At 37.7% G+C, this 144,179-nt stretch overlaps 1 protein-coding gene and 1 long non-coding RNA gene across 8 annotated transcripts in view; both read left to right on the top strand.

Moving 5' to 3' along the window:
- The window catches only part of ROBO2 (roundabout guidance receptor 2), a 635,780-nt gene extending 623,579 nt beyond the window's left edge, over positions 1 to 12,201 (top strand). For 3 of the 6 annotated variants that reach the window (XM_032150412.2, XM_032755094.2, XM_032150411.2), the window contains 2 exons: positions 6,972 to 7,172; positions 8,316 to 12,201. In XM_032150412.2, the coding sequence (XP_032006303.1) occupies positions 6,972 to 7,172; positions 8,316 to 8,317 (203 nt within the window). In that variant the 3' untranslated portion in view covers positions 8,318 to 12,201. Of the gene's footprint in view, positions 1 to 4,932; positions 5,206 to 6,971; positions 7,173 to 8,315 lie in introns of all 6 variants that reach the window. The other 3 variants (XM_032755092.2, XM_058437647.1, XM_058437646.1) reach the window with 2 other exon arrangements.
- A 47,090-nt stretch (positions 12,202 to 59,291) lies between these two features.
- LOC131383269 (uncharacterized) lies at positions 59,292 to 114,007 on the top strand. 2 transcript variants are annotated; one of them, XR_009213165.1, is made up of 6 exons: positions 59,292 to 59,420; positions 61,881 to 61,996; positions 62,156 to 62,256; positions 99,440 to 99,591; positions 100,450 to 100,554; positions 113,949 to 114,007. It is a non-coding gene; the product is annotated as an uncharacterized LOC131383269 (long non-coding RNA). The 2 variants fall into 2 exon arrangements; XR_009213164.1 differs by lacking the exons at positions 99,440 to 99,591; positions 100,450 to 100,554; positions 113,949 to 114,007 and adding exons at positions 69,207 to 69,337; positions 71,950 to 72,626.
- The last annotated feature ends 30,172 nt before the right edge of the window (positions 114,008 to 144,179 follow it).

The raw sequence follows: 144,179 nt of genomic DNA, 5'->3' as shown, positions 1-144,179 counted from the left end.
GTGGAAAGAGCAAAATGTCTAGGTATAGAATTTTCTGTGGTTTTTCAGAAATGTTTGAAGATAATATTCAGAATATGTGGAAGATATAAAATACAAATCAACAAAATACAGATCTCTTTTTTTCCTAAAACACTTTTATTGCAAGCTTTTTTAGAATGTTTCTTTAAAGCAAGCTACCTCCTAGTTTAAAGTATGATCAATATATTGCTTATCTTTCTAAAAAACAAATAAGTTTCTAAATTTTCAGAATTGCCAGCATTTCACCAAGGGGTTATGGATTATGTGTTATTAGAAAATGATACATTTTAGAAGTAGTGATATAGCAAAGGAAATTTCACCCCACATATCTTCCCAAGTGCTTAATCCAGAGCCATTTTAATTATGATACAGTGCAGAGACATTTATTTTGGATGGTGCGCTACAGGTTATCCTTAAAAACATTGTTATTTTGCAGCAAATGCATATGACTCAGCATTTATACGGTATGGATCCATATGTCAGAAATAATTTCATAACTTTTTATGTAAAAATCAAGTTGTTCTTTTTGGGAAGGCTGATGCTTAGCAGCATTGAGTGTACAGACATTTTACAATAAACCTTTTGCATTATAGATTTTACAACAGTGTTTGCTGTCTTCTAAGCAGTATTGTAAAGATGTAGGCCTTTTTAGCACTGGGATACCATCATTTTCTAGATCAGACCTTTATGGTTTCTGAGGAGAAGACAGAACATGAGTGGTTGTTGGGAGGTTGTAATGGCAAGTGGCACACATCACTTCTATTTCATTGAAAACAACTCTGCCACGTGGTGTGGTGTCAAACTAACTACTGGGGTGAGAAAGCAGCCTTCCCTATGTCCCACAAGAGAGATTATGAATGATGGGAAATGTCAGTCTGTATCCTAAAGACTGAAAAACCCACACACATCTTAAAGGGTGTTCTTCTCCGTTTTGTAAAGTTTCTCCAAAGCAGGCATTGCTGGGTCCAAATCTTGTATTCCATTTGTCTTATAAATCAAAGAATACCTTGGAAGCCAATATATTAACCAGTGCTAAAAAACGAAGATAGATGTCGCTATCCATCAACCTGATTTTCCTAGATAATTTATTTCTAGCCTATTCTCCCTTTCACCTAGCTTTTTTTTTTTTTTTTTTTTAAAAGAGAGTTTTGCTCCTGTCACCCAGGCTGGAGTGCAATGGTGCAATCTCAGCTTACTGTAACTCCCACCTTCCGGGTTCAAGCAATTCTCCTGCCTCAGCCTCCCAAGTAGCTGGGATTACAGGCATGCACCACCACACCCAGCAAATTTTGTAGTTTTGATAGACAGGGTTTCACCATGTTGGCCAGGCTAGTCTCAAACTTCTGACCTCGGCTATCTGCCTACCTCCACCTCCCAAAGTGCCAGGATTATAGGCATGAGCCACCATGCCTGGCCCCTTTCCCCTGGTTCTTAATGTCCTGTTCAGAGAAGGGGCTCTTTCTCAGCTCTGCCACATACTAGCTTTGGCCTTTGAGCAAATAAATTTACATATTAATTAATCTGTTCATTCAAATAGTTATTAAGTATATCACATATAATAGACAATGGGAGCCAAACAGACAAAATCCCCTGCCTTTTTCTATTTTAGTTGAGGAAGATACATAAAGACCAACCTAAGTACATACGTGAACGTATAAGTAAGATGGTGATAAATGTTATGGGGAAAAAACAAAGGGAAGGGAGTTGAGAAGTATAGGTGTAGGGAGGAAGTATTATTAAGTAGAGTGATTGGGGAAGGCCTCACCGGGAAGGCAGCATTTGAGAAAAGACTGGAATAACATAAGCAAAAGAGTAATGCTGATATCTGAGGAAAGGTTATTCCAGGAAATGAGAATGGCAAGTGAAAGCCTGAGACTTATTTGATAAAAAGGAAAGGGAACGATATGACTGGAGCAGAGAGAGAAACAAGACAGAACACGAAGTCAGGCAAGCAAACAAGGGCTAGTGTTTGTGAGATATTTAAGCTACCACAATGACACTGGCTCTTACTTTGAATGGTAAACCACTGGACAGGGTGTGTATACGTGTGCACGCGTGCATGCATGTGTGTGTGTAAGGCAGGGAAGTGACATGACCTTATTTATTTTTTAAAAAGTCATTCTAGCTGCTGTGTTGAGATGTACTAAATGAGGCAAGGTGGAGATTGTGGAAGCTACCTAGGGAATAGATGATGGTGGTTCATGCCAAAGGAGAATCAATGGCAGTGTTAAGAAAGGTTGGATTTTGGAGGTAGAGCTAACGGGAGTTGTTATGAAATTAACGTAGGCCATAAAGAAAGCAAACCACATTACTCTGAAATTTTGGCTAACTTGTAGAATGTAACTGTGACCAACCGAGCGAAGAAACACTGCAGAGGAAGCATTTTTTTTTTTTTTTTGAGACGGAGTCTCGCTCTGTCGCCCAGGCTGGAGTGCAGTGGCACAATCTCGGCTCACTGCAAGCTCTGCCTCCCGGGTTCACGCCATTCTCCTGCCTCAGCCTCCCGAGTAGCTGGGACTACAGGCGCCCGCCACCACGCCCGGCTAATTTTTTGTATTCTTAGTAGAGACAGGGTTTCACCATGGTCTCGATCTCCTGACCTCGTGATCCGCCCGCCTCCGCCTCCCAAAGTGCTGGGATTACAGGCGTGAGCCACCGCGCCCAGCTGCATATTTTATACAGGATGATCTAGAGCTGATTTTGATACATGAAGTTTGAGAAGCTTTCTAAACGCCTAAGTGGAACTGTCCGGTGTAGATCTGGTTACGTGAGTCTGGAGTTCATGGGAGGAAAGATCCAAGCTGGAGATTTTTAGTTTCTTGGCCTCTTCATTTTCTTGTCTAAAAACGGAGGGTAATAATGGCACCTATCTCACTGGACTGTTGTGTGCCTGAAAAGAGCTAATCCTCAGTAGGCCAGTAAGAGACTTTATAGTGAATTGATTTAGTGGAAATGAATCAACATAGAAATGAATCATAAATTTAATTTAAGTAAATGTATTTGATTACATACTTTTATTTTTCAGAAAACCATTCTTAATCCCATTTCTTTTTCCAATTAGTTTATTTCAATGTGCATGTAATGTCCTTTCTTCTTAAAATATACAAACTCCAAGGATATTACTTATGAAGCTATATAATTTTAGGTTAAATTAAATAATAATCAGAATTTTAGCTGGCATAAGCAGATGCCGTTTTGGCCATTTTAAAAATTAAGCTGCTCTGATGGAGAATAAAAATCAATGACAAGATAAGTTATTTTGGAAGAAAATACAATAATTTCTCCTCACTGGCAGTCTAAGTTCAATAAATCAAATGAAATAATTAATTTGCATTTATAATAACATAGTGAAGGAAGTCAGTACTATCGAATATGAAGGAAACACCAAACTCATTGGATTATCCAAAAAACAGATATCTCAATATTGGATTAGCTCTTCATTTTGGAAAAATATTCCAAATGCAACTTTATCCTCCCAAACGGAGACCCTGTTCCCTTCAGTTATTAGCAATTCATAATTTCACATGAGGACGTACGTAAGAACTGGCAGTGCTGCTCCAACTTAGGAACCCAGAGGAGACACTCCAGAGACTAACATTATCAATCCAATGCAGATTAGTACCATTTTGCTCATAAAAGAGAGTATAAAGGTTCTTGAAGTTTTTGAAAGGAGCGGCTTAGCTGACTGTTAAGCTATCTTTTGTCTACAAGAAATTTATACTTTTTCCTTCTAAATTTCACAAACAGAATATCATCAGAAACAACAGAATACATTTACAAAAATGGCATCAGAAATAATTGACTACATTATGTACAATATCCTCTATTAATGAAATAAGCGTATATTTTATGATATTTGATCTTTATGAAAAAATAATATAATTACGGATATTCTAAGGATGAACAAAGAAGTTTACAATAGCACGCAAGAAAAATGAGAAGAAAGTGATCCAAATTGATGTTCAGAAGATTTCAAAATCTTCAGCAAAGTAATTTCAGAACTAATACATACTTAAAAGTGAAAGAAAGAACTATGATTTCAGAGTCGAAGACATACAAAATATAAAGGTATTAGGATCTGAAGAGTTAATAAAAGAGAGATGAAAAGGGAGTTGATATTGGAACCTTAAATTTTTTCCTATCTGATATTTACTTTAAAGAGCTTTTCTGAAAAATTATCTCTTCTACTCTATCTCAAATTTCTGTGATGCATTGTCTTCTCTAGCACCATAAAACACATTCAATCTTTACTCTGAACATTGGTTATTACTTATTAAAATTAATACATTGGAAGATTATATTAGTTGTAACTCATTAGCTAACTCATGAAACGAACAGCCAGAATTGGTTGTCGAGCAGAATGTTAATTGCATTTAATAAATGTTAGTTTAAGGCTGTTAAATGTGCCACATACATGGGTAAAGGCAGTCATATGTTGCATATGACATGACATATAGTTCTAAACTTCCCAAGGGTGACATCCCCTTTGGAGATTGGCAGGAGAGCTTTTGTTCTTGGGGCCTTTTGTTAGCACAGCTTCTGGAATTTCTCGTGATCTTATTTTGTCTCATGGTATTTCTACTTTGGGGAAGGAGGGTTGGACAATGGATGGAATATAAACAATGAACTGCCCTTTACACCTTGAACGATAGCCTCAATATGCAACTGAAAACACTTTCCACATTTAACTGTTGAATAAAACTAGTCAATTTTGTTTCAATGATGCTATGGCCAAAAGACAGCAGAGAGAGCAATAATATGAGCTTTGGAAATAAATCATTGACTTTTATTTTCCCCAAATTTCTTTTGTATGGGTAATACCTGTATGAGGGCAAAGATTTTCTTCAACTTGAACTAAAACCTGTATTTTTCATTAAATTTTAGTCCATTCTAAACATTATTCAAAATTTTTAGATCTTCCACCACCACCAGATCCCCCGCCAGGTCAGGGTTTAAGGCAGCAAATAGGCCCGAGCCAGCAGGCTGGTAACGTGGAAAACTCAACAGAGAGAAAAGGAAGTTCTCTAGAGAGACAACATGCATCCAGCTTAGAAGACACAAAGAGCTCACTGGATTGCCCAGCTAGAACCTCCCTAGAGTGGCAGCGACAAACCCAGGAATGGATGAGCTCCACAGAACGACAAGAAGATACACGGAAAGCCCCACACAAACAAGGTGTCGGATCAGGTGTGTTCTGCACAGTCCCAGCAAAGTGTGGACGGTTACCATTTCTTTTCCTACCAGGTATTCTAGAAATGGCAGTTGTTTAAGGTCGTCTTAAAAACCTTTGCCTTCAGTCAGTAGTGGAATTTGGAATTCCTTAGCAGAGTTTACCAGTACATGCCTTAAGGCTGGTTCCAATGGGCACTGCTCCTCAGTCAGCCTCTCCATAGGGTCTTTGATCCCAAGAGACTTCCAGGCTTCATCTAAATGGCTCAGTAGAAAATTTTATTTTTTAGCCTATTAATGTTTATATTGAGTACTTTGAAGATCGCTAAATTTAATCTTTTCTGTCAGTTTAATCTCTGCCTTCAGCAAGTTTGTTCCTTTTGACTGAAATAACCAGTCATTCGAAAGGAGAACTCACATCAAATATGTGAATTCATTAAAATTACAAAGTTGCAGAAAAATGCCCAATCACAGATCCTCAAGTTAGATAAGGTTATACTGGGCTTGCACTTTCTCCAACTGTTAATCAGTTGATTGATTTAGTTGGTTGTTAATCCGTCTATGGGAAATGCCCTTTTTTATAAATCAAGCTTCCTGGAAATGTCACAGAAATAAATTTCATTGTTTGTAGTTAGATTTTTTTGGGGGGCAGTGGCGCGGGAGGTGGGGAGCCTGTTTTATAAACGCATTTTCTGAGACATCTCTTCTCATGTCAGGATTCATTGAGTGTTGAAACACACACATACACATACACACAATCTTTGAAAAAATGTCTTTTCACTTATTCACTCGGACTTAATGTGTTGTAGATAGGCCTCTCTCCATGCATTTCCCATAACTACATTTTGTCACAACTTGGTGCTCAAGTTTTTGGAAAATGTCATTTGTGCAAGGGCCAATAGATGACAATTTTAATATGTAGGTTTAGTGAAACATTTAGAAAGTTTACACCATTCAGGCTGTGAGAGAAAAATCATGTGCTTCTTGTCATTAAAGACTATGTAAGGGGAGAAATAGTAAATTCAGTCAGCATTAATCATAGAATAATCGCCCATACATAGAAAGAAAGTGAAAAACAGAGGGGATGGGGTGTGGAGAGGGAGCAATGAGAATACAGAGGGAAAGAAAAAACAATTTTTGAACTATTGAGTGATTATTTGTAACATATGTCATGAGTTATTTGTAGAGAGACAATCTGTAAAAAAAAAAAAAATTAGCATATTATTTATTTAAATGTGTGAGTTTCTCTTTTACTTTTCAGGACATACATAGCCCTTTAAATAATGTATTTCTGTCTCAAAAAGCAACATAAATTTTAAAAGCTTATTTAACTAATATATAGTTCTTTATCTAAATCAATTGAGAAAATGTTGCCATAATTTAAGCTGAAACAAAAAACATGTTTCTTTAATCTTAATGGGAAAATTAAATGGGAGCCTCGTTGAACTTTAGAAATTATTCTCAGATACGCTTTCGTTAAACTGTAGTTCATTGTATGCAGCTCTCTTTTATAATGAATTTAAATTTTGCAAATAATATATAACATTGTGTACTTATCCCAAGATCTCTTTTAATTTAATTCTGCTTTGGTTCCTATTGTAGGAAATGTTGCTTGCACATAGAAATTTCTTTAATATCCGGTCCTGATTAAACTTCATAATTTTAATTTTATTAAAGAATGAAATGGTAAAGTAGGCCATTCACAGTGTAATACTTAAGAGTTAAGTTTAGTTTGCCTCCATGTTGCTGTTCAATTTAGCCTTTGGGTTTTTTTTCTTTTTCAGAGGAGGCCTTGGTGCCCTATAGCAAGCCCAGTTTCCCATCTCCAGGTGGCCACAGCTCATCAGGAACAGCTTCTTCTAAGGGATCCACTGGACCCAGGAAAACCGAGGTGTTGAGAGCAGGCCACCAGCGCAATGCCAGCGACCTTCTTGACATAGGATATATGGGCTCCAACAGTCAAGGACAGTTTACAGGTGAATTATGTAAGTGCTGTAGGTCATTTAAAAGGCTATCGTGATTCAGAAAGAATCTTGGGTGAATAACATTGCCATATTAAACAAATTTCAGATTAATAGAAAACTTGCTCTGCTAGGAAAACAATCAATTGTAATTTTCAACAAGTTTGGTCATAACTTAGGCCATTGCTATATTTATTGCAGTCCATTTTTATAAATGTTTCTGCTATTTCAAGTTGGAGTTATGCTACAAAAATTAAGTTAGGCAAGTAGTCTTAACACTTATAAGTGAAATTAAATATAGTGTGTTTATCATTTTCTTTGCCTTTTTAACTGAACACAATAAAGAAATGGAGACACTGGCCTTTTGGTAGTTTTAAAGAAACTCCTAAGGAATGCTTCATTTTCAAGTTACTCTTTATTTATTTTTTAGATTTGGGTAGTCACCCTTGAAGAGTTGATCTTTGATTGTTAATTAAATTGTAATGTTTTGACTACAATAACATTTTATAAATAAATTTCCATTTATGAATGAAAACTGGCATAGGTAGTTAGTATAATTAATTTTCTAAATGTAAAATACTAGGTAATAGGGAAAGTTAAGAATGTCACAGCAAAGAATATTGAGCTCCTTGTGCTAATTTCCTCAGGAAAGTTACCAATACAGCTTTTCATTATCAGAAACATATTTGCTGAATATTTTTAACTACCCATTGGAAAAATAGCATTACCATTATCTTCACATCACAGATTGTTTGGAAGATTCTGTGAGATGATGAAAAGAGAAATATTTCAAAATTATAAATTTCTTTATTGATCTCAGTTGTCATTGTGGTTGACTATTGCTAATCTATTATTAATATTCGTTTATAATTTTAATTTAATTCATAACTACTTGAATTTTTCTTTAACTTTTTTTTGAAGTAATGACAGACTCACAGGAGTACCAAAATAGTTCTGCTGGGTGTTTAAATTTCCAAATTCTATAGTGTTTTCTTTTCTTTTACTCTTTGATCATCTCCTTCAAGTAAAATTACTTAAATTCACAAACTCATCTATCTGAAGACCTTATTTTCATTGATTATCTGTTTGCTTTGCTTTTTGTTATGCTGGTCAGAAAAGTAGAATGCTGAATTTACATTTTGTTTCTATTTTTTTCTCTCTCTTTAGAGTAAATGAGAGGAGACATACAAAGCTGCTCTGAAGGACCATCAGGTCTGAACTCATGGAAGTGATGACACTAAACAGTGCAATGAACAATTTTATTTATGTACTATTAAAAGAACTGTAAATGCAATGTAAAGACACACAGCCACACATATCCCACAGATATTTTAATTGTGTTCTTCTCTTAAGTACACCACCCACCTTAACTCTTTCTTGTCAGGAGTATATAACAAAGAAAGAAAACAAAACTCGCCCTACAGGAAGAAAAGGATTTTCCTCTGTATATAATTTCTTTTGTGCATTGCTATGCAAGCTCACTCTTTTTAGCTCTGTTCATATTATTGTCTGTTCTTATTGGTCTGTTGTACTATATGTGAATTAATAGGCTGTGGTGCCATATATTAACTTTTAATTGTGTAACTTTTATGTTTAAATTTTGCACTGCAATTTTATTTGGTGATAAGCACAAATCTCTACTCCTCATGACATGAAGAAAAAGACTGAATGTGAAGGGGGTTTCTGTACTGTAAGCTAGACTGGATAATGATGGCTGTAACAAATCATGTTAGATGGTTTTCAGTTGGGGTGTAGAAATAGGAAGATGCAAAGGAACAATGGTGTTGGCAAAGTCTTCGAATATCAGGGACTGAGTCAATAAAAAAAATAGTAGAAAGGTGGCTTTTACTATTGACAAAAGCAGGGGTCAAAAAAAAGTAGTTTAAGTCTTAAGACTGAATATGCATTAAAGTATGCAGGTAGCAAAGATGTAATAAATTTGCTTAAAAAAGAAATTAAAGTTTTATTTAGAATCAATTTTACCTGTCATTGTAATTGACCCATCTGAGAATTACAATAAGCAAGAGGAAATTAAGGTGTTTTGTAAGAGCTGTATTTATATCACGGTTTTTTAAAAACATTTTCTGAATTATCATAATTAAGCTCTCCAACTCATTAAGTCAGAATATAATATGAAGTTCCCCAAGGAAACGAACAAAATGAACTCTAGAATATCTAGCAAATAGTTAAAGAAGCAATGTATTATTAGGGCATACTCGGGCTGTTTCCAAATATAAACTCTATTGCAATATCTTTTTTCATATTTCTAATACATGTACAGTACACACTAGATAGGGCTGCATCACTTCAATTCATGACTTAAAAAAAATACAGTCTATATGCAATTTGTGTTTTATTTGATTAAGAAGTGAAGTTTGTGCCACCCAATGTAGAGCCAAATTGTACGTGCTTAAAAAGCAGTGCCAAGAGTATGTTCAGTTCACAGTAAGTAGATTTATTGAAATAAATATTTTATGGTACATTCTCAGAAATTGGCTTCCAACTAAAATACGTTTGACCCATTTTGAATAAGGAAATTGAAAAGAAAAATTTAACAGAAGAAAAAATGCATGTTTATAAACTTTTTAAATAAAACCAGACCTTGTAAGTGGACATTAATAATTGTCCTGCCTCATTTGTTTTCACGACTTTGACAACAAGAAGTTCCTGAACATTAGTCATGTATGCTCAGAATAAATGTGACTTTGAAATATATGTTAGCTACTGTACATGTATAGTCAGTCAAGTAGAAGAGGACCTTCCTGAAATTCCCACTCGTGACATTTTCCCATGTGTTTCCTACACGATTTTAAATTTTATTTCTGTCTATACTTTCAAAATTTTCCTATGATAAGTTCAGTTGTTGGTACTCTTCTAAAAATGTTCAACGTAATTAGGATCAGTTCTAAAATATGGGACCCCTTTGAGTGACAATTCGCACTCCACGCATTATTGGCTCAGTAACTAATTTATGTCATGTCGTTATAACAAAGGGATGACATAATTAAACATTTCCATCTTTTTTATTCCCTGAGACTGCATCAGCACAGGCAAGTATAGAATGTGATGTTCTTCATGGGCCCCACCAACTTTTTGGTGCCATGTAATTTATTTATTCGCTGAAGAGAAAAATAATTCTGAGACACAGTTATTAAACCCTTTATCAACTTTCTACCATCAGTGCCTGAATTCTAATGCAGTGTGATTTCTCCAGGACAAAGAGACTGAGGAAGATGAAAAATTTCTGCAAAGAGTGAATACATACTTATTCACAACGCTAGGATGTGACTTTAAATATCTCTTTATGCAGTTCCCTACCCAACCTCTTTCTATTTAAAGACAAACAAATTTCAAAGAGGTTTTGTGTTCCCTCTTTATGTTTCTCTATGACCCAGTTTAGTCTAAAACCTTAGTTCATTACATATACAACACACAGCCTTTGATCTCTGGTAACTGGCAGGTGTTGGTGATTAATAAATCAAGGCTTCAAAGTGAAGTATGTGTGTGCAGATGACTTTTGGAATAACGTGGGCACAGCATCATACCTTCCTGATTGTCTTCAGCGTATAAAAATTAACTGTTGTAATTAAAATTATGTCAGTGCAGAGCTTGTGGTTACTTGGAATGTTCTTTTAGAATAGTCCATGTTGCCTATTAAACCTAGTTTTAAACACATTGGGCAGTTAAATCATGCACCCAAAATATCACCTTAGGTAGATTGAGGGCGAGATAAAATGTTGTAGCTATACAAAGGAATTCAGAAACATTGTCAGAAATCAAAGCCTCTGTCAGCTTGCTACATGTAAAAAGCTAGTAATCAGTGTGAGTCAGATGTCAACAGAAAAATACAAATACCTATGAGAGCCACTGCAGTTTTTCATTTCATGGCCAATTCAATGAATGTGATTAGAAATTCACTGAGCTCACTCTTGGAGGTTTAAACGGAGGCCTGCATGAGGACTGCAAAAGGAAATCTGGGTGGGAGAGAATGTAATCGGATCTTGCACTCATAGGCGATGCTGCAATGCAGTCATGCCCAACAAAAGCACAGCTTCATTCATAACAGGAAACGTCTTCTTTGGGAAAATAGCTCTCTATTGGTGCCCAAACTCAGGTATGCCAGTGTATGCAGGTGGAGTCGCCCTACCCCTTTTCCAAACATGTTCTATGAGATTTTTAAAATAAGATGGGATAGTACAGGGGCATGAAAAGAATTGATTCCTTCACAGGATTTGAATCCAGTTCAAGGGAGAACGTAGAAAATTCAAAACCAACATATAAGGTATCACACAACCAAGAAAAGTAAAACCATTGCAAGTTTACTTGCGTTGAGTACAAAACAGATTTAGTGGTGTTCTATGTCATAGTTTAATGCTCTGGGTATTTAAATGTTTTCAACAGGATTTGAGTTGAAAGTCTGTAATGTGCTTTGATGGAACACCTCCCAATTTCTATTCAATAAATTTATGTAATTGTCCATTGACAATATAATTATAACAGTACCATTGAACTCTAAACTGTGGTTTATCTTCACTACTGGGAAGCAACTGTGCATCAGTATTAAAGATATGCAGAAACATAACATTCACTAATTTGTTCATCTGCTTCTGTATATTGTTTATGGAATTACATGGCAAGAACTGTTGTAAAGCAACATGTCTTTCCACATTACTTTAGAGGTGAAATTACTTTTGTTTTGCTTCTCTATAATGTGTACTTCAAATGAAACACCATACTTTAAAAAAAAAAAAAGATGTTCAATTTACTAATTTTTTTAAATCTCATAATTTAAAAAGCATTTGTTGTGATTTTAAAGTGTTGCAAGAAAAGGGATTTTGTGGCCGTGGGTAGACTTTTTATACTTTGTTTTATAGATGGATTTTTTTTAACTGTAGTTTGTTTAAGTCACCAAGCAGCGTCCAAAATCTTAATGTGTTTCATTTGATGTTGTTAGATCAGAGAAGAAATTGGCATAAAATCAGTTAATAGTATTGTCAAAGAATTGTGTATTGTGTACTCACTGGGAAAAAATAAAATATATTCACATTTCAAATTTGTAGAAAAGCCATTTATGTAAAACAAACTTGTTTGCAGACATGCCAAAAAAAGACCAAGTAGCCACTTTTAGAACTCTGCATTAATATTTTGTGACTAAATGCATAATCTCAGTTTCTCACTCAGTTATGGTTTGAATAGTGATAAATAGGAATTGGTGTTGACGTTTAGTAGTGACTAACAGACCCTGATAAAGAATACAGCAAGCATTTGAAATAGACCTCATTCTATCAGCACTGCTACTTTCCCCATACCATAAAGACCTTTAGATAGATTTAAAACAAATATCTTATGTTTTAAAGTTTAAGTAAATAAGAACATTGAGAGAAAATGAATTTTTCTCAATTACTTTAGAAGAGCTAATTATAAATTTCTTTTATTTTGGATGCTTTTATACTGGATATTGAAAAATTATCTCAGGGACTGAGTAGAAAAGAAAAATGCCCCATTTTATTATATTTCGTAAATATTTTATCCTTTTTCACTGCTAAGTACAACTATAGGCTCAATTTTTTTTTCCAAAAATGAAGAGAGGCAGTGTCTGTATTCTTTAAAATAATAATACTAGTGACAGGAAAAAGGAAAAAGATTATGGTTAAATCCTGAAACACTCATTTAAAAATATTTTTAAAAATACAAGGTTTAGGACAACACATTTTAGAGTTTAATTTATATTAATAAGGTGAGAATAAAATAATATTACTGTAATGACAAATGATGTTGTATTAATATAACTCAGTGACAAAATATAATATATATGACTAAAGACAAAGTATGTCAATATGATAAATGGTAGGACAATTACAAAACAACTGTTCCTTTATGGAATTTGTATATAAAATAGCAAAAGTATAAAGTTATCAGAAAGGTTTATTAAAGTAATACACTACAGTCTCTTGATTATATTAGCTGGAGAAAACATATATTAATGTTGCACAAAAGCATTTGAACAAGAAAGTATACTTTATGTCCTCCATTTTTTAAAATGTGATTTTATCTCTTCCAACAGAGGAGAGAAGCAGAGTTCACACTAAACTTCATTTCATAGGAAAGATGTGAAATACAACTGTACAATAATACAAAACCAAGTTTTAAAAGTTCAAAACAATACTCCAGTAGAAAAGCTAGCAGTGAGGGGAAAAGAATCTGTTATTTCCGAAAGTTTGTAAAGACTCTTTCTACTTTGATGAGTTTAGTGTGGTCTCAGTTTTGGCCTTCAGCTTCTTAGGCACAGAGAAAGAATCTAACATGTAGGAGTGTGCAGAGCTGTCAAGAATCCCAAAGACAGAGCGAGACAATTATCCAGCTGTGGGTTTAATATGAAGAACTACAAAGGCGACTAGTCTTTGCGTTTTCAAGTCACAACATTTTCTCCTTGCGGTAGTCGAGCTATAAGAAAAAAAAAAAAAAAAAGGCCTGGCGCTGTGGCTCATGCCTGTAATCCCAGCACTTTGAGAGGATAAGACAGGTGGATCAATTAAGCCCAGGAGTTTGAGATCAGCCTGGGCAACATGGCAAAGCCCTGTCTTACACAAACAAACAAACAAAAAAACACAAAGACTGGCCAGGCATGGTGGCACGCATCTGTAGTTCTACCCACTAGGGAGGCTGAGGCAGAAGGATCACTTGAACCGGGGAGGTCCAGGTTACAGTGAGCAGTAATCATGCCACTGCACATCAGCCAGGGTGACAGAGTGAGACCTTGTCTCAAATAAATAAATACATACATACGTATATACATACATACATAGAAAAAGAAAAAAGAGAAATACATGTATATTTCCAAGATATCTGATTATCTAATACCAAAATATTATCAAGATTTATATATGTGTGTATTGCAGATATCATAGTAATGAAGGAAAGCTACATTTGCGAGTCAAATAGAATGACCTTGTGGCTCATGTCAATATTCATAACAGGAAATCTGCAGGCCACTACAACTGTTCTTAAACCACAGCACCATAACACCCTTCGCCTATAAAATACCTTGATGGATATAACCTCTGGGTCACAGACAACATTTTTTGGACAAATTTTAGAAAATGTTTTTCTAGACAACACTTTGGAATAATTTGTTTCTAACAAATCTGGGTTTTTATTTATTCATTTCCTTTGCAAGCAAGTTTTGAGACACTGTGCTAAGAATTAAATATTCAGATTAGTAAAAATAGCAATAACCTTTGCCTTCATAAATAAATAATATCTTCTGTTAATTCCTTCCCTGATTTCTTGCCTAGAAATTTTTGATGAATGTTTTGAAGCTAAGAGGAAGGAGCCAATAAGCAAGGCCGTCAAATAGATTTCCAAGCAGTAAAATTTGTATTAGCTTCATTCAAATCCTCCATACCCATCATAAAATCTAGTTTTCCTCAAAAATAGTCTACAGGACTTTAATAATATTTTAAAAATGAAGAAGACAATAATGGAATTGAAGTTCCATAGTTGAATATATGAAGACATTTCTTTACTACTTGAATCCTTTACAAATCTGTTCAAATCTTATATGACATAAAATCCTTTGTCCTGGAGCATCTTATGAAACAGGACTCTGTAAAATCCGCCTGGAAAAACAGTCTCCTAGGAAGTATCATACTTTATCCTTCCCCTAGACTCTATATTAGTGGCCCCAAAGGTTTTGCATGCCCTGTCTTGCTGTGGTCTTTTAAAAATCAACATTAAGTCATGGGAAAGGATCATTCAAATTCTATGTATAACGTGCAGATGATAAAAGAAATGTGCAGTGAGAAATTCATTAATTAAATTATATTTCCCAACCTTATTTGAGATCAGTGCTCAGTCCTGTAGCAACAGGTAAGATTGCGCCATGTTCTTTAGTTTCTCTACAATGCTTTTGTATATTGTCAGCTCTTGAAATCATTAGGCTAAAACTAAAGCATGGAAATACACCTACTGTCTCCTTCCACCCCTAGCTACTGACCTTCAATCAGATTTCAAAAGTATAATATATTTTGAAAGATTTCACAAAAGAATAATTTTTAAAAGCTACTGTCTGATTATTAATAGGTTCTCCCTGAAGAGGTACTTTGCTTAAAATAATAGCGAGTAACGCAAAATGTAGGAAAAGAGGGCTTATAATTCCTCATTAAGATAATACAGAGCTAAGTACCAGTGGAATTTGAAATACAGCTAACTAGTAATGATGAAAATTCATATATTCAGAAATGGTTAAATATAGAAGTAACAAAGGGAAGACGAAGATAACCATTACATGAACTTTCACTGGCTATGAGGACAAAAGAAGTGAGGGAAGTTAAAGTGGGATGTGAGAAGTAAAAATTTAAATTTACTTGATTAATTTTGAATGATGATAGACTGATGCAACCAATAAATTAACGTGTCCCAACATAGGTAATGTGAGAACAGTTACTGGTGGACAATGAATGGTTATTCTAATGAAAAAGAGGGAACAGACAAATGGTGGCAGTCTGAACAAAAGACACACTAGAATACTATGTATTCAACTTAAGAAAAGGAACCACAACATTTTCAATAACTGTGCAAGCATCTCTTTGCAAATAACCACCTACCAAGAATTAAGACACCGTTTCCATCAATGTTGGTGAAGCTATTTTTTCCTATCTTATACAACTATACTAAAAATGTATAAAACAAATCCCATATACATATGACAACAAAGTATACATTTAAAGAAATACGTGTGTTAAATGTCCATATCAACTAATTCCCACTAAAATCATTTGAATAGTTATTATTTAAAAGTTGAAGCTCATGCACAAAGATATTTTAGATTTGTTCTAATATTCCAAGTAAAAATAATTATAAACCTTAAAATGTATTAAGTAGCCAAAAACTGTATTAGGAGCTACACACATACATGCATACTCATGCACATATACAAATATACAAATATACATATATAAAAATAATTTCCATTCATTAGAATCCAACCAAGATAGGACGGGGATTGAAAAACAGCCATAGTCATAAAGTATGGAAAAATGGAAACCTAACAAGAACTATGGGGATTGAGACAAATATCATAGGCTGAATAATACTTCAAATAATCTCTATTTCTCCTAGACAAATTACATAGGTGCATTTACATGTATACGTATGTATACAAACACTTATGTACACATGCAGAGTCATCCTTCAAGATCCACAAAGAATTGGTTCCAGGATTCCTACCAAAATCAGTGGATGCTATACCTTAAATATAATGGTGTAGTATTTGCATATAACCTATGAACATCCTCCTCTATACTTCAAATTATCTCTTCATTACTTATAGCATCTAACACAATGTAAATGTTATGTAAATCATTTTATACTATATTTTAATTGGTATTATTTTTATTGTTTCATTTTTCTTTTTATTGTAGTTTGTTTTCAAGTGTTTTCCATCTATGGTTGCTTCAATCAGAGGATTTGGAGCCAGTGAATATGGAGGCCTGACTGTATATGTCTATTATACACATCACATATATATGTACATATATGCATTTATGAAGAAATCGATATTTTGTTGTTCAAATGGCCAAATGTTCCTTTTAAATAGATGAACACATATTGTACACATAGTATTGTGGTTGGCACAATGTAGTTAGGGGCAGCCAGTTACATTTAATGTGATCATGTTATAAACTAGTTGGGGTGACATAAGGCATAGAGTGAATATTGTTTTAGAAGTAGAAAGTGAAGAAAACCATATAAAATTTGAATTGTTGCAGAAATCAGTTTTGGGAGATGACAAGTGGAAGGGAGCATTGAGGGTCGGTGTGGTCAGGTGGATGTCAGTGATAAAGGAATTGACTTGGGCCTTGAGTGAGAACAATTAATAGAAAGATGATTTAGAGGGGAGGAAGCAGACACAATATAGTCTCTAGCCAACAGGAAACTGTAGTCTAATACGGGAACCGGTCATTTGAACCAACATTTGAATTCAGGAGTATCTGAGATATGAAAAATAAGCAATATACTATTGCAGTAAAGTAAGGAAGGTGGACACCTCATTCAGACTATAGGGGTCCAGCCAGGCATTACAGACTGACTAACGCTGTAGAGAGTGTTTATTTCTCCCAAACAAGTTAGATGAAGGTTAAACTTCCCCTGTACAAAAGCACTGGTTCATAAGGCAGCACAGCATAATTAACCAGTCAATAGCACACGTGTTTAGAAAACAACAAGGAAATATATGGGGCAATACAATGAAGAAAAGGATGAATGGATTAAAAAGAAGTAGACTAAAAACACCTAGAGACAATACAGGCAAAGAGGCTGTTTTGTCGACTTTGCATGCTCCCGTTTTCATTGTGAGCAGATAAGGACATCTCATCCTCAAAGGGGATTTGTGCTGTTGGAAATGAAGACAGTCCATTCTACCTTCAGATTCTACATATCCACATTTGCCATGCATGCAGTAAGAGTCAAAATAAAGAACATTATAGAAGCCTAAATCTGCTTAAAATAAATATCTGCCTAAAATAAATATCATAATTATAATAGAGTGTGAAATATTTCCTCTTACAAAGTATGCAGTCGCATGTAAACAACAAGCAGGAAATACCAGACAAAACCAGAATGACACAATTATGATGAGCATAATCACAAATGGGTCACAGTGACTTTCTACACATGTACAATCGAATGCAGCAGAGCCAAACCAGACCCCAGGGCTGGAATGGGAACTTCATTAGGGAAAGTTAAGAACAATACACAATGATGATAAATCGTTATAATAATTTGTCTGAGAACCAGCCATATTCAAGGAGCACACGTTCAAGGAGCACAAATGAATCTATATCCTGCAAAGAGCAGATGAATGAAAACCAAGGTAACGGTGTGCAGTAAAACTTAGTAGACAAAAATGGAATTCAAAGTATAACTTGGTCTTTCCAGCTTTCCTCTCACCTATTCTGCCTTCTACCAGGACCCTAGTGAATTGTTAGTTATCTATTATTAAAGATGAAGAACAGAACAGCTTAAAAATATGAAAAATAATTAGAGCATAAGACTACGTATGGATAACTATGAAATGGCAAAATATAATTAATCATCTATTCCCTGCAAATGTCTCTCTTCTGAAATGACCCCATAGTTTTAAAATGCACGATAACTTTAATTTTTTAACACCCACAAACTCTCATAGACACACACATACAAACTGTGCACAAAACTCCTTGCTGACAAAACAAACTTGTTATGAGACTTAGGGGCAATATTCAACATACACTTGAACATGGATTTGCTAGGTAAGTTCTCCAGGCATAAACTATACTTGCTCAACATTCTCTTTGACATATTTCTCTAGTTATAGCTTGTCATCAGGGATTTCAGGTTTTCCTTGTTTAAATTTAGTGCTATTATAAGTATTTTTTTCCCTTGAAGACATGTATTTTTATTTTTCTAACCTTTTGAGGCTTGAAAGAGAGCATTTCCAAATAAAGATTGCAGGGTATTTAAAAATATACAGCACTAAAACGCCATCTCTTATACTCTCTTTGCTATTGCCAGTTTCTGACAGAACACTGAATTGAGGAGTTGCCGAAATATTGAACTGATTTGAAAAACTGACACCCACTGAATTATTTTAGCATATTAAGTTGAATGGCGTTGCAACTTTTCTTGTTAAATCATCTATTCCATTTGAGTAATACCCTATCTAAGAGCCCAAAGTCTAAACATATACAATAAACTAGTAGTAGAAACAGAACAGAGGGCATCAAAAACCTGTGTAGAAGCTACTAGGCATGTAGTTGTTGGATAGTAAGCCTTGGACTTAAACCCATGTAAGAGCAAAACATTAAAGCATCACTTTACATTTTATGTCTAAGTAAATATGAAATTGCACTGAAGAGGCAAACATATTTATTCTGCTGAAATCTCAGATAAACATTAATTTATCAGGAGAAGCTTTGTAGAAAAGCTGGGTAAGAGAGTAGCACTATCTTCAACCTCAGCTTTGCAAAAGTCTGAGGACTGTTTTTCAAATAGACCATTTTGTAATGCAAATCTTTTTGTAAAGCTAAGAATTGTAGTCACAGTAAATATTATCTTATCCAAGGCAATCTTATTGGTGGTGTTAAAGTGTGAACAGTAGACCAGTATTTTTTACGTGGAATAGTCAATCCACTTAAGCAGCATATACTTAGGGAGTAGACTGAATCAATATTTTCCTGGGAGAAGATACCTGGATCATCTTAAGCATTTATCAAATGCCTGAGTGCTGTGTTTAATGAAAGAAATTGCCTTTAAGATAAACATGGTTCCTGAGTGTGCTCCCAGGAAAGATCTTATCTCTAAAGAAACTCAGCTTATGCCATAGAATATGTACTTCAATCTGTTGAGCACACCAGAAGTCATCCAATACACTCTCAAAACAAACAACAAAGAAAGCAGCTCATCAGTTGAGTGAGTGAATCTAAGAGACTCGTTTAGATGTTGATAACTGTGCACACTAGGTTTGTTTGGTACAGTGACTGCTCAGCAGCAGCTCTCTGGAAGCAAGGCTTCACTCATTAACAATCATTCTGGTTTTATGTTTACGATAATAAGAGAATACACATCTTTTTTTCCTAATAATTTGTCCAATTTGTTAAGGTTCATATTCAAAAAGGTATAAATTTTAAAAATGTATACAATTTTCATGTACAAATTGTCATTAGAATACTCCTTGTATATTGGTTAATACTTTGGATGCAAGAAATAATCTGCTCCAAAAGTACAGGTTTCAAAATACAGATTAATATAACTTAACACAAGCTGTCAGGGGTAAATATTTCCAGGGTGATTGCAATGAATGAGTTTGAAATGAAATAAATGTAATTAGTTACGAAATAATGTTGCCCAAATTTTACTCACCTCTTTTGACTAAATTTCTTCAAGACAAAGGTGTGGCATTGAATTTTAAAGCTATGTTCAATTTTTTCTTAATTTAGAGATATTGAAACGCCTTAGCAAAAAATTTAACAGTGAGAGCATTATGACAGTGAAAGAGATCTAACCTAACTGGCTCCACCTTCCCTTTAACCTCTAAACTGCCCTTTGGTCATGCCCGGGCATGGGCCACGTTAACTTTGGGAGAAATTTATTTTATAGTTTAAATGGTAATAGCCCTTCCCCAAACTAAACTGCCTTGTAAAACTAATGAAACACTGTGAGGTTAGGAGGATGAAAGAGGCCTGAATTCTGCTAAGATGTAGGCTTAGTTAAATGATTACCAGCCAGTATTCCAGAGGTGACAAGATTTGCAATTTCCCATGACTCCTGTAAATATCATTACTGTAGAACCTGAGAATGGGCTCTTTAGATACTGTATTAATCTGTTTTCACACTGCTGATAAAGACATACCCTAGACTGAGCAATTTACAAAAGAAAGTGGTTTATTGGACTTACAATTCCACACGGCTGGGGAGACCTCACAACGATGGTGGAAGGCAAGGAGGAGCAAGTCACATCTTAAATGGATGGCAGCAGGCAAAAAGAGAGCTTGTGCACAGAAACTCTCATTTTTAAAACCATAAGATCCTATGGGACCCATTCACTGTCACGAGAATAGCACAGGGAGGACATGCTCCCACGATTCAGTCATCTCCAACTGGGTCCCGCCCACAACATGGGGGAATTATGGGAGCTACAAGATGAGATTTGGGTGGGGACACAGAGCCAAACCATATCAGGTGTCTTTTCAGGCTTTTGCATTTATGACAGCCGGATGGGCACACATGGACCAGCGACTCCTCTTTGGCCTCCACCCAGAAGCAGATTCAGCACATGGTGACTGTTTTCCACAACCCTATGAATGCATCCCCAACCAATCAGCAACACCCATTCCCTAGCCCCTGCCTGCCAAACTATCCTTGAAAAGTCCTAGCCTCTGAATTTTTGGGAGGCTGTAGCTGATGTTCTATGTATATTAAAGTCTTTCTGTTGCAATTCCCTTGTCTTGCTAAATGACTCCATCTGGGCAGCAAGCATAATGAATCCACTGGGAAGTTACAAATTGGTCAGAGAAAACGGATTTGTGGTGTTGTTTTTCAAAAATTAGTGCTTTACACAGAGTCTTTAAAATTTCAGTAGAAAAAGATATCTTAAGATTTTGCCAGATATATGTTAATCATCACACTTCTTAGGAAAGATGGAGTTAGCAGCTCCCTGATGAGACAGGCAAGAAATAATAATGATAATGAATAAAGTGTATAATATAGATAACTCAGTGGTTTTCAAAGTATCTTTCCAGTACCCTAGGTGTTCTCAAGACACTTTCAGAGAGAACATGAGGGCAACAGTACTTTCATAATAATACTAATATTTCATTTGTCTTTTTCACTAACTTGATATTTGCAAGGATGGTGCAAAAGCAGAGGTGAGTCAAACTGCAACTTTCTTAGGGACAAATGAAGTTAGTAGCACTAAACTCTACGAATAATCACTGAAGTCTGCACTGTGATAGTTTGTTAGGACTGTCCTAACAAAGTGTCACAGCCGTAAGAGGCTTAAACAACATACATATATCTTCTCACAGCTCTGGAGGCTACAAGCCCACAATCAAGGTATCTGCAGGACTGGTTTCTTTGGAGACCTTTCTTTTTGACTTGTATATAAAACTGGGTAGTGGATAGAGGCTGGAGGAGTTTTGAGGTACATGCTAGAAAAAGCTATGCTTGTTGTGGAGGGAGTATTGTTACAAATATGGACATTGGAGGTGATTTTGGTTAGAGCTCAGAAAGAAAATGAGAAGAGTTGAAGAGAAAGCCTCCATTTTCATAGAGATACATAAATAATCATGAATAGAATGTTGGTAGAAATATGGATATTAAGGGTCAGTCTGACAAGATCTCAGACAGAAATGAGGAACAGATTATTGGAAACTGGAGGAAAGGTGATCCTTGTTATAAGATGACAAAGAAATTGTCTGAATTTTGTTCATGTTCTAGTCATTTAGAAATCTCTATCTATAAGGAGCCAAGCTGCTCCTTCAACACTCTGCTTAGAAATCTCTTCAGCCAAACATTTAATTTCATCACTCACATGTCCTATTATTCTACTTTTCACAAAATGGTAGAACAAGTGAGTGATGAAATTAAGTGCCTGGCTGAGGAGATTTCTAAGTAGAGTGTTGAAGGAGCAGTGTGGATCCCCCTTATGGCTTATAGCAAAATATGAGAGGAGAGAGATTAATTAAAGAAAAGATTGTTAAACAAAAGAACTAGAATTTGGAAAATTTTCAGCCTCTTCATGTGACAAAATGAAAAAGTTTATTCTGAAGTGAACACTGAGGGTGTTGCCTAACAACCATTTGATAAGGAAATCAGCAAGGGTTGAACCATGAATTTAACCAACTACTTCAGCAGAAGCCAGGATTACACCAGCAGAAATACTGCCTGCTGCAATTAAAGGAAAGAGAAAAAAATAGGATAGAAGGAAGGAAGGTTGAGAACATGATTATCTTTCAAGAAAATAAAAGAATGACCCTGCAGGCATTTTAGAGATCATCAAGGCCACTACTCCCATCATAGACCAAGGGGAAGTCTGCTTTGTCCTGCATTTTAGTGGGTCAGGCAGCCACCATGAAAAGCCCCAGGGGTAGCACTCTCCCCAAACCATATGGGCAGGGTCAGCCCACAAAGCAAAGGGGAAGGGCTGTGGGGCTATGCTGCTGCCTCAGTGGCCCTAGAGGGCAGAACATCAAACCAAAAAAAATGGACTCTAAGAGCTATTGGAATTTGTCTAGCTAAGTTTTGGACTTGTTTTGGACCCATCACCCTTGTATTCTTTCTGATTTCTCCCTTGTGAAATGGGGATGACTGTCCTATCCCTATTCCACCACTGTATGTTGGAAGCACCTAACTCTTATGCTTTTACAGCTTCACAGCTGAAGAGGAATTTTGCCTTAGGGTGAATTGTATCTCAGGTCTCACCCATTTAGATGTTATTTAGATGAGACATTGGGCTTTAGACTTCAGAGTTGACACTAGAATGAGTTAAGACTCAGGGGGCTGTGGGGTGAAATAAATGTATTTTATGTGCAAAAAGAACATGAATTTTAAGCTATGGACTAAATTATGTCTCCCCAAAATTCATATGTCAAAGTCATAATGTTGCTGTATATTGAAATAGGAAGTTTAAAAGATAATTAAATTTAAATGTTACCATTTGGGTAAGAGTCATAATTTGATAGAATTAATGGCTTTTCAAGAAAAGGAGGAGAGAGAAAGAGATCTCTCTTTCTTCACATGCAAGCACCTAGCAAAAGCCATGTAACAAAAAAAAGATAACCATAAAATGACCACTCTCTTTCTGACTTGTAAGGGTAAGTTACTGGTTGGTCACTTTCTGTCTGGCCCACTAAAATGAAGGACAAAGCAGACTTCCCTTGAACCTGTGATGGGAGTAGCAGCCCTGATGATCTCTAAAATGTCTGCAGGGTAATTCTTTTATTTTCTTGAAAGATAATCATGTTGTCAACCTTCCTTCATTCCATTTCTGATTTGCTTACATAACCCTTACCAGAAACTGACCCTGGTGGACCTTGATCTGAAACTTATAGCCTCCAGAACTGTGAGAGAATACACTTTTGTTGCTTAAGACACCCAGTCTATGGTATTTTGTTATGGCAGCCCTAGCTGACTAGTACAAGTCTCATTTTAAAATTTTAGATACCAAAAAGAGAAAAAACAATTCTACTTCTTCATCTTAATACAGCCTATCTAGATTTTGCCTTAAAAACAAAAACAGAACAACAACAACAAAAAAACTGAATCTATTAGTTTAGGTCAGAAGCCTGGGTTTGAGGAATAGGGGAGAAGCAGGAATCAAATAACACACCGCACTGGTGTTATAATGTACTGCTTCTCTCTCTTTTTCTTTAAGCCAGATGGCAAATGGTGCTACTGTAGGACTCTGGGTGAAGACTACTGTCATTATTCAAATCATTTGGCAGTAGCTTTTCTTCCCCACCACCAGTTGCCAGGACAACTTGAGTATTGATTACTGTCTTTTTGCTTCTGTTAGTTTTCTTAGCTGTCTCTTCTGAGTTTGCTGAAAAATGTTCATAAGGAGATAATGTATACGAGTGGGTGAGTGGGTGTGGACATACGAAAGTGAGATGCTTTCTTATGTACACTAATCTTACCCATGATTGTTTATTTTTTTTCTATAGCAACCAGTAGACCACTAGTTCTGTTTGGATCTTACAAATTCTCTACAAGAAGCAGAGCTGGCCTCCACTGTAGGATTATCTATGGGCTTTTAAGGTACATGGCACCCCAAGATTGTCGGGCAGAGCAAAAATTATTTATAGAAATTGATAACTCCTCTTTATGTCTTAAACTATAATGCCTAGATTTAGCTGCAAGAAAGGCATGTTTTCTTTTGTAAAGAAACAAACCTATTCTTAATTTTCCAATTCTTATTAAAGAGTAATAAGTCCGGGCACGGAAGACATAGAAACTTTTTCTAATTTTGACTCTACTACTAACTAGTTGGACAGCTTGGGACATTGCCATTTAACTCATCTCAGCCTCATGGATTCATTAAATAAATATTAATCATGGACTCACTGTATGCCAGATGTCGTGGAAGGCAACAGAAAGAAAAATAAAACAAACAAACTAAAAACAACAACAACAGCAACAACAACAAAACCTAAATGCTCCAAGTTTTAGAGGAACTTATGACCTTGTAAAATAAATGGATGTAAAACAAATACATCAGGGTATCCCAGCTGACATCAACTCGGGAATTGCAACCTGCCTATATGCGAACTGTATGGTAAATGATACTACTCCAGGTGTCCAAAACATGTGGATTCTTTAGTAGTAAAGAAAAAGGATGAAAGATTTATGCTTGAGTTACAAAGAACACAGAAGATAGAGGAGAAACATAAAGGGGTAGCTAGGCTGTATTGCCGTCTTGTTTCCCATGTGACCATAGGACTGGATTTGTGCTGCAGTTGGAAGAGACTAAGGTAAGCAATGAGTTTTTACTTGGAAGCAAAGTGCGATTTTGAAACTTTGATGCTTTGGCAGTTTTGGGCTGCACTAGATTTCAATACCCAGATGAGGACAGCATTTCCCCAAAAGGAAAAATGAAGAAACTTTTGTGGCGGGCAGAATAGGCAGGCAAGATACTCATTAGAATCAACAGCCACTCCAGCAGATAGCAAAGTTGACCAGAAGAGACCTGAAGCTAAGACAGCCACACTGAGAGGCAGAGACTCATCCTTGCACTATGCAATGCCCAGTATATTTGAGAGATAGGTGGTTCGTCTCTCCAGGAACTGTCTTTATAAATGTGGTGAGAACTGAGGTAGCAAAAATGAATATTAATGTTAATACAACCTTAGAGTCTATGGAGCCCAGATGGGGACATGCAGGTTGTATACAAAATTATTAATTTTATTAATTTCTTCCTCCTTGTTTCTCGCCATTCTCCTGCCTCAGCCTCTCCAAGTAGCTGGGACTACAGGCGCCCGCCACCACGCCCGGCTAATTTTTTGTATTTTTAGTAGAGACGGGGTTTCACCGTGGTCTCGATCTCCTGACCTCGTGATCCGCCTGCCTCGGCCTCCCAAAATTATAATTAACATATGACAAGTATATGATGAATGTGGATACAAATAGCAATGAGGACACATATTAGTATAGAATTAACTCATGGAGAACCTAAGGGAGGATTCAACAGGAAAGCTATGGTCGACCCTTCTCTTGAAAGTAGAATAATACGTTTCCAGATAGTGAAAGAGAAGACATTCATTTCAAAAGGGCCAGAATATTAAAAAATGTGACTATATAAAGATGACCCTTGAGAAAATGTATCAGTTAGGAATACAATCTGTTACACATGACAGAAAACCCAAGGACAATAGCTTAAACAATAAAGAGTTGTTGTTGTTGGGTTTTGTTTGTTTGTGTGTGTGTTTGTTTTTGAGACGGAGTCTCCCTCTGTCGCCCAGGCTGGAGTGCAGTAGCGCGATCTTGTCTGCCTCCTGGGTTCACGCCATTCTCCTGCCTCAGCCTCCCTAGTAGCTGGAACTACAGGTGCCCGCCACCACACCCAGCTAATTTTTTGTATTTTTAGTAGAGACGGGTTTTCACCATCTTAGCCAGGATGGTCTCGATGGTGTTGATTTTTTTAATCCCATAACAAGAAAGCTCATAATAGGTAGCTGTTGGATGTGGTTCAGGGGATCAGTCATGCCTGTCCTTCATGGTTGCAGAGACTGTTACAAATGCAGACATCACACATATGCAGTTGACCCCTGGATAACCTGAGGTTACTGATACCCCTGCATGGTCAAAAAATCTGCATACAACTTTTGACTTCCCCAAAACTAATAGCCTACTGTTTACCAGAAGCCTAACTCATAACATAAACAGTATATTAACACTTATTTTGTGTACGTATTACATACTGCATTCTTACAATAAAGTAAGCTAGAGAAAAGTAAATGTTACTAAGAAAATTCTAGGAAAGAGAAAATATACTTACTCTTCATTAAGAGGAAGTAGATCATCATAAAGATCTGAGGAGGGGTTAATCTGGCTGTCTAGGGGTGACAGAGGCAGAAGAAAATCCACGTGAAGGTGCACCCATGCAGTTGAGACCCATGTTGTTCAAGGGTCAATTGTACTTCAGGCAGGGGGAAGAGGAAAGACAGTATGACCATGACAGCCAACGTGTTTTATGTGGAATGATAGAGCTTTGCCAGAGTCCTTCCCCCATGACTTCAGCTAAATCTCAACCTAATAATGTCACATAAATCTTCTCACCCTCCCATTCCACCTGACCCCCTCAATAAGGGGCTCTGAGAAGCAAATATTTACCTCAGAACATTGCTATATTGATAAACCCCCATAAAATTCTGTTGGAAATATTAAAAGGAAGGCAAAACTTTCTTTCCATTCAGCAGGTTGTCTGTTCACTCTGATGATGGTTTATTTTGCTGTGCAGAAGTTCTTTCATTTAATTAGATCCCATTGTCAATTTTTGCTTTTGTTGCAATTGCTTTGGCATTTTTGTCATGAGATGTTTGCCCATGCCTATCTCCTGAATGGTATTGCCTAGATTTTCTTTCAGGGTTTTCATAGATTTGGATTTTAAGTCTTTAGTCCATCTTGAGTTAAAAGTTGTATATGGTATAAGGAAGGGGTCCAGCTTCAATTTCCTGCATGTGGCTATCAGAACTAGCATAGAAGAACTAGAACAGTTTTCCCAGGACCACTTATTAAATAAGGAATCCTTTCCCCATTGCTTGTTTTTGTAAGTTTTGTCAAAGATCAGATGGCTGTAGGTGTGCAGTCTTATTTCTGAGTTCTCTGTTCTGTTCCATTGGTCTATGTGTCTATTCTTGTACCAGTACCATCCTGTTTTGATTAGTGTGGCCTGAAGTCAGGTGACATGATGCCTCCAGCTTTGCTCTTTTTGCTTAAGGATTGACTTGGCTATTCAGGATCTTTTTTGGTTTTGTACGAATTTTAAAATAGTTTTTTCTAATTCTGTTAAGAATGTCAATGGTAGTTTAGTGGGAATAACAGTGACGCTATAAATTACTTTGAGCAGTAAAGATCTAATATCCAGGATCTACACAGAACTTAAACAAATTACAAGAAAAAAAAACCTATTAAAAAATGGGCAAAGACAGACACTTCTCAAAAGAAGACATACATGAGGACAAAAAACATGAAAAAAAGCTCAACATTACTGATCATTACAGAAATGCAAATCAAAACCACAATGAGATCCCATCTCATGCCAATCAGAATGGTGATTATTAAAAAGTCAAAAAACAACAGATGCTGGTGAGGTTGTGGAGAAAAAGGAACACTTTTACACTGTTGGTGGGAGTGTAACCATTGTGGAAGACAGTGTGGCGATTCCTCAAAGACCTAGAAGCAGAAATACTATTTGACCCAGCAATCCCATTACTGGGTATATACCCAAAGGAATAAAAATCATTCTATTTTAATGATACATGCACATGCATGTTCATTGCAGCACTATTTACACTAGCAAAATCATGGAATCAACCTAAATGCCCATCAGTGATAGAATGGATAAAGAAAATGTGATACATATACACCATGGAATACTATGCAGCCATAAAAAGGGATGAGAGCATGCCCTTTGCAGGGACATGGATGGATGGAGCTGGAAGCCATTATCCTCGGCAAACTAATACAGGAACAGAAAACTAAACACCACACGTTCTCACTTCTAAGTGGGAGCTGATTGATGGTAACACATGCACACACGGAGGAGAACAACACACACTGGGCACCTTTTGGGGAGTTTCGGGGACGAAGAGCACCAGGAAGAATAGTTGATGGATGCTGGCCTCAACACCTGGGTGATGCGATGATCTGTGCAGTAAACCACCATGGCACACGTTTCCCTATGTCATAAACCTGCACATTCTGCACATGTACCCCTGAACTTAAAGGTTAAAAAAAAAAAAAGAAAACGGTAAATCAATAGGGAGTAGAGATAAATTATATCTGGTAGAATATATAGTCTGTGGGTTGGGGTGTGGGAGAGCTTCAAAACTAAGCCCAAAAGTAGAGGTGTGACCTGATTCAAAGATCTTTCTGGATATATTTATAAGGTTTTGTCTTTTGGTCCTCAAAACAGGGAATACATTGACTTGTTTCTGTTTTTGCTTTGAGATGAAGTCTCACTCTGTTGCCCAGGCTGGTGTACAGTGGAGCCACCTCGGATCACTGCAAGCCCCGCCTCTAGGGTTCAAGTGATTCTCCTGACTCAGTCTCCCAAGTAGCTGGGATTGCAAGCATGAGCCACCATGCCAGCTATTTTTTTTGTTTGTTTGTTTTGTATTTTTAGTAGAGATGGGGTTTCACTATGTTGGCCAGGCTCTTCTCGAACTCGTGACCTCAAGTGATCCATCTGCCTTGGCTTCCCAAAGTGCTGGGATTACTGACATGACCCATCACATCAGGTCCTCTATTTTAAGATTTTGTAAAATCCCTTGTTAATAATCCCTGACATTCTATAACATATCCTTATTTGATCTTTTGCAATTTTTAAGCATAATAATAAACTTCTTGCTTACCCTGCCTTCCCTGAAACTCAGTGAATCTAGAAGTTGCCCCCTTCCTCCTCCCTCTCCTCTCTCATCACAATCAATGCTGAGATTGTGATGAAAATAACAGATGAATATAACAGATGTTATATATAACATGTAAAGATGAATATAACAGATGAATTAACAGATGAATATAAAGATGAATATAACAGAAGGTGACTACTACTTAAGGAAACGGCATCTGATATATTCAGCACTGAGGGGGCAGGATGGCATGAGCAAAAGACCCAGAGACAGGAAATCGTGTTCAGGTCCTGTCACAGGTGAGCTGTGTGGCCTCACATTACTCAGTCTCTGAGCTCAGGTCATCAAGGATAAGCTAAAATAATGAATGGAACTAGTGAAATTCCAGAATTCCTTCTAGTTTCATGATTATTTGTTGATGTATTTCCTTCAGCTTTTTCAAGCATGAGCATACACTATGGCTGTATTTTCAAAGGACTGATAAAATAATATTTATTGGAGGAAAAATGAATGCAAAAAACTCTTTTTAAAATATTAGGAGATAAATAGATCTCTAACTTAAATTTATACTCCTCGTCAACTAATGATTCAGCCATAAAGAAACCTATTAAGTAATACTCCCCTTAGTTTGAGGCCCTCTATTTCCATGAATTCAGTCTCTTTTTTCCAGTGTCAAAAGTTTTGAAGTTTTCGGGCTTTGGGTATCTCTCTTGTTTCCATAAGGGGACGTTTCTACTCATTAAGCGTGGAGCTGCAGCCCTCATGTTCCTAGACAGTCACAAATATCTTTAAATGTCTTTCAGGCATGACTGTGCTTATAAGAATGAGGAGGTTTTGCAATTGGGGTCGGGGAAATAATGACCTCTCTGCCATTTATCATCAATAAAGCCTTGACAATAGTCCATGTAGGCATGTGCTGGACACAGATGCCAAGTCAGGTTGCTCCACTAGCTTCCAGCCTTTGTTGTTGATTGTTTTTCTTGGACCACTTCCTTTATCTAATTTTGTCAAGTTACTAAAGTTAAAGAAGATATTTGCTGCTGTTGTGGGTGAGATCAGCCCACTTGTCAAACAAAGTAGTTGTGAGATTTTGGAGGAAGTGTCCCAGTGCTGGAGACCAAACACAACAACATTCACTGACGGAGGAACTCTTTATTACTGTGAGGATAGAGCACACTATTGTTACCGGAGCGCTGTGACATTTTTCTAACTTGATTGCGTCTGCACTTTTAAAAGACGGACAACCAGAGTATCACTGGAGATAATAGGATGTGGGACTAGAAAGCCTTCATACTTTATTAGGGCTACACTGATTCCATTTCTTTAAGTCACTGGAGTGTTATTTTACATTTCAGTGTCTGCATAACTGCATTGACTTTGTTTCTCTGTTCCATTAAGAATTCCCTGGCATATCAAGGCTAGTGAATGTCAGGGAAGATAACTATCAACATGTAAAATACTTCCAACTACAGGAATGTGTGGCTTGAAAACAATTAAATGAACAGGCCTTCCTGTAATAAGTGGGAGCCAAGGGAGGTCAAATTAACTCCAACTACTCGGTGAGTATGTCAGATTTAATGTGAGTTTTGAGTGGGCGTAGACACACACATTCACTGCAGATGGTCAAGAAACTGGAGTGAGTTCCAGTGAATTATAAGGGCTACATAAGCTAAATGAGAAACTGACACCCCGTATCCCAGAGGGCCTTGGTATGAACCAGCTTCAAGATTGTTTAAGAACTTGGGAAAGGACATAACCTGAATTGCAACCATGAACATATCTTACAATGAGAATTTAATTTAATAACTTGCTTGGAACTCTATTTCAGTTGTCTACTGTTATACAACAAACCACAGTAAACTGGGTGTTTTTTAGGCAACAGTTTATTATCTTTACTTGTTCTGTGAGTTGCACATAAGATCGTGGTCAGATGTTGGCAGGGGCCTCTGGCTAAACATACAAGATACCATCTTCAATCACAGGTTTCTCATCTGCCTGAGACAGACAACTTGTAGCGCTCCTTGGGTATTTTTTCACCCATGCAACCTCTTCACGTTGCCAGTTGGGGCTTCCAAAGAACATGGCGGTGTCACGAAGCTCGCTGTCCCTTGAGCAAGTGTCCACGAGACTGAAGTAGAACTACGGGGTTCTTAAGACATAGCATCGGAAGTCATGCAGTTTACTTCTGTCGCATACAATAGTATTTGTTACGAGTCACGGGGTCAGCCAAGATTCAAAAGAGAATTATACAAAGGCATGAATACTGGCAGGCTTTGTGCTTTGAGATCCATCTTCAGAGGACAACCACCAGAACCTTACTAGCATGCTAGCTGAGTGAATTTTTATAGTTTACTATGAGCCAAACACGATGCTACATACTTTTATGTGAATTTTCTATTTTGATATTTATAATAATCCAGTGTTATTACCTTTGTTTCGTAGAAAGAAATAATGGATTCAACTATTTACTGCATGGCAATCCCGTGGCAGGCTGTGGTGACAGAACTCCAAGATGGCCTCCTTGATCTCTGCCCCATGGCGTTATTCTCCTGCCTCTGTTATTTGACAAAGGGATTTTGAAGATTTAACTAAAGTTTTTAATCAGTTGACCTTAATATGTGGCATTTATTCAGGTGGGCCTAACCTAATCACACAAACTTTTAAAAGTAGATTTTTTTCTAGCTAGTAGTGGAGGGAAAATCAGAGCTTAGACAGCATAGGAAGGATTCAAAGGCCCACCACTGACTTTGAAGACAGGGGAGTTGTGCAAAGGCTATGGAGCAGACTCAGGAGTTGTGAGTGACCACAGGTCCACAGCCAACAAGGAAACAGAGGCTTCATTCCCACAGTCACGAAGAGCTCTATTCTCCCAACAGCCTGAATGCACTTGGAAGCAGGCTTATCTCCAGAGTCTCCAGACAAGAGCTCAGCCTCGCCTCCACTCTTAACTTGGCCTTCTGAGCCCCTCAGCAAAACAACAAAAACAACAACAACAAAACACACCTAGCTGAGTCTTCCTGTGCCTGGACTTCTGACCTACAGGACCATGAGCAGAGATTATATTACAGAGCACTACAGAGCAACAAGTTATATTGTTTTAAGTCACCAAGTTGTGGTAATTTTTTACACAGAAATAGAAAACTAATTTGATATTTGTGGGGCTTTTCTTGATGTCATATCCTTGCTAGACCTCTATTTTAGTTTGTTTTTTTTTTTTGGTAACAGAATACTACAAACTGGGTAATTTGTAGGTAATATTTGATATGGTGTCTCACTCTGTCTCCCAGGCTGGAGTGTGGTGGACCCATCTCAGCACACTGCAACCTCTGCCTCCCGGGTTCAAACTATTCTCCTGCCTCAGCCTCCCGAGTAGCTGGGACTACAGGCGCCCACCACCACGCCCAGCTAATTTTTGTAATTTTAGTAGAGACTGGGTTTCACCATGTGAGTCAGGTTGGTCTCGAACTCCTGACCTCAGGTGATCCACCCTCCTCAGCCCCCCAAAGTACTGGGATTGCAGGCACAAGCCACCGCACCAGGCCAGAAATTTATTTTTTATAACTTCTGGAGGCTGCGAAATTCAACGTCAGTTGTCTGGTGAGGACTGCATCCTCCAGGAGCAGGAACACTGTCCACACATGCCGAAAAGCAAGCAAGAACACCTCTTTGATAAGGGTATTACTCCCATTTATGAAGGAGGAACCATCCTGGCCTAATTACCTTTGAAAGGCCTTACCTTTGGATACCATCACATTGGCAACACCCAAGTTTTCGTGGGACACATTCAAACCATACCAACATCCATTCTTTTCAAGTCTTATTTCCTCAAGCCTGTATCAGTTTATTTTTATTGTTTTTGAAAATTCTTTCTAATAAGTGTATTTAACACAAATACTTATTTCAAGATCTGATTCTGGGAAATCCAGTCTAACTGAGTTGTTAACAGAGGTGGTCCTAGAAAATAGAAATTTTTGGTGGACATTGGATTGGTGGTAACTTCTGGTATCATACTGCTTTACAACGGCCAAGACCTTCCTCTGTGGTTAATTGGGATAAGATAAAGTTGGAAAAGGCTATATTGGTTTATGCAGTATCTCTAAACATTAAAGTAATATAGAGAAAATTGTTACGCTTATATTTGTGAAGGTTTTTTTTCTTCTCTTTTTTTCTTTTTTTAGGTGTCACTAATGTGCTAAAGAAAGAAAATGGTGGCCTGGCATGGTGGCTCATGCCTGTAATCTCAGCACTTTGGGAGGCCGAGGTGGGTGGATCACCTGAGGTCGAGAGTTTGAGACCAGCCCGATCAACATGGAGAAACCCCATCTCTACTAAAAATACAAAAAAAATTAACCTGGCGTGGTGGCACATGCCTGTATTCCCAGCTACTCAGGAGGCTGAGGCAGGAGAATTGCTTGAACCTGGGAGGCGGAGGTTGCAGTGAGCCAAGATCGCGCCATTGCACTCCAACCTGGGCAAAAAGTACAAAACTCCGTCTCAAAAAAAATAAAATAAAATAAAAAATTAAAAAAAATAACTTGAAAAAAAAGAAAATGACAAACTGAGCTCAACCAGTTACCAACTGAAGGCATATTATGAAAGTGAAAACACTTCCCTGGCAGCACAAGCAGAAACCATCATCATCTATGGCCAGAGAGTGGGCCACGCCGAGGGTCAGGCCTGGAAGTCAACGGTGAGTATAGCAGAGCTACGAAGAACGCTGAATTCATAGCATTGGCAAGCTGAGAAGGAGTGGGAGCCTGAAACCTCCCATAAAAAGATTTGGGTGGATGTGCTTGAATGCACTGGACCAGAGATTACCAGAGCCTTCTGTGTCTAAAGAAGCGGCCAGTTTCTCTGCTTAAAGGTAACAAGATTCTAACAACACATGGAGGCGTCCTTTTGCCTGAAGATTATGCTGAAACCTCTTCTGAGGAGTATCCCTCCTAGCCAGGACCCAGGAACTAGGGTCAAGTATTAGAATGGCCCTACTGGGAAATACTGACTCTGCTAAATGAGGGCAGGGATTATTCAAAAAAGTAACTGCAGGACCTAGATAATATGTAGCACCAAGGCTATGAATTCAGCATTCTTTGTAGTTCTGCTAGACTTGCCACTGACTTCCAGACCTCATCATCAGCATGGCCCACTCTCTGTCTGCAGAACTAAGGCAACATGAGTAAGAGTGGAACTTGACCAAACTGGACCAAGTGAATTACATATAAAGATGGATAAAAAGAGTTGGATAAAATGGGGACTTGTTCCCATGATCCAGATTTAATACCCTGGCAACGACTTGGTCTTAATATGTTGTTGGGACAGCTCCTAGAAGGTCGGAAATAAATTAGCACCCACATTAAATTAACAGGAGATGTCAAAATTTCTTTGGCAGAATGTTGAAGAAAAAGCAAAAATGCTCAGAGAGGTGTACATAGAAGAATGAATGTACTACATTAGATCAAACTACTTACCAAATAACTGTGTTCCCCAGGAGGGCCCAGAGGGTACTCCTCTACTAAGAAAAATACTCAGTGAGGGAGAAACCAGCAAGAGGGATGCTCAGTAATGAGTGACGGCTACCCACTGGAGGCCAATATTGAGGACTGAAAATGCTGTTGTGAAACTGAACACGCCGTTGTTATAGGAATGATAGGATTACAGAGTAACAGAGGCCAGGTGGCAGCATTCAACTATCAGACACAGAATTAACGTATTCACTACTATAGGTAGTAAGTTTCGAATGGAAGTAAGGGGGTTCTGGCCCACACGTATGTATAGTGGTGGCTAATACACCATAATATTTTTAGAAATCAGATAAATGGGCAACCAGCAAGGTATAGCTTAATATGAATAATCAAAAAGAGTTGAAGGCACATGGCCTCACGTTGACAACCCCAATGGAAAATCATTATCCCACATCTAGATCTAGTTTTCAGAACTGAGCTTGACTGAAGATACAGGGGCATTTGAAGAAGTTCCCTGCAATGCTACTGCAAGTGTAAACATCAACAATACAACTTATCCTTCTCCAGAAAGATCTGTGTACATTGGGGAAAGGGAAATATCCAGAATTTTTAAAATGTTGTGGGTTATGTCATCCAAGCTATCATGAAAACAATGACCCCAAATCCCATGTGGTTACTCATTTTAGTGGAAAGCCAGGCAATAAATGGAATTCGCTTCCAAGACCAGAAGAAACACACTCAACTTGTGGTCTTTCCCAGCCCCGGAATTACCATTTGGGGTGAATGTATTTACAGTCAGGGAAGAGAACAGTATAAATTCCAGTCTTGATCAGGGCTATTTTAACTCTCCTGCTTTATGTTACAATACAGTCCAAGGGGTTCTTGATCATCTGGACATTTTTGTCATGTCAGAGCCCTGCACAGAAGGGGTCCTGAGATAAGTGGCAATAAAAATTTTCCCAGGGGGCAGAGTTTGTGTAATACCTCTGGTCTTCTGCCTTACATGGAGAAAAAAAGTGGCTTACAGTAAGGACATACTAGACATCTGGCCAGTGGTAAATGGCTTGGCTGGTTGATCAGTGACTTGGAAAGAGCAAGATTGGAGAGAAAATCAAGAGAAAAGACATATGATGGATGGATGCATAGGAGCGGCATGAACTGTACAGACCTTCGTATTCCACATTATTGCCAGTTATAGGAAATGCACTCTATAGGAGGCATTTAACAAGCAGGTAGACAGGATGAGTCATCTGCTACATGTCCGCCACCCTCTGTAGTCACTCATGCCAGTGTTTACATACTGGATCCGTATATAAAGTAGCCTTGGCAAAAGAGATGATGCCTATGCACAGATCCAAAAGCATGGGCTCATGCTAGCGAGGCTGATACAGCTACTCTTGTTGTTAAATATCCACCTCACACAGATCCAAAAGCATGGGCTCATTCTAGCGAGGCTGATACAGCTACTCTTGTTGTTAAATATCCAACTCATCGGCAGCAGAGATTGATGTTGGACCCTTGATACGTTCTCAGTTCTCAAGAGAATCAATCAGCCACTTGGTGGCAAGTTGATTATACCAAGCAACATCCACTATGGAATGGGCAGTAATTTACAGATATTCTGGTATGTATTTTCCTTTCCTGACCTTAATGTCTTGGTTGGTATTTAAGGGCTTATAGTATGTCTGATTTACTAGCAGTTCATCCTCCATGTCATTTTTTTTCAGACCAAAGAACACATTTTTCATTAAAGTGGGTGCACATAGAGGGTGTGCCCAAGGAATCACTGGCCCTACTATTTTCTGGATCACTCAGAGCCTGCCTGCCTGAGAGAATGTTGCAAGAAGCAATCAAAGACATGGCTGAAGTTCCAACTTACAGACAACATTTTGCTAGTTTGTAGAATTTCCTTTAGATGTGGTATATCACTGGTAATTTTTCCTGTGTTCCTGATAGTTAGAATATTTGAGTCTAAAAATAATGAGATAGAAGTAGGACTGGCCCCTCGTATCATCATTCCCAGTGACTCATTTAGAGAATTTGTGCTTTTGTCCTTAAAAGTTAAAATTTGACAGGCCTTGTGCTCTAAAGCTATGGCTTCCACTTGGTCATTTTGAGATTCTTAAGCCAATTGACCGACAGACAAGAAAAGAGTTATATTGGCAAGGGTAATTAACTCTCATCAGTACAAGGAAGTAGGATTACTTCTTTATATAAAAGCAGAAAATAGTATGTTTGAAACTCTGCAGAGATACTATGGCATCCTTAGTGTTCTCAAGCCTTATTTTAACTATGAACAGACCATAGTCAAACAAGGGCTCAGTCACTCGATATATAAAAGCATGAGTCGCCCCACTATTTAATTGACCCAGAGCAGCAGAAGTGTTAGCTAAGGGTGAGAAAAATCTAGAATCAATGGTAGAGGAAGGAGATGATGCATTTTATCTAAGTCTCAGGACAACTATAGCAGAGGTTATGCTATAGTGGAGGTTATCATTTGCTAATTCTTCTTTTGAGTCTATCTTTTTTAGAAATGTTACCAGGTATCACACTGAAACATCAGTACAATAAATTTATGTGAAGACTGTATGGACCTGACTATTGAAATGGTTAGATTATAGCAGACACTGTCTGCGCTTCACACACATTCCCTGGAATGACCTTACCAATTCCATTCACTCTAATTCCAGCAGCCAAAACCTGCATCTCATGGTCATAGGGCTGTACTTAAAATGTTGAGCTTAGTCTACCTGCACAAATAGAGGGTCACAGAATACCAGGTGTGGTATTCTGCCTAATAATTTCTATCACTTTAGGCACAGCCCTTAGATAATAATTGATAATGTAAAGATAAAAATTCTCAGCTGTCTCATACCTTGATCAACACAACTCGAAAGTATAATGTACACTGGCTACCTATTATCTTCTAGGGATCAAGCTAATGTTACTGTCTGTAGAACTTTGCCTACTATACCTATGACTGGCCTCCTTGTATGAGTCCGTTCTTATACTACTATAAGGAAGATATCCGAAACTTGGTAATTTATAAAGAAAAGAGGTTTAATTGGCTCGTGGTTCTGCAGGTTTTATGGGAAGCACGGTGTCAATATCTGCTCAGCCACTGGGGAGGCCTCAGGAAGCTTACAATCATGGGGGAAGATGAACGGAGAGCAGGCACTTTTCATTGCATCACGAAAGCAGAAGGAAGAGGGTGAAAGGGGAGGTGCTACACACTTTTAATGGATCTCGCCAGAATACACTCACTATTGCCAAGACAGTACCAAGAAGGATGATGCTAAATCATTCAGGAGAAATCTGCCCCGTGATCCAATGACCTCCCACCAGGACCCACCTCCAGCATTGGCGATTACATTTCAGTATGACACATATTCAAACTATATCACTCCTATTCCCAGTACTAAAATTTCCTTGAATTTTAGACACACATCCCCTTGACCAGGTTATACAGAAGTAACTCTATCTTCCTCTTCCCTCTTGCTTTCAGTGTATGTCTGCCTTCAGAATTCACCTGTTGAAACTTAAATCCCAAGGTGATAGGATTAGAAAGAGAGGCCTTTGGGAAGTGATTAGGTTATAAAACTTCCAACCTTATGAATGGGATTAGTGCCCCGAAATGCTGATTGAAGGTGCACATGAGGTAAAAAAACATATGAAGAATTAGCCCCAAATTCTGTCATGAATAATTGGAAGAAAGAAATTACCATATGGTGAAAAGAGAGTATAGACAGAGACTTTTTACACACAATAATGCACTGGAGAGAGGCTAAAAGCAGGTCAATCTTAGCAGAATAGAAGTATCTAAAATGTTTTTCTTTCCTTTTCTTCTCTCGTTTATAGTAAAATCAGGACCACGGCATCTATCTTCTAGGCTTTCCCATATCGTCACAGCCCTTTTCCATTGAAACTAAAATTCAACACCCCTTTGATGAAGACCTTCTTAAGGAAAGGTTCCACGTTCATTACCAGTCCTCCTTGGCTGGAGTTGATGCTCTTTGGCATAGCAGCAAAATCATGCTTAGAGACCAGATTCTGGATTTAGACTGATTTCAAAATTTGCCTCCATCACTAACTGTGATGGTTAATATTGAGTGTGAATGTGATTGGATTAAAGAATGCAAAGTATTGTTCCTGGGTATGCCTGTGAGGGTGTTGCCAAAGGAGATTAACATTTGAGTCAGTGAAACGGGAGAGGCAGACCCCCCGTCAGTCTGGGTGGGCGCCCTCTAATCAGCTGCCAGTGTGGCTAGGATAAAAGCAGACGGAGGAACATGGAGGGACTGGACTGCTGAGTCTTCTTCCCTCCATCTTTTTTCCATGCTGGATGTTTCCTGCCCTTGAACATCCAACTCCAAGTTCTTCAGCTTTTTTACTGTTGGGCTTATACCAGTGGTTTGCCAGGGGCTCTCGGGCCTTTGGCCACAGACTGAAGGCTGCACTTTATGCCTTGAGTTTGTACCATTTGAATTCATTATTGCTTTCTTCCACTAGACTGGGAGATCCATAGTTTTACTGGTTACCTGTTGTTTGGTCTGTTCAACACTCTCCCTCTTCAGTGCAGTGCTTGCTATCTGAAAGCTAATATGTAAATAAATGTGAACAAAAAGGGAGAAAAGGGTGAAACTTGCTCTGCAAAGAGATTAGCAACTCAAATCTGTCCATTTTTAATTTGTTATTTTCTTTCATTCATTTTTTTTTTTTGTTTGAGACAGGGTCTCACTTTGTCACCCAGGCTTAGTGCAGTGGTACGATCACAGCTCACTGCAGCCTCAACCTCCCGGGCTCAGGCAATCCTCCCACCTCAGCCTCCTGTTCATGTTTATCTTTATTGTTCAATCTAGCTAAGCTTTCATTTTTTTTTTTTTTTTTTTTTTTGAGACGGAGTCTTACTCTGTCGCCCAGGCTGGAGTGCAGTGGTGTGATCTCGGCTCACTACCAGCTCCGCCTCCCGGGTTCACGCCATTCTCCTGCCTCAGCCTCCTGAGTAGCCGGGACTACAGGTGCCCGCCACCACACCCGGATAATTTTTTTTGTATTTTTAGTAGAGACAGGGTTTCACTAGGTTAGCCAGGATGGTCTCGATCTCCTGACCTCGTGATCCGCCCACCTCCGCCTCCCAAAGTGCTGGGATTACAGGCATGAGCCACCACACCCGGCCAGCTTTCACTTATTATATAAAAAATACCCTACAAATATTTTGGTGAACTTGAATAAAAAGAAAAAGGATAAAATAGTCTCTATTGGACATATTCACATGTAAAAGAGCTAAAATTGTGTTTGTGCTGATCTGTGTCACATTTAACCATGAAACACTCTTCAGGATTATTTCTCCCCAGCAGTATGGTTTATATAAACGATTTCATTAAGGAAAAAATAAATTTAAGTCAATCCTAGACATAAACCTGATACCATTATACAGATAGCTAGATAGGTAGATAGACGACAGATAGATAAATAGATAGGTAGATAGATAGATAGATAGATATGGTATGTGTGTATGCACACACAGAAACACACATACACACACATACACACACATACACACACATAAATACATACATACACCGCAGCTAGAAGACAATGCTGCCTTCCAGAATGTCTGCAAACAATTGACCTTGGAAATTATGTTAGTTGGGACTTCTGTTTGCAGGTGACAAAATCTCAAGTTGAATTACTTAGACAAAACAGGAAATATTTTAGCTCAAAGAACAAAAGAACTAGATGAATATCCAATATATAGAAAGGTCATGGGTGCAGCCGAGGCTTAGGACCTCCTAGAGACAAGGCTTCAAGGACGTCAGGACCCTGTATGTTAACTGAGGTTCCATTTGACTATTGATATCATTTTTCTCGATATATAAAGTTGTAAGGGTTTCTTCCACATGGTAGAAGGGATGGATTTTAATAATGTTTAATAATGTTTTTCATCTTAGTATTTCAAATCTTAGAGGTGAACTTATCATAATTAATCCGGTATGGCTGAGTTTCCAATTCTGGACCAATTAACCTCAGCCCGGAGTTGGGGAACTATATTTTCACTAGGTTTGGTCAGGTTCTCACCCCTGAACCAATGATGGTGCTTAGATGGGCTAATTAAAGTATGGCTACTATTGAGGAAATTCTGAGTGAAGAGGGGAAATTCCTGAAGAAGGAGAGTATTGAACAAACCAAATGATAGACACCCAGGACAGGAATATAAAGAGATAGTTTCTGGTTCTTACATCAAGTTTGCTTTAGAGACCCAGAAACCTTTTTTATGTGGTTCCTAATGATACTTGGTATCAAATACCAGATTGTAGCAGACTCTGTAAGCAGATCGGATCTACCCGGCATAACTCTCTATCATTTGTTATCCCTTCTCACAAAAGGAGCACTGTTAGTATTCACAACAATGCTTGATACAATGAAAACATCTCTTTACTCAACACCAAAGGCAGTGTTAGATATTAATTAACTCTTATTTTTGCTGTAAAATAACAATAGTTCTCTCTTCTTTCATTACCAAGATGGTAATTTAGCAGTAGTTTCATTTCTGAGTCTCTTTCTTTAACAGGCTAAGATCTTTCACAAATATCTACAAATAACACTAATATTTTCCTTCTCAATTCTTGCTCTCTCCACTCATTGCCCTCATTCTGTCTCTCAAATCATATGGGGTCACAAAAAGGACACATACTAGATGTTTGGATTCCAGAATTACAAGCTTCACAGCCAATTTGTATTTTCATAAAAGCAGACTTTTTTCAGCCATTAGACACACACAGCAGCATTCAGTTTGCCAACTTTATTGCTATTCATTTCACCATCCTACAGTAGCTCTTGCTGAGAAGTGTAACATAAATCTCAGCACTATAAAGGTAGTATCTTATAATACTCATCAAAAAATAAGGTATTATCTTATTCTAGGATACACAGTAATGAAGTGGTATTTTTAAACATTTTATGATTTAGAAACAAAGTGTGATAAAATCTGACTGAATATTTGAAACAGTTATTTTGAAAGATAAAAGTAGAAGGCAAGGAAAACTATATAGATATTTTATTTTGGGTGGGAGTGCTATGCTAGCAATACTGTCAAAATACCTGGGTATAAATGTGGCATCATAATGAACATGCTTGGACAGGTAGAGACTATCCCATATATTTTAAAGCAGACAGACACAAACACACACCGTATATACAACATGTTCACATTCCAAGGCCCATTCTGTGACTTGCTGAACCAGCTAATAGTTTACTCCATATTTGAAGATATACACTAAGCTTTTTCTTTCCAATTTTCCTTGTACTGCAGGAGTTACTGATTCTGATTGAACTCAGTGGCTCAATAAACAACTTTGCTATCTCAAAAAATCACCCTCTTTGCCAGCAAGATGTTTGGAGTCATTCCAAGAAAAAGAAAAAAAAAATTCTGGTCAATACAGAGAAGGGACCACGTTGAAAAGTATGCACTCCTATTTTCACCCTGGTCATAAATCATTATCCACTCTGGCATTGATTAATTGGGCTTTCTCCAACCCTCCAGAATTCTTATGAAAATCCAGGATAAAGGACAATTACACTATTAGCAGCAGACAGAAAGGGATACATTTTCGAAATGTTGTCTGAAGATAACAGTGCATTGACAAATACGTGCCATGTTCGAAGAAGCATTTTGGTTATTTACATTTTTAAACTGATTTAGTTCCTTTTGTCAAAGTCTTCATTCACCCCCTTTTCTTATCTCAGGTCTACAACCAAGCCTGAGAAGGTGAAGATGACACGCTCTACATAGTCCACCTGTCAGTGTGACACCAGAGCATCGTGGCCTCATTGAAAATTTCCATGTTATGTTGCCTAATTCTTCAGGGTTTATTGCTAATGATCAAGTTTTGCATTGAAAATGTAAGCTAGTTTCTTAAATAGATCAGAAATGGGCTAAAACAGCTGTCTGAATGTCACATATGGTCAGTGTCGTGGAGATTAGGCTCCTAATGCTAACAGTGGTTTCACTTTGAGAATTAATAAGCTTTTACTGTGAGGACTAATGTTTGCTGCTTTCTCTTCAAACACATTTTTCTCCCTTCATTCCTCAATGGCTGCATTTCTTTCACTTTTTTTGTTTATTTTAAAGAACGTTTGTCATTACACTTGACAGTCTGGTAGTTACCATCCTAAGTGATATATATTAGTCAGTAAATAATGGCTATTATTATAAATTTGTAAAAGTTAAAAGCCACAGGAAAAAAATAGAAATAGAACAACAGATCGTTGAGGAGCTGAGATAAAGACCCATGTGCATACAGATACTTGGTGTATTACAAAGTGAGTATGGTATATGGAGAGTTTAAAAGATGGTATTGAGAAAGCTGACTGATTATGTGGATAATAAGAAATCCAGATGCCCATTTTATACCTTAGGAGAAGTTAAATATTTGTTTTCAATTTTTATTTTAGACACAGGGGCTATATGTGCAGGTTTGTTACGTGGGTATATTGCACCCAGCTAGTAAGCATACTACCCAATAGGGAGCTTTTTGACTTGCATTTCCCTCCCTTCACTCCCTTCATCACCTCCTAGTAGTCTCACTGTCTGTTGTTCCCACGTTTATGTCATGTGTGCTCAGTGTTTAGCTCCCGCTGGTAAGTGAGCATATGCAGTATTTGGTTTTGCGTCCCTGTGTTAATCTGGTTAGGGTAGTGGCCTCCATCTCCATCTGTGTTGCTGCAAAGAACACAATTTCCTTCTTTTTATGGCTGCGTAGTATTCCATGGTGTGAATGTATCACATTTTCTTTTTCCCATTGATGGGCACATAAATTTAGGCAGTTTAAAAATGAGTGGAAGATAATACTATAAATATAATGAAAATTTAGAAGCATCTTCTCACTCCACCCCTTAAGTGAATAAAGCTTTCAGAAGATCTCAAATGCAAAACCCCTGAGGTGGATATTCAATTTAACTAGATTAAAGTTAAATGAACAGTACAGATTAAATTTAAATCATTCTATTATGATAGTAAACCATCTCAGTTATAAAATTTTAGAGAACTTAAGAATGAAGAAAAGGACTGGTTACTGATATTAAGTCAATTCTAAAGCCTTTTTTTTAATCAATTTCTGAAGAAAATGTCAAGTAAATCCACAAAATTGGACTTTTGAGGAATCACACAAAATAAGAGTATAATTAAAGTCTTACATCTCCATATTTTAATTAACAAGTGCTTACAGAGCACAACTATGTGGCAAAACATTGTCCTAAGTATTATCTCAAATATTAACTGCTTGAACCATTATAACAACCACATGAAGTTAGTCATATTATAGTCACTCTCATTCTACAAACAAAGAAAGTGAAAACAGATTGTGTTACTGACTCCCGGTAACACAATAAGGAAATTGGCTCACTGAGATGCAAACCCAGGCGGTTTGGCTACTGATCTGCCCTCTCAACTACCACCCTTTATTGCTTTCCTTAAAATTTTGTATAGAAGTAGCATTTAACATTAGAATGCTCTTTTTGTTTTGATTTTTTTTTTTTCTTAAACAGCTCATATATTTTAGTTACAATGATGGAAAAGAAAAGCAAACATTCTACTTAGTAGCAGTTTAACTATTTCCAGCTCACCAGTGTAGCCTTGTGACAAAAATTCCTATGTCTTTCTACAATGACGATATATTTTTCTCCTACTTTTTTCAAGTTTTTTCAATTAATTTATAATTTAATAAAAATAGTGAAATAATTGTTACTTTCCTCATATATGTAAAATTTAGCATAAAATAGAATGAATACAAAAATTGAATAAGATGAAAGTACATTTGGAGGAACATGGATTGGATGAGATGGAATTAATAGCCATAATATGGAGCACATGTAGGCTCTTAACAAATATTAATAAGATAATCAGTGAGTACTTAAATGCATGATACAGCCCTAGTCCATTGGGAAATAATTAGCCACTGAAATACTAGAATATTTAAAAGTATAAAAAACATACATTACTAGTCTGGGAGAAATGTAAGACGTATGCTAGAGGGAAGACTCTTATTTAACATAGGTCTATGAACACCTCCTTTTTAAGTCATAGAATCATAATATGTCAGTGTTAGAAAGGCCCTTGTACATTATCTAGGCAATAACCCTATGTAAGCCTTTACTCCCTTATACTAGACTCCTGACAAGTAAGGAGCCACACTCTTTGAAGGGCCCTGTTTGTAGAAAACCCAAGGCTTCCCAATTAAAATAACGAAAATGAAGCTGATTAAGATTCAGGCTCTTTTGGTTTACTTCTGGCTGGGCCATTATGGAGTAGAGGAACAAATCTTTTGACCTTGTTCAATCCATGTTCCTTCTCTAAAAAATAAGGGAATTTTATATGATAACCTGAGGCACAGTTCTACCAATATTCTCATTCTATGCTGTACCTTTACGAGATTTTCACTATGAAAGTCTTCTTATAATCAACCAAAGTTCATTTTCATGCTATTATCACCAAAAATTTAGTGATAGCCCTTTAAGATGTAATTGCTGTTCGTTCTGGATATGTCTCACTACACAACCACCCAAAAGCATGCTGGTTAAAAAGCAATATAAATTTTGATCGCAGATTTACAAGTTGGTCAGTGCTTGACCGTTAACAACTTGTCTCTGCACTACTTGGCTTTGGCCAGGGCTGGGGCAGACCAAAAACTGGGAGCTGAAGTCCTGTTTAGTGTGACACAGAAACCACCTTTGCAAAAAGTATAACAGTGAGAAAATTATGACTGTGAAAGAGATATTACCTACCCAACTCCATCTTGCTTCTAACATCCAAGCTATCCCTGTTCATCCTGGGTGTAGGCCAAACTAACTTTAGAGGATCTTAGCTTATAGTTTAACTTTGAAACAAAGATGGTAACAGCTCTTTCCCAAAACAAGCCCTCTTCTTGCCTGGGGACCAAACTGCCTTTGTAAGACTAACAAATTAGGCACAAAAATAAGAAATTATGGTTTAGGAATCATGCAGCTAGAGGTCACAAGATTCTGAGCCTCTCAATTACTCCTAGGGATAAAATCACTATTATAAAACCTAAAATTGGTGATCAAAATATTTTTAAGACCCTGTGTTCTCACTTACCAGCTGGTGCCACCCAGACCAGTAATCTAACTCAATCAGTTCTGCAGTCCCACTCAGGAACAGAAAACACCAAGAAGAATCCACTTTGACTCTTTATGATTTCATATCCAACCCAATCAATCAGCACTCCTCACTCCCTGACCCCCTATCTATGAAACCGTCCTTAAAAATCCCAGTCTCCAAATTGTTAGGGAGATTGATTAAGTAATAAAACTCAAGTCTCCTGTTCAGCTGGCTCTGCATGAAATTAAACTCTTTCTCTATTGCAATTCCGTTGCCTTGATAAATTGGTTTTTTCTGGGCAGTGGGCCAGGAGAGCCCACTGGGCAGTTACAACATCTGGTGGTTGTTGCTGGTTGTTGACTGGACCTTAGCTGGGGCTGGAGGCCAGACATTTACAGGTGGACTCTCCTTGTTGAAATAAGCTTGTTTTTTCATGAAATGGTGGCTGGGTTCCAAGAATAGTTGTCCCAACAGACAATCAGGAAAGCTCTATCACCTTGAATAACCTCACTCTGGAAGTCATTCTGTGTCACTTCCTGCTACATCAACTCATAAGAAGCAAGTCACTAAATTTGCACTGAATTTAATGTGAGGGAAATCATACTCCACTTTTTTATAAGAGAAGGCATAGTCTTCTATGTAAAGCCTTTTAAACTTTTAAGTATTAACATTATGTGTTAAATTTTTTTCTCTTTTCTATGTTAAATGCATTATTCAGTTTCTTTGAACTTTTCTATCAGGATGCATTTTGGGTTCCCTTCACCATGCTTGTGACTTTACTTCAAATAACGTTTTATTTATTGGCTTTGTTAAGTAAGGGAACTCTTCTCAAAATTATGAAGTAATACTATAGTTCTGACATTTGAAATACGGTTTGATATTTGAAAATATCAAAATATTTTCAGAAGTCTGCAAGGTCAAAACTATTTTCATACTAATACTTTGTCATTTTTCTTTTTCACTCCAATTCTCTAAAAAGTATACAGTGGAGTTTACCAATCTTCCATAACAAGAGATGGCACTGTTGAAAAAATACCTTTAAAAAAAGTAAAGTCATGACTCACTTTGGATATAAAATGATCATGCATTTATAATTTTGCTCTACTCATTAGCTAAGAGAACCAGACTGATTTAATGGAAAAGCCAAAAAAGCTCAAATTTATATAAAGAAATGTTAAAATAAATTACAAATGGAGGTAAACCTGTTTTTTCCATGGGGCTTAAGGGAAGACACTTAAACCTTTATAGAGAAGAAAGAATTTACACATTTTCCAGCTACCTACAACAACCTACAAAATGGTAAAATGGCGCTTATAGAATCAGAATTGAATAAAAGGAAAGGGTGTGTTACAATGCATAGTATTCCATTGAAGCCCATTTTTTAAGTCAAAACAAATTTAATGCACAAGCAAATATGAGAATCCAGTAATTTTCTGTGAAACCAAACACTAAAGAAATTTACAAAATGTAAAAGAGAAGTCACCTCTTCTCATTTTTTGTTATGAAAAACATAGCTATTATCATAAAGTATGTTAACATATGCCAGATTTATTATTTTTATTTTAAATGAATTACTAAGCATTTAAACATTTTGTTCTAATTTCAAATACAGTAAATATTGATAAATATAATCCACATGAACAAAAGGTGTATTTATTCTCAATAAATCTTAACAGTATAAAGAACCCTGTGACCAAAAAGATCGAGAATTACCTAAGAATCTTTGGTTATAAAGGGGATTAGAATAGGCCACCTCGAAATATGAAACTTGGGCATAAAGATTATTTTGAGCCAAAGGCAATCAACGATCAACAGATGGAGGAAGAGTTCTCTGCCCTCTCCTTACCTGCCTAAAAGCAGGGTATAAGTCTTTGTGAAGGTGTCCCTTCCCTATATTATGAAGGTGAGAGCACTCATCATCAGAGACAGAGAGTTGATACTGAAAGGAATTTGCATAAACAGACCTTGCTAAAATAACCTTTATCTTCCATTAGTTCTGCTGTATATATTCTAGTCACTTCCCCACAATTTATCAATCTTTAAAGCCCAAACCTTCTTTGCTTTATTAGAATAATATATAAGCCACTGAGTCAAGCCACTTCTTCGAGTTTCATTTCTTTTCTATGAACTCCCATCAACGTAAAATAAGAATTTTAAATTATAATTATTTTTAATTATAGTAATTATTAATTATAATTGTTTTAAATAATTATAATATTTATGTCAATAATTCTCTGTTTACCTTAGGCATAACATTTCTGATTTAAATCTTTTGTATACTCTCCTTGGCCTACTGAGGTTGCCATCCTCACCTTTGATTATTTTATGTTATTTTTGTTATTGTTGTTTTGACATGGAGTCTCACTCTGTCGCCCAGGCTGGAGTCCAGTGGCACAATCTCAGCTCACCGCAACCTCTGCCTCCCGGGTTCAACCAATTCTCCTGCCTCAGCCTTCTGAGTAGCTGGGACTACAGGTGTGCATGCCTGGCTAATTTTTATATTTTTAGTAGAGACAAGGTTTTGCCAATTTGGCCAGGCAGTTCTCGAAATCCTGACCTCAGGCCATCTACCTACCTCAGCCTCCCAAAGTGCTGGGACTACAGGCATGAGCCACCATGCCTGGCCCTCATCTTTGACGATTTTAGACCTAGATAATTACGTTCTCTATCACCTCCTGCCTCTCATTTTTTAAGTCCTATGAGATAATGCTTGATATGGTTTGGCTATGTGTCCCCACCCAAATCTCATCTCGAATTATAATCCCCACCTGTTGAGGGAAGGGGCTGTAATTCCCAAGTGTCAAGTGACGGAGGTGATTGGATCATAAGAGGCGTTTCCCCCTTGCTGTTCTCGTGATAGTGAGTGAATTCTCATGAGAGCTGACGTTTTAAAAGTGTTTGTAAGTTCCCCCTTCGCAGCATTTCACTGTCTCCTGCTGCCTTGTGAAAAAAGTGCCTGCTTCTCCTTCCCCTTCAGCCATGATTGTAAGTTTCTTAAGCACCCCCCAAGCCATGTGGAACTATAAGTCAATTAAACCCCTTTCCTAATTACCCAGTCTCAGGCATTTCTTTATAGCAGCGTGAAAACGGACTAATATAAAGCTTTGACTGGAGAATACTAGTTCTTGAAGTGTGATCCAGTTACTACCCATATCAGAATTCATTGTTTTGTTTGCTAAAAAAATGCACATTTCAAGTGGTATGGGAATAAATGGTTTGCATTACATTTCTGTCATTTGTAACCAAAACATTTCTAACTAACAGACATTTTTATAATATTTGACTTTTTAGGAGTTTGGGCTATTCTACTTTCAGTTTTCATAAAACCTTATGAGTCTGATGTTAATGGCTGAGGACACTGGAAAACTAGCTCAAGGTCACACAGCTAGTAATTGTCAGAGCTGTGAATCAAATCAAAGCCTTGCTTATTTGTTTTTTTCCTCCTAATGTCTCATACACAGATTAAACACCTGAGGGGTACAGAGACTGGCTTGGTGACCAGAAATAACTTTCATTGGCCCTGCCTCAGAGTCTGAAATCCTTAGCATTCTCCACTTCTTTCTGTTAAAGGCAGCTGTTTAAATGCAAATTATATCTGGGAAGGTGTCACATTAATAGCTACTACCAGCTATTAACTCCTAAACACAAATCAATGTGCTTGTTCGGTAGACTAGACAGGACTCTGAAAGAATCTATAGTTTGAAGGAAATCTTTGAACAGAGAATGAGGAAGATGGGAAAGGTTGTGAGCATAAGGATGTTGTCACGATGGGGGCCTTGGACAAGTGACAGACCATAAGTGCTGGGAGGTGAGCAGGCCATGACACATGCCAGTAGGACAGGGGAAGCAATCGACAAGGGCTGTTAGGTAAAAGCAAAGACTGCCTGCTTTACCTTTTTGCATACAACCATTTCAAATTCTGGCATCCATTTTGGTCATGCTTCAGTCTTTATGATAAAACTCAGGAAATTACCCTCCCCCTTGAGTGTGTAGTGTGTTTTAAATATGAAGAATTAATCCAAGACTGCCAAACCTAATTCACATAAGGTCCCAGCATGAGCTCACATCCGATGATCATTAACGTCTTTAACCTATTCTTCAAATTCTTTAATGAATACATGTATCTTTTTTTTCTTTTTTTTTTTTAATTATACTTTAGGTTTTAGGGTACATGTGCACAATGTGCAGGTTTGTTACATATGTATCCATGTGCCATGTTGATTTCCTGCACCCATTAACTCATCATTTAGCATTAGGTATATCTCCTAATGCTGTCCCTCCCCCCTCCCCCCACCCCACAACAGTCCCTGGAGTGTGATGTTCCCCTTCCTGTGTCCATGAGTTCTCATTGTTCAATTCCCACCTATGAGTGAGAACATGCAGTGTTTGGTTTTTTGTCCTTGCGATAGTTTACTGAGAATGATGAAAATGAATACATGTATCTTCTTCCCTAAGAATACAGGACAGTTGGACCTTTCTTCTTCAGTGTCATATATGTATATAATGTAAAATATGATGCTAAAAGATTAAATCATGTAATAAACATTACCATGTCGCTTTGCTGTCAGAAACATAACTAATGGAAGGAGGTTAGAAAGGTATTACAGAAACAACTCTATATTTATAATTTTTCCCATGAATTACTCATAGAAACAGATTTCACAAACCAATAAAGTAATGTGGAGACTGCATAAATGATTCAATTACTTGTTAGATTAAAATATAAGTGACAGAGCTATTTGAGCCTTAGTGGCTGATGTTGATGCCTAATAAATTTGTTATAAAATGTTACGGGTTTTTTTTTTTTTTTTTCAAGATCATCACTTAGGCTGAGATTAACAATAAAAAAGTAGGAGCTTTTCCTAAGGCTCCAGGTGAACAATGGCACTTGAAAATGAAACACTGGCAAATTGCCCATCTCCTGTGGGAAAAGGAGGAAGGAGGCGGCAGCATCTTTGCAAAGCAATCACACTATAGAAGGCAGGCTTCTTCCTGGGACATTAACAACATCTCAACAGGACTCAGAGATTTTTGTCAAGAGCCACAATTTACACAATAATTACACTCATTGGAGCAAATAGTGATCCCAAATTGCCTCCTACTTCTTGCCCTCTCCTCAAATCAAATGTTTTGTCTATGTCCCCAAGTTGTTTTGAAGAATTAGTTTTATTCTTGTATTCATTTAACAAATCCTAGTTTGTGTGTGTGTTTCGTTTTTCCAAGAAATCAATTCAGAGAGCTGACACCATTTTCCTATTAATGTACTAAAAAAACAGAAAAGAATACAATTTTAGAAGTTTTGACATACCTAAGCCTATCTCTTCTATATTCTTAAGGGAAACAGATATTTTTTAAAAGTGTGGCAAAGTATGCTAATCATAATTTATTGAGAAACACAAAACCAAAGGCAATGAAAGACAGCTTGGATTTATGTGGAAGTGGCAAAGATTATATTGTGCATTTTACAAGACAAAGGTAGTTTTTCCAGACTATTAGTTGCTGATTTTTCAAGGACAGATGTAAAGCTATTATTTTTCCAGATGAATAGAATGAAGGAGAGAGGTGCACTTGCTGTAGCTCATGCTCATGTACTGTTGCTGTTCACAAAACATCCTCCTGTGTCTGTCTTGACAACATGGGAATTCAGCGAGGCTATGATCAGACTCTGCCTTCATGGTGCCATGAAAGAGAAGTCGTTTTAGTTCACTATAGCTCAAACTATTGATGTCCGAACTCATTATGCTTTATTAACTTCTTTATGGTGTTGGGACACCAAAGAGAGATCCGGTTAAGAAGCAGAAAGTGCAAAACAGGATCAGTAGGATATTGTAATCAGGTAGAGGAGAGACTAAAGTGCCTGGGAGAAGACCTCCAGATGGTGATGAAAAAAAGATGACCTCCAATGGAGATGCTACACAAACTCCTCGAGGGGAGCCTAGTGGCCACAAGCTGGGAAGGGAACTCAACGAAGAAGAAAGAGCAGCCAATTTTTCCTTCTAGGTAGAGATCAGGTCAAAAGCCTCCTTGGGGATAACGTGCAAACCCTTCAGGGGAGAGAAGCTTGTTGATTATCTGTGGATTTCCATCACTTGTGCACAGAGTTTATCTTGTCATAGGGTTGTGAGAATAAAATAAATTAATATGTGTTTTAATACTGAAAATTATATACGAATATTATTTTTATCATCTCATTGACATTGAAATACACACACTATTAAATTGATGTAGAAATTTCACTGTGAAATGATGAGACCAGTGCTTAATATTGGATACTAACACTACACTTTAGATTTGATCCTTGTTTCCATCCCTAGGTCCCCAGAACTATAAAACGGGGTAATTATTTTAAAGTGAAATTAAGAAAATTATTAGGTAATGGTGAATAATGGTTAACCATCAGAAGCATTTCCGCAACCTAATAGAAATAGTAAATAGTGACTTGGGAGATCTAAGGACATGGTCTCATATTTTGTTTGAAGCTATTTATTAACTAACACTTAGTTTTTGCAAACTAAAGCTCTAATATAACCTATCCTATCCAATTACAGATACACAATTGTATGCAAATGTACAAATCAGAACAAATTCAGAAATAAAGACATTTTAACAGGAGCTATGTTATAGGCATATGATTTAGAAACTAGGATGTTAGATAGTAAGCATATGTCTGTATAATTCAGCATAAGGCAATGACACGGTCCTATGATCTGGTAGTCTTAACCATTTCTATTATTTTAGCTGGGCTTGGATGATCGTATTACTTACTTGAAAAGAGACAGAATGAATCATGAGGTCAAAAAAATAATGTAAATTTCACTAGTCCTTATTCTCACCATAATGTATACATGGTAATCTCACAGAGAGCTCAATTAGTGAGACTGTAATATGTGTTCTGTTGTGTGTGGGTTCTGTGCAGGGGTGTGTGTGAACAAAGAAAGGGCAAGTGTGGTGGAAGTAATTTTGCCTATTTCATTAAGTAGTATTCTCTGGGAAAATTAATAGGCAAGGGAGAACAGGCATGGAGCACCATGGGATGTTTGGAAGATAGGACCATTCTGATTTCGCTTGGAGCATTAGCTGTGAGGTACTGTAGAAATGCAGGGGAGGAGGAAAGCAGCCACATTTCACCTGCCTGGAGAAGCTGGCTGAGGCAGGTCATCACTCACAAGCAAATCTTACTTTCCACCTTAAGAATATATATCTTAATTCAGCGTTTACCTCTGTGGGAGACTGTAATATGCCACTCCAAAATACGAAGGATTGTTGAGCTGAAGGCGATTAAAAAGAATTAGATGCTGAGAAGCTCTGTTCTCCTCTATTTGCCTAAAAGCAGGACACAGATTTATAAAGACCAAAGGTAGCCTACCTTCTCTTCCACTAAGGGGAACAAAGGTTAACCACTAAGATCAACTTTAAACCCTTCTTTGCCTTGACATGGTACCAGAGGAATCTACATGAACAAGGTTTATTAATTAGCTTTTCTCTGCCATTCCTTTACCTTCCCACAAGCTGCTGGCCCTAGAGACTAGAAGTCCTTTTCTTTTGTCTTGTCACCAACTCTTTGAAGATTACTTATTTCCCTGGTATCATCCATGTATATATGAGATACACATGTTAATACACTTCTGTTTGTTTTTCTCTTGTTAATCTCTTACAGGAGTTCTTTCCAACTAAGAATTTATGAGGACTGAATAAAAAATTATGTTTCTTCCCCTTCATCTTGTGTTACTGATAAATAGTTACAACTATTTAGTTGTTAGTTTACTGAGGGCAAATATTTTCTTATTTAGGTCAAATTCCCTCTTCGTAGCAGGGTACTTGAAAAGACCTGCATATGAGGTCTGCATATGAGAAGTATGAGGGGTGAAAAGAAGGGAGGACTCAGAACCCGAGACCGGCATGTGACCTGCTGAAGGAATCTGACCTGATGCCCTCCCCCAGAACCCATGATGAAGATTCTCCTCTATCACCACATTCAGGGAGGTGGCTCTGTGCAAAGAGGGGCAGCCTCGGAAGATGCGTCTTAGGAGTGAGTACAGGATTAGCTACTGTCCTCTGTGGCTGCTTTACATCAGCTTACAAGGAATACTGCACCTAGAAAGGAAGGTGAGGAAATGCTGAACTCAATGGTTTCTAAATCTCTGTGCTCCTGACATCTCTAACATTCCAAGACTATATCCAATCGTATATTGGTTAGATGCAGACAGCATTATTGATGCTTAATGATTTCATTAACAACAGAAGCCTCATTAAAGTGCTAAAAATAAAATGCACTATTCCTTAATAACTAGTAAAATAATCGGAAATAGGCTTAATTTAATTTAGCTTTAAGGAATTGTAGGGCTGTATAGTGAGCTGTGAATAATCTGCTTTAGGTCACTGTAAAAGTGCTGTATATTCAAATCGGGGAGAGAAAACATTTTAGTCTCATCAGTGGATATAGATTAGTGTGGTCATTAGCATGGCTTTATAAATCCACCAGTTTAGAGTTACAGAAGGCTAGAAGGTCACACATTGAAATTTCTCGGAGTCCAGCCCATCAGAGCCATTGCAGAAACAGTTTCGGAGTTTCCCATTGAACTCATGTGCCTTCTGCATTAGACTATTTACATTTTTGACACACATTGTGTCAGTCAAGTGAGAGAAGATAGACATCAAGTGCTTGAAGGCCCTAATATACCATTTAGAAGGGAGCCTCCAGCGGTGGCAATGAAAATGTAAGAGAAGAATACAATCTTTTTTAAAGAACCCTTTGAAACATAAAAGAAAAATTACAGTGTGCCTCACTGCTTGATTGTCTCCTGCACAAAGGCAACTGACACTGACTAGAGTCTGGCCTTGCAGCCCACGTGCTTGCCAGATGATCTAAATTACTCAGGCTTGAAATGAGAAAACTGAGGCCTCATTTTCTATGTAGACTGATTTAGACATTTGGTTGTTTTCAATCAAACTTCCATGCATGTCCCTCAGTCCTCTGTTCTCCCCACCACCTTAAAACAACACAAAATAAAATCTGACATGAAAAATGCTGTCTTGATTCTTGTTGAGCATTATCAGTTGAAAATGACAATCATGACTTTCATAAAATAAAAATTTGTATAAATATGTTCCCGATGTTCATAATAATATTAAAACTGAGCCTCAAAAGTATCATTTCTAAGCTTGTAAATGGGATTTGCAATCCTTTTTCAGAATGTCACCAAATCTGAATTTGACCTGGATGTAATCAAGTGCTGCTAGCTAAACATTCCTTGGGCATCTGACCGTTCACATCTAAGTACAAGTTTTAGCTAGAGAGAAATACGCCTACTCCATCCATGTAATGACAGTTGCCAGCTTTCCTGAAGAAGTAAGATGCAACAGATGATTTCTATTCAGTGCACAGTATTCTCAGGATGAGAGTTAATTTGTGTTACCAAATGCTATATTCCATCTATCACTTCCCTGACTAATTAAGCCCAGATGAGTCTTACATGTGAGACTTTTTTGTTTGTTTAGTGGCCCTGACCAATATTTGAAATAGAGGTATTTTGTTCATTTCAATTCAAATGGGTGGGAAGCAGGTAACCAGCCTTCACTGAGTGCCTGTACAGTAATTTAAGGCATCACACTGTTGGCAGTTGGTGGTTTGACTGTGTCCCCACACAAATCTCATCTTGAACTGTAGCTTCCATAATGTCCACCTGTCTTGGGAGGAACCCAGGGGGAGGTAATTGAATCACTAGGGCAGGTTTTTCCCATTCTGTTCTCGTGATAATGAATAAGTCTCACACAATCTGATGGTTTTATAAAGGGCAGTTCCCTGGTACACGCTCTCTCGTCTGCCGCCATGTAAGACATACCTTTGCTTCTTCACCTTCTGCCATGATTGTGAGGCCTCCCCAGCTATGTGGGATTGTGAGTCCATTAAACCTCTGTCCTTTATAAATTATACAGTCTCGAGTATATCCTTATAGCAGCGTGAGAATGGACTCTGTATTCAGCAGTGTTCTCAAAGTTCCATGTGCATCAGATCCTTTGGGTGTTTTGTTGTTAAAATACAGATGCTAGTGTCTCTTCTCATATCTACAGAATCAGAATCTCAAAAGCTGGGCCTGAAGGTAAGTCATAAAAAGCATCCAGAGAATACTGGTGGATCTGGGTTTCTATTTTGAAAACACTGATTTATGATCTAAATAGAATCTATCAGTGTGGAATAGTGAAAAAATGTACTGGCTTTAGAAGCAAATTACCTTGATTCCATTCTCAGTTCCTTGATTTGTTAACTGTTCTTTCCCATTAAATGAGCATCTCTAATCCTTAGTTTATCAGTAAAAACAAGGAGAGTCCAAAACAGTATGTCTTTATGTTTAAAGATCCATCTAGCAATATTACCAACTCATTTTGTAACGTTGTGTTTTAAAATAATCTTAGTCTTTTTTTATTGTTAATGTGTTTTAAAATAATATTATTCATTTTTTTTACTGTTTTTAGAGCAAAAAATCTAGATTAAGGCAGTATTGAGAAGTTTTCATTGAAATAGTATTGTTTACCCTACAGTGCTCTTTGATATCCTGCAATTCTAAAGTAGATACTTGAAAATAAGCTCCGCTTTTGATTGCATAGATTTGAAGTACAACTCATCAGCAATATGATGTGAGCCAAGAATGCGCCCTATTACTAGTGAAATAAACAAACAAACAAAAGAAAACAAACTGTCTTAGGCCCCAGACAATATGGCATGGCTAAGAATGAAAACAAAGTATGTTTCTGTTGTATACAACACATCTGGGGCCTAAACTTTGTTTAAGGACTCAGATCCTGGTAATTTCTACCATCTATTCCCAACCTCAAAGTTAAATGTCAAAAGAGAAAGAAATTTATAAAGATATGCCCTTCTTTTTCTCAAAATCATACTGTTTAAACTAGTCTAAAGCAATATTAACTCTAGAGTTAACTTATTTCCTAACTGTGAACAGATTATTGTTATTATATATTTAGCTGTTACAGTTGTTGTCAGAGTGAATGTCATGCATACCGCATTTCAAGAGGACTTAAGCTCCTTGAAAATTCCCTATTTGTAGATACACTCCCCTCCCCAACACACGCACATACGTACACACGATCACCACTTAAATAAAAAGAACATTTAGGAGAAAGATATTATTTGTGTATTATGTCCATGCCTGTCTATAGCAGAAGATTTCATAATATGATGGGAATTTTATATACCATCTCTGCAAAGGTCACTTTCTATATGCAAGTTGGCAAGAATGGATTTAGGAAGAGGGAAAGGACATAAGAATAATGTATGATTTCCAATGATCTTATCGATTTTGTTGACTCCCCTTTGTTCTATGATATTTTCTAGTCTTTATTTCTAACTTAGATCTTATCCAAAGGTAATACAAACGAGACCAATGACATTGTCTTCAGAATCAGAGGAGTGTAATGCTAGGCACTTGGCAATTCATCTGTAGATTATTTTTGCACCTGCACAATTCCTTTCTGAATTACGTACCCACAGGCCTAATGCCATGCCTCAAGGGTAGATCAAGGTGTGTCCTGGCGGCAGTCATCTAAGTAAATTTCCCAGCACCTGCAAATATTAATTGTTAGTTGAATTTGGACAGCTGAGGTAGGCAAGACCTTTTTTTCTCCTGTTTTCTTTTCCATGTGGTTCCAATTACAATTATGACTAACTAAATAATATCTGATATTAATCAATGCAAATTCACTTCTAGGTCAGGTTAGTTTCTACAGTATTGAAGAGGGGAAATAATATTCTTTTAAACTGGTGATTAAAATTAAGATTTATTATGATGACCAAAGAGAAAAAATATTGTGTTAAAAATCAATGATGATACAGTGTTTACGAAGAAATTAAATAGTAAATTGCATACATAAATTCCTGACTAACACTGGTAACACTTTCAAGTTGAGGGGGAAACAAAGGTGAGGAGGTCAGAAGCAAATTCTGTAAGAAGACTTGAAACGTGACATTCATTTCCCTGGTGCAAATGGTAAACTCGGTGCCTGACAAAAGTCAGTAGATCTTGGGTGACTATATCTAACTAATCTCTGTTTAGGGGCAGGAAGAAATTGCACCTGAAGCAACATCCCTTTTCTTAATTTTACTTTTTATTTTCAGCAGTCAGCAGAGTGAGTAGTGCAAATTAGAAACTCCATAAATATTTGCTGAGTGAATAAGTAAGTCAATAAAGCAGTTCTACCCTTTATTTTCTAAAGAAGATAATGAGATAAAGCCTGAAGGTATGAAGATGGAAGGTTATCCTTCACTCTAAAGAAATGAAAATATTCCTCAACCTTTGGCTAGTATTTACATCACTACCAATTCACATATAACAAGCTTTTTTTTTTTTTTTTTTTTTTTGAGACGGGGTTTTGCTCTTGTTGCCCAGGCTGAAGTGCAGTGGTGCGATCTCAGCTCACTGCAACCTCCGCCTCTCAGGTTCACGCCATTCTCCTGCCTCAGCCTTCCGAGTAGCTGGGATTACAGGCATGTACCACCACGCACTGCTAATTTTTAGTATTTTCAGTAGAGACGGGGTTTCTCCATGTTGGTCAGGCTGATCTTTAACTCCCGACTTCAGGTGATCCGCCCACCTTGGCATCCCAAAGTGCTGGGATTACAGGCATGAGCCACCGTGCCCAGCAATATAACAAGGATTTTTAAAAATTAATTTTCAATATGGGAAACAGGGCGGTGAACTGATATATTTTTCAGGAACCAGGCTAGGCATGCTATGTGCACCGTTTCATGAGACAGACATCATACCTCCCATTTTGCAGACTGTGAAACTGAGCACTGGCGAAGTGGACTAGCTAGCTAAGTGACACGCTGCTGTTAGGTGACAAAACAAAACTACTTAATGCTTTTTTAGGAATGGGACCCTTAAAAGGCAGGAGAAGCAACTTTTAAAAATAACAGAAAAAACTTTTTGAATAGCTCTTATATATATTTTATGGTAAGCTACTGTATAATTAAATAATATATGCTTTTATTTTGGTTTTTGTTTATAGTCCTAGAAATCTATGCTTTTAAATTCAATCAGGGTTCAAAAGTAAATATGAATGCATATATACATATAGATACAAGTAAAACAAAAAAGCAAATAGATTTTTAAGCAAGTCTAGTATTAAAACATTAGATTTTAATGTTTCTGCATTTAATGTTTCTGCATTTAATGTTTCTGCACTTAATGCTTCTGCATTTCATTCAGAAGCATGCACTTAGTATCAAATTATGGAATCTTAAATGAATAAGACTCACTGACTCTGTTGGGCTTAAAAAATGAGGATGAGAGATACTTGGAAGGAATGACTGTAGTAGGTCATAATGACTACCATAGAAATATGTAAATGGTCTGTGTAACCAGGAAATAGTGAAAACCTTTCCATCAAGAGACAATGTCAGTGGGAAAATACAATCAAGAATAACTTGGAATACACACACACCCACTAAGTCAACATTTTGTTTGTTTGGTAAAGTTTATTTCCTTCTTATTGTGCTCAAATGCATTAAATTGAAAACTGCAGTGCTCATTTATAAATACACCAAATGGAGTTATTTTATAAAAAGACCAAGGTAAGTGAAACTTCATAGAAAACTGGCAAGTAGTTACTATTTTATAATACTAAATAAAAATTATTTCCCTACAAGGTAGTGAAGACTTTTTAAAAAGGACAATGATTTGATCAGTTTTGTATATTTAGAAGATTATTCTGTTATCATTGTAAAGAATAGCTTGGGAAAAATGCAATGAGTCCTAGATACATGGCAATATGTAATGGTTCAAACAAGAGATGATGAAGGTCTCATGCAGAACAGACAGGAGGCAACTGTAAGGACAATCAGGAGAGAGGACACTAAGAATGGGTCATGAGTAACACCACAGTTTTACAGGGAGATGGATAAAAAGAAGCCACTCCACAGAACAGCGCAAATTTTCTAAGACTGCATGCAGAGACTTCAGACTTCACTGTTAGAGCATTCTATCTTGTTACTTTAGCTTGAAGAATCGTAAAAGAATAAGTTTTTAACATAGAGTGGTAACATAGGACATGGCCAGTGTGCTAGTCCATTTAGGATACGATCACAAAAATGCCACAGACTGGGTGGCTTAAACAACATTTATTTCTCATAGTTCTGGAACCTGGGAAGTTGAAGATCAAGCCACTGGCAGATTGAGTGTCTGGGGAGGACCCTACTCCTGGTTCATAGATGGTGGCTTTTTTCTGTGTGAGAACATGGCAGAAGATGTCAGGCAGGTCTCTAGGACCTTTTTTATAAGCACACTAATCCCATTGATGAGGGTTCTTCCCTCAGCATCTAATCACCTCCCAAAAGCCACACCACCTAATACCATCATCCTGGAGGGTAGGATTTAAACATATAAATTTTAGGAGATACAAATATTTAGTCCATAGCAGCCAGTTTGTAGAAACTTCTTCCCATTTTGTATACATGATGCATACTTTGTTTTTTCCTCCAGACGCACTTGTCTCTCTTTTCCTGCCGCTCCCACCTCACCTTTCTGCCCTGTGAGGCTGCACTTTATGGACACCCTGGCCCTCTGCCCAGGCCCCGTCTCTGTGTCCCCAGATCCGCATCATTGCATTGCTTGTTTTTTGTGCAGCCCTAGCAAGGACTAGCATTGTCCTGAAGATCGCAGACTTAGATATTGCTGGTGCATCAGGATTCTGCTTTATTTGCTTTCCTTGAGATGACTCAAGGGCACATCCACACAGAACCTTGGCTCATATTTCACATTTATCTCCTTGCACTATGTAGCTTCACAATTGCTGCTGAAAAGGTGATACCATGAAGCCACTCAGCACCCATGCATAGCACAATCCAGATGGTCAGTTACGATACTTCATGGGGCTCTTAATAGCCAATGGAGCTTCCATACCACTTCTCTGGAGACATTTCACAAACCTAAGCAATCTGCTTATTGTGAAGATGTGGCCAGCTTACGTAAAGCCTTAACATTTTTTTTATCTCTCTTTTTTGCTTCATCCCCCTTTCTCTCAGTTTTGTTTTCATTGGATTATAGTCTCAGATAATATGATACCATAGGCTCTGTTTTAAAGTATACTTGGGCTGAGACACCATCTGGCTTCCAATTTGGAACAATCAGAGATATGGCAAGAATATGTTAGTTCAGAAGAGAGTGAATTTGGGGGGTTTGTTTCCCTGACTTTATCTTTCCCAATTTCACTCCAGCCTTCTCCTGCTGCTATACGTTTTGGGTTCCAGTATCTGCTCCTTCCCCTTGTCCCTCCAAGTCTAGATGAGATAATGAGTCCAAGATAGTGAACCATCTCTTACTGCTTTATCTTAACCTTCCTACACCTTTGTAATTAGTTCCTTTATTACACATCCTCAATTACTTGGTTGTTTTTTTCAATATCTCATCTGTAAAGGCTTGCAGCTGATCCAGAGAATATAGTGCATAAGGAAAGTTGGAAATTGACAAGTTGGTGACCTTAGAATAGGAACAATGGCGAAAGCCAGCCAAGTTTATAGAGGGATCATGCCAGAAAAAGATTTGACCAACTTGATACAGAGGTTGAGCCACATTTCTAACGTCTTCGAGATTTAACATTCCGTGATCCTAGTTAAGGAAGGCATACAGCCCTTGCTATCAAGCACATCTATTGAATGAAATAATAGAGGGAAAAAATTTGGTAGGTTTTCTTTTTGAGTTATGTCAGTAAATGATAAAAAGTAAGCAGGAGAGGTGCTTTGATATATTAAAATAAACAAACAGAAAACCCAAAAAGCACTCAGCTTAGAATTAGAATAGAGGAGATTGTGCTGTCACTGAGATACTTATGAACTACATGACACTGAACAAATTATTTCCATTCCCCTAGTCCTAGGGTTCTAATATGTAAATTAGGGATTAAAATGCCAACTCACACGGGTCACATGGTTGTTACAAAACTTAAATAAGATGAAGCATGTGAAAATACATTATTTTCATAGATCATTAGTGATATTACAAATAGGGGTGTAAATATTTGCTCTTTGTTGAAATAGTCTAATGTGCATAAAGAATTGCAACCTGAAATTGTGAAACAATGCCCTGGACATGTCTTTGGGAAGATAACAGGCCCTGCACTTCACCTGCTTCACCTGTGAATTCACCTTTATAAGTAAGTCTTTGCCTAAATAATGCACTTAGATATAATATATCATATAAATACAGAAAACATATCCATTTTATGTTATTTTTCTGGTTGTCATTTTACAAAGATGTTTCTCCAGTCAATATGACTGAATATTTTTTTCTGACATTTTTACTATTTATCCAGTGTAGCGAAAAAAGTCACCTTTCCAAAACAAACAAAACAGGTGCCTTCTAGGAAGATAGACACAGGCATAGATGAAGACAGAAGCAAATCCCGGTCCTTAGGTAAGGCTTAGAGCCAATTCCTCTGGCTCCACAATGCTTTGCCCCCATTCTGTGGATAACACTGAGCTGCTTTAAACCAGCTCTTCATGGTTTCAGTGCAGACTCCTTCTGGAACTGCAGCATATGTTACCACAGACATTTGATTCTCTTGTCTTCTGAGACTGACTCAAAAAGGGCATTTATCAACTGTTCTTGTTTTCTTCGCTTCACATGTTGAGGTTTTGCTGACATCCACTGTAGAATTGAAATCAGATACAATATCCCATCAATTTTCAGCATAGAAAAGCAGGCACATTTCAGCTATGTCACTGCATCAGCAGTAAACATATTTAATAATATCAATTACTGACTGCCACACTTCCATGATCTGGAAAAACATACAGCCTCTTGGAGATAGAGTCTTCTGTGACTAAAAGAATAATGCATTTATTATAGAGTATGGCGCAAACATTTTCAGTGGATACTAGCTATGCAGCTACAGGAATAACATAATCTTTTGTGATTATTTGGGAAATAGGTACTAAATAAATAATCTAATTTCTCTAGATAAGATTCTCTAAGACATCACTGGATTCCTTTAGAAGAACTGGATTTAAATATCCCAGAGAAATAAACTGACTCTTGCAAATTACATATAGTTAAATTTGACATTGTGATAAATTGGTTGTTTTTTGTTGTTCATCTTGATAATTGCTATCCTCCATTAGTTGCTTTATATGTTTTCTCATTTTATTATGTCAAAAATCATGTGAAGTAGAAATTAGTACACCCATTTTATGGAAGAGGAAACAGGAACTTTGAGATGGCAAATAATTCAAGGCCAGCAGCTAGTAAATGAGAGAGACAAATATTAAACCATTTCCTGCTAATGTAAGACTAAATTCTTTCAACTATATTCTAATGCTGTGTGTTCTGTTCAAGAAGCCATTAGGGATTCATTTCTTTAAAATTTTGGTTTTTAAGTCTACAAAGATTATTCTTTTTTAGAAGCAAAACTTTTTTAATGTTATCCTTGTGACCTCACAGATAATGCTACTCGATTGAAAAAAAACTCTCTTTGCGATATATTCCCCTAGATAGTAAGTTTTTATTTTATTTTTTTTCTTTTTAAAGTGCCTAGTCGCAGTCTTTTGTAGGATCCAAGGTGCTTAGCTAAGGGCCATATTGTGAATGAATATTCCCTTACCTTATGGAGGCAATAATTGAATAAGGGCGGACGGAGTCTCGCTGTGTCACCCAGGCACCCAGGCTGGAGTGCAGTGGCGCGATCTCGGCTCACTGCAAGCTCCGCCTCCCGGAGTCATGTAAGGGCTCTAAAACTTTAAAAAGTTAAAAAAATTGGAAGTTTCTAGGCGAGTGAGGATGGGGTCCTGATCTTGGAAACACTCACCCGGCCAAAGGAGGTAGGGAAGAAAGCCCTTTCCTCTTTCCTGTCATCCTCGTCTTTTTAGGTCTTGGAAAAGTGTTTCTGTTACCTGGGTGGACCCATCGGTACTGCACAGGCAGTGATGGTGTCCTTAGCTTCTGATGGCCCTGGAGTGTGATGAGTCAGTTAAGTATCCCCAGATGGGGGAGCTACACACATGGGACTACTCCTTGGGGAGTCTATGAAACTGACATAGAAGTTGGCTGGTCAATGAGAACACTTGGACACAGGGCGGAGAACATCACACACCAGGGCCTGTGGTGGGGTGGGGGGATGGGGGAGGGATAGAAATAGGAGAAATAGGTGATGTAAATGACGAGTTAATGGGTGCAGCAAACCAAGATGGCACATGTATACATATGTAACAAACCTGCACGTTGTACATATGTACCCTAGAACTTAGAGTCTAATAAATAATTTTTATTAAAAAAAGAAGTTGGCTGGTTAAACTTCAGTGGGAGAAATGGTGCTATTGAAAGCAAATTTTCCAAAAACTTGTGTCCAAGAGACAAGAAGAGCAATGAGGAATTCTAGCACAATGCCGAGGCGAGAGTCACGGGCTAGGTCCTGGGCTCTTGGAGTCAGTCAAGCTCCATTGTCGAAAAAGAACCTCCCCACTTTGTGAAGAAAACTGGGCTAAGGAAGAGAGTGAATCAGTTCTCTGCCTCCACATGAGGAGAAGGCTGCATTAACCCATTAGAGTGAATTCCTTGTGGTTAGCTACAGGGAGGGGCTATATTTTGGAGACTAAAACAGTAGGAATTTCTTCCAGCTGATAGGGTATCTGCGAGCCACAGCAGAAGATGAGCGCAAAGCCTCTGTGCCTGGTGCCCCTGGGTTTCCAGATTTGCTTGCTCACCTTACTACAGCAGAAGGAACTTTTCAGTTTCCTGTAGATTTTCTGTTCACTTTTCCCCTGGTCTTCACACATATTAATTAATTTAATCCCCAAACAATATTATGAGGAAGAGAAAGACGTCACACAGTCAAGGTAGCATTCCAAACCCAGACATCGGGCTCCACAAGCCAAGAGCTGAAACATTTCTTCATACTGCCAGAGTCTGCCCATTAATTAGTGCTAGAACAATTTTGTATAAAAATGCATCAGGGATAGTGCAGGGAGATTTTAGTATGAATGTATACTAATAGAGACAGATTTATCTTGTTGCTATTCCATTCTGGAGAATCCGAGGGACTTTAGCCTCTTTGTTTGAAGTCCAATAAGGATCTGTTCCCATCTTTCCAGCAGGACCCTGCTGGAAGGTCCGAAAAGGTAGAAATAAGTCAGGGCAAGGCAGGCAAAAAGAACACGGGGAGAAGAAGGCTAGGAAAGAAGGAGATACCTGATAACCATCTGAAAAAGACCCTAAAGGGACTGAATGTTTCCTGTTAGAAAGAGCAAAGAAGGGTTTTGTATTATATCCTTCACTTTGTTTTTGTTCACAAGGGATTAATAATGACATGGACAGAAGGAAGGGAAATACTAGGCAGAAAAGGGTGGGATTCCTGGCAAACCCCTACCCTCAAGCCTGGGACCACAGCCCAAAGTGAGAACACACATTCCTGTTTCCCCCCTCGAAAGTTGCTTTTTTGCCCGCCCCGCCCCCCGTCCTGCTTGCATAAAAACCCCAGACTCGCCGGGCGCGGTGGCTCAGGCCTGTAATCCCAGAACTTTGGGGGGCCGAGGCGGGCGGATCACGAGGTCAGGAGATGGAGACCACGGTGAAACCCTGTCTCTACTAAAAATACAAAAAATTAGCCGGGCGTGGTGGCGGGCACCTGTAGTCCCAGCTACCTGGGAGGCTGAGGCAGGAGAATGGCAGGAACCCGGGAGGCGGAGCTTGCAGTGAGCCGAGATCGCGACCCTGCACTCCAGCCTGGGCGACAGCGAGACACCGTGACACCGTCTCAAAAAAAAAAAAAAAAAAAAAAAAAAACAAAAAAAAACACCCCAGACTCCACCGGCAGCGCAGCAGAGGAGAGAAGAGAAGCAGCAGCTGTACACCGAGAGAAGGATGGGCTGACAGTAGGACTTCATGTAAGAGTTCATCTGGGGGACGGCTGGACTTCAGGGGAAGACCACCCTCCTGCTCCACCCATCCCCTTTCCAGCCCTCCACCCCGCCGAGAGCCATTTCTACCACCCAGTAAAATTCCCAGCATTTACAATCTTCAATTCATTCCTGTGACCTGATTCTTCCCGGATGCCTAACAAGGCATCACACGCCCCTCCACTGAGCTGTGTAACACTTAAGCTGTCCACAGACGGCAGAGCTAAAAGAGCCCACTGTAACACATGCCCTCTCGGGCTCTGGGGGCTGCGGGTACCCCTACTAGGCGGCATGGAGATCTACTCCTGCCGGTTGACCAGAAGTGCTCGTCCTGGCCCCGGCACCCACTCACCTGCGTGCTCCCCATCCCATGAAGGGTTGAGAGCTACGGGCTGAGTAAAGGAGCCAAACTCTTCGCAAGTTCTGTGAAGAGATCAAGGAACTATCGTGTTTCAACAATAAGGCTGATTTCCTTCTGTTCATGGACTATCCCTTCTGCTCTTCCAGGCAGTTCAGCCACAACCGAGGGGTTACATTTATTACTTATTGTAATTACAATAATTATATAATTTATTATCGTAAAGTTCTTGTTTATGCATTAATCGCCATCAATAGACTCTGAGTCCCTCCCAGGCAACTCCACATTCATTTCATACTTGTCCCCCGCACCCAGCTCACCAGTGCTGTTGAATAAATGAGAAAACAAATGTTATGTTTGTGTCCACCTATTCAGCTTGGGTCTCTGTAGAACACTTTTGTTAGTAAATGCTTTCATCTAGCATTTCTCCAGTGATTGGAAAAATTTCATACCCTGGAAGAAGTTATTCTCTCTCCAGAACTTTGAAAAAATGAGACTGGGGTCTCTGCCTGTGGGACTACAACCTCCAAGGGTACTGAAGGGGAGGAAAGATTTCATTTCACATTTCACTAGGTTCATGGCTGAGGCCTCTATAACAAAAGGCATATTAACAAGAGAAAAACATACAAATGTATTTAACATAACTTTTACTTGACATGGGAGCCTTCAGAAATGAAGACCGAAAGAAAGAAAGAAAACCTGTGGAATTTTATACTTAGATATGACGACGTGTGGATAGTCATGCGGAACAGTGATGAGACAAACAGTGTATAATTTAATGACAATACATGGGACAACTTAGCAAGGGCTGGGTATTCAGATTCTCCTCTGTGTCCCAGTGTATTTAGAGATCAAAGGACATTCCTTTCCTGCAGCAATATGACCTGCTTCAAGGGAAAGGGGAGGAGGTAAACGTGAGTTTCCTGCTTCTGCTGTTTTCTCAAATGCCAAGGTGCCATATTTTAAAGTAGTGTGTCCTGACAGCATCAGCATATCCAGCCACTGTCTCCTATCAGTTCTATGGGAGATTGATAACATACACAGAAACAAAGTTGGGCCAAATTTCACTTCAGAATGAACATGAACATCAGTGAGTGGCAGTGAAGACAAAGAAAGGCACAAGCCTCAGACCCAGAGAATCACGTAACTCCTGTGTCTAATATGTGCTCAGGGCGTGCTGAGCTGTTGGCATATTTAGAAATCACATAATTAGTATGGATTTTTTTTAGTTTTTAAAAACAAACCCTATGGCTTGAATATTAAACACACTGTGATTTCCCAAAATATAAACTGCTCTAATTTGTCATATTTTATTTTTAGGATGATATGCAAATATCAAAGTCAGAAAACAACTTCTCTATATTTATTTAAAATTTAGACCTATTAATGGCTTGTGTGTGTATCAAATGTAAAGATAAAAGGAAAAAGTTAATCACTGTAAACATTTTCAGCCAAAGAATCAAACTGAAAAATTCTTAAAAGCTAAAATTATTTATTTATTGTTGAAGCCAGATTTATTCCACTTAATTTGTCTTTTGTTCCCAGAAGGAGAAGACTAAGAGGCCATTTAATGTAGTTATTGGGATGATATATCCTCATACATTTCTTACTTGATCAAAACGTTAATATGGGCCAGGCACAGTGGTTCACGCCTTTAATCCCAGCACTTTGGGAGGCTGAGATGGGCGGATCACCTGAGGTCAGGAGTTTGAGACCAGCCTGGCCAACATGGTGAAATCTTGTCTCTACTAAAAATACAAAAATTAACCAGGTGTGGTGGCAGTTGCGTGTAATCCCAGCTACTTGGGAGGCTGACGCAGGAGAATCACTTAAACCTAGGAGGCCGAGGTTGCAGTGAGCTGAGATTGTGCCACTGCACTCCAGCCTGGGTGACAAGATCGAAACTCCATGTCAAACAAACAATCCCCCACATAACAAATAGTCAACATGGCAACACTATATGTAATAATTTTAATTTTTACTTATTCATTTGGATATGTGTGGGGGGAGGGGATAAGTTAAAATGGCAAGAGAGTTGGGTGAAACTGGCCCCTTTCACCACCACAAAGACACACCTGTGGTATTTGTTAATAATCAAAGAGCAAAACAATTGTCTAATTGAATATATGTCATGCCAGATTAATTATGTAATTAACTGGGCAAACTTGCCACTCTTTTATTTAAAACTATGAGAGCAATGAATTCATATTACCCTGCCTAAATGTAAGCCTGCTTGTCAGCCATTTCTCCCCATTGCTGACCACTCTGTGATTCTGTGGTTTCCGCCATTGTCTTCCTTTAGACCTCATTACTATATCAACTGAAACTTCCTGGTCCACTGACCACAAACTACCCTATACTTCAATGCCTCTACTTGCATTTCTTTCTCTGCATTGCCTGAAATCTAGCTCTCCTCCTGAGCAAGGGCTTCTGATTCCTCACTAACCTACATATGGATGTACGTGAGGTTGAGATGGTACTGTCCTATCTTCCAGTTGCAGCTGTGGCTAGTACATGACTAGCTTCATCTTAGAGGCTTCATTGTCTATGTTGATGATTCACTAACATCGTCGTCTCTTATCTAGTTGTGAAGACATTTACCAGACCTGTCATCATCTTGAAAGTATTTACATCTGGAAAATTAAATATCAGTGCATCTGAATACCATGTACAACACTTCTTTTTTCATTTTATTATTTCCATTAAACAGCTTATTTCTATGTAGTAACAAATATCGGGTTTCTTTTTTGCTCCAAATGTATTGGTCCCTTCCTCAATGTATGTGAATCCCTAGAACAGTGTCTTGCATGATGAAAGTATTTAGTGAATAATATCTTGGTGTGATTGTTGCTATTTTTCTTCTTATAATAATTAACATCTATATGGACCCGATGGTTGATCATTTTGGCCACTTTTTTTTTTATTATTTCTTTTGATTCTGTGGCCTTATTCTTCCTTCACTGTCCGCATCTGGCAAATTCTAACATGGGCTAACCTAACCTACCGTTTTTCTGTTTCATTCTCACTATCCCATTCCCCTCAGTAAATTGATTCTTATCTTTTTTCTCCCAGTGCTCCCGACAGCAGACTTTTTCCAATTCTAACCTTGTTTCTAGTTCACATTAGGAAAGAAGAGATAGATGCTGACAGTGAAATAATACTCAGCAATTAGAAGCAATTGACTAGTTGTTCACTAATCAGCATGGATAGATTGTGAAAACATACTGCGGAGTGAAAGAAAAGAAAGGTAAGGAAGAGAAGGAGATAGGTAAGATAATACAACATTTGTGCTGATTAAAAATACATGAGCACAGGATGACACTCAATGTGATGGAAGAAGCTAAGCCTCGTTCTTCATATCTACGTGGGTTTGTTGCTGTGCTCTACTGAATGTTCTTTCAGTTTCAGCCCTTGGGCCGTTATAGTCAATTTGTTAAAATTCATCCAAAACTTCTCACAATACTCAGAGTAAAACCTAAATCTGTCTAGTGGCCAAAAAAGCACTCCCTGATTGCCTATTGTCCAGCTTTTCGCTCTGGGCTCATCGATCTCAGCCACAGTGGCCCCTGGACTGTTCACTGAACAAGCCAGCCACTCCTGTGGTCTGGTCTGGTCCTCTCCCTGGGACATCTGCTTCCCAGAGATCCCATAGCGTGTTCCCTCTGCTCATGTACTTCTCAAATATTTATTCATAAGCCTACTTTGAATACACTTTTCTAGGTATTGCAGGGAAGGAGTAGGTGGTCAGTGAACACATCTGTGAAAGGAACAGAACAATGTCTGCCTGGAGGAGCTCGTCTTCTAGTACACGGGGTGTGGGGGGCGGGAGGAGGAGGATGGAGGTGTGATTAATTATCTGCCTCTGGAAGAGACAGATATTAATAAAATGAATAATTTGTATAGCATTTTAGAAATGGATACACTTTATCAGTAAAATTAGGCAGGGACAAAAGAAAGATTCTGTACGTACTAGGGCATAGAGGATATGTTAACATTTTAGAAAAGTGCTGAGGAACGGTCTTGTTGGGGAGTGATAAGCAAAGAATAGAAAGAGGTAGTGAGACGAGCTGTTTGAATGTCTAGAGGAATTGGATTCTAGGCAAAGGAAAAGCAAGTGCACAGGCCCTTGGTCCGGGAGGTGCAGGTTTTAAGAGCAGGTTGCTTCTGCAGCCTGTGAGTGAGGGGGAGTAGGAGATCAAGTTACAGAGATGTGGGATGGGCAGATGTGCAGGGCTTTGCAGACCTTTCTAAGGGTTCTTGGTTTTTGCTCTGGATGTGGGAAGCTCTTCAAAGGTTTTGAGCAGAGAAGAGACATGATGTTCAAATATCACTTTCTCAGTGAGACTCCCTGTCTACCTCAGACAAACTCCAATCTCACCTTTCCTGGTCACTCCCCATTCTTATTCCCTGACTTCTTTTTTCTTCATAGCACTTATAAAAACCCAAGTTACATGTTTTACTCATTAATTTAATTTTATTTTTCTCTTGCTGCCTCTTCTCATATTAGAATAGAAAATCCACAAGGGCAGAAACATGTTTGTTTGTTTTTCTATTTCCTTCAATGATATATTCGCCAACCCTATCCTTACATGCAAGGTGCTATGAATAGTGCACTGTTGGATAGATAAACATTACACATAAAAGGTATTTGGTAAGTGCTAGTAGAGACAGAGTAGATAAATGAGAGTGGAATTAGGGATACAATGAATGAATAACCTTAAAAAAACAGAGGGAACTTAAACTGTTTCGACAGAGTGCCAAAAAATATTGAGTAATATTTTCCCAACTCTTGGCAAACAGATACAAATACATGTCTAAATGAGAGCGTCTCTCAGACAAAAAAAAAAAAAGAAAGAAAAAAAATCCTTTAAAGTACTGATCCTCTGCTATAAACTTGATTCCCTCTGTTTCCATTTTCATATCTGCCCCACTCTTGTGTTAAAGACAGAAGCCTCTCTGTTATGCAAAGTGAATCCTTTCTACCTTTCCTCAGGATGATATTTCTTTCATCATTTTTAGGAACATTCCTTCATAGTTTGTGCCTTCTCTTTCCAGACCTCTCTCTTTTTGCTCTTGACTACATTGATACTTCTTTCTTTTCCAACTTAAAAACCAAAATGAAACTAGGCAAAGACGACAACTTTCGACCCTGTAGATCCTCCTGAATGCTACTCTATTTCTTTTAGAACAAAGCTTTGAGGAGTGGCCTTAACTTTCTTCTTTCTTCATGGCAACTTCCAGTTCTCATAATACTTTCTCAATTGGTTCATGCCCTTGTTATATACCTAACACTCTTTAGTGAAGATTATCATTCAGTTGTTAATTTTTTTGGTAATTTAAAAGACATTTACATATATGTAATGTGCCATCACTCTGATCGACACTGGGAATGCAAATTTGGCAGTAGGCAGTGTTTTCTTCGCCAATCTAGCACCATCTTCTTGGGCATAAATTTATCCTCCCTTTTCTGGATGTCTATCAAAGTGAAATAAAAGATTCAGGCCTTTAAATAATAACTCGCAGAAAGAAAGAAAAAAAGAAAAGCCTCTTTCTACATAAAAACACAGTATTTATACTTAAAAAATATTATTCCCCACAATGCAAATGACTGATTATCTATTGACGTTTGATCCTGAGGCTGAAATAGTAATTCTTTCCTTTAAGATTTTTTTTTTTTAGTCTCAGAGATCCAAAACTTCTTCACTTTAAGAAAAATCAGACCAAAGGGAAAGCTTGGCATCCAAAAGTGATGTTTGAGACAAAGAAAAAGAATCCTAGGGCAGGAATCAGGGAGCAAAATTCTTTAAAGGACTTGGGAACACATGGGAGAAAAGTGAATAATTTTTTTTTCTTTTACAGTAAGAAGCAACTCCCAGGCTCACTGTACTGAGAGTTGAGAATAAGAAAGAATGAATTTCTGTCACATTCAGGAAAAAATATAAGCGGTGAACTGAGTGGTGCTTATAAGCCTTTTCCCATCCCCCAGGCAATATGGAGTTTGTATAGCAAGGACTTGGACCAGAAGCGAAGAACTCTGCACATCAGTCTGAATCTGGGTGCTTGCTTTATTGGTTAACAAAGACAGAAGACTTGATTCTGTAAAGATCCGTACTCATGGCTTCTTCCTGTGTTAATGACATACAAGGAATAAGACACTGCCTAAACCCTCAAGGAACTATGGCCTACAGCGGAGGAACACTTCCAAATAAGCCGTTGCAACTAAATAAGACAATTGCTGTAATGACGTGTATGCCAAGTGCAGTAGAGAGAGAAGAGGCACCTAAGTCTGCCTTAGGGGTGTCAAGTGCAATGTCACAGAGAATGCAGCATTTGAGCTGAGAGTTTAAAATGTAAGAAGTTGGTTAGAATCCCAAGAGAGGAGCATCCCAGGCAGTGCATAGAGTCCATATATTGGATGAAAATATCGGGGAACAAGGTTTGTCCTGGAATCCATACATAGTTCAATAATGTAGGATTAAACATAGAAGTTAATCCTGTTTTAGTCCATTTTCTGTTGCTATAGTGGAATCCCCAAGGCTGGGTAATTTGTAAACAAAAAGAAATTTCTCACACTTCTGGAAGCTGGAAGTCCAATATTAAGCTGCAGACACCTGCTGAAGGCCTTCTAGCCACATCGTCATGGCAGAGGCAGGAGGACAAGAGTGTGAGAGAGCAAGCGTCAAACTCAGCCACAAGCCCGTTAAAACGAGCACGAGTCCATTTATGAAAGTGGAATCTTCATGGCGTAAACACCTCCCTAATTTAGGCCACACCTCCAAATACTATTGCACTGGGGACTATGTTCCAAACATGTCTGTTTTAGGGGACATATTCAGACCACAGCCGCAAAGGAAGGAGAGAGGAGGGCTATGTGGTTGGATCAGAAAACAAGACTTAGATGTTGAAGAGCTATTTTATGTCCCCATCAAAGAGTTTACATTTTTATCCTGTAGGTGAATGGAAATCCACTGACACATTTTGAGAAGGGGAAGATCATGGTAAGATTTTCATGCAGAAAAGATGACTCTTTCTTGTGGCAGGAGAAACATAGAAACCTAGACTATTTCTCAAGCAGAATCTTTCTTGTAGATTGAAGAAACAAAAAACATTTCTCAAGCAGTCTTCCATGAAACACAGATCTTATGATTTTCCTCAGAGTAAGTATGTTGTATTCAAATGCATTTGAGGAAAAACTTCACGCTCTATCTGCTTAGAAGCTTACAAGGCACATTAAATATCTTAAAGTGTCTTTAGTAAAGAAAACTACATAATCAATTTAACCTTGTGTTTCCTGAACTTATCTGACATATTTTTGGTCAGTGTTCTTCACCACAGAAAGAAAAGTCACTCTAGCTGGTTTAAACAGAAAGGTAGTGATTTAAAAATATAAAACAAATACTTGACTCCTCAAGAGAGCCCAAGTGACAGAACGGTAAGCCCTAGAGTGTGAAATAGTCCCAAGGAAAACCATAGGGCAGCTCTCCAGGAAAAGCACTGGTATCACTTCAGCCCATCACCTCAGTTCACACCAATGAGAACTGACATGGCATGTCAGAAATTCTTCCACAGGTGCCCAGGCTAAACTGGCCATTTCACTGCTAAGGTCTTCAAAAGGTTAACTCTGTGTAATTTCACTCTATTCCCCTTTAAGAGTAATTATATCAGTATATCTGACTCGAAGAGCCCAGGTAAATCTCAGCGTTCTATCTGCAAGGGAGACTGAGAACTTGAATTCAGACTTTGACAGAGAAAGCAGGGGTCATTTCGAAGGCAACTAAAATACAGATGCTTTAAAACATGCTGAGTAGCCACAGTACAATACATAAGAAGCAGGGCTAAAGGGCCTCATTACTACCTACTGCCTATTTGTTAACTCATATCTTTTTGGAACAAATACCCTTTGTAAACACACTTTGGAAAACATTGAATCAGAAGCAAGGTGCGTGGAAAGAAGGCTACGGATACACCAAAACCTTTAAGTCTTTGTAGGTTCTATAACTCAGCATTTTTACATAAAATTTTCCCATCCTGGTTGTATTTAGCCAAAAATATGATCATTGTAGCATTCTATTTTATAACAAATATCTAACAACTTCAACATTAGTTAAATACATATGGTAAAAGTGGAACAAAAGGTAATTTTTGGTAGACAAGGAAAATTTTAAAATGATTCTTAGTTTTAGGTTAAAGAAATATTTCTCTGCTGCCAGCCACTGGTGAAATTCTTAAGGGTTGTGAGGGTAAGGAGTATAAATAGAAATGTAAACAAGAGCACATTCCAAAAGAGGCTGTTTTTGTACCTCACTTGCTTCTGTTTTCCCATACAAAGAGTATGTGAAATGCAAGAAAAAAATTAGGTAAGAGCTGAGTTGTGAAAAAAGGACAGTGTTTCAGTTTCTTGAGGCTGCCATGACAGATGATCACAAACTTGGTGGCTTACAGTAACAGTAATTTATTTTGTCACAGTTCTGAAGGATAGAAGCCTGAAGTCAAGGTGTTATCAGGGATTCAAGGAGAATTCATTTCTTGCATCATTCGACTTCTGGTGGCTGCTATCATTCCTTGATTTAGAGCTGCATGACTCCAGTCTCCACCTCTGTGGTCACATTGCCTCCTTTTCTTCTTTGTCTCAAGTCTCCCTCTGCCTTTTTCTTATAAAGACACTGATCATTGGATTTAGGCCCCCCCTTGGATGGTTTAGGATAATCTAATCTCAAAACATGTTAACCTAATTACACCCGCAAAGACCCTTTTTCCAAATAAGGTGACATGCATAGGTTCCAGAGATTATATTGTGGACATACCTTTTTGGGGGCCTCCATTAAGTTCACTACAGAGGAGGAAAGTGAAAACCACGATCACTAATCACTAACTTTTGTCCTCACCAGGGTCACTCCTACAGCAGGGAGTGGGGTGGGGCAAAGAGTTCTCTAAAATATTTTTCGGGGTGGGCTTTTTGGGTTCTCCAGAGAAACAGAACAAATAGAGTGTGTGTGTGTGTGTGTGTGTGTTTGTGTGTGTACATAGAAGGGAAGAGAGAGAGAACAGGAAAGAGAGCTTTTTTTTTTTTTGGAATTGGCATTGTTTTATGTAATTGTGGAGGTGGAAGTTTAAATTTACGTGTTAGACTGGCGGGTTAAAAACCTAGAAAGAATTACAGTCTTGAGTCCAAAGGACATCTACCACAGAATGCCTCTTTTTCAGGGGAGGTCAGTTTTTTGTTCTAGCAAGGCTTTCAACTGACTGGATGAGGCCCTCTCACATTATGGAGGATAATCTGCTTTACTGAAAGTCCACGGATTTAAATATTAACCCTGTCTAAGAATACACCTCCACACATCCAGAATAACGTTTGGCCAAATATCTGGGCATTGTGTCCCAGTTAAATTGACACAAGAAATTAACCATTAAAGGAGGGGCGGCTCTAAAATAAAGAAATAGTCCCTTCTCCTTGCCTGGAAATTTCTGATGGCAGGGGTTTATTAAAGCATGCTTTCAAGCAGAGATTGAGGAAATGTGTGTTTTGTCTAGGTAGGGGAGCCTGCAAGACACACTCCTTCCCTCCTCTTTCCCCTCATGATGTTTGCCTTAGGATGTCAGAATGTAGGAATATAACTTACATGGCTCATGTGAACCTGACAGAGAAGGGCTAGAGCTGAAGTTACTCAGCCAAGTGATGGAGTATAAAACTACCTGGGGATTTAGCACTTGATGCTGACAGAAGCCAAAAAGAGATAGGCTGAAGATCTTTTAAAAGCTGGGGGAAACTGACATTATCCTTGCCAAGTGCACTATAGCATTGCAGATCAAGGACTTCAGATCAAATTAAATTGAGAATACAGGTACCGGTCTTCCACTCACCAGTGCCAAGTTAAAGATGTGGCCAACAATGGGCTGCACCAGCACCAGGGACCAGACTGCAGAGGGACAGACATGGCAGGAGTAAGCAGGGGAAGACGGTCTTGTCCCCAGCACCCATTCCCCTGCCAAGCATAACCTTCCCCCAGTACACAGACTCTCTCAGAAAGGAAAAGCAACCTTGAATGTGATAAAATTTTCATCCACATAAGATTCCCTTTTCTTTCATTTTAAGATTAAGATTTGGCACCATCACTGAAAATTGAGGTTTCCTAATTAGATTGAGGTTGGTTTTTGAAACGTGTTAGCTCCTTAAATTTCAAATATCATAGAAAATTTTACCATATAACATTTTGCTCCAGAATTATATTTAATTATGTTGTAGGACTTTCTCTTTAAGGTCCTTGTCACGCGACCCTAAAACACCACGTGAATGGAGGGCAGCCCCCTGGAAAAGCCTAGGCGAGAGGTGCTCCTCGGCACCGCCTTTTTCCAAATGTGTTCCTATCAGCTGCACACGCTTCTGAGTATGTGGAGGCAAGGAGAAGGCCACAGAAGTGGAAAATCGGAAGGAGGAAAAAAAATCCCCTCAGGCAAAGATTTAAAGTCAATTTTAAAGAAAGTTTAGGTGGAGGATGCTTGCTGGAGTTTGATAAAGGTAAAAACTAAAAGAGAAGGCTTCTGTTGTGGTGCTGGGAACTGCGTTGAATTGACTGATAAGAAAATAAAATTGTGTAAACGAATTGAAGGCGATGATGAAGGAGTTCAGTCGTGCCGAGGAGGTGCTTAGCACGGCTCAGAAGGCTGTCACCACATCTATCGGAGAATGTGACATTTGACATTTTGTACCTAATGTATGATATTTGGAGCAAAAAATAAGGTAGATAGAAATGGTCTTATTTAAATCATTGCTCCACTGGGTGGCAAAACATTTCAACATAATGCATTAAGCAAGAATGAATAATTTAAAATATTGGGCTAAAACAAATGTTTCAGGGAAGCAAAATAACATACTTTGTATATTAAGTATTACTTTAAAAGTTACTAAGATCATTTAATAGTCATATTTTATTTGCTGATAATGTCTAAGGCCATTATTTTTATTCCTTTGATTTATAGTGTGCACTTACTTTTAAGACCTCCAGAGACACGTAAATTGCAAAATCCTCAATGATTTAAACAATGGCATAACAACAACGGCTCTTAAGGACGCTGTTAGCACCACCACATCACTGTTACTCCTATCAACAGACTTTAGGTATATTATCTCAAGATAATGTTGTTGAATTATTCCCATTCTTGCCATCATGTATATTCCTGTCCAATGGCGCTGACCTAAAATGCATTTAATTGTAAAGAATAAAGCTCGTAAAGTATGCTTTCTAGAAAGATTTTTGATAATAATTTACAGCTAGTCTCAGTTATTTTTTCCTCTAATGATATCATCCACAGAAATTGCCTTTGTTTAAAAACAAACAAAAAAGGCAAGATAGTATTGCTGCATTATGCACCTTACATATCAACAATCTTATCAGGTAGGACTATTACGACATTAGCTTTTATGAAGGAAGTAAATCAAGGCACAAAAATGTTAGATAATTTTTTCCAGTATCAGTTCATAGCATAGGACTGGACCACAATTCTCCAGCAAGGCTCAAACCCAAGCTATCTTGGCTTAGTTTTGAAACAAAGGAGAAATGCTTCTCTTTTCATTTCAGGTTTATTCAGTGTATTTTGTTCTTATTTTTAAAGCCAATAATAAAAACTATAAAGTTTTCATTGCTGCTGTTCATGGCATGAGTTATTAATTGCCAAACACCAAAATATTGAGAAACATTTGTACTTTGGACCACATTTTTCAACTTTTTGTTTGTATTTTCATTCCTTTCTGTTGGCCAAGAGAGAACAATATAACAACAAAAAAAAAGAGGCAGAAAATTAGGAAAAATTTCCTAAAGCAGGAAATGGAGGAAGTGTAGGCAACTGAGATATACTGTACTTAAAATAGCCAGACGTCCTGGCAGGTGACAGTTTGGCAGCAGCTGCCCATAAACCCATTAGCATGAGGAAGATCTCGTGGAAAGTACTGCAATCCCAGCCAAATGGTATTCAGAGCTTTGTGCTTGATCTTTATAAATAACATATAAGAGTAGTGTAACTGAACAGAAAACGAAAACAAATTAAATACTGGCATCCATTGAATAAGAACCTGAGATTTGTAGTACGGACTTATTTGAAAGAGGAATAAGATGTGAAAGTAAAAATTAATCCTGATGATGATAAGACTGAAATATTCCTAAAGGAACATCAACAGTTTTCCAATAGATCAGGGACAAAGTGAACAGAAAACCGTATTTCTAATAGAATTGTACCCACGGCCATACCTCATCTTTAAAACTACTAATAATCTTTTTTTCAGTGATTGCTACTTTCTTACTGATGACATACTCAACCCTATCTCATTTCTCCCACTACTTGAAAAAAGATTATTGAAATAGACAATTGCAGAACCATTGCATTTCTCCCACTTCTGCATTCCTCTTGGAATCAGCCAGCACAAGCCAAAACCCTATGAGAGGTCCTCTTCTCCCTATCTCCTTCCAAGTTGCCCCGCAGTCGCTCTGCTGTGTGCTGTGTGTTATCCTTGCTTCAGGAAATGAATGAGCCCTCCTTTATTTCACTGCATTTGTGCTCCTGGTCACCTTTGGTCAATGGGCTTTAATAAAAAAAAAGAGACACTGGCTAGCCATATGTAGAAAGCTGAAACTGGATCCCTTCCTTACACCTTATACAAAAATTAATTCAAGATGGATTAAAGACTAAAATGTTAGACCTAAAACCATAAAAACCCTAGAAGGAAACCTAGGCAATACCATTCAGGACATAGGCATGTGCAAGGACTTCATGTCTAAAACACCAAAAGCAGTGGCAACAAAAGCCAAAATTGACAAATGGGATCTCATTAAACTAAAGAGCTTCTGCACAGCAAAAGAAACTACCATCAGAGTGAACAGGCAACCTACTCATCTGACAAAGGGCTAATATCCAGAATCTACAATGAACTCAAACAAATTTACAAGAAAAAAACAAACAACCCCATCAAAAAGTGGGCAAAGGACATGAACAGACACTTCTCAAAAGAAGACATTTATGCAGCCAAAAAACACATGAAAAAATGCTCATCATCACTGGCCATCAGAGAAATGCAAATCAAAACCACAATGAGATACCATCTCACACCAGTTAGAATGGCCATCATTAAAAAGTCAGGAAACAACAGGTGCTGGAGACAATGTGGAGAAATAGGAACACTTCTACACTGTTAGTGGGACTGTAAACTAGTTCAACCATTGTGGAAGTCAGTGTGGCGATTCCTCAGGGATCTAGAACTAGAAATACCATTTGACCCAGCCATCCCATTACTGGGTATATACCCAAAGGACTATAAATCATGCTGCTATAAAGACACATGCACACGTATGTTTATTGCGGCACTATTCACAATAGCAAAGACTTGGAACCAACCCAAATGTCCAACAACGATAGACTGGATTAAGAAAATGTGGCACATATACACCATGGAATACTATGCAGCCATAAAAAATGATGAGTTCATGTCCTTTGTAGGGACATGGATGAAACTGGAAACCATCATTCTCAGTAAACTATCGCAAGGACAAAAAACCAAACACCACATGTTCTCAGTCATAGGTGGGAATTGAACAATGAGAACCCATGGACACAGGAAGGGGAACATCACACTCGGGGGACTGTTGTGGGGTGGGGGGAGGGGGGAGGGACAGCATTAGGAGATATACCTAAGGCTAAATGATGAGTTAATGGGTGCAGCACACCAACATGGCACATGGATACATATGTAACAAACCTGCACATTGTGCACATGTACCCTAAAACTTAAAGTATAATAATAATAATAATAAAGAAACCAGTTCTTAGAACAAACATGCTTGGACAAATTAGATTTTCTGCTGCCATGAAACTGGTATATGGTAAATCTGACTAGACTCAGATTTTTGTCTAAGATCTTGAGAAGAGCTAATTAATAAAGTTAACTGGCCCTAGCTATAATGTTCAGAACACTCAAAGGCTAGAAGTGAAGAAGATAAATATAGACAAAAATTAATTATACCATAGTTCTCTAATTTTGTTTTTAAGGCTAGAATAATATATCCTTGAGATTGTTGATCTTTTAGGTAATACAGTATGGGAATCAGACACTTACTATGTTTGTTTGAATATTTATTCCTAATGTCAATTTGCAATGTATGTATTTAAAAAGACCTTGGTGTTTTCTATGTTAATGGCTTTTAAGTTTTTTCTTTGTTTTATTCTACAAAAGGAATTTCAGTGCCTATAAATATTACCTGAACTATTCAATCCTTATCCCAAGGACGTTTATTTTTGCTATAAGTTTTTTGAAGCTAGGCATTCATGTACTGTTTAGGGTTATTTTGAAGACAGTACGAGCAGAAGAGATGCATTGTTTTACTCCCCAAATTTAATTTTGAAGCATAAATATTCTACAACATTTTAAACCTAGAATGTAATCTACTACAAAGTTTAGTCTTAAGGATTTTTCTAAGCCTCCATTTTTGTTTACCAAAAAAAAGTGAAAAGAAAAGAAAAACAGTACCTAAACCTCATTATAAATTCCTGACAGTGCAGTAAAGGTGCAGCTGTTAGCTATTCATCACTGAAACTTCACTTTGTTTCTACTGACAGATCATTTTAATAACCACAATTCTCCAGTTGATGTAAAGTATTCCACATTTTTGTGCTTGTGCAATTTATTATTTGACTGCCTAAAATAGGAAGTTTTATTTTCTGCACTCCTTCTTGGTAATTCTTCTTCCTTGCAGTACATTTCTTTTTTCTCTTTAAAGTGCACTTGAATAACAATGATTGCCTTTTCAAAAAAAAATTTTAGTCTCTGCCATTTTAGTGAAACTTGACAGATAATATGAAACGATTTAAATAGAAGATAGAGTCATGTGACCTACTATACTTGGTTTCTATTTTCTATGTTGGTTGGCTGTAATTTTGATCTTTTCTGTCTGATTTTATAGAATGAGCTAAGTAATTTTTGTAAAAAGATGAAAAAACGAACATATAAATCAGGGACAATGTCTAGTGCTGTATAGGATAGAAAGACTAATGTGTGCCCATTTGATTCTGTTTAACACTTGCCAGTTGTCCCTACACACTCCCAAACTCTCTATCCTTTCTGCTTAACAAAAGGTGACAAACAGTGCTAATTCTTTTGGTCATGGCTGGTCTAAGAATCAATACAGCAATGATATTATTTTTAGCAGTAAAGCACCTCTTCCATATTGTTCTCTAAGTTAATGAAGTGACAAAATCTAAAGAAAATACACTCTGGTTTCATTTATGACAATGAATAAGACTTGGGTTGTCAACGTTTTCACTGTATATGTTGAGCTATGAAGCTGAAAAGTACTTACACAAGAAATAAGAAATCACAGTGCTTTACAGAGATGTGCTGCAGCCTGCCTCTTGCATGCTGTTAACTAGCTGCGTGGAAACTGATTAGAGAACAACCCGATAAAGCTTATATTTTTAGTCTGAGGAAAAAATAAATGATAGCTCAAAAGACTCTTTTCATTGCCCTTGATGATTTTGTTCTTCATTGCATTTCCTTATTTCTTGCTAAAGCTATTTTGCTAAAGGCTACAATGTACCAAGAATGAGAGCTAGTGGAGTGGAAGTAAGTCAGCTTTGAAGCTAAGTGGCCAGACTGCCTCCCTCAGGCAAAAATACCTCCTTATGATAAAACAGAATTCCTTTATAATGGGCCTGGTGAACTTCTAAGAGATTATCTAAGTGTCAGGACCAGTTTAGAATGAACTTAGGATGCCATTTTGAAGGAGGAAAAGCCCATGTTTGTTCAAGTAAGCCTTAAGAATAAGACTCAAGTTTACTTTTCTTTTTCCTCCTGCAGAGCAAGGCAGGATGAAGCTAGGGATATGAAAAACCTATAATCAGCATCAGAGAAAGAGGTCATGACCACAAATTGTTGCAATTTAAGAAAGAATTTGGGGAGCTAATATGTCCGGCTTTACCAAATTCAGGTTCAGTATAAAATTCCCTGCCTTTTAGTATCAAATCACTATGGATTTGAAGCTGCATCCTTTAAATTGGGAGAATCTTATTCTACTTCTCAGCTTCTCTTCCTAAGATATCCACAACCCAATAGAGTTAATTTTGAGTGAATCAGTCCTGGTTATTGTCATTGGAAAGTCTGGCCGGTCTGATGACATTAGCCACAGTAGTCTATTGTCAAGATGTGGGCAGACTATGTGTTTGCTATTCATGTCTCTTTACCCCATCATAATTCCTCAGGGTACAAGATTAATAAATGAAAATCAACTGCATACTTTGCTGGCTCTTTGCTATGTTTTTCAATGTATAGTATGAGTCCCCTCCATTCACAGAGACTTTCAATCCGTGAGCAGGGTAAACCAGTAGTGAAATGGGAATTTCACAAACAATTCTGTTATTTTTCCCAAACAGTCTATAGTAGAAGCCATCAACATTCCAGCTTACTTGCTTATTTATTTCAAGAAAAGATTTCATCATTTACAAGGTTATTGTGTGGATATAGATAAATCCAAATTCACGTAACTATGCCAAACCCCTCAATAGCCCCATTCCAATTTAAAAAACTTGAAGTTCTCTTTCTGAATGAAAAATGGGTATCACTTTATATGTATGCAACTGATACGGTTTGTATCTGTGTCTGCACCCAAATCTCATGTTGAAAGGTAATCCCCAGTGCTGCAGGTAGGGCCTGGTGTGAGGGGACAGGATAACGGGAGCCATTTCTAATGGTTTAGCTCCATCCCTCTAGGGCTGTCTTCATGATAGAGTTCTCATGAGATCTGATTGTTTAAAAGTGGGTAGCACCTCCCCACTTTCTGTCTTCCTCTTGCTCTGGCCATGTGAAGTATGCTTTGCCTTTCGGAATGATTGTACATTTCCTAAGTTCTCCCCAGAAGCAGAGCAGATGGCCAGCTTCACGCTTCCTGTACAGTCTATGGAACTGGGAGCCAATTAAACCTCTTTTCTTTATAAATTACTCTGTCTCAGGTATTTCTTTATACAAGAATGGACTAGTACAGCAACTGAAGCTCCCTCTGGTACCTTTCCCCAAGTAAAGGAAGATTAGTTGCAGAGGTAATTATATCTTCTAGAAATCCATATTTGTTAGGCAAGGCAAAGAGGTAACTGGCTCCTTTATTTAAAATTAAAACAAAACAACAATTTAAACAAGCCACATACCTAAATTATTTTTGGTGGGTAATTGTCCAAATGATATATACCCATTATGTGACTTAGTGTTATATATATGGCACCCAGGTTATCATAATGGGGACCCTCCTGAAATACGTCAACCCCTAGCTGATTCCATTTAGACGTGGAATTTTAAAAAGGAGTATTTTTGAGTAATATGATTAATATATTCTGCTCATGAAACATCTTCACTGTTTTTGTTTTTTATCATTAGAGCTGGAAAAAACAGTTCCTTGATTATGAATGTTATTCAGCATTAGTGCCAAATGTTAATTAAATAAATTCAAGCTATTTAAGATGCTGTATGATGGATGCTTAAAATCCATACTTTTAATGTATTTGGTTCTAACTTCCCAGTTCTGATTCTTTTTTCTTTTTGCTAAACAGACACTCAAATGGGAACCAAGGTTCTCACCTTCATGTCAGACCTGGAGAATGAAACTAGTAGGTGTCATTTTTAGCTGCTTTGTAGGAATCGGTTAAGAAACACTCATGTTAGCTCTGTTCTTTTTTCTGCTCTTAGGACAGTGTTTAGCATGTTTTAATAGAGTTCCATTAAATCTTTCTAATTTTTGGTCCTCTGGGGCTAAGGAACTGACTTTGGTGTTTTTATTCTTGCCATTCAAAACACTTCTCCATTGTAAACAACTCTCAAAATTTCTCTCTTACTCAGAATGCAGATGGAATGGGAAATTCATAACCTGAGAAAAAGATTTTTGCATCATTCATGAGTGTAGATTTTCTAAGCTTACTGGATGTACTGTGGTTATTAAAGTGGCCTGCCAGGTGAGACAACTATGTTGCTAGGCTTAGGCTGTTTTGTGGTTCAGACAGAACAACTGGGAGCTGTTATGTACATAAATGCTCATTCTTTATCTGTTCGGAAGTACTTGGGACAAAAATGAGCCATGACTCCTAAAATCGCTAGATCACCTTGGGGAGACAGGTTTAAAAGTTGTCTGTATTAGACAGGATAGTTGATGCTAGTCACTATAGCAAATCACATCCAAACCTCAATGGCTTAACATGCACACATTTTTTTTCTTCTAGAATCATGCACTGTATGTTTGAATGTTGACAGAGAAGGCCTTGTTACAAGAGGCTGTCTGAACATAATCAGAAATTACTAACTAATAAACTGTTGAAATAGGAAGTACATTTATTTTCAATTTATATTGCAGAGGTGACGTGAAGACAATAATTCTATTATTATTTTGGCTATCAAACCCATTGATTTAAAAACACATTCGGACTTCGAGAATGAAGAATGTTTGTAGCATATCTCTCCCATAGATCTAGTTGCTATAAAGGTCTTACTTTTTCCTTCTTCTCTTCTTTTGGTGACATCATAGTTTCCTCAATATTTTTGCCAAGAAATCCCATCTCAGGACTTTTAAACCGCTATTCTCTTTGCCTAGGATATTCTTTCTTAAGACAATAGCCTGGCTTGGTCCTTCACTTCATTCAGATTTCCAGAGAGCATTCTTTAGACCCTTGTGTGAAACAGAATCTCTTCTAGTCACTTCTTATTCAACTTTTTTTCCCCTAAACCATTTATCCGTATTATTTTTGTTTACCATCTAGTTCCTCTGTTAGAATATAAGCACCATGATGGAAAAAATATCGCCCTTTTTGTTCACCACTATATGTCCAGTGGTTAGGGGACTACATCTCTAGTGCTTAGTTCCTGGCACATGGTAGGCATTCAATAAATATTTATTGAGTAAATGAATACAGTGTCCAAACTAATGCTACTACTCCACCATACATTATGTCACACTCACATCTCAGTCTGATGCATTTTGGGTGTCCCTTCTGAGCAAAGTTTTCCTCCAAGTTTGTGTTTAAAGGATTCTGGCTTTTTTCATTACATGACCCTGATATGGCTGGGATGTTTGCATTAAGCCTCGGGGCAAAAGAGAGAGAGGGCTCTGGTTGAATATCTCTGGGAGATTTTAACATACAGGCTAAAAAGAAGCAAGTACCACTTTCATTCATATTTCATTGGCCAAAGTTTATCACATGGATTTCCAAGCTAACCTAAAAAGATGCTAAGGCTAAGAAATATTCTTTCTGTGTTCTTGAAAACAGAAAACAGACTGGGTGAGCATCTAACCAGGGTGTGCTACAGTGCCCTTGACAAAAGCCAGTTTCTGCTGCATTTTTGGTGAGTTTGTGAAGCTCATAATAGCAAACTTGGGGTGAACAGAAAGACTATCGCGATGGCAAACCTCATCATAAATCCCGTGCAACTCATTCTAGAGACCTAAAGACACAGTGGGGTTTCCGCAAGTATTATAGACCATTTACTGAAGTTATACCTAGATTGTTGTATTAGTCAGTGTTCTCTTAGAAGGACAACTAATAGGAGATATATATGAGTTTATTAAGTATTAACTTACACTATCACAAGGTTCCATAAAACGTGGTGGCTCACCTTTGTAATCCCAGCACTTTGAGAGGCTGAGGCGGTCGGATTACCTGAGGTCAGGAGTTCGAGACCAACCTGACCAACATGGTGAAACCCAGTCTCTACTAAAAAATTAGCTGGGCATGGTGGCAGGCACCTGTAATCCCAGCTATTCAGGAGGCTGAGGCAGGAGAATCCCTTGAACCCAGGAGGCAGAGGTTGCAGTGAGCTGAGATCACGCCATTGCACTCCAGCTTGGGCAACAGAGAGAGACTCCATCTCAAAAATAATAATAATAATTAATTAAACAAGGTTCCACAATAGGCTGTCCGCAAGCTGAGGAGCAATGAGAGCCAGCCCAAGTCCCAAAACTGAAGAACTTGGAGTCCAATGTTCAAGGGCAAGAAGCATCCAGCATGAGAGAAAGATGTAGGCTGGGAAGCTAGGCACATCTCATGGCTTCATGTTTTTCTGCCTGCTTTATAATTCATTCGTGGCTGATTAGACGGTGCCCACTGGATTAAGGGTGGGTCTGTCTTCCCCTGCCCACTGACTCAAATGTTAATCTCCTTTGGTGACACCCTCACAGACACATCCAGGATCAATACTGCATCCTTCAATCCAATCAAGTTGACATTCAGCATTAACCATCACAATCGTCAGACTTCTCACAGATGCTGGGAGACTCACTGAGGAACAGCTTGAAGTAGCAAAATTTTATGTGAAACAATTTAGTTGGCTCTGGCTTGGACCCCATCCCTTTCATAAACAATCACAAGACTGTGAATATTCTCCAGCACTAAGAAGTAACTCCTTGAGAAGGTATGTTGTCTGTGACATGCTTGCCCAACTCACTTCAGAAATAAAATGAAGCCCGTCTACTTCGTTTTTGGTCATTTTGAATGTCTTTGGTTTTCATGTCTTTCACCTAAATTAACTAAAATTAACCTAAAAATGGAGAATTTTGAACAAATTCAATACCCTGAGGTGGACCATTAGCTCCTAGGCATAATTTAGAAATTGCCTAAGCACTACCTGATTCTGATCGTCCCCGATCATTTCTGTAAAATATATACAAAGAGGCATGTTAACCATCATTTCCTGGGTGGTTAAGAATTTGGAACTTTCTGCTGGGTGCGGGGCTCACGCCTGTCATCCCAGCACTTTGGCAGGCCGAGGCGGGTGGATCACGAGGTCAGGAGATCGAGACCATCCTGGCTAACACGGTGAAACCCGGTCTCTACTAAAAATGCGAAAAATTAGCCGGGCGTTGTGGCAGGCGCCTGTAGTCCCAGCTACTCGGGAGGCTGAGGCAGGAGAATGGTGGGAACCCGGGAGGCGGAGCTTGCAGTGAGCCGAGATCGCGCCCCTCACTCCAGCCTGGGGAGAGAGCCCCCCTCCAAAAAAAAAAAAAAAAAAAAAAGAATTTGGAAGTTTCTTCCTGCACTCTTTACTTGCTGTGAGCTTAACAACAGATAGTATACTAAGGAGAACGAGTTTCAGGATTTCAATCCTTATGAAACCCCAAGGACGGGGCCTTTTATGTCCTACATCTCCCTTGTTTTTTCCTGAACTTCTGATTGAGAGGAATGCAAAATGCAAAAAAGTCTGAACTTTTAGAATATGGTCAAATCCAAAGTAGGCTGCTCTGCCTGGCTAACACTAATCCTAGACCATCAGTCTGGGGCCTGTTGCAGACCGAACATGTCTCCCCCAAATGAATATGTTGAAGCCTAAGTTCCCAGTGTGATGGGCTGAGGGGATGGGGCCTTTGGGAGGTGACCGGGTCGAGAGGGTGGAATTAGTGCCCTTATAAAGAGTGCCCTTATAAGAGCGTGCTCTCTCTTGCTTTCTTACCATCATGTGAGGACACAAGAAGTTGTCAATCCGCAACCCAGGCAAGAATCCTCACCAAAACCCTGCCATACGGAGCTTGCAGTGAGCCGAGATCGCGCCACTGCACTACAGCCTGGGCAACAGAGCGAGACTCTGTCTCAAAAAAAAAAAAAACAAACCCCTGCCATACTGGCACCCTACCTGTGGTCTTCTATCCTCCAGAACTGTGAGAAATAAGTTTCTGTTGTTTATAAGCCACCAATACTTCGATACTATGGTACTTCGATGCTAAGTACTATGGTACTTCATTGTAGCTGCCCTGACTGACTAAGGCCACCAAATTGGCCCCCAGTGAATTGATGTCTGCTTGAGTTCTACCAATTCTCTCTGTGGATTCATTTTCTCCTTCTCAGTTAAAGATGTGGTCTCACATGCTTCTTTACAGAACCTATCATCTTCTGGCATTTTCTAAGAGGTATCTCCTGTGAACTACCCTTGGAAAATTCACATAAATAGTTCTGTCTTACAGTAGTGTTCTTATTCTGTCGTTTGGGGACCAAGTTCAATTTTTCTCTTTCTCTTTTCTTCTGAGAGGGTATTTCAACAAATAGCACTTTGCAAAGATTTATTAAATAAATTCATGGCAAATATTCGGTACACTTTTTTTGTACCGTACAATAACACTTGTCATAGTAATGTCTTGCCACGTTTACTTCTGTGGCATAATTTGATGAAAGTACAGCTAGATATTGTGTCACATATGATAATATTGCAACAAATTGCAACAACTCTAAGCCAGGGAGCCTATGAGAAATAGTTTCATTATAAGCAAAAAAATTGTAGTAAATTTAATTGTCACTTTTCTTAAAGCAAAACACTAAATGTTGTAACTCAAACAACAAGTTTCACAAATGTTGTTGAGACATAACCTGTTCTGTTTGTTCCTGGGCTTAGTCTGCTGATACAGAGGCCTTATTCCAAGGCCCTCAGAAGATACTGTGTGGATACCACTGCGCTCAACAAGAGTATTCCTGTTAAACCTTACTATTTGCCCACTCCCAGTATTTTTCCTTGGTCCTCTTATCTCTTTTGTTCATATTCCCCACCAAGTTTCTGCCTCCTCTAATGCCTGGCCTCTAGCTTGGATTATCAGGCATTTTCTGTTTCACTCATATCTGCTTATCAATGGGGGCAGAAATAGAATGAAATGGAGAAAGATGCTCATGAATGTTGGGAGAATCTAATAAGGTATCTACTGTATGCCAGAAGGAGAGTAATCTTTGCAATACAAAATGACTGATTTTCTCAATTCTTTTTAGTAGATACTTTGTTAGACCAAAAGAGTATCTGTCTCTTTTCCAACTTTGAGATATATTATATTAATAGAAGCTCCATTTCTAATACTTGAAATTAAGAAGGCAGCTAAGAGGAAAGCAGGTGGAAAGAAGAAGGAAGAAATCTGACTATCAAGACATTGTTATTTGTGCCTATTTTAATTGATTCAGGTTAATTTCAAGTGACAGATTCCTTATCCTCATAAAGAACACTTATGGGGCCAGGCATGGTGGCTCACTCCTATAATCCCAGCACTTTGGGAGGCCAAGACGGGTGCATTGTTTGACCTCAGGAGTTTTAGACCAGCCTGGGCAACATGGTGAAAACTTTCTCTACAAAAAATACAAAAATTAGCTGGACATGGTGGCAAGAGCCTGTAGTCCCAGCTACCTGGGGAGCTGAGGCGGGAGGATTCCCTGAAATCAGGAGGTGGAGGTTGCAGTGAGCCAAGATTGTGCCACTGCACTCCAGCCTGGGTGAGATAGTGAGACTCTGTCTAAAAAAAAAAAAAAAAAAAAGTCTTATGGAAGGGAAGAGGGATTATAAACTTACAGAAGGAAAAATGTTAAATTGAGATATCTTGGAAGATTGAGAATTTTCTTGGTCCCAGACAATGTCCTTTGAATAAGATTATTAAAGATAAAATATAAAGTTTCAGGGGAAAATCAATAAATACAGTCAATTTCATTAAATAAGTCAGAGATAAGTTGAGCATTGCTATTCATTATTGAACATTTGATGTCATAAGAAAAAGACATTTTTCTTGGCTACAAATTTTGGAGCTACTGCTTCTTCCTGGGAATGGCAGCCTAAGTGATTCAAAAAAGAACAATTTCCCAGAAGTTTCCATAAAATAATTTTTCATTATAATGATTTTGCTTGAATTAGACAATCTGTTTTGACTTCTCCCTAGGGTAGTGACATTACTAATGTGAGTTGTTCATTTATTTTGGCAAATATTTTATTTTAGTTGCATTATTTCCCAGTTATTTTGCTATTCATTAATGTCCTCATCATTGGGTGGGGCAGGGAGGTCTGTACAGTAAAAAGAAGAAGCTTAGTTTGAATAAATCATGTTTGTATCTAATTATGAGCAAGCACAAATATATAATTTTTTTTAAAAAAGAGTAAGTCTGGAGTCAAAACAAGTAAAAAAACCTTTAAATCATATATATATATATATATATACTCTTAGCTTGTCTTATCTTTCACAAGTATGTTGAAATACACCTGCATATGTCCTGACCTGCCATTTATAATATTCCTAATATTATAAAGTTTATGGAAACTATGCTTAGAATTGTTTTATTTAGTAAACTGTCTCATGTGTATTCACAACTCTTAATGTAATTACTTTAATGCTATGATGTTATGATTAGTGGAAAAGACATTTTATATCACCACTTTGGAAGCATAATTCCATGAGTTAGTGACATTTGTGAACCAGAAATTAACATTACACAAAGAGCAAGCACAAAATAAGTGGTAAGCATATAAAGTAGTGTTTTACTGGTACTTCAAATAGAGCATTTCCAAAAAAACCTAATTATGTTTCCCTAAATTCTCACTTTTGATACTGCAACACTACCCGATGTCTCAATTTGGCTCATGATACTGTTTTCCCATAGTGGAACCATTACTGTATTTATGCTACTATCTCAGAAGTCATGAACCACCTCCTTCTTTCTTTCACCCTTTCCCTCACACATGCAATCATCAAATCATCTAAATTAACCAAGTATATATCCACAATCACTTTGTGTTTTATTCCTTTTCTTCCTCTATACTAGTTCAAGTTCATAATTCATGTATCTTTTCAAAACCACTCTAATATATGTCTTCTTACTACTGTTAGCCCTACCTTTATTTTTTGTCCATACAACTGACTGATATCAGAGTGGACATTCTAATGCAGTTACAATGGCATCAGCCCTGTGCTAGTAAAACCTTAGAAGGTGGCCCACTGCATCAGTCAGGGCTCTTGTTTTCTGTTGTATAAGTCTGCAAGCTTAGAAACCAATCCTTGGTCTCCAGCAATGAAAATTGAATGTAATAGCAGACTTATGGGAGGCTAAAAAAACTAGATTTGAAAAATGAATGAGGAGGAAGGTCAACTGGGAGGTCTTTCCTGAAACACAGTAACAGTATTGTAGCAGAAATGGTCTGGCCGGGATACTGCTATTGCTGCTGCAGGGCACAATTAGTGCTAGAAAAGGGGAATCTTCTTTACTGTTGGGTTCTGTGTTGTGAGATGTACTGCATCACAGAGATAGTGCATGCATTGGGGAACCCCAAGTCAGTAGGGAAATTGAATGCCGGAGAACCACTCCAGAAAAGTGCAAACAGCAAACAGCAATGACCACAAATGTCAATTAAATACATGACTAAGGCTTAAACCTGTTAAAAATGCATTCAAATTTATTTCTAAGTTGACTTTACATTTTCAAAATGATAATTGCTTACTGAAGTGTTCCCTTCCAATGCATCAGCTATGCATTCTCATCCTGGACATCGGATCATTCTCTTAAACAGCTGCATACTCTTCATACTGAGGAACACACTGATTCCTCAACTCAGGGTTTCTCAACCATGACACTATTGACATTATTGCCTGGATCATTCTTTATTGGGGGAAGTTGAACTTTGCATTGTAGGATGTTTAACAGCATCCCTGGCCTCTACCCACTGAATGCCAACAACACCTCTGCAGTTGTAATAATTCAAAAGTCTCCAGACATTTCCAAATCTTTCCTAGGGAGTAAACTCACCCCAGGTTAAAAAGGAGACTGAAGAGAAACACTTAAATGCAATATGAGATCCAAGAAAAGCACATCTGTGGAAAATCTTATGAAATTCAAATAAGGACTTTAGTTTACTTAATAGTATTGTATCAATTTTATTTCCTGGTTCTGCTTTTTATGCCATGGTTACATAAAATGTTACTTTAGGAAACACTGGGTGAAGGATATATAGACATTCTCTGTGCCCTTTACAGTTTTTTTGATAAGTCTAAAATTCATTCAAATAAAAATTAAAAAATTATATCTGAGTTGTCATCACCATTTCCTCTAGTCCTGTATTTCTCAACCTATTTTGTTGAGGTTATTATACCTCCTTCGACCGCTCAAGAGCCTTTTGAGACATTTTTTCCTGATTGTCCTCCCTATGAATTTTGAATATCATAGAGAATATATCTGTTTATGCAATGAATATCTGTGCTTTCTACATAAAGAGACTTAGTTTTTTTCTAATTCTCCCCACCCTCCAGAACCAATTTTTGCCTTTTTTGAAAATGCATGCTCTAGTCAGAAGCAGTGATAGTCTCCTCTGACCTTCCAAAACTTTCCTTACATCAATTATACAATTATCAAATGTTACTTCGCATTCTAATTAAAATAAGTACATGTAATATGGTTTGGCTCTGTGTCCCCACCCAAATCTCATTTTGTACCTTCCATAATTCCCACGTGTTGTGGGAGGGACCTGGTGGGAGATGATTGACTCATGGGGGCGGGTCTTTCCTCTGCTGATCTTGTGATAGTGAATGGGTCTCACGAGATCTGATGGTTTTAAAAACGTGAGTTTCTCTGCATTAGCTCTCTCTTTATGCCTGCTGCCATCCACGTAAGATGTGATTTGCTCCTCCTTGCCTTCTGCCATGATTGTGAGGCCTCCCCAGCCATGTAGAACTGTGAGTCCAATTAAACCTCTTTCTTTTGTAAATTGCCCAGTTTTGGGTATATCTTTATCAGCAGCATGAACACAGACTAATACAACCTGTATGTCTTTTCTACCAGACTCATTAGCTTCTTAAGATCAGTGATGCTCTATCCTTCACTTTATATTCCTTCCACAATAGCAGACACACGAGGTACTCAAAAGCCTGCACTGCTTTAAAGCAGAGATTATATTCAGCTGAGATGACTTATGTATTTAATAAATGTGGTAGAATTAAAATAGATAGAAAGTACAGGAGGTCAAACCAAGAATAAAGTTAATAAATTAAAAAAAAAAGAAAGCAAGTTTATAAATGATGATATCTATTATTTGAGTAGAGTTATTTGAGAGGAATAGTAAGGAATTAGGCAGAAAGATGGGTGTAACAAATTTGAGGTAACAAATTTCATTTACAATGTGATTTATTGAAAAGAATGTAGAATTTTTAAAAAGCTACCAGTTACACAAACCATGGATAGAATTTTAACGTTTCCTGGGAAGATGTATGTGTAACCTAGTCAGTAAAGTGAGTTGGGCTCCGTAAGATAACAGAAAGCAAGTGCCGTCCTCTGTTTGTTGTTTCCTTCTCCTGCATGAAAGTCATTCAAGGTCAAAAGCTTTTCCAGTGAGTTTCAGGTAATAAAAAATAGTATTTTTTCCTTAATATTAAAAGTCTTGTTCAGTATTATATTAAAACTCTGAGCTTTACCAATTAATATTTTTTCCTTCAACCAGGCTAGGAAACTTGCGGTGGGGAAAGAGCCACAGACTGTCATTCTTTAGAGTGTTCATGGGTGAGTTTTAGAGTCAGTGACCTGATCTTTATCTGTGAAACCTCAGGTCACATATGTCATGCTCTCCCAGGGGTTCTCATGAAGCTACCCTCAGTTGACTTCAGAGGAGAAGAAGCCTTCCCTGTTGCCGCACCTTGGAAAGGGGAAGACATACTGATCTCTATCTCCAAATGGATCCTCACTACTGTTGTCCTCAATTTCCTGTCACTCTTCTATTCCTCATGTAGATGCTGGAGGTAGTTAATGGACTAATGTTGGCAGAAAGAAGCATTATGCAAATCTTACATAGATAATATAGGAATCAATTTAAAACTAGGAGGCTACTGGCATCTATTATATATTTTTTTTTCTGGACGAAACTCTGAGATTATGGAAAAGTCTTATGATCTGGTTATATTTTAAGCCATGAATATTGCAGCTGGCACACAACAGGTACTGAGTAAATGTTGGTGCTCTTTGTCATTAGATAATGGGCCGGAGTAACACACCAGAATGATGAATGTGTTGCCTCCAAAATCCAAAGAGGCCCACTAGGTGTTGTGCCTCTTTCTTGGTTGTAGGAGGGGCCAAATGCAGCAACTTATCCTTCACCTTAGAAGGAATATCTCGACAGGCCCCACACCACTGGACCTTTAGAAGTTTTACTAAGGTAGAAGGTCCCTGAATCTTAGCTGAATATTTCTCAGTAGAGGCAGCTCTAATGGCTTCCATTTGGCCTTTCCTACCATAATAGCCCCCACTCTACCAGTTAGGGAGCCAATGTGGGGATTCTGCTAGCTGCTAAGTATGTCTATGCCAATTATGCATTCTGGCACTGGGGAAATGACCACAGGATGAGTCCGGGGACCCACTGGACCCACTGTAAGTCAGACCTGAGCTAAAACTCCATTAATTCCCTGACCTCCATCAGCCCCTACTTTAACTGGGGGACCACAGTGACATTTTGGGTCCCCTGGAATCAATGTCAGCTCAGAGCCAGTGTCCAGTAGTCCCCGAAATGTCTGATCATTTCCCTTTCCCCAGTGCACAGTTACCCTGGTAAAAAGTCTGGAGGTCTCATTGGGGAAGGATGGAAGAAAGATTCACTGCAGAAATTGTTGGTAATGTAGTGGGGTCCTTCCTCAAGGGAACCTGGCCTTCCCTTCATTAAAGGGGTTCTGAGTCTGTAAACTGGCTCAAGTCTTGACATTGATTGAGGGGCCATCATTCTTGTTTTTATAATTCAAATTGGACTTCTGTCCATTTGACATAGAAGTTTTCTCTTTATATAAATTAAATAAGAATACAGTAGGCTTCCTATCAATTTCATGTCTAGGAACACTGTGATTAATCAGCCAAAGCCAGAGCTCTACCTGAGTCAGACTATTCTGATTGCCACTTTGCCTCTGCTGTCCATTATGGTAGCTATGCCCACCTTGTCTTTAATGGTTGAGTGCTGCCACTTGGCCCAGGCCACCTCAGGATCCAATTATTACCATTATATTTAAATTTTGTAGTTGAGTGACTGCGGTTCCCACCATTAGATATGACATACAGAGAAGAGCCATTACAGGGCTCTTCAAAGATGCAGGTTCTGTCCTCACCAATCTGTTTTGCAAAGCATTGGTCAAGAGGGTATCTTCGGACCCTTCCAGCTGGGATGAGTAGGTCCAACCTGACTAATCCACTCCACCATCCCAATCTCCCTAAGCCTTTGGATCCCTTACTCTACATTAAACCAAGAGAGAAGAGGCATTTCCAGCTGGCTCTCAGTGGGCCATCTTTTAATCCATATTTCAGCTAACCAAGAAATAAACTATTAGAGCCTTTTAATTCCCAGATCTGCAACATGAAATGCAGAGACCCTGTTTAGTGGGCCCAAATCAATAAATTCAGCCTGATCCAACTCTATGTTCCTTCCACCATTATCCCACACCCTTAATATCCATTCCCATGCCTGTTTTCCAGATTTCTGTTTATATAAATTAGAAAATTCAAGCAGTTCTTTTCGAGTGTAGTGTACCTCCTCATGGGTCACGCTCTGAACCTCCCCTCTAGGGGCTTGCTGGGACTTTAGTTATAGGTCTACAAGCAAACAGAGGTGTGGGGGGTGGCTCCTGAGGAAAGTCAACATTATCTTGCCTGGCAACTGATGCAGGGGAGGCCATCACTGTTACCTCAGGTGGCACAGGGTCTATCTCCTCTGACAAAGATGGAAAGGCTGATGGCAGCATGGGTCAGGGAGGGGATGTTGCCACTACTGGCGATGGGGAAGCTGTTATTTCTGGCAAAAAAAAAAATGTTCATCAGAGTTTACAAACTCAGTGTCCCCACCTTCATCAGGTTCTACCCACACATCCCCATTGCAATTTCAGGGTCCCATTCTTTTCCAATCAATGCTCTCACTTTAACAGTAGACACCTGGCGAGGCTGTGCATGCGTCTTTCATTGCAGGTCATCCACTCGCATGATAACAACTTGTGTTTGTTTCCCCACAATTTCAGCTGTTTCTCTACAGGAGATAAGTCTCTCACTCAGGACAATCTTAGCAGATTTGAGGCTCAGTATCTACTTCTGAAGCCTGGAGATAGAATCCCTGAGTTCATCATTTTCTTTCATCATTTTGTCCACTGAACTTAGGAGCAACCAACCAACTTCATTATGTTCCTTGGTTCTCCACATGTGGTCAAAGGTATTATATATAGAGTCACTAAACTCCTTACCTCTCATGACTGATGAATCAGGAGTGTCAAATGCATTTATTTTGCATAACTCTCTAAACAGTTCACGCCAAGGACTACCAGTGCTCTCCATACTATTAGAAGTAGAGTCCTTAGAATTTGGGGGTCTAATCATATTAAGCAGCCAACTCCAGGAACCCCAAAACCAATGAAAAAACTCCATTCTTAATTTTCTGTTCCTCTAAAACCACTCCTGGTAGCAAAATCTGTATTAGTCAGGGTTCTCTAGAGGGACAGAACTAATGGACTATGCATATATGTAAAGGGGATTCTATTAAGTATTAACTCGCATGATCACAAGGTCTCTCGGTAGGCCATCTGCAGGCAAGGAGAGCAAGGAGAGCCAGTCCGAGTCCCAAAACTGAAGAACTTGGAGTCTGGTGTTCGAGGGCAGGAAGCATCCAGCATGGGAGAAAAATGTAGACTGGGAGACTAGGCCAGTCTCTCAATTTTCACATTTTTCTGCCTGCTTTTTATTCTAGCCATTCTGGCAGCTGATTAGATTGTGCTAACCCAGGTTAAGGGAGGGTCTGCTTTTCACAGCCCACCAACTCAAATGTTATTCTCCTTTGGTAACACCCTCACAGACACACCCAGGATCAATATTTTGTATCCTTCAATCCAATCAAGTTGACACTCAGTATTAACCATCACATCAATCATAATCACTAGGTAATGTTGTTAAGTTGAAATTGAGAATAGAAAGATGTCAAACTGGGTAAGAACATATCGTATCTCCTAGTGCTCTGTTTCTGGCCACTTAGGGGTGTTTTATAGAAGGTACTCCTCCATATTAATCAGGAGTATTTAAGTCTTCTTTCTTTTATGTATTCCCAGGGATTTTAATGTGAAAGAGACAAAAAACCTTCTTGAACCTATTAAAGTTCTATAGTCTACTGATATGGTTTGGCTCTGTATCTCCACCCAAATCTCACCTTAAATTGTAATAATCCCCATGTGTCAAGGGTGGGACCAGGTGGAGATAACTGAATCATGGGAGTGGGTTCCGCCATGCTGTTCTCATGATAGTGAGTTTTCAGTGGATCTGATTGTTTCATAAGGGGCTTCCCATGTCGCTCTGCACTTCTCTCTCCTGCAACCACTTTCCATCATGGTTGTAAGTTTCCTGAGGCCTCCCCAGAAATGCAGAACTGTGAGTCAATTAAACCTCTTTCCTTTATAAATTACTCAGTCTTGGGCACTTCTTTATAGTAGTGTGAGAACCACTTTTAGGATACCTTTACTATTACATAGAGAAATACTTTCAGTTTTTTGAATGAAGTCACTGCCTTTAAGCCCAAGGAGTACCCTCCCACCGGTAACCCTGAATCACTGACAGCAAGAGCTGAGGTGACCTGCAGGATTGTCAGAAGCTGACAAGCTGGGGATTCTGGGCAGTAAATAATCATTCAGATCAGTCAAGCAAGAGACATCAAGAAAACATCCATATCAGTAAGCAGAGGAATGAAGAGTGTCTAAAGTTCATTGAAATCATCTGAAACTACTGGCAGGCAGCAAAAGTAACTGATGAGAGTCCTACTGGAAAGAGGAGAAGGAAAGATTGGGAATGGGGAGTGAAGCAAAGGAGAGTTTTGAAATGGAGCCAGCTCACTCTCTTGGCCTCCAGTCCCTTTATATTCCTGTCACTTGGTTGAGATTCAGTCCGGATTGAACCTGTCTAAGAGGTAAGCCCTTGATAACTACAAAGAGGTGGTTGGATGTCTGAGTAGTGGACACTCAATCTACACTTGCTATGGTAAAAGACAGATATATTTTTCCAGCATTGGCATTTCTCTGACACTAATATCGGTGAACATGTTCTGTACACCTTTCATGATGTTATAAACTTCAATCACCATTGCTTCATCTTTCATGCTTACAGACTGAGTGATCCTTTTGCCCTCCCACATGTGGCCATCCCTCTCTCTCCTCAATAATTCAAGTTTACTAGTCTCCAGACTTTCTTCTTCATATACATATGATATTATTTATTTATTTTTTAGAGACAGGGTCTCATTCTGTCTCCCTGGCTGGAGTGCAGTGGCTTGATCATAGTTCACTGCAGCCTGGACTCCTGGGCTCAAGCAATCCTCCTGCCTCAGCCTCCAGAACAATAGCTAGGACTACAGACACGTGCCACCATGCGTAGCTAAGGTTTAGATTTTTTGTAGAGATGGGGTCTCCCTATGTTTCCTTAAGCTTGTCTCAAACTTCTGGCCTTAAGTGATCCTCCCACCTTGTCCTCCCAATGTGCTGGGATTACAGGCTTGAACCACCATGGCTACCAGACTTTCTTCAACTTCCCCTTTCTTTTCTGAGGAAAATAAAAAAGATATGCATCTCATTTTCCAAATGTGGAGTCTCCATATTTTAGAACAAAGGCAAAACAATGATTTCCATATTCCCAAAAGCTTTCTTTCCGATCCCAGCATTCTCCAGGCTCCAAATGCTCATTGAACAGTTGTATTCATGGATTAATACAGCGCGTCTTCCATTTTAATGTGCATATGAGCTGCCTGTGGATTTTGTTAAAATATAGGTACTAATTCAGTAGGTCCAGTGGGGCCGAAAATTCTGCTCTTTTAGGATGTTCCTGGATGATGCTGCTGGTGTATACACCATACCCTTAGTGGCGATACATTAGTACAATAATTGTTAGAGCCTTTCTCTGTGTCAGAAGAAACCATTCTGAGAATAGTGTATTCTTCCCATTCCATCCCCATCTCCAAAAACATGAATTCTTATTTTTTCACATTGGCATACATTTATTGATTTTTTCTTTTTTCTTTTTTTTTTTTGAGATGGAGCCTTGCTCTGTTGCCAGGTTGGACTGCAGTGGTGCCATCTCGGCTCACTACAACCTCCGCCTCCTGGGTTCAAGTGATTCCGCTGCCTCAGCCTCCAGAGTAGCTGGGGCCACAGGCACGCCACCACACCCAGCTATTTTTTTTTTTTTTTCGCATTTTAGTAGAGACAGGGTTTCGCCACATTGGCCAGGATGGTCTCAGTCTCCTGACCTTGTGATCCTCCCACCTCGGCCTCCCAAAGTGCTGGGATTACTGGCATGAGCCACCGCGCCAGGCCAATTTATTGGTTTTTCTAAGGAAATAAACACACAAGATTTCACTGCAATTTATTTATGTAAATTTAACATTACTAAAATTTGGATGAGTTTAATGTTTGCTGAATATTTTAAAATATACTTATTATATGTTTCTTGTGATAACCTGAAACTTGTCATCAAGGCATACACATCATATTAGGCTGTACTTGTACTGCTATAAAGGAATATCTGAGACTGGATAATTTATAAGAAAAAAAGGTTTAATTAGCTCATCTTTCTGCAGGCTATATAGGAAGCATGGCCCAGGCATCTGGTCAGCTAGGGCAGCCTTAGGGAGCCTTTACTCATGGTGGATGGCAAAGCTGGAGCAGGCATGTCACACGATAAAAGCAGGAGCAAGAGAGAAGAGAAGGTGTCATACTTTACAACAACCAGGTAAGTCAGGAAGTCACTCACTATTGTGAAGACAGCACCAAGCTGTAAGAGATCCACCCCCATGGCCCAAACACCTCCCACCAGGCTCCACCTCCAACATTGGAGGTTACAGTTCAACATGAGATTTGTAGTGAGGTCATCTATTCAAACCATACCATACATCCATAAAATGAAATTGGCAAACAACTGAGATGATACCTAATAGGGGGTGACCCAAGCTAAAGACAAAGCTATCTGATGCTATAAGTTTATTCAAAATGATACAAATGGGGACCAATAAATTCAACTATCTCTAGTCACAGCTCTAGCAAAAGTTTGTACCAAGGGCTAAAAATTTGTGCTATCCCAATCTGTGAATGAAGAGATGGGGAATCTGTTTTATAGTTAAAAATCTAGTCCTGGGGGTTAATGGGTTATAAGACTTATATTAAAGGGTTAGAACAAGAGACCAACGTAAATAAATTCAATAGGCAGGGGAGAAAGGAGGAACACACTCCATTTAAAGCTAGACCTAGTTGGGAGATGATATTAAGTCTCATCTAAGGGGTTTTAGTAAGCTGCACACATCCTTCCTCAGATCAGTTTAAGAGATTTCAGGAAAAATCAGGTATGTTTCCCCTTATAGATTATTTTACTATACATCAATGGTGATTGCAGCTCCAGTATAAATAGGAGATTCCACTGAATCTCACTTGAATAAAATAACTATCTGTATCTTAGGGCTTCTATATTTCTTCATTATTTTTTATATCCTTCTGTGGCAAATGTGGACATTTTATGACTTTTGGCAAGACATTTTGAAAGTCTAAACTGTATTTACGTATATTTCTTGTCCCCATGATTATCTGACATTTTTAGGGAGAAGAAACACTTATTTCCCACTCCTGATGGTTTCTTCCAAACAGCAGGGAAACTCCATTAGTTGGTGACGCTGCCGCTCTCCACTTCCTCGCACACCTGTTTGTGAGTACTGGAAAAAACTGGGCAGGGAAACCTGGCTCCTTTTCTTCTTCTTTGTGAGGTCTGCTTGCCTACAGAAGTCATATGCTCTTGGGCATGTGATCAATTTAAATGCAAAGGCCCCGTCCCCTGGAGAGGCTTATGGGGGTCCAAGGCTGTAGGTGACCAGAGGGTTATGTTGTTCTGATTCTGGCATCAATCGTAGGAAATCCATTGTTGGCACATGCTCAAGCTGCATTCTCCAAACTTATTAGTGACAAAAGTGATATTTTGGTTCCTAACTATAGAATCTTTTGTCGTACTTCTCTGTTGTTTCACACTTCGTCAGAGAAGAGTGGTAATATTTACTTGGCATTCCTTTGAACCTCAGCATTATTCATCTTCATTAACATTCAGAGAACTCCAGAAGGCTGGTTCTAACAGGAAATACGTGGTTTCTTCCTTATGATTATGTGTACATGGATTGTAGTATTTATTAATAATTGCCTCAAAATCAAGACTTGGGGAACTTGGCTTGAGAAAATTGAAATGCAACTTCCAACTTCAACTTTATCATCGAATAGACTTTAGAACTCAATCTCTTTGGATTTCAGTTACCTAATACATAAAATGGGGTTCAAATGTGTACCGCCTAAATTGAAGCATGGCTGAGAGGTTAGAATTGAATGTGAAAATATATTGAAAATTATAAAACAACACAACAAATGTGTGTCATTATTCTAATAATTCATTATGTGTATGTAGCAAACACATATTAGAAAAGTAAGTGGCATTACTTTTGATTTTATTCAATTTGCTTCCCTTTATAGAAAGCTGGAATAAACCATTTTTTCCTTCTAGAAACACTACTACTCTTTATTTATTGGGTCAGATTCTTATTGTATACTATAACGTGCACTTTCTTCTATGGTGACTTTTTATGTACATTAAGAATGGATCATTTTTATATGTAAGTTCTAAGGTAGGCTGAAAATATTTCCTTGTCACATAAAGATCTTTAAAAGTGAATTATGTTTATGCTACTTATGTAGTGTTTTTTTAATGATGTAAATATCACCTTGTTTTATTGTCAAACATTTTTAGACTTAGTACTTTTAGTTATATGAAGTGCTAAATGACATTCGTTAGCCTATTTTAGCATAGGCACTTTAAAATGTCAACCAAACAGATGTTCCACTATAAACATGAATAAAAATGAAGGCATAGTAAGACTAAATATAGGGTATTTTATTATGTTAATATTAATATTACTTAAACTTCAGTAGTGATGAAATTGTATATAATTAATGAAGAAGACAAGAAAGACTTCCAAGTTTATAATTTACAAAAATGTCGTAGTTGGTTTAGTTATTTTTTAAAGTTAAAAAATAATTTATTAATTTTTAATGGCAAGATTATAGGAATAAAGTTAAGCAGATATGGCTTACAGTGTTACCCTGATCATCTCTGATTTTGCTTCTAGTGTTATTCTGACACTCCTAAATCTCAGTACCATCTCATGTTCAACACTCAAGTGGATGCTATGAATTGATTATATATATTTATGTACATGTGTATATGTAATGTGTAACAAAAAGCGGGAGGAAGACCTATGCTCTCCATATATATGTCATTTTCCCACAGTTTTGTATATATCATAGCCCCTACATACTTTGAATTTTTAAAATGTGTAATTAATTAAAAAAAACTATGTTAAGCTAAATTAAAATACCACATAAAACAAGTTTCCTTTAAAATTTTGACTCTTTGTGGCTGGATTAAAAAACTCTTGTTTCTGTGAAGATGTTCATATAACATTTTGGCCCTTCCTGAACTGATAACATTAATAATAGTGATATAATAATGTAACATCCTTGGACATTTTTCTTTTACTACAACTTTTTTTCCTACTTTTTAAATGCCTGCTGTGTATCAGGGGCTTGGGAAGGTGATGTATACGTATCTTATTTGATATATTTGTTTTTAATTGAAATTAAATTGATAAAAAAATTTTATCTTAAAACACATTTTTCCCAATTCAAAGTAGAAAATACATTTAAAGAGTGCTTAAATTTCAAAAGGTGTATGTAAAAATAATTCAGAAGTATAAAGCAAACAACTCTAAGATTATTAATAATGTGAATTCTCATGAATATTCATTATGGGCTAAATATAGCCCTTGTGTACATTACGAGACTTTCTTCAAAGTTAAAGAAAATGTATATTCATGGAAAAAAGTCAATTTTGTTCCAGAGAATTGTTCATAGTCTCAGCGTCGCTATGTAAAAATACCATATTATAGGCCGAGTGCAGTGGCTCATGCCTGTAATGCCAGCACTTTGGGTGGCTGAGGCGGGCAGATCACCTGACGACAGGAGTTCGAGACCAGCCTGGCCAACATGATGAAATCCTGTCTCTACTAAAAATACAAAGATTAGGGCCGGGCGCGGTGGCTCACGCCTGTAATCCCAGCACTTTGGGAGGCCGAGGCGGGCGGATCACAAGGTCAGGAGATCGAGACCATCCTGGCTAACACGGTGAAACCCCGTCTCTACTAAAAATACAAAAATATTAGCCGGGCGTGGTGGTGGGCACCTGTGGTCCCAGCTACTCGGGAGGCTGAGGCAGGAGAATGGTGTGAACCTGGGCGGCGGAGCTTGCAGTGAGCCGAGATTGTGCCACTGCAGTTCGGCCCGGGCAAAAGAGCGAGACTCCGTCTCAAAAAAAAATACAAAGATTAGCCGGGCATGGTGGTGTGTGCTTGTAGTCTCAGCTACTTGGGAGTCTGAGGCAGGAGAATTGCTAGAAGCCGGGAGGTGGAGGTTGCAGTCAACCGAGGTAGCGCCAGTGCACTTCAGCCTGGGTGACAAGAGCGAGACTCTAAAAAAATAAAAACCTCAAAAACCATATTATAGATACTTTCTATTTACATGAGTAATGCTTTCCTGCTGGTGGTTATTCAAAGAAGCCCTTGGATGATTCCTTTTTCAAATAAATATTAATTCTCTAATTTGCCCGGTAGGTCTAAGATGTCATAAACTAAGTTTTCTGAAAATAAGAAACGCCACAAAGTCTATCTTTAATTATCAATTCACATACAAAATTAGAAAAACACAAGCTTTTAAATTAGTTGACTTACTATATTTTGAAGCATTTTTGTATGATGGAAAAATATTTCAACTTTTTACTTCATACTTAAGAAGTAAATTCCAAAATAAAATAAAACCTCTTTGCTGTTTTTCCTTTCTTGTCAACAGGGGTTTAAACAATAATAAAATAATATAATAATAAAGGAATAGTAAAATAAGTTGAAAATAATAAGTGATTCACATTGTTACTATTTTAGATATTACAAATGATGTTATTTGACTCCATAGTTATGTGATAAATTTTACTATCCTTTTTTTTTTTTTTTTTACAAATTAACAATCTAAGCACCAGAGAATGTAAGTAACTTGCCAAAAGTTTCTGACCTAAAGGAATACAGTGAAATTAAAAGCTATCTTAATTCCTATTCAAGCAAAGGTGAAAATACATCATGTAAGACAGAATGTCTTCACTGACTCCCTACTAATCCATAATTTTTTTCTCTTTGTTGTCAGAAAAAAAATCTGTTAGAAAATGTTGATAATGGTTTTTGACAAATTTTTATTAAATTCAAGTTCTTTTACTTTTATTTATTGTTTACAGAGGTCACCAAATATAAGTGCTAAAACTTTGAAAGTTTTAAAGCTGGTTTATTAGATTCTAATTGCTGCTGTAACAAATTACCACAAAGTTAGTGGCTTAAAACAAGACACATTTGTTCTCTTATAGTTCTGAAGGTCAGAAGTCCGAGAGGAATTTTGCCATAAGATGGATTATATCTAGAGTCCCATCTGTGCTTAATTTAGAATATTGAAATAATGAGATTTGGAAATTTTGAGCTGGTCAGACTTATATAAGATTTTGGATTTAAAATGATGTTTAACTTTTAAGACTTGAAAATGGGGTGAATGTATTGCATGTGAGACAGACATGAAGTTTTGGGGGTCAGGGAGTGTCTTCTGCTGAGGTGGCACAGGGAATCCATGAGTCACACACCTAATTTCATCAATAGTCCTCTTTATGACTGAATAATTTGACCTTTTGATACTTCAGAGGCACAAGTAAAAGTTGTTCAACCACATCCCTGTCTTTCACTCCGGAGCCAAGTCACTTCCTGACAATGAATCTCCAATTTAGCATCTTTTGCACTTTTGGATAGGCTGAGAAATCTCCCAGTCAGCAGAGCCTACTTTATTTTTGCTTAACAGTTATTGCTTCAGTCTAATTGTTTCCTATCAGATTTTATTACAAGTAGCAAGAATGAACTAAGCTGCACCTCTTGATGACGTGTTTCTCATTTCCTTAGGAGATCTCATGAGCAGTGCTTTTAACATTCCTATTTTGTTGTTGTTGTTGTTGTTTTTTAAGATGGAGCCTCACTCTGTCTCCAGGCTGGAGTGCAACCTCCACCTCCTGGGTTCAAGTGGTTCTCCTGCCTTAGCCTCCCGAGTAGCTGGGACTACAGGCACGTGCCACCACGCCCAGCTAATTTTTGTATTTTTAGTAGAGATGAGGTTTTACCATGTTGGGCAGGATGATCTCGATCTCTTGATGTTGTGATCCGCCCGCCTTTGTCTCCCAAAGTGCTGAGATTACAGGTGTGAGCCACCGAACCGGGCCTAATATTCTTATTTGTATCAACAGCCTGTTTCTGATGATTTAGGGATTCTCTAAGGTGACATAGGCTTTCTTCACCACGCCTCTCATTTCCTTGTGCATTCTCACTGTCAGAATCACTACCAACCATATTTCTACTAATAGTCTCTTCAAGGAAATTTATACTTTTCCATCCCCTGCTTCATAATTCTTCCAGCCTCTTCCCATTACCAAATTCCAAAGTCATTTCTACCCTTCAGGATATTTTTTTCAGCAGTGTCCCACTTCTAGGTATTCGTTTTCTATTGCTGCTCTAACAAAATATTACAAACCTAGGGGCTCAAAACAACACAGAGTTATTCTCTCACAGTTCTGCATATTCGAAGCCCAAAATGAGTCTTTCTTGGATAAAATCAAGGAGTCGGCAGGACTGGTTCCTTTCAGAGGCAAGAGGAGAGAACCTGTTCTTTGCCTCTTCCAATGACCAGAGGCAACTGAAGGTTACTTGTCTGCCACAAATCACTTCCTTGTCTGCTTCTGTTGTCACATTACCCTCTCTCCAGTCAAATATCTCTGCCTCCCATTTACAAGGGCATTTATAATTTCACTGGGAACACCTTGAAAAACCAGGGTGATTCCCACATCACAAACTCTGTGATTTAATCACCTCTGCAAAGCCTCTTTTATTACGTACAGTAACATACTGACAGCTTCTGGGGATTCAAATGTTAGCATCTTTGGGGATCATTATTCGGCTTACTACAGTTTAATATCATCCCGTGTCCATTTTGATATTCTAGCTTTAGTCAACTCTGAAATTCAATTATATTTTAGTTGTGCACAAACTTAAAACTATAATTTTATTACTGACAATTTGACCAAATGCTGTGTTATTTTTTAGTAATGTAATATGATTATGTATAATACAGGTAATTTGGGGTTTAAAATAAGTTATTATATTAAGATTATGCAGAGATCATTCCTGTTATAGCCAAGATGTGAAATTATTTTGAAAATGATTCATTATGTTGTTTCTGCAAGTACAACCTATCAGAATACACCATATTTTGTTAGATCAGGGAGAAGAAAGAATATGAGGCCAAAAAGTGTGTTAGAAAAGAATTGCTTGCTCGATTATTTATGATTGACATTAGCTATGAAATATAAGATGACTGTGTAATCAAGTTTGGTTTTTCATAAATTTGGGACTCACGCTTTGTATGTATGCATGTATTAAGAAAAGGACATATCACTTTGGGAGGCCAAGGCGGGCGATCATGAGGTCAGGAGTTCAAGACCAGCCTGGCCAAGATGGTGAAACCCCATCTCTACTAAAAATAAAATACAAAAATTAGCCAGGCGTGGTGGCAGGCTCCTGTAATCCCAGCTACTTGGAAGGCTGAGGCAGAGAACTGCTTGAAGCTGGGAGGTGGAGGTTGCAGCAGTGAGCGAAGATTGCGCCACTGCACTCCAGGCCTGGGTGACAAAGTGACACTCTGTCTCAAAAAAAAAAAAAGGACATATTACACATTTACAAAGGAGTCGTTTGAGGATTTCCCCCCACCAGATTATAGGAAACCGAAAGCAAGTTTCAACAAATAGATAAAATGTAAAGTTGGCACTACCCTTAAAGGAAACTAGTTTTCTCTTATACACAGTACAACCACAAAGTTATGAGTCTTGTTCCACAAACTGTAAAGGAATATCAGTTTCATTTCATCATGGGCACTTGGTATTCGAGCTAGTTTTACTTCTCTTGCAATGGAAGCTTTCACCACATCCTAAAACCTGCTCACCCTGTGCTTTAATTATGTTGGTAACACAGACAACTTTTAATCCAGCATCCTCAGAGTCAAACTCTGATCCCCTCCATACCCAATTAACAACCAATTTTTGTTCCATTCATGTCCACAGCCGCTAAACAAATTCACTTCCATGAAACTGCTCCTCTTGTCTATTCATAAGCATTCCAGTTAGCCTTCCTCCTCACAATCTTGCTCAACTTCAATTCATGTTCTATAGAGTGGCTCAAATGTTTTTTCCCTAAAATGCTAATTTAATCATGTCACTTATTTTCTAAAAGTCTTTCACAGTAACTTCGGGTTTAAGTCCAAAGTCTTTAATTTAATATACACAGATATCAGGATCTGGCTTGCCTGTATTTACCAGTTACCTCCTCTCAGATCCCTCTCTTTTGATCATCTTCAGAAAGAATTAAATACTCTTCCTTGGGTCCCCTTCTTGACACTCATCACAGCTGGTCTGTTTTATGGACCCACAATGCTGCATGTAATTTTCATAAACTATCATTACTCTTGATGACACTCTTACAAGGTATGGATTAGAAATGCCCCATTTTAGATAAAGAAATATATCTATAGATGTTATATAACATTTCCTTAGTCAAATGTAAGGTAGCAAAGCCAGGTGTGGTGGCCTGCCCCTGTAGTCCCAGCTACTTGGGAGGCTGAAGCAGGAGGATCACTCAAGCCCATTAGTTCAAGGCTGTAGGGAGCTATGATCACACCACTGCACTGCAGCCTGGATGACAGAGCAAGACCCTGTCTTTAAATAAATTTTTAAAGAAATTTAAGTAGCAGAGTTGAGATGTAACCCTGTACATATTTAACTATTTACTGTACTTTCTACTATACTATAGTTCATGTATCACCAAAATATTGTGTGTATATCTACTGTAATAGTCAGCATGGTTCTCAGCTTTCTCCACACTAGATAGTGGCTCCTTAGGGAAAGAATAATATCTGTATTCTAAGTATATAATATTGTGTCTAGTACACAGTTCGGTCTTCATTCAATGTTTGTTGGATGTTTATTCCATTTTGAGAACCTGTTTCTCCCTTCGTGACATTGTGGCCAGAGAGCAGTAATTTGTATGCACAGGAATGGAAAGGCATGTAAGTAGAAGGATTAAAATCAACAAGCAGAATCCGAGTCCATCACTTAGAACATTTAGATATAGTAGGTAAGCCCTGTAGGGGCTATTTATTCCTAGATTCTGTGCTTTTGGATTGTATCTATGCCTTTCGATGAGGAGTCCACGTACCTTGAGGAGGTAGCGTGATTCAGTTTTGCAGTGGCTAACTGAAAACACTTACGTTAACACATTTTCTAGCCAATTCTGTGTCTGCGTGTGTTTAATAACATTAAGATCAAAACAATCATTGCTAATGTTTTTAGAGCTAATTTAATTTGAAATTCCAAATTAAGCAATTAAAAAATAGATACTGTTGAATTGACCTTATAGATTAATTATAGGAAGAGGAAAAGATATTTTGAGTAGTTAGCAAGGATAAAATAAGTTGTCAGTGCATCCAGAAAAAAAGGATGTAGGTTTCCAAGGATTTTGGGGAAAACCGGCAAAACAGGAGACAAAGCAGGAAAAACTATGGAATGTCTTGTGTTTTCGTTTCTTTGTTTCTTTGACTGAGGCAGTGGAGTGACTCAAGAACACAACAGGGTTTATCCAGTCAGGGTTAAAATTTCAGTGAGGGTTACACGAGCAATATATCCATTGTGATTAGTAGATCCAAGACCAGTGTGTCATGAAAAGTATTATTATTGAGAACAACCAAAAGAAACAAATGGTAGTTAATACTGGAGCCATATATTATCTAGCTAGTTCTGTCTTGGTTGAATGCCTGAAAATAATCTGGGGAGAGCTTTGTTCTATGGCCTAGAATGTATTGTATGTAAAAAGTCCTTTTGTTCTTGGGTGCTTGAGAATTCCCAGGTATAGTATATAGCTACTGTTTCTCCCAAATAACTTTGCTAGAATTAGATGCAGACAATTAATCTCGTAGTTGTCTATCACATATCATGTGTCCTATTCTACAGGCATGATTCTTCCTCTAGAAGAAATTTGAGACTAGGAAACGAGCATAGGCTCATTCTCCTTGTTCTTTGTGTAAGTTGGCTTATGATGAGAGTAACCATAAAGGCCAGAGTTTAGTATTACCCAGGAGATTAGGAACCACATAGAGAGGGTAATGGGTTTAAACCAGGGAGCCAAGAAATGACTCTTACAAATTAAGAATAGTTTGCCACTGTTTAAAATAATCCTGGTTTACTTTTTATGCCTAATTCAGTTCCACATCTTAGAGCCAGCAACCATCCAGATGGTGGTAGTTCTTTGGGAGTTGACATTATTTTAAAAGGTCACCTCAGGCAAATTATAACTGGCACCTCTTTCTTATCAGAGAGCAAACATCTGTGAACTTGCTCCAGTTTTGAATCATCAGTGAAGCAGTTTCCCACGGCAGCTTCTTGCTGACTTTCTTTCTGGGTGAACTCTGTGAACTATTTATTTTTCCTATTAAAAATTGTCACATGCATTATATAGACAGTCCCATAATGTTCCTAAAATTTTGTCACTGAAATTTGAGTCAAGAGGTATTCGGTTTTTAATTTAGAACTATACCATAGATTTACTTGGAATAACATTAACATTAAGGAAGTGTCCCCATATAAGATGTATTTTGTTCACTGTAGTGTCACTACATCCCAGCTAACTTATAACATTTACTCTAGTGCCTCTATGCTAATAAAATAATAAAATATGTATAATTGCATTATATACAAATAAAATACTATATTTAAATTTTATGTTCCAGAAGTTCCTGTCCTCTTTCTTTTTTTTTTTGGAGGGTGGCGGGGAGCAGAGTTTCACTCTTGTTGCCCAGCCGGGAGTGCAATAGTGCGATCTCGGCTCACAGCGACCTCCACCTCCTGGGTTCAAGCAATTGTCCTGCCTCAGCCTCCCAAGTAGCTGGGATTACAGGCGTGGGCCACCAAGCCTGGCTAATTTTGTATTTTTAGTAGAGACAGGGTTTCACCATGTTAGTCAGGCTGATCTTGAATTCCTGACTCAAGTGATCCACCCACCTTGGCCTCCAAAACTGCTGGGATTACAGGTGTGAGCCACCGTGCCCGGCCTCCTGTCCCCTTTCAATATTAGACAGGAAAAATGCATTAAAATTATGAACCAGTTGTTCACATTTTCACATTACCCTTCAGTCCTCTCATCTACAGATTTAAAGAACTTCTGATTCTTCTGTTGTATACAGGCATTTGTTACATGGATACATTATGGAAAGAGGCAGATTGGAGAATGGAAATATATCTTTTATTTTACCACCTTGAAGTGTGTACTGTTAGTTTGCCAAACCAGTAAGAATTGATGCTCAAATTGAAGATACAGAGGCCATTAATTATGAATGAAAGTTTAAATGATGCCCAGTGTACTTTTTGCATTTAGTGGATTTTATTTATTTTCTTCCAGACACCCACTTGAGCAACTACGAAGACTCATACTCGGTAGCAGGGTCTTGTTCTGAATTCCAGCCCTATACCTAAAGTCTGGTTTCTTTGCTTGGTTTGGGTTAACTTTCCCACCACTTCTAAAACGTGGTAGGACTTACTCAGGTCCTTGTCCCTTTAACATTCTTGATACAGGCGACTCATCCTTCTCTGTGTTGTGGATAACATGCTGTAAATACTTTTTGGTGTAACTTTTACAAAAATAAAAAATAGAAGTCCCAAATATTTTAAGTTGTTCCTTGATTAAAATTAGGTTGAGAGAAACTTAATTGAAAGAAGTTTTGAGAAAATACAAGTGATTTTGAAAATAAAAATTACTGGATTAACAATAAGCCCTTGTTTATGTTGATAAGAGAGGAAGCTAACAAAGGTGTATGTATCAGGTACAAGTATTTATGTAGAATCATACTTATTTTGTGTCTTGTCATTAGAAATTTAACTTTTAAGTCTGATTGCCATAATGATAAAAGACTTTCCTATAATTTTTAATTTTTGTTGTTGTTGTTAGAAGGTTAGTTGACATAACCTTAAGGGTATGAATGTTTGATATAGAAAGCTAAATTCACAAGAGCGTTATTTGTAGAAAACATGTTTACTTAGTTTAGGTGGTAAATTATTTTTAGCATATGAGGTTGGATTGTCTCAACATCATTGCATTAATTAGCCTGTGAACCACAACTCCACTGATCCAAATTAAAAATAAATATTACACAATTCACTATAAATCATAATGCAGAATATTGATTTTTTCTTTTGAAATTGGCCTAATTATGTCCCTTTATCTAAGCACTACCTCTAATACACACTCCTATTTCCAGGGTAAGGTACCTGTAGGGATGCTTTTCTTTTATGTTCATGGGTGATACAACCATTTAGCATGCGACACGACTAGTCAATCGAATTATCTTTCTTGCATACATGGAACTGGGGTTTTGTGACACTGGTGTATCATTGTGAACATTTAAAAAGACAGGATATGTCTTGGACGTGGAGAAGCAAATAATACTGGCCTTAGAAACAAATAAGAGACCACAAAGAAAGCAAAGATAAGATGTTTGGCACTAAGAAGAAAAAGAGAATGTTACCCAAGTTCCTTGATTCTTTCTAGTTCTTCTTAAAGCCTGGCTACATGTTGTCTGCCCTGTGTTTTATGAGATACCTTTTGATTATTTCTAATGAATTATCTGCTTTGGTTCAAGCTACTTTGAATGATATTCTATTTCCTGCAAACTATGACTCTGAATAAAAATAGCCTTGTGCAAATTTTTCATATCCCGTGTCTTATTACTATTTGGAACCCTTGATGTAAAACATTTATGAAAATGTTACTGAGGCTGTCGTATCTCTTAGGCATCATCCCAGGTACACATGATTACATTTCTAGTACTAGCTATATCGATTCTCTAAGTTCCTTCACCACTCTGGTGTTTAGTCTTGGGCTTGGTTTGGGTTATTTGATGTCCTCAAGTAGCCTACATTTCTTTTAATTACTCAAGTATGGTGCACTGGTATTATTCTCTGGACTTCCTTGGTAACTGTCATAATAGTTTGTTTTATATTAAAGTTACTGGGGCAACTCAATGTCTGTTACAGCAAAGATTGCAGATTTAGAAATCACCTGAATGTGTTATAGAAAAATATGAATGTCTGGAGTGGGGTTTGGGACTTATTTTTATTTACAGAATCTGAAGTGTAGCCTCATTTGACAACTGCCTACCACTCTTAGAATAATATAAGCATATGATCTTCAGTGAAACTCAACGACCTTCCATTTCCCCATTTATAATTCTGGTTTGAAGGACATATATAGGCCACAGTCGTAGGTAGCAGAGTTTTCAGACTAAGAAAGAAGGTCCAACTTCCTCATTAAGCGGCCATTTCACTGTTTAGACCTGTATTTGGTTTACTCTTCTCTCTTGAAACCCTTGAGAAATATAGTGCCTTTCTCCCATTTTGGAGGGGAACTTCAAACCACAACCGACTTAAACACTTGGAAGAAAGACCTGGCAGAATTAGAGCAGATTCAGTTGAAGGGAGGTGACAAGTAGATTGGTTCAATTAGGTCTTTGTATTTTATAAACAAACAAACAAAAAGAACTATTTTCTTTCCTTTGTGACTGACTGTACTACTCATTAAAATGGCATCTGGGGGGGCCAAAATCATGTTGGAGACTGAGGATGTTGGTCTCTTTCTCTGTTCCAGTCCAAGTTCACAAATGGTTAAGCCCAGTGTGTTGAAGTAGGAAAGCACAAAGAAATTGCAGGCCAACTTCTTGAAAGAAGACATACATGTGGCCAAGAAATATATGAAAAAATTCAATAGCACTGATCATTAGAGAAAAGCAAATCAAAACCACAATGAGATATTATCTTGCACCAGTCAGAATAGCCATTATTAAAACGTCAAAAAAACAACAGATGCTGGCAAGGTTTGGGAGAAAAACGAGTACTTTTACACTGGTGGTGGTAGAAATGTAAATTAGTTCAACCTTTATGCAAGATAGTGGCCATTACTCAAAGACCCAAAAGCAGAAATGCCATTTGGCCCAGCAATCCCATTACTGGGTATGTACCCAAAATAACATATAAATAATTCTATTTTAAAGATACATGCACACGAATGTTCGTTGCAGCACTATTCACAATAGCAAAGACATAGAACCAACAAAAATGCCCATCAATGATAGAGTGGATAAAGAAAATGTGGTACATATACATCATGGAACATTATGTAGCCACAAACAGGAATGAGATCATGTCCATTGCAGGGACACGGATGGAGCTGGAAGCCATTATCCTCAGCAAACGAATGCAAGAACAGAAAACCAAACACCACATGTTCCCACTTATAAGTGGGAGCTGAATCATGAGAACACATGGACACATTTTGGGGAATAACATATACTAGGGCCTATCAGGATATTGGGGGAGAATAGCTAATGGAGGCTGGAGTTAATACCTAGGCGATGGGATGATCTGTGCTCCAAATATCCATGGCACAGGTTTACCTATGTAACGCACCTGCACATCCTGCACATGTACACTTGAACTTTAAATAATAGTTGAAGAAAAAAAAAAAAACACTGAATATAATTAGGGCTTAGGTCAATACAAAAAAAAAAAAAAAGAAATTGCAGGCCAAAGCCTGGAGAGTAAGTTTTCCATATAGTGTCTTCCACATAATGCTATCCATTAGGAACTACCTGCACCTTTGTAGCTGCAGGGTCATTTCAAGAACCTGGGATACAATCAGATACAACCATCATTGTCTCTTTTAATTACACATTTAACTCATATTTAACATGCTGCCTTATAATTGTGCCTATGCTTTAATAGTTTTTGAATGAAGACAAATGTTCTTTATTAACTTCTTTTGTAATGTTTTTGAACTTTCAAAGGAAAATGACTTCATGCATTGAAAAAGACTGCAATCATAATTTTCTTCCTAACTGGGCTCATCCTCTCTGTAATTTGGAGACAGGTAAGTTTGTGTATATGGATTGTGATAGTCATGCACATCATCTCTTTTAGTGTCTGACATCTAAACTATATTTTCAAATCTGATTCTAAAAACGATTCTAAAAGGATTCTAAAAGGAGATATATATATCTCTCCTAAACTCTTTAAAAATCCTGGTCATAGCATTAATAAAAAAGATATCTGAGAATATTCTGGCAGAGTTGAGATTCTTGATTAAAAGCAGACTTATTTTGTGTTTATGCATTGGTAATTATGTTGTTCACAGGAAAAAAATGACTCACCATTATGTATAATTGGTAAACAGATGGGGAGATATTTGATTGACTTCATTTTTGTTTGTTTTCTTTTTAAAGAAGAAAAAAGGTCATTTTCTTCCCCTAACTTACAGTGGTAGGGAGCAGTGTAACAGATGTGGCCAATTTCATTCTTGGAATGATATTTTTTGAAAAAGAAAGGGAGGAGGCAAAAATATTTCAGCATATATTATCTTCATTCTATGTGGATCATGGACAGAATTTAAAACAAAATATATGTATTTTAAAAATCTAAAACAATAATTTAAATCTTTAGAATCCTGATCTTGCAAATATGTAATAAATAAGTAAATCAGAGTTTCACAGTACATATTTTCTGGAAATGTAGTTTTAAAATATGCCAATATTCATTATTCAAGACAAAACTCTGTGATCAAGTAAATTTGGGAAAAACTAGTTTAAATAAGTCATACAGATTTCTTTATTGTAGTACTTCTCAGAACCATTAAATGCTAATGTGGACCGTGACTACATATATGTAGTGTGTATCTCTCTCTCTCTGTACACGCACACATACACACACACACAATCTATTTTATAGAGAGAACAGTTTTCAAATGCATATTTGACTACAGAACTAGTTTTTTTTCTCCTTGGAGTATTATAGAGAGAAATGTACTGTAGAACATACTTCAGAACACTGAAATGAATGTTCCTCAATTCACCCGTTAAGTCTTCAAGATTGCCATTGTTTACTGATTCACTAATGAGTAGACTAAATGGTATTTGACTGGTCTGATGATGTTAAACAATCGTAAATAAATGAATTGTGTACTGGTTTCTATCTGTATTCTGGCTAACCTTTCCCTTTTGTCTAACCTGTGGAAGAAATTCATGATTAAAATATGCTTTAATTTTAACCAAGAAATCTTTGTCAGCTGGGGGAAAAACAGCTCTATTTCTACCTTGAATTATATCAAGCTGTAACTCTGGTTAATAAAATACTTAGAGCCTTGATGAAATAAATCATTGTAATGACAATATTCATCATCATTATTATTTCCTCAGAAAGAGAACTGGCTTCTGGGTATTCATAGACTAATCCCACCTGCCACCATAAAATTTGGACTTTGAAGCGAATGTATTAGGTATTTCCTGGATCACATCCCTAGATAACAAAGAGCTTCATTAAATATAGAAAACTCTCCGTAGCCTTTGCCTCCCACTGGTTTAATATACAAAAGATTGTGCTAGATACAGAAATCATATTTACATTCCTAAATCCACAAAGTATCATATTATATTGTGAGAGAGACTGAAGGTCACTCTCCACCAAGCAGTCAAAAAGGCCTCGTGTTTGGATTCAACTCCTCTCTTTGATTTCAATAAAGAAACAAAACAACAAAACAAACAAAAAAACAGCAGCAGTAAGAACAATGACACAAAAAATGTAAAGCCAGTTTTTAAGTAGTGATAGCCTGCAACCTCTGCAAGAATGCAAAGATGTTTCAACTGAACACTATGCTAACATCAGCTCTGTGCTCTTTCATATCCATGCAAGGCAGAAAAGAAAAAGCTACCTAGAAGAGCATACGCTGAAAAATGAACTAGAAACCTGGGAAAATCTGCTGTGGAAAATTACAAGATTGCATAATAGTAGTAATATACAAATACGATTTAGGTAAGATACTCAGGCCAGGCAAAAAGCCATCTTAATTTTCTGCAACTCTAGCTTTAGTTACAGGCTGTGTGGCTTAAAGCCAAGGAACTATGTAGATGTCTCTCAGAGACATCTTGCCTGACAATAGTGCATATTTCTCTGCATATTCTTTAATGGTAACTTTGAAATGGGCTTTTATAACTATTCTAATAATCTATGCCATGGTTAAATCTAGTGTGGAAATTTTAATTATCAAAGTAAAGTGACAGTGACTGGCAACATGGCTGAATAGGAGCAGCTCCAGTCTGCAGCTCCCAGCAAGATCAACACAGAAGGTGGGTAATTTCTTCTGCATTTACAACTGAGGCCCCTGACTCATCTCACTGGGACTGGTTAGACAGTGGGTGTAGCCCACAGAGGGTGACCTGAAGCAGGGTGGGGCACTGCCTCACCCAGGAAGCACAAGGGGTTGGGGAAGTCCCTTCTCTAGACAATGGAAGCCATGAGGGACTGTGCCCTGAGGAGCGGTGCACTCCAGCCCAGATACTATGCTTTTCCCATGGTCTCAGCAACCCGCAGACCAGGAGATTCCCTCGGGTGCCTACACCACCAGGCCCTGGGTTTCAAGCACAAAACTGGGCAGCCATTTGGGCAGACACTAAGCTAGCTGCAGGAGTTGTTTTTCATACCCCAGTGGCACCTGGAATGCCAGAGAGACACAACCGTTCACTCCCCTGGAAAAAGAGCTGAAGCCAGGGAGCCAAGTAGTCTAGCTCAGCAGATCCCACCTCAACAGAGCCCAGCAAGCTAAGATTCACTGGCTTGAAATTCTCGCTGAGAGCACAGCAATCTGAAGTCAACCTGGGACGCTTGAGCTTGGTGGGGGGAGGGGTGTCCACCGTTACTGAGGCTTGAGTAGGTGGTTTTCCCCTCACAGTGTAAACAAAGCCGCTGGGAGGTTTGAACTGGGTGGAGCCCACCGCAGCTCTGCAAAGCTGCTATAGCCAGAATGCCTCTCTAGATTCCTCCTCTCTGGGCAGGGCATCCTTGAAAGAAAGGCAGCAGCCCCACTCAGCGGCTTATAGATCAAACTCCCATTTCCCTGGGATAGAGCATCTGGGGGAAGGGGCAGCTGTGGGCACAGCTTCAGCCGACTTAAACGTTCCTGCCTGCTGGCTCTGAAGAGAGCAACAGATCTCCCAGCACAGTGCTTGTGCTCTGTTAAGGGACAAACTGCCTCATCAAGTGGATCCCTGACCCCCATGCCTCCTGACTGGGAGACACCTCCCAGCAGGGTATGGAAGACACCTCATACAGGAGAGCTCTGGCTGGCATCTGGCGGGTGCCCCTCTGAGACAAAGCTTCCAGGGGAAGGAACAGGTAGCAATCTTTGCTGTTCTGCAGCCTCTGCTGGTGCTACCAAGGCAAACATGGTATGGAGTGGACCTCCAGCAAACTGCAGCAGACCTGCAGCGGAGGGTCCTGACTGTTAGAAGGAAAACTAACAAACAGAAAGGAATATCATCAACATCAACAAAAAGGATGCCCACACAGAAACTCCATTTAAAGGTCACCAACATCAAAGATGAAAGGTGGATAAATCCATGAAAATGAGAAAAAGAAAAAGCGCAAAAAGGCTGAAAATTCCAAAAGCAAGAATGCCTCTTCTCCTCCAAAGGATCACAACTCCTCACCACCAAGGGAAAAAAACTGGACAGAGAATGAATTTGACAAATTGACAGAAGTAGGCTTCAGAAAATGGATAATAATAAACTCCTCTGAGCTAAAGGAGCATGTTCTAACCCTATGCAAGGAAGCTACGAACCTTGAAGAAAGGTTAGAAAAATTGCTAACTAGAATAACCAGTTTAGAGAAGAACATAAAATACTCAGTGGAGCTGAAAACACAGCACGAGAACTTCATCAAGCATACATAAGTATCAATACCTGAATCGATCAAGCAGAAGAAAAGATATCAGAGATTGAAGATCAACTTAATGAAATAAAGCATGAAGAGAAGTTTAGAGAAAAAAGAGTAAAAAGAAATGAACAAAGCCTCCAAGAAATATGGGACTCTGTGAAAAGACCAAATCTACATCTGATTGGTGTAACTGAGAGTGACAGGGAGAATGGAACCAAGTTGGAAAACACTCTTCAGGATATTATCCAGGAGAACTTCCTTCTCCAACCCATCAAGACAGGCCAACATTCAAATTCAGGAAATATAGAGAACACCACAAAGATTCTCCTCGAGAAGTGCAACTCCAAAACAGATAATTGTCAGATTCACCAAGGTTGAAATGAAGGAAAAAAATGTTAAGGGCAGCCAGAGAGAAAGGTCGGGTTACCCACAAAGGGAAGCCCATCAGACTAACAGAGGATTTCTCTGCAGAAACCCTACAAGCCAGAAGAGAGTGGAGGCCAATATTCAACATTCTTAAAGAAAAGAATTTTCAACCCAGAATTTCATATCCAGCCAAACTAAGTTTAATAAGCAAAGGAGAAATAAAATCCTTTACAGACAAGCAAATGCTGAAAGATTTTGTCACCACCAGGAATGACTTACAAAAACTCCTGAAGGAAGCACTAAACATGGAAAGGAACAATCAGTACCAGCCACAGCAAAAACATGCCAAATTGTAAAGACCATTGATGCTATGAAGAAACTGCATCAATTAATGGGCAAAATAGCCAGCTAGCATCATAATGACAGGATCAAATTCACAGGTAACAAAATTAACAAATGCCCCAATTAAAAGATACAGACTGGCAAATTGGATAGAGTCAAGACCCATCAGTGTGCTGTATTCAGGAGACCCATCTCATGTGCAAATACACATGTAGGCTCAAAATAAAGGGATGGAGGAAGACTTTCCAAGCAAATGGAAAGCAAAAAAATGCCAGGTTGCAATCCTAGTCTCTGATAAAACAGGCTTTAAACCAACATAGATCAAAAAAGATAAAGAAAGGCATTACATAATGGTAAAGGGATTAATGCAACAAGAAGAGCTAACTATCTTAAATATATATGCACCCAATGCAGGAGCACCCCGATTCATAAAGCAAGTTCTTAGAGACCTGCAAGGAGACTTAGACTCCCACACCATAACAGTGGGAGACTTTAACATCCCACTGTCAATGTTAAACAGATCAGTGAGACAGAAAATCAACAAAGATATTCACGACTTGAACTCAGCTCTGGGCCAAGTGGATCTAATAGACATCTACATAATTCTTCACCCCAAATCAACAGAAATTACATTCTTCTTAGCACTACATCACACTTATTCTACAATTGAGCACATAATTGGAAGTAAAACATTCCTCAGCATATGCAAAAATTGAAAATCATAACAAACAGTTTCTCAGACCACCATGCAATCAAATAAGAACTCAGGATTAAGAAACTCACTCAAAAATGCACAACTACATGGAAACTGAACAACCTGCTCCTGAATGACTACTGGGTAAACAATAAAATTAAGGCAGAAATAAATAAGTTCCTTGAAACCAACGAGAACAAAGACACAATGTACCAGAATCTCTGGGACACAGCTAACGCAGTGTTTAGAGGAAAATTTATAGCACTAAATGCCCACAGGAGAAAGAGGGAAAAGCGAGACTAATAAAGAAGAAAAAAGACAAGAATCCAATAGACACAATAAAAAATGATAAAGGGGATAACACCACTGATCCCACAAAAATACAAACTACCATCAGAGAATATCATAAATATCTCTACACAAATAAACTAGAAAACCTAGAAGAAATGGATAAATTCCTGGACACATACACCCTCCCAAGACTAAACCAGGAAGAAGTCGAATCCCTGAAGAGAACAATAACAAGTTCTGATATTGAGGCAGTAATTAATAGCCTAGCAACCAAAAAAAGCCCAGGACCAGATGGATTCACAGCCAAATTCTACCAGAGGTACAAATAGGATCTGGTAACATTGCTTCTGAAACTATTCAAAACAATAGACACAGAGGAACTCCTCATTAACTAATGTTATAAGGCCAGCATGATCCTGATACCAAAACCTGGCAGAGATACAATGAAGAAAATTTCAGGCCAATATCCCTAACGAACATTGATGTGAAAATCTTTAATAAAATACTGGAAAACTGAATCTAGCAGCACACCAAAAAGATTACCCACCATGATCAGGTCAGCTTCATCCCTGGGATGCCAGGCTGGTTCAACATGCACAAATCAATAAATGTAATCCATCACATAAACAGAACTAATGACAAAAACCACATTATTATCTCAATAGATGCAGAAAAGGCCTTTAATAAAATTCAACCTCTTCAATGTCTTAATAAACTAAGTGTTGATGGAACATATCTCAAAATAATAAGAGCTATTTATGACAAACCCACAGCCAATATTATACTGAACGGGCAAAAGCTGGAAGCATTCCTTTTGAAAATAAGCACAAGACAAGCATGACCTCTTTCACCACTCCTATTTAACATAGTGTTGTAAGTTCTGTGTAGGGCCGTCAGGCAAGAAAAAGAAATAAAGCGTATTTAGCTAGGAAGGAAGGAAGTAAAATTGTCTCTGTTTGCAGATGACATGATTGTACATTTAGAAAACCCCATCATCTCAGCTCAAAATCTCCTTAAGCTGATAAGCAACTTCAGCAAAGTCTCAGGATACAAAATCATGTGCCCCAAAATCACAAGCATTCCTATATACCAATAATAGACAAATAGAGAGCCAAATCATGAGTGAACTCCTATTCACAATTGCTTCAAAGAGAATAAAATACCTAGGAATCCAACTTACAAGGATGTGAAGAACCTCTTCAAAGATAACTGCAAACCACTCATCAAGGAAATAAGAGAGGACACAAACAAATGGAAAAACCTTCCATGCTAATGAATAGGAAGAATCAATATCATGAAAATGGCCATACTGCCCATAGTAATTTATAGATTCAATGCTATCTCCATCAAGCTACCATTGACTTTCTTCACAGAATTAGAAAAAAATACTTTAAGTTTTATATGGAACCAAAAAAGAGCCTGTATAGCCAAGACAATCCTAAGCAAAAAGAACAAAGCTGAAGGCATCATGTTATCTGACTTCAAACTATACTACAAGGCTACCATAGCCAAAACAGCATGATACTGGTGCCAAAACAGCATGATACTGGTACCAAAACTGATATACAGACCAATGGAACAGAACAGAGGCCTCAGAAATAGTGCCACACATCTACAACCATTTGATCTTTGACAACCCTGACAAAAACAAGCAATGGGGAAAGGATTCCCTATCTAATAAATGGTGTTGGGAAAACTGGCTAGCCATATGCAGAAAACTGAAACAGACCCCTTCCTTACACCGTACACAAAAATTAACTCAAGATGGATTAAAGACTTAAATGTAAGACCTGAAACCATAAAAACCCTAGAAGAAAACCTAGGCAATACCATTCAGGACATAGGCATGGGCAAAGACTTCATGACTAAAACACCAAAAGCAGTGGCAACAGAAGCCAAAATTGACAAATGGGATCTAATTAAACTAAAGAACTTCTGCAGAGCAAAAAGAAACTATCATAAGAGTGAACAGGCAACCTACAGAATGGAAGAAAATTTTTGCAATCTACCCATCTGACAATGGGCTAATATCCAGAATCCATGAAAATCTTAAACAAATTTACAAGAAAAAAAAATCCCATTAAAAAGTAGTCAAAAGATATGAACAGACACTTCTCAAAAGAAGACATGTATGTGGCTAACAAACATATGAAAAAAAAAGCTCATCATCAGTGGTCATTAGGGAAATGCAAATCAAAACCACAATTAGATACCATTTCACACCAGTTAGAATGGTGATCATTAAAAAGTCAGGAGACAGCTGATGCTGGAAAGGAAGTGGAGAAGCAGGAATGCTTTTACACTGTTGGTGGGAGTGTAAATTAGTTCGACCATTGTGAAAGACAGTGTGGTGATTCCTCAAGAATCTAGAACCAGAAATACCATTTGACTCAGCAATCAAATTACTGGATATCTACCAAAAGGATTATAAATTATTCTACTATAAAGACATATGCACATGTATGTTTATTGCAGCACTGTTCACAATAGCAAAGACTTGGAACCAGCCCAAATGCTTATCAAAGAGAGACTGGATAAAGAAAATGTGACACATCTACACCACGGAATACTAAGCAGCCATAAAAAAAGGATGAGTTTATGTCCTTTGCAGGGACATGAGTGAAGCTGGAAACCATCATTCTCAGCAAAGTAACTCAGGAACAGAAAACCAAGCACCACATGTTCTCACTGATAAGTGGGAGTTGAACAATGAGAACACATGGACACAGGGAGGGGAACATCACACGCTGAGGCTTGTTGCGGGGTTGAGGGGCTAGGGGAGGGAGAGCATTAGAAGAATACCTAATGTAGGCACCGTGGCACATGTATATACCTATGTAACAAACCTGCACGTTCTGCACATGTATCCCAGAACTTAAAGTATATAAAAAACACAAAATAAAAACAACAACAAAAGTAAAGTGAAACATTTTTCATGACCCGTATAAAAACTATTAACATTGACAAGATCCCATCAAATAATTTAAATAATTTGGCAGAGAATATATAAGTTGTATCATGTAAAATTGTTAATATTCTGCTGTTTCTTGACCCCAGTACATCAGTTTTATATTGTTTGAGATAAAATAAGAAGGAAACTAAATGTAATTGTGGGAACTACTACAAATAGAAATTTCATCTTTTGCTCATCTCTCCTTTTCTGAATCATACTACAAGCAACTATAAGAAGCCAGTTTACATTATCAGCACTCAACCTAGTAGTCTTATTGAACAAATCAGTATATAGTCTGGTTATCATTTAATAATGAAAGAGAAAAAGTACTTTCTTCAGACAACAAAAACAAACTTTAGTGGGTATTTTTGTAAATTTTACCACATTATATTAAAGCCATCTGTATTTTAAGACAACCATAATCTAAGTTAGACAAGTGCTAGATGTAGAGATTTTTGCAATTCATGTAACAGAGACTATAACACAAGAGATTATTAAACAAAATGTATAAGGAAATACAAATTTAGCAAAATTCAACAACCCACTAGAAAAATGGTCAAATATGAACAGGTAGCCATGAAAAAGTAAATATTAATATCAAACTTCTATAATTGTCATGACAAATTACCACAAAATTTATGGCTTAAACAAAACACATTTATTATCTTATACTTCTTGAGGTCAGTAGTTTGAAAGAGTTTTCAACACCCTAACATCAAGCTGTCAGCAGGCTGCACTGCTTTCTAGAGGCCCTAAGGGAGAATGTGTTTCTTGCTCTTTCGGATTGTTAGTGAAATTCAGTTCCTTGAGGTTATGTTACTGCAGTCCCTGTTTTCCTGCAGGCCGTAACTGAGAGTCAGGTATAGCTTCTAGAGGATGCCACATTCCTTGGCTTGGAGTATTTATTTTCCATCTTCAAAGCCAGTAACGATGGATGGAGTTCTTCCTCCACTGAATTTCTCTGACTCTGCTGCCATCTTTTAGGCTTTTAAGAGCTCTTATGATTACATTGGGAAAACCCAGGTTCAGGATAATCTCCCTCTCTCAAGCTCTTTAACCTTAATCACATCTGCAAAATCCCTTTACCAAGGTATGGTAACATATTCATAGGTTCTGGGAACCAGGGCGTGGATATCTTTGTTGCATGGGATGGGGAGCACATTGTTCCGCCTACCACATTCAAAACCGTATGACATTTAGTTTAAACTAATTTGTAATCAGAAAATGTATATGAAAGCAATGACATGAAATTGAATCAAAACCACTGAAGAGATTGTAAGTTGTATTTTATTTCATCCATTGAATTGGTAAAGATTAAAAATTTGACCATATCAAAAGTTGGCTAGGATATGATGAAACAAATACCAATGGTGAGGGTATACATTGCTATAGATAAAAAAACAAATGGCAGATAGCCATGCCCACATGTACAAATAAAATGTATATATTATTTATGGATATATTCTACATATGTTTATATTTCTATAAATTTGCATTTTAAATATTTTTAAAGTGCAAAAATATACCCATCAGAATTATCAGACTGATTGTCCTAGGAAGACGGAGGGTAAAGAGAATATGATTTGGGGTCTTAATCAAAAGGCGTGTTATTTTGTCTGTAATTTATATTTCTTTTTCTTCTTTTTTAAGCCTGGAAAGATAACATGTAAAAGGATAAATTTTGCAAGTTTAAAAAGCTAACAGGTCTTTATTGCAAATGCTGAAATATAGGGTTAGTTTTTTATCTATCTATCTATCTATCTATCTATCTATCTATCTATCTATCTATCTATCTAGTCTATCTGTTTGGATTTTTAAAATTTCTGAAATAAGTATATCTTTAACCAAGAAAAAGGAGATCTCTTTAGACTATATACACATACTTATCAAAGTATCTTCTAATAACTGTACAAAACAGGAGTGGGCAATTTTGGGGGGTAAATCCTGCCTGATGCCAGGTGATATAAATAATGTATATTGGAAAATAGCCACTTTAAACATATTGTTTATGGCTGCTTTCCTGATACAATGGCAGAGTTGGGTCATTGCAGGAGAGACCATACGGCCCTAAAAGCCGAAAATATTTACTATATGGACCATTTTACCCTTTTTATTAGGAAGGGATACCTCATTAGAACTGTCTAGAGGTTGTGTAAGACTAGAGTCCATTGCCGAAACACAGTTATATGGGTTACAGAATTATTTAGCCTCAAGCAAACCAGGCAGATCCTTAAAAACAAAGGTGATCGCAGTGTCTGGTTAAGAAGAAGTGCTAAGGGAATTAAATGCAGTAGATCACTGTGCCTACCTACCTGAATCCACCACTCTCTGCTAAATGCCCAATCCTTTTAGATAAGATGGTTGATAGTGTAGGTTTTTATTTCTCTTTTGATAATTTTCTCCTATGGCACCTTCTAGACTGTCTTAAAATCTTGCTTCTGTTTTCTCACCTCAGTCTGAGAATCATGCTAACTGTGTGAATCCCAACAGTAGACATGACTGTAAGCTACTTTTTTATACTCTGAGCATGATTAAAAATTACCTTCCCACCACCTCGGAACTGAAATTAAGCCTCAATTAAAAGGAAAATCAGTGCATAAAGATATTGATATGAACCATTCTAACTCATTATGCCAAAATACTGTATCTCAGCACCTTGCTTAAATATGAATATAGTACTTTTATGATGTGATGGCTAATTTTATGTGTCAACTTGGCTAGGCATGGTACCCAGATATTTGGTCAAACATCATTCTGGATGTTTCTGTGAGAGTGTTTCTAGATGAGATTGGTATTTAAATTGGTACACTTTGAGTAAAGCAAATTGCCCTCCATAATGTGGGTGGGTCTCATCCAGTAAACGGAAGGCCTGAATAGAACTAAAGAATGACTTCCTGTAAGCATGGGCAACTTCTGCAGCAGACAGCACTCAGACCTGTGAACCACAGCACTGGGTTTTCATTGAATACTATGATTTAAAGGTTTGTGTCCCCTCAAAAGTCATATGCTAAAATCCTAAGCCCCAAAATGATAGTATTAGTTGGCGGGGCCTCTGGGAGGTGATTAGGTCATAAGGCAGGAACTTTTATGAATGGAATTGAGGCTTTTATAAAAGAAGCCCAGAGAGCTATGTGAGGACCATATGATAATCCAGCTAGAAAGTACCTTCTATAATCCAGGAATGGGCCCTCACCAGACAGTGAATCTGCCTTGATTTCGGACATCCCAATATCCAGAGCTGTGAGAAAAAATTTTGTTATTTATAAGCCACTCAGTCTGTGGTATTTTGCAATAGTAGCTTGAACAGACTGACACGGCATTCTGCATCTCCAGCCTGCCCGCCTGTGCTTGAACTTTCCAGCCTTTATAAACTGCATGTATTAGTCCATTTTCATGCTGTTGATAAAGACATATCCACATTGGGTAATTTATAAAGAAAAAGAGATTTAATGGACTCTCAGTTCCATGTGGCTGGGGAGGCCTTCCAATCATGGCAGAAGGTGAAAGGCACGTCTTTCATGGCAGCAGGCAAGAGAGAATGAGAGCAATGAAAAAAGGGAAACCCCTTAGAAAACCATCAGATCTCACAAGACTTATTCACTATGATGAGAACAGTATGGAGAAAACTGCCCCCATGATATAATTATCTCCCACCGGGTCCCTCCCACAACATGTGGGAATTATGGGAGCTACAGTTCAAGATGAGATTTGGGTGGGGACACAGCAAAGCCGTATCACTGCATGAGCTAATTACTTAAAATCAATTTCTCTCTTTTTATCCATATATATATATACATATATCCCCTATATATATATTTGTGCACATATATATATATATATATATACACACACACACACATACACACACCTATTCTATTGGTTTTGTGTCTCTAGAGAACGCTGACTAGTACATATGACCCATGAAGTATGTGTCTAATTAAAGATGTTTAGTTTTAAAATTTCAGAGTAGATATAAGCACTCAACAAACCCTTAAGATATAACACTTAGCAGCAAACACATGACATGCACTATTTGGGAAGCTTTCAACCATTACAGCAGTCAAACTTCAAGATGGATCCCCATGATCCCAGCTCCCAAATGGTATTCCTACTCCTACATAGCCTCTTCCTACATGAAACCACGATTAGTCTGTGTGATCAACAGAATACACAGAAAGATACAGATTCACAGATTCCTTCAATCAAATAATAAGGTCTTTAAAAAGTTTATAGAAGTAGTCCTTTGGCTATTTTAATAGAAGCCCATAGTGGAGAAAGAGTTACCTCAAAGCAATTTGTGACTGTGACTTTTGTTTAATGGAGTGAACCTTAATAATGTTCAAGGAGACAAAAAATATTTTTACCTAATATTATATTTAAAGAATCACAAAGAGCTTGACTGAAAGGGACAGAGAGTAGAAAATTAAAGACTGGGACTTCCAAATTTCTGCAAGAAGGAAACAGCTGCAAACACGTACTTCCTTTTGTGAAAAAGAAAGGAGAACTCAGGGCAGAACCAAGATCCCAGAGCGTGAAGCCCAGAACCACAGTAAATCATTTGCAGGCAGCAGTTTGACTGAGTCCCATTCAAAGAACTTTCAGCATGTGCCTGGATGGATTTAAGCCTTGCTGTGGACCAGCAGGCGTAACTCTTGTTTTCTCTAGTTTGAATAGGAGTTCCTACTTCAGCTATTCTAAGCTTGTCCCACCATTGTACGTTGGTTGTGTATGTGTTGGAGGGTGAGTGTCATCGTCTCTTTAGCTCACAAGACTCCAGATTGAAAAATATCTGGACACAAGGTGCTTTCCTTAAGGAATTACACAGAAATAGACTCCTTTGCACCTGGAGTTGATGTAGATGATAAGATTCTGGGTGTCACACTGAAATTGAATGAGATGAGACTTTGGGGTCCCTAGGAGGGGATGAGAGTATTTCGCATGTAAGACAGACATAAATGATTGGTGGAAAGAAGTCAGACTGTGGTAGCCATCCTTCAAGATGGCCTCCCAAATTCCTATATCTAGAATTGAGACTTTTTTGTAGTTTTTTTCCACATTGTAATAGGGATGGGGTCTGTGACAAATAGAATATATTAGAAGTGATGACATTTCACTTCTGAGGTAGATTACAAATGATACTGTGACTCTCATCTTGGCATTCTCAATCCCCTCACCACCCCTCAAGTTCGTTCTGTCTCTCCTCTCTCTCTCTCTCTCTGTCTCTCTTCTTTCTTCAGATCACTTACTCTGGTGAAAGTCAGCCTGTTATATCATGAGCAGCAACACTGAGAGGCCCATGTGTTAAGAAACTGAGGCCTCTGATCCATGGTCAGTGAGAAATTGAGGGCTACTACCAATAGCCACTGAATGTACTTGGAAATGGGTTCTCCACTCTCAGACAAACTTTCTTCAGACTTCATCCTAAACCTTGACTGCAGCCTTCTGAAAACACTCTGAGCCAAAACCATCTGGGGAAACCACTGCGTGATTCTCGACTCTCATAAACCATGTGATAAACTAAGTTCCTTGTTTTAAGTTGCCATGTTTTGTGGTAATTTGTTACATAGCAATTAATAGCTACTATACTCATTCAAGTGTTTATTAGTATCTTACCAGATATCCTACCTTGTTCAAGGTGCTGTCAGAGATAAAGCATAATATCTGACCTCTTTAAAAGTCAGCTCTCAATGCTGAAAACAGAAGCCACTGTAGAAATTTTTAACTTGAAATATTTGATAAAGGGTTATAGATGCTTAGAAATATACTGGAAAACTTGAAGAGCATGGTCAAGGCAGAACCCTTAGGGGCTACATTTGAGGCCATGATTGGTATCAGGAGTTCAAAAGCACACCTCTGTGAATGAATGAAGAAGATGTCATAAAAAAGTGACCCACAGCCACTGCTGCTCCTACTGATAGATATAGGTCTGAACATCTGGTAAAGTAGAGAATGGACACCAGGATTTCACTGCAGGGAAACAGCATATGACTACAACATTACTATCAGCATAATCAAAGAGGTGAAAAAAATGGCTCCTGCCTCATTCCTACCCTCCAGTTCTTCTTCAAGTAAATCTAATTAGTGAAACCTGATTCTCTTCTGGAATCTTAGTAGCAAAGAGATCTGGGAATGTTTTTAGCTTTCTAATGTCTTCAACTTGAATGGAGTTAGAATGGATGTTGAGAGCCAGTTCTCACCCTTTACCATAGTCTGTGCACACAAGGGGTTTACAAGCTTAATAGAATGACAAGATTAACATAATGTGACAAGATTAGAGATGGGGCATGTGCTAAATTGAGTGTTACAGCTTAAGTTCAGCAGAAGATCAGAGAAAAAGGAGATTCGAGTGTGATGGGGAATTCAGAGAAAGTTCCATGAAAGAACTTAGCTTTCAGTTAGGGCTTGAAAAGATGGTAGGAATTGAATAAACCTAGATAAAAGTACAGTATTTAACACAGGTGGATAGCAAGAGTGAAGGCAAGAATTAATGCAGGTGATAGCAGGTAGTTAGCCTGACTCTTGCAAAGAATAAGTAATGAAAGGTGGTCATAACAATGGACTATGAAATATATATGGCTGTGAAAATTGAGGTAATATCTAAATATATTGCATGTGGGTATATGTGTACTCAATGTTCATAACATACATTTATGTAATCATGTAAAATTATGTGTGTATTGTCATTCAGTAGATTTATTTCTTTGTCAGATACTAATGGACTTAGATTAAGCTAGAGGAATACACAGGACCACAGGTATCTCAACATTTCCTTCCTTCCAACCCTGGTCATGTTTGTGCAGTGACTATGAAAGTCTTTAACAGTTTTTTTCTCTGATTTGTATTTTGGTTTCCTTATTACGGAAATCAGGCTTTCCCTGAACTCCTTAACTCTTTCCGATTCTTTCCCTATTGAGGGGCTAGACCTGTTCTCATCTCTTCTTAGCCGTTGACCATGGTTCTGCTTCTAAATGGAAATTGTTGATGACTGTTGGGTGAACCTGGCTAATTTAGTGCATGTGCCTAGAAATTGCCTGCTGTTATGTCTCCTCACTTAGGTCAGGTCTTCATCCGTTCTGATATATTAACAGTAATCATAATGACCACTTACTGAGCATGTGTTTGTTTGAAATGCTTGTTCCCTGGTGCCTTAAAGAAATAGCACTTGAACATTAATTTCCTCGGCAAGGCCATTTTTACTTCCTGCAGAAATGGTGCAGAAAGGGTACACTCACCAGTAGTTTTGCCACGAGAGTACACTGAACAAAGGAGACAGGGTCAGTTATAACCTGATGCATCCACCCTACTGCTGTGTCCGGTTTCCATTGGCTGGAATGGGACCTCACCTTCTGTATTTGTCCCGATTGGCTGGTAACTTAGAACTTTTTAAAAGAGACAAAGGCAGCGGAGAACAAAGGAAGGAGGAAGTAACTTGTGGAATGCTGAGAAAGGTAAAAAACACCTTCAAATAAGGAAGAGGAACAGGCTGTGACCTAATGCTTGCTTGTACCAGTGTAAGCACGCCAGGGAAAATATTTAGGCTAAATTGTAGAAGCTAAGAACATAAAGTACATGATTTTTTTTTATCACAGTTAGCAGATATTTAAGAATGTTAGCACAGGTCTTTGAATCGATTTTGCTTCTAAGAGAAGTTACTATTTATTCCTAACTAAATGGGGTGGAAAGTCTTTGAAGAGGAAGCACTGCTTTACAAATTTTTACATGTTTTATCCCAGAAAAGGTGTTAGGTACTTTCTAAAAACTATTTCCAATCCAAATATGTGTTTTTGTTTCCATTTTATAGATGAGAGAACTCATTTAACTCCAGAACCTGTAGTCTTTACATTATATCATAAAAATTAAAACACAAAACATGATCTTTATATGATAGTATCTCAGACCTCACAGCTTACAAAATGCCGCTGTTGTTAATTATTTCACTTGATCCTCAGAATAAGATTGTGAGGTGAGAAAGGTAGGAAAATTCTGTCTTCTTTTTTTAATAGTTTGGAGAAGCAACTAACTTCTCAGTCACCTGCTCTAGAAAGTTGAGTACCTAATAAACATTATTATATTTTGATCAAGTCTTATATAAAGAAAATTTGTGTCCCAGGAATATTAGATAAATAGACACATAGAAAGGTAAACAGACTCATGTAAGGTTTTGAAGCTTAAAGAAGTTTGGAGATCCTCCAGTATCACAAAGTACATACTTTGCCACAGTAGAAATTGGTAAAATACAGTTATGATAAAATTTCTTTCTTCCATAGTTGACTTCATTTTGATCATAGCTAAGCTTTCCATGTGCAGATGAATCCACATCTCTCATTTTGGACAGAGAAAATACCAAACATTGGTCATCTCTCTGAGTCTCAACCAAATCTCTAATGTCTTCGGCTAATTAATGCATCATTTTCAATAGTAGAAATCTCAAAATAGCATTGTTAGGTTTTTTCATTTGTTTGACTACTGCAGACCACAGAAAAGAGATCTTTGGCCAATTTATATAGGTATGTTTGCATCACGTTGGAAGATGAGTTTTCTATTAGGGTTCACTATCCACATAGATGTTTTAGAAAGTGCTAATGCATGAAGTGACCTCAGAAAATAAAGTTTAACCTCAAATTTTAAAAAATTGAATTTTAGTTATTTGTCAGGATATGGAAAAGAATTATAACTTCAAAATGACCTTCAGTTCTTAAATTTCATCTTTTAGCAATTAGACCTCACAACCAGCCTGCCCTTTTCCGATCAAGAAACAAAAATTTATGCCTATGTAGCATCAAAAATTCCTTGGTTATAATCAAGAGGAACATAAAGGTGAACATTTTCATTAGTGCATGTCATGAACATTGTGGAGAAAAGAATTATAACCCACCCCACTCTAATCCATCTTCTCTGAGGAGCCATTTTAAGTGGAAAAAAAAAAAAAAATCCTTGGTTTTTCAGTCACTCCAACTTCTTAAAATAAGTTTTAAAGTAGCACAGGGAAAGTTCTCCAGGAATAGAAAAGGCTGCTTGATCTCAGCTAGAGCCATGTGAAAAACCTGTAAGCTAGAGACTAATGAGTGTACATCAGGAATAATGCATTCAATTCTAAAATCAGGGATATTGATTGAAATCCAAGAGATAGATGTGAGTCTTAAGCCTGTGGAAAGAGATCTAATACATTTTTTTCATATATTTAATTAATCATGGTCATTATGAGACAAAGAATTAAAGATAATGCATCATTTGTCTGAGCTTTACTGAACACTTCATAATTGCATAAAATCTATGTGATAATTCAAATATCTTGCTTTTAGATCACAGAGAAGGGATTTTGTAGTTTAAGACTAAAAATTAAAAGTTGTTGGGAAAGAATCAATTGTAGGCTAAATAATAATCGATTACTATTTCAGTAAAGACCACAGAATTACTTTCTAGACTAACAAATTTAGGAATAGATATCCAAGTGGCTATTTTTATTTACTCAAAGGAGTAAATTTTCAAATTATCAGCTCCTAAACTAATCATGCTGCAGAAAATCAGATCTTAACTTGTTGTGGACTAAATTAATATAAATTTCATGTTACGTAGGCAGATCATTTCAGATTAACATTTGCTTATACATGCTGATAGGGCCACCAAACTATGCAATTATGCCAGAATAATATTAAAAAGCTTAGAATTAATCTGTTTTTAAGCCCAAGGTTGTATGAAAAATATAGAACATTTACCGATTAACTTTGCATTAGGCACGTCACACATTTCTCACATTCTTATTTAATCCTTGTAATTGCACAAATGATTTTCTGTCGTAGGCATCATCGTCTCTTCTTTACAGCTGAAAAACTGAACTCAACATCACGTAGCTGGAATTAGGGTGGGCTTTTACTGACACCCACCTTTGTGCCAGTCTTTGAGAGGTTGGACATCTGACTAAAATGTTCACACTTCTCTGAATCTGCTCCACGTGTAGCGTCCTTCTACTATGGCTTGTTGACCTAAGTTTACTCCTGGGGCTTGCTTTGACCAGTGGAACTTCAGCAGGCATTACACAAGGAAAGGCTTAATGGAGTCTGCATAATTAGACTTGATTTGTGCCTCTTTCACTACCATGAGACAAACATATCTCAGCTAGTTTCTTGGTTCCAGGAAGGTGAAAGAAAGGTGGTGCCGATCCTCACTAGAAAATTTGCCCAATGCAAGCCAGTAAAGAATAGAACTCTGTCCAGTCAGTAAACTGCAGAAGAACAAGTTCAGTCAAGCCCAACTAAGTTCAACCTTGATCAACGCGGTCTTAGATGTTTACAGATACTTGAGCTGAAAGGATAAATGATTATTTTTTTTTTGAGCTGTGGGGTGGTTTGTTATGCTGCAGTTGACAACCAATACAAAATTGTAAACTCTTTCCCTTGCTTTTTGCAGATGATAAAATGAAATGCAATGTCTCACAGGAGAAACTTACAGAAGTGTTGAAGCATCTTTGCTGTCTGTGCATAAGAAAAGTTCAACACTAATGTTAAGAGGCAGGAAAGACTGGGTTTAGGTGGCTTGTCAGTTTTTCTATGTGAAAACAGTATTTGATATTCTCTATTAATCTAGGACAAAAGATGAGAACCAAAAGGGAAGGATAGGATACCATTCATGAGGTACTGTCGTGACACACCAGGATACTTCTGAGTGTATAAATGTCAAGAGGAAGTGTTGCAACTTGCTCCTCTCTGTACGCCCTTCTGGAAGAGGTAAAATATAACAGCCAAGACTCACTTTTGTAGTTAAAGTAACCATGGAAATTTTAAACGTTCCATCATGGATTGACAAACTGTAGCCCATAAGCCAAATCTAGCCTGCTGCCACTTTTTATTAAGTTTCACTGAAGAAGACAGACATAGCTCTCATTACATATTGCCTATTGCTGCTTTTGCTCCACATTAGCAGAGGCGAGCAGTTGAGAGAGACATTACAGCACATAAAACTTAACATACTACTATCCGGCTCATTTTAGAAAATGTTTGCTGACCCTTACTGTAGAGCGCTGTAGGAAGGCATGGCTGGAAGCTGTTAGACTAGAGCAGGAACGTACAGTTGATCATGTGAGGAAATCGTGCAGGTGTGGTTGTTGCTGTGGTTGTAATACTGTGGTTGTTCTTAATGAATGAGAAAAGAGACATGATTTCAGGGAATTCTCACTGGGGTCCATTGTGAAATTTGAGGTCAATGCTTCTGTCATTCACTTGTAGAAAATTACTGAATGGCTTATCTACTTTTAAAAACCTTATTTTGATGCAGCATCTTTACAACATTAGTGTCATCCCAAAGATTTAACTTAATTTCTAGGTGGAAATTTGAACCAAGAGAAATGGGGCACTCTAGAAATGTAGCCAGGCCCAGATATATTTTCTATAAAACATCGTGTGTGTGTGTGTGTGTGTGTGTGTGTGTGTGTGTGTGTGTGTGTGTGTGTTTAAAACGTATCAGTCAGATATTCCCCCAATAATATGTATGTTTGGATCAAGCACAATGTGTAGACATAACTACAAGGCATATGCTGTCTGACCATATTTCAGAGCACCCTAAATTGTTTATTTGTTGTGTGCATCCTCCAGCCCTGACAAATCCCCAAGGACCAAATAAATACTACACTCCTCTCCACTTCAAAGTTCCTCTGAGTTTTACTGTTCAGATTACAGTGGTGACTGCCTTCCCCTTCTCTATTGCTTGTTCTTTGTCTGTTTTCACACTCCTCCTGGCTGTGTAATCACTCATTCTCTCTCATTTATCACAGCCTCTCCTGGTCCTGACTACGCTATCTCCCCATTTTTGTCATGGTGCACTGGTACATTACAAATACAATTAAACCTCTTATGATATTGCAGCTTTTGCCCAACACATCCCAGCTTCAAGGTTGAAAGATTTCTGATATTACCTCTGATATCAGTTCTTTCCCATTTATCGGCAGTGTCCGGACTAATGCAGTAGTGTTGCATTAATTAAAGGAAGCATCTAGTAATACTGCTGTTTTTGCCAGTCTGACACTGAATCAGGAGTCTAATGCCTGCTCATGTTTTAAGAACGATTTATCACCCATGTCATCCCAAAGCAGCCAGCTGTCTGAGCCAAGCCTCATTTGCATTTCATCAACCACAGGCTCTCTTTCCCCATCTCACTCTCAAGTCTTTGTATAGCAGCTCTAATTTTTTAAAGCACGTTTTTCAAAGAAGGAGCTTAGCTAAAATTACTATGCTCCCTAGAAAGTTGATTTCAATACCAGACACAAGTCTCCATACTGATCGTGGCCAAAATGAGTAACACAGACTGTGCCTTGAATTTGTTTTTTCTCTTGGTCAGGTGATTGAGAGATGGGGAGAGCTGTAACCACTACCTCACTCCCAAAATTGGTGCAGAAATTTTATTGATGTTTTCATCTGATAGTAAATATAAAAATTCAATTTTACTTTCTGATTATGGAAACAATTTATTACAATAACAGATGAAATATATTTGATTTCATTTCATCATTCATTTTGCACTTGGCCCTCTGTTCTTTTTACTCTCTCCAATCCCACATAACATAACCTTCTCTACCCACCAAAGCTCTTTAGACATATCTTGACAATGGCCCACATTTCCCAAAACAATGGAAAATCAACTAACGAAACTATGGAATTTGAAGCCATTTCAAAATAAAGTCAGCATTGGTCTTCATAATTTCAAAATCTGTGTAATTAATGTACACATTTTCTTTTGTACCTATATCTTTAATATATCCCCGTTTTCTATCTATTGATCCAAATTTTAATATCTCTTGAGAAAATTTAGCTTTTCCTTTCCAAGGCAAAAGTAATACATCTCCCTTTCCTTGAATCATTTTCATAGTAAATACCTTTTCAGGAAGCTTATGCAGAACGTGTGTGTATGTGTGTTTGTTGGGGGCATTGTTGGTTGAGGTTGTGTGTATGGAGAGTGGGGTGGAGGAGATTATGTTAACTCACTGTGCCATAGACTTGTCCACCCTCAATGTTTGGCCTAAACCAAATCCCTAGAGATAATTTTTTAGAGGCAATCATCCCCTTTTATGTTCTTGCTTTTAAACCCAGATGGTCAGCAACAGTGGACACCTGTCTCCCACTGAGACCATTTGATAAAGGTCACTTAACAGTTTTTCCTGATAATACCCTTCAGTCACCATGGGGTTGGTTTCAGATTCCATTCAGTGACCTAGAAACTTGAAAGCTCTATATCCATAACTAATCCTTTGTGATTTCTGGTCCTCAATAGGTCACTATTTCAACAAGTTTCTTTTTGAAAAGAAAATGATCTTTTGGAATTTTTATTAAATTGAATGGGAAAATAAGAATTTTGTATGTATTAAATCTAGTTTACATCTCAAACATATTTTAAGATTAATATCACTTAAATTTTAATCAAACATTTAGAGCACAAGAACAAATACTTTCTAATAAACTATGTAAAAACAGGTATTAATTTGATTATTAAGTGTAATTTATTGTTAGGTATTTGATAACCTTCCTAATCCATTGTCAAAATACCTTACATTTTCAGAGCTGCAAAATGTGTTTCAGTAATAAAAGTTATGTTCTAAAATCCCTTTTAATGCAGTCAGGATACTATAATTTATTGCATAAACACTATACACTTATTTTCCTCTGACTTGAAAATGCCATATTGGTACTTCTGAACTAACATTCATTTTTCAACAGTAAACTGGTTTTCTGTAGCTTGTATGCTGTCATATATTCACAAAGATTCATAAAAGAAACATTTATTATTTTACATTTTTTCATATCTCTTAATGCTTTTCTCTTTATTTTCCTTCAGATTTATGAACTAAGATGTTAATGCTTGAAGCTGAAACTTTTTCCCTCAGCTTTCGTACATGTAAATGTCTTTTTACATTACAACTTTTCCTGCCATGTTCAAGGTTATTAAAGTATGTTCACATTTTTGTAGATGGATTGTTTTGTTAGTAACATTTTTGTAAACACTTTCCCTTGGACTACTTTAATTTGCTTTCGCGTTTTTTCATAATCCTTACAACATCATGAATTTTGAAAACATGGAATAAGTGCTTCTGACATTAAGAACAATGGGTTTAATGAAATCAGCTCATTTGGTTTCTGAGGATATTTTTCCCCTCTTTAGCAAAAACATCGTAAAATTGTGATAGAAGATGTCTGTTAGTTGTATGGATGGATCATGTTAAACACTGGCTGGGAATGTATATGTAGTCATTTTTTAAGATAGAATTTTAATTTTAGAATAGCTTTAAATTTCTAGAAAATTGCCTATAACACAGAGTGTTCTCCCATACCCCACACCCAGGTTCCTCTCTTGGTAACTTATTATACTGGTATGGTACCTTTTTCGAAACTAACAAACCAACATTGCTACATGATATTAATTAAAGTCCATTCATTGTTTATATTTCCTTAGTTGTTATCAAATGTTATGAAGCTATTTAGATAGGAGAAAAAATTTACGGTATGTATGTACAGATTGACCACCTCCAAAGAAAGAAGGGAGGTGAATAATAAGAGACTCTGATGTTTTCCTATAATTTTGACAATCACAGTTTTAAATCACGGCATTTTCCAAAATTTATTAGCTATGTAATCATAGTCAAGTTTCTTTGCCTCTTTAAGCCCTACTTCCTTTGTGTAAAAGTGAGCAAAACAATAATATCTTTCTCATAGATTGGTGATGAGCATGAAATAAAATGTTGCAGATAAAGTTCTTAGTAAAGTCTGGAACATAGTTCTTAATAAATGTGGGCTATTTTTGCTATTATTACTAAATTTAAAGGCTGAGGAGCAAGCTGACTGATAGTATTCAGAATCACTCGTAGAATGTTTGCATTGGTTCAGACTGCTAAGTATTTTTACAGAGCTAATCACATTATCTCCAGGTACAATTTGCCCTATGAGACACCTGATATAGTAAGTAGCCCATCAGATATCCAGCAGTAAAAACTAAATTAGAAGAGGGAAGTCCTGTTCCAACTGGTTTGACATATTGTGGCTGAATTTTTAAGTTTTAGTGAAAATAAAAATGATGGTTTGATCTTCAAAGTTTTGTTTTACCATTTCCCAAATAGCTTGGGATTACTGTAGTGTAACCACTTAAAATTCTGATGAAATGTGGAATTATTTTTTCTAATTGATACTTTGTGAGTGCAACTACTTTGCATCGTGCAGAGAGAGAAAAAAATATATTCCGGGCATTCGCCAAATCTAACATGGATGAGCAAGTCTTTAAATTTCCTCCTGTCCTCAGATTTGCACCATAAAATTTCAGATCAAATAAAAAAATTGTTTTTTTTTTTCACTACTTTTCTTTAAGGAAATGTAAGAGAAAAAAAGAAATAAACACGTGTTTTGAAGGGTAGAATTTTGGCAATTATATCAGATTGAAAAATCCAAATGTGGATTAGCTTCAACCCATCAAAGATTCAAGAACTGCTACAGTCCTAAGAACGAGCCAAAAAACATGGGTATGCGTTCAGGGGAGGGAATTAGGAAGGGAATTGATAGCCATTCAGACATTTTCCCAGCATTAAGGCTTCACGAATTTTGCACTGGAAAGAAAGATTTATAAACTAAGAAACTCAGTATCCAGTCTGCCCTAGGATAAATGCTGCAATGTGCCCAAGCATTCCTATTTGAGTATGGCTTTGTGCTTTGCCAGTCGTAACAATGTGTGATAGAATAATAAGAGCCTGCATGAAGCACTGTGCTAATGATAATGTTCCCAGTAAGAACCAAAGAGAGGACATTACTTTTAAACATCATTGAATATAATCAAACACTCTGTAGACTTGTCTGTATTTAGATTTTATAACTCTACATTTATAGCTATAAAATAAAAAAGACATGAAATTTCTGTGATTAAGAAAACTATTTATTATTACACATGTGAATTTCTCTAGACGGGAAATTCTTTTGAATTAGTTGACTTCATGTAAGTCGATTTGTTCAGTAACACAGAGTAGACGTCTTGTAAATAGGAATGAGGGTGCATTTGAATAAGATCCACTCTTTTCTTATATGTATATCTCTTTTCTGTCCTCCCTCAGAATACTATCTTCCACAAAACAACACACATCTCTTCCACCAACTTCTGCCCAGAATACTGCATATTCAATCAATGTCCACAACTGTTAGATACAGAATGTTCAATTTCTATTAGGTTGGTGCAAAAGTAGTTGTGATTAATGGCAAAAATCACAATTATTTTTGCACCAACCTAATAGTAACATTGGAAAACAATATTAGTAATTCAACATCAGAAAGGTCTTCAGGAACAGTCTCACCACAGATGGGCCAAACTATTATTTGTAGGGTATTGTGGTAAGTTAGAATTTTATCAAATTCATAAATTAATGCTTATTTCATTAAAGGATATGAACAACCTGTAGTATAAATTTGATCTATACATGGTTGGGAGAATAAAATAATAAAATGCTATAATAGTACCAATCACGTGGTGATCTTTCCATCACACTTACAATTTTCAACGCACTTGTCTATTCATTATTTCATGAGTGGATGGGGTAGCTGAGTGGTCGGGACAACAGATGTCATATAGACAGGTGACTCCCTTCTATACCCCATTCTGCCATTAGTTGAAGTGTATTTTACTTTTGCTTTTTTCTTCCCATTTCACTACTAGTTTAAAATCCTAATCTTGAGTTCTAAATCACACCTACTTTTACTCATGTGTAGTTGTACCTGAAAAACAATTACACTACATAAATTCCATCTGTTAGAGGTGTGATGGAATGGACACAAAACCACTAACATTGATTACTTCAGTGCAGGTGGGATTGCAAATGCAGAGGATGAGAAGGAGAAGATTTTTATTTTTTCTCTATATGTTTACCTTATTTATTCTAATACAAGACTCCAGTATCATTTATAATGAAACATTAAAAGATTTTTAAAAGTTTATGTGCTTAATGTTCTGTAAAAGAAGCATAAACTCATTTTTGCAATTATTGCAACAAATGCAGCAATTTATTTCATCCCTCAGATTATTGATCCTGATATAAATAAAACTGTTCAGAACTTGCACAGAGATATTTAAACAAGCAAACAAACAAAAGCTAGAGAAAACGTGGAAAAAAAAAGGAATGCTTTTTTATTACTTAATCATTGTTGATGGACTGAAAACATCCAACTTCCATCTCCTGAATTAAATCTGAAATTTTCTTGGAGAGTAGTGAGGAGTGGTTGACGGTAGATAGAAAACATAGTGTATTTTGAAAAATATAAAATTTAGAGAAGTTTAGACGCTCCCTGAGTGTCAAAGAGCTATTAAATATAATTTTCAAGAGTTTAATAGAAGTGAATCTGAACAGCATATGGTCTAAGTTTCTCTTAAGTTGCATATGGATTTAAAATGTAGGGGAAAAAGATCACTTGGCAAATATGTTTTTGGTTTTGAAAAACTTCCAAACGTTTAAAAAGTACTTTTCAAATCAACCATAGCCATATGCATCCAGGTTTTCTCATCCTCACTATTGAAGGATAAAAAGAACTAGAATTAAGGCAAAATAAATGGAGATGTGATACATATGCTGTAAAACTAAAAATCAGTTGATTCTCTAGGGAATCAGTTAAAAAAATAAATTTGGTCCTTATGGCAATTTAACCCAAAGAATCTAACACTTTTATTCTTAGCGACTTAGGATCATGGATGATATTAATCTGTCACAAAATGATCCTATGACTATTTCCAGAAGTGGAAAAGTGCAGAAATAGAAAATGCATATGATATTGCTATTTCATTTTGTTCCAAGTCTTGTTACTATCAGTGGAAAACAGTGTTCCAAAGGAATGAACATTTAGATAAATTATGGCATGAAATATAATATTTAATCCCTTATGCATAGATATATTGATAATAACTGAACATCTTTGGCATCTGGCTTCCAGATACAGTGACGATTCCCTCACGGCATCTAGAAATTAAATAGATGTGTACGAAAACTTTTTTCCAAAAAATGTAAAAACATTAAATGTCAATTATTTTGAAATAAGTTATTTTTTTAAATAAGAAGGATTTTTAACTAAAACTTACAAAATAGAGCGTTATATTTGGACAATTAGTTACTCATGTTTTTTCCAAATAACAGATGAAATATATTTTGATGTTTTGTTTTAAATAAATGCAAACATATAGACGCAAAACAAATCAAACATTGCTACAAAAAAAAATGTGTGTTGTCTATAATTCTCAAACATTGAATAATATTCAGTGAACTTCAACAAATGCATTTGATGGTCCGTTAAAATTCATTATAATAAATTTTGAATTAGATTCCAAAATGAACACACTATTTTCTTATCTTTTAGTGTCTGTTGTTTTTTTCTATTTTCTTTCTTTTTTTTTTTTTTTTATTTCTGAGGTGGAGTCTCACTCTGTCACCCAGGCTGGAATGCAGTGGTGCTATCTCAGCTTACTGCAACCTCTGCCTTCCAGGTTCAAGTGATTGTCTCGCCTCAGCTTCCCCAGTAGCTGAGGTTACAGGTGCGCACCACCATGCTCAGCTAATTTTTGTATTTTTAGTAGACATGGGGTTTCCCCATGTTGGCCAGGCTGGTCTTGAACTCCCGACCTCAGGCAATCCACCTGCTTTGGCCTCCCAAAGTGCTGGGATTACAGGCATGAGCCACTGCACCCAGCTGTTTTTTTTTTTTTTTTTTTCTATTTTCATTACTAAGACTAAATAATAGTTATGTGACTGAATACAGGTGATCATTTTACCAACTGTTTTTGCCAATTTTTTTGTCATTTTTGATTAAGTACAATTTTTAGAAGTGAATAAATATAGATCCTATAGCACATATATTTTCCAAAATATAATATATTGTGTGTGTGTGTGTGTGTGTGTGTGTGTGTGTGTGTATCTGGGAAATAAAAGAGTATTATATTTTACTCAAATAACATCAAACATGAGGTCAGGTAAGTTTCATGAGGAAGGTAATATTTGCCTAAGAATGAGAATTCTGTAAGACAATGTGTTACTTGCTAGTATCAGTTATGTGACCCTTCCACACTGATATTTTGGGTGCAATTGCACCCTCTTTACCCTATACTTTTGGGAGAATAGAAGGTTCTTCACACTTTTCCATTCATTGTAACTTCTCCTGTAGGACAACCCACAAATACATTTCCTGAAATATATTAAGGAAACAAAAACAAATATAGAGAAAAAATAAGGTAAGTGTTTGGGAGGGTGAGAAATCAAATTCAGTGAAGTTTAAACTGTATCCCATACAAGTATCCCAAAGTTGTGCTTTTGGATAAGTTCACCTTGGATATATGGCCAAGTGATATATTCCCTTTACCCTTTTTAAAAACAATACATAGCTCTAGCCTTGGATGAGAGGCAAAGGGTGCAGTAGGGTGACTTTGATTTCGTTGAGGTTCAGAGGAAGTGTAATCTTCCTAAAAGATACCTTGACTTTTGTCACATTTAGCTATTCATTCCTTTTTATTTAGGAAAAAAAGCCTGAGCGTGCTGTGGCTCATGCTCTTATTACCTTTTCTTGGGCTTCTTAGATCTCATAAATGATAACTCTACTTTTAGTGTTGCCTTCTCCAAAGGAACCTGAATACCAGCATCACCTTCATTATCCTAAAGCATGATTCTCTGCCTAAGAAAACCCCTATAGTTTACATTTACATTTACTTTATACCTCTCTTAATCTTTTGAGGAATGCCTCTCTACCTATTCTGCATGGTTCTAATTTATTACAACTATGAAACAGATATTTCCTTCTTTTCGTATTTTTTATATACTGAATTACTTTATTTTGCCAATCACAATCTGCTTTGCTAAATTATTCAATATAAGCTTGCCTCTTCAATTAGACTTTGGAATTCCTGAGATAAGAAATTATGTTTCATTCTAAAGGTGTGCTTAAATCAATGGAAAGATGGTTTGTCCAAACAGGATATAGAGGAATAGAGTTATTCTGTACACAGCCACCTCTATTTGCAAGCGTGGCTAGAAATAGGAATTATACTACCTTTTTAAAGACATGACCTCATCAGGCAAATTCTAAAGACTCGTCTACCCTTTGTGGTTAAAAAGTGAATCGCCAGTAATTTTATAAAACGTGATATAAAAATACATTTTTAAAAAACAATTTAATGATTTTGAATACTTTCAGCCAAAATCGTAATGTTCCCTAATTCTTGTGAAATAGGGCTAAATACGAAGACTTTGAAGAATATCTCATGCTTCCGTCTCTTCTTTGCTGTAATGTTTAAAATGTCTCTCTGAGAAATGAATGGACAAACCCAGCCAAGCCATCATATACTTTCCTAGAACAGCGGATCAAATCCCATTTTTCTCATATGAAGGGAGTTTCATCACATGGCAATGACCAAAGCTGCTCGTTAAACTGTAAGGCAGCAAAGTTCAAGCATTACCTTGCACAATCAACCATTTATAGCATCATTCCCTTACTTTTATTATACGAGTTACTGAAATGAGAGAATCTAAATCTTATAACTGAGATGGGCTAGGGATACAGGGTGGAGATTACGTTTGGTCATGGTGGGCACAGGGACGGGAGCAAAGAGGAACCCAAAAACAATTATTCTTTCTTTCTATATTAAATTTAAAATAAGTCATTTTAATTGTACAATTGAGGTTGGATTTTCACTGAAAATGAAATATTTCAGTCATGAGTTCAATTTGTTAGGAAAAAATATTTTTAAAAACCTAGTGACCATCTTTTTCCATTCTATATCTATCTATCTATCTATCTATCTATCTATCTATCTATCTATCTATCTATCTATCTATCTATCTTTATCACCTATCTATCATCTATCTAGAGGTCATGTCTATCTACGTTTACTTTAAAAATAAAAAAGAAAATAGGGAAACTGATATTCATTCCTTAAACTCTGCTGACTTAGTGGAGACACTGCAATAAATGATCTATGAAATGAGAGCCCTTGGAGAAGCCAATGAGCTTTATAGGTGCGGACATTAATACTCTACTCTGCAACTCTGCACTTCACTATGTGGGCATTCTGTGCTGCTTACATATATACTTATACATATATGTATATATAGTATATCTTAAATATATATGTATATGAATTCTGTTACTTTTATTTCTAAATATTAAGTTTCTTTTCTAGAATAAGATATGTGCTGCCTCAAATTTATTAATTTATGGTTTGAAAATTGTCCCTGACGTTCCTCTGGATATCTTGAATGCAGTATACATAATGTTAAAAAATACATGGGCTCTAGATGGCCGAATAGGAACAGCTCCAGTCTACAGCTCCCAGCCTGAGCGACACAGAAGACGGGTGATTTCTGCATTTCTGTTTGAGGTACCGGATTCATCTCACTAGGGAGTACCAAACAGTGGGTGCAGGACAGTCGGTGCAGCGCACTGTGCACGAGCCAAAGCAGGGCGAGGCATTGCCTCACTCGGGAAGCACAAGGGGTCAGGGAGTTCCCTTTCCTAGTCAAAGAAAGGGGTAACAGACGGCAACTGGAAAATCGGGTCAGTCCCACCCTAATACTGCACTTTTCCAACGGGCCCGGAAAATGGCACACCAGGAGAATGGGTTCTGCACCTGGCTTGTAGGGTCCTATGCCCACAGAGTCTCGCTGATTGCTAGCTCTGCAGTCTG

This window comes from Hylobates moloch, unplaced genomic scaffold (assembly GCF_009828535.3).
Source record: "Hylobates moloch isolate HMO894 unplaced genomic scaffold, HMol_V3 SCAFFOLD_4, whole genome shotgun sequence".
In the NCBI taxonomy this organism is placed as follows: Eukaryota; Metazoa; Chordata; class Mammalia; order Primates; family Hylobatidae; genus Hylobates; species Hylobates moloch.
The sequence above is the reverse complement of the archived record's forward strand: the minus strand, read 5'-3'. Positions and strand labels throughout refer to the sequence as shown.